We start from the raw sequence: 121,792 nt of genomic DNA, 5'->3' as shown, positions 1-121,792 counted from the left end.
ATCCTCAACCACTCAAATTATTAAAATTAACAACTCTAATTCCAACCTTAGTTAAATAATTCAAATAAAAAGTTTCTTCTAATTCTTAAAAAAAAATAAAAATAAAAGTTGTAGTCGTAGATGCAAGGGCAGACAACAGGACAGCAGGCAGACATGCGTAACCGTGTCTTTCAAAAATTAATATCCTAATAACCAAACAATATACATGTGTAACCGTATGTGTAACCGTATCTATGTTTTCCATGGACATGGACATGAAACAAAGTAGTGTAAAGTCCCTTTCTAAAAGAAATCAACAAAGGTTGGCTAAGCTAATAAAGAATGTGCATTTGAAGAGCATGATCATCAAAATAATAAAGGTTAGATAGAACTCCACTTGCTAGTTACACTATAATATGAGCTCCTTAATTGGTTTTCGTTATGAACAAAGAAACATGCATTCGTTTCTCTTATTCCAGTTTCTGCTGCTACTCTCCATCACATGGTTTTGTTCTTCTTCTACAACTACTTCACCAGATACCAATTTCCCACATGTCTGTAACTGCACAAGAAACAGCACCTTTGAGTTAAACAGCACCTACCATACCAACCTCAAAACTCTTTTTTCTTGGCTTTCTTCCAATGCCACTAACTCTGCCGGATCCCACATCACCAAGGTTTCTTCTGGTAACAGCAGTGTCTATGGCCTCTTCCAGTGCAATGCAGATATAACTTCAGAGAAATGCCAAAAGTGCATCGATCAGGCAGTGTATAATGTAACATCAGAGTGTGAAACATCAAAGGAAGCTGTGGTATTTGTCAGATTCTGCTTCCTACGTTACTCTTACAGAGATTTCTTAACCATAGCAGAAGAAAGCCCTAAAATCTTCTTGCTGAACCTCAAGGACTACGTTGGCCAACTTGCTACGTTCAACAATGAAGTGTCGGAGATGATGTATACTCTGAGGCATAAGGTTGCTGATATTCCCATGGGTTCTAGAAGGTTCGCGTACGGGGAACTCAACATCACAGCTAAACAAAGCCTTTATGGCATGGCAAAGTGCACCCCGGACTTGCCCCCTGAGGAATGCAGCTCGTGTCTTGTGAACGCCGCGGCCGACATTCCGACCGGTTGTTGCAAAGGAAAGATCGGAGGAAGGGTTCTTTTTCCCAGTTGTGGCGTTAGATTTGAGCTTTATCGATTTTATGAGCCATCATCTCATCTCAATATTTTGAGACTTGGAGGTATTAGCCCATAATCTGTATACAGAGACATAAAATCGTGTTTGATAGATGAGACATGAACAGAGACATTATGTCTAGAGATACTAAATTAGTGTATTTTCTGCATATGGTTGTGATAGTTAGTAACTTTCATATGTTGAAGGTACTGTTTTGTTCACTGCAGGAAATAGGAAAAACAGGTCACACCAGAGACAGATTATTATTTCCATCATCTCAACTGTTGTTTCTGTGCTGCTGCTATGTTTTGGCTGCTCTTTATGTTTCCTAAGTCGACGACGACAAAGGAAGCTTCTTAGGGGAATTCTTCTTAGAGAAAGCTGTAAATGTGTTCAATTCCTATATCACATCCTTTTCTTTTTTGAAGGCTTGAAACTTCATTTATTACTATGGTTTTTATATTGTTTGATGTAGTTGGGGATGAATCATTGGCTTCTTTTGAGTCTTTACAATTTCAGTTGAGTGAAATTCAAGCTGCTACCAACAACTTCTCCCAAGGAAACAAGATAGGAAGAGGTGGATTTGGGGAAGTTTACAAGGTGACATGGTAAAACTGAGAATTAAGATATTGTTTTGGAGTATTAGTTTCAACTAAACGAGTGCAGGTTTATCATGTTGTACAGGGTGTTCTTGAAAATGGGCAAGAAGTAGCAGCAAAGAGACTCTTGGGAAACTCTTGGCAAGGTGCAGAAGAATTTAAGAATGAGGTTCTTGTTATGGCCAAGCTTCAACATAAAAATCTGGTCAGATTACTGGGGTTTTGTTTGGAAGGACAAGAGAGGATACTTGTCTATGAATATGTCCCCAACAAGAGCCTTGACTACATTTTATTTGGTTAGAAATTAGAATTTGTGTTCTTAGCTTCTTTTATATAAGATGAATATCATTTTGATAATTGGCCATTGAAAAATCTAATTCTTTGTACAGATCCTCAGAGAAGCAGGCCATTAACTTGGTCTGAACGATACAACATTATTAGAGGAATTGCGCGAGGGATTTTATACCTTCATGAAGATTCTCGTTTAACGATCATCCATCGAGATCTTAAACCAAGTAATATTTTATTAGACGATAGTATGAATCCAAAAATATCAGATTTTGGTATGGCAAGAATAGTAATTACAGATCAAATTCAAGTGAATACTCATAGGGTTGTTGGCACATAGTAAGTTTATTATTCATTTTTGTTTTCATTTTAGTCTCATCTTATTTAATCATTATTAAGCCAAATAGTTAAATCATATATACAGTGGTTATATGTCTCCAGAATATGCAATGGAAGGAATGTTTTCAATAAGATCTGACGTGTATAGTTTTGGAATCATAGTACTTGAGATTATTAGTGGAAAATCGAAAAGTTCTTTTTGTGAATCACACTTCTCAGATGACATCCGACTTTCTGTGAGTAATAATTCACTTTTTCTGGTACCTTGTATCAAATTATATTCATACAATAATGGTTCAAATTAATTTATAGAAAATTGTTGCAGGCATGGGCAAAATGGAAGGAAGAAAAGCCATTGGAATTATTGGATACAACTTTAAAAGGAAATTATTCTGAAAATGAAGTGATGAGAAGTATACAGATTGCACTGTTATGTGTTCAAGATGATCCAAATGAGAGGCCTACAATGACAGAAATTGTGTCATACCTCAATAGTTCTTCAGGGGAAGTACCTTTGCCTCAAGAACCAATACTTTCAAAGAGTAAAAAGATGGATTATATGTCTTACTACCACAAAACGCATTCCATAAATGATTCTATCAACGATTTGTCAGTGAGCACATTTCTCCCTAGATAAGCTAAGGAATGCATTATTGGGTGACATGCACTTCCTTGACATATATATTAGAATGCTTTTATGCTAAATAATCTAGCGGGTCAAAAACAAGTGTGTTCGAGACACACATGCCTACACTTTTATTTGAATTTCTCTGAATTAAACGTATTGTTTGGACCTCCATTGAGTTTGATCCTGTATTTCTTTCAACTAATGTATCTTCTATTTCGGTAAGTTCTACCATGTGTTTCACGTTAAGAACAAAATAACTCGTTATAAAGATAAAGTGAATTTTATGGTGTTTTTGTTGTAGTGCTTAAATTGTTTAACTTATTTTTTAAAATAAAAAATAAATTATTTAAAATTTATTAAATATTATTTATTTATCTTTTTTAATAACTTAGATATAATGTAATAGATCCCATAGCATTCATCTAAAGATAATAATTAGATGTTAGACAACTATTGTGTTAAATAGTTCATTTAATACGAAAGCATATTTTAGGTGAGTAATAAATCAGTACATTTGGTAAGCTGAGAACGTGCACATTAAAAATGGAAGAGAGAGATTAATTTTAAGTTGGGGTAGGTATAATTGGGAGTTTGCGTCAATATTTGTTATTTGATGATAGAATGATTGCGCATTATTTCTTCGCATGCACAATGCGGATGGGGTGGTGAATATAAAATAGAAAAGTATAGTTAGATAATAAAAATATTAAATAATATGAATAATAGATATATTGGATATTTATTTTATTAGATGTATAAATAATTATTTTAATATTAAAATTTAGATGATTAATTTAGAAGTATAGTGTGTTTTTATTTAATTGGTAGTTATTCTTGTTATTCAATATAGTCATTGTTTACCTAACACTTTCTTATAAAATATAGAGTGAAAATAAAAAAAGATATTTATTTCAGTACGATAATAAATTTATACATATAGACATAATAAAAATATAAATAAATTAAAATACGATATGTGAATTATATTTTTTATGTCAATAATTAAATTTTTTTAAAATATATATTATACCAATACTTTTATTAAATTATATAACACTAAGCAATAAGTCAATATATAAAGAAACAGAGAACATCAGAGTGGGACACTTGTCTAATAGCAGATATCTCATTTGATATCTTAAAAGTAAGTTCAAACTAGTTTTAAGCCCTGTGCCAAGCACGGGGACATAGCATCAGTCACCTTGAATATTACAATAACGACTAAATGGCAGAAAGTAAATTGATAAAAATCTCTTTGTACACAACATTAAAAGTATGATTTGAGATTTTTCCATCAGAATCAACGATCAAAATCTTGAGACCAGACATTCTATTGATTCGAGAGAGTGCAACATAAACTTGACTATGTGTGAAAACGGACCTTAGAAGATACATACCAACAGTTGAGAGTGTCTGTCCTTGCGACTTATTTATGGTCATTGCAAAGTAAAGCACAATTGAAAACTGCTTTCGGGTAAACCCGATAGGTAAGGTTTTATTATTGGGGATTATGTTCATCATTGGAATGAAAACAACTTGACCAACATTTCGTCCTGCTAAGATGACGCACTCAATAACATGATCTCACCAAGTCGCCTAACTTGCATTCGTGTACCGTTGCACAATCCACTGGATTGGTCAATATTACGAAGAAGCATGACAGACACACCAATCTTAAGCACTAACTTGTGTTGTGGAATACCAGAATAAATCAATGCATTCAACGACTCTGTGTTCATTGTGTATAATTCAGATTCTAAGTGACTGTCTTTATTAAGCAGTGTGTCAGAACTCAAGTAAACCTTTTCATTGCCAGGAAGCAAAGACATGACATGATTGTTAACTTCGGTTACAACATCAAGTGTCGGTGCCAATATACTCTTGTCCTTAAAATAGTCCACGCTAGAAATATACAGTAAGATATCAGGATAAACGAACAACATCAAATCGTGAAGAGATGATGGCTCAAAATTAAATAGCAACTTCTCCGGTATCCTAATCACCGAGTCACCATCAGAACTGTCTTCTAATAACCCGTCACCTAACTTAAGGATCTAGTCAGCAAATTTAAAGGATAAATTTATAATACAAATAAAACTTATAAATATCAGGTTGAGCTCAAGAAAAAAATCGCTTAAAAACAAAATTGATAATGGCGAACACAAGAAAAAAGTTAATACTTATAATGTCTAACAAAATAAAGCATCAAAATAAAAAGTAAAAAATCACTAACAAATATTTTTATATTATTTAAGATATATTAAATTATAATATAGAATTAAATACTATGTAATTTAAATTAATAGATACAACTCTAAAAATATACATACAAATTTATAATTTGTTAGTTTGAATTTAGATCCATTTAAATAAATTGAAAAAAAATTAAGATCATATTTAAAGTTTAAAATTAAAAAAAATATTTTATTTAAATTTGTCAAAATTTAATAATCAAAATGAATAATGTAACAACATTTAAAATGCAAGATATAATAATATTTTATTTTAAATACTAAATTTTAATTTAAAAATTTAATACAATTTTAATTCTCTTTTTTTTGGGACTTGGTGCCAACAAAGTTGACCCAAAACGAAAAAATCAGAATATGCATGAAAACCCAATCCACCCAAGCTACCTTGAAACCCGCCTCACCGGTGATTCTGCATCTTAGGTTCTTAACTATACTCCCTTGCTGGGAGAGATGCAACAAACGGCAATCCAGCAGTCTCAACCGTCGAGTCTCTCTGTCTCGAGCATCGCCACCTTCGTCTAAACTGTGTCGCTGCCGACCAGCCATCCTCTTCTAGGAGCCACCTTATGAATGACTATGGTATGTTCTATGTCATTAGATTTATGTTTTCATTGAGACTTATGTTATTGTTAATGGATGGAATTGTTATATATATTGGAATGCTGAATTGTTGATAGAATTGTTATAAATTTATGTCTTCCTTCTTGAGCTGAGTTGTGATCAATGGTCTAAATACCAGACCGGTCGGTCGAACCGATAGATTAGGCAGTTCGGTTTATTAGTTCAAAAATTAGACACAAACCGTTTTTGGCCGGTCAAACCGAACCGAGACCCGGCCGCTTCACAACAAACGACGCCGTTTCCTTTGTTGAAAGGAAAAAAGGGATTGCACGCGTTTGGCTCCCCTTTCCAACTTCTTCCTCAGTCATCAGCAAATGTCCTAGCCTCCACCAAAGAAAGCAAACCCTAGCCTCCACCAATCTTGTTGCCGTCTGTCGGAGTAAGAGACTGCTGCTGCCGCCTCCGTCGCACTCAAGAACTTCCGCCTTCGTGCTATCGGCGTTCGTTACTTAGCTCTCACCATCCCCTGTTCGCTCTCATCAGTCACCTGTTCGCTCTCCATCCCCTGTTCGCTCTCATCAGTCGCCTGTTCGCCGTCGTCCGTTGCGCTCAACCGCTCTCCGTCGCCCGTCAAAGGTCAATGCTCACTGCTAGTACTTGTTCTTCGTGTTTTTTTTTTATTGTCTGTTCAGAAACCAAACCCTCTTCATGCTTGTTCCTCGATGGTTAGTGATCATCATTTTTTAATACTCACTGTTGGTGTTTTGTTTTTCATTGATTGATGATTATTGATTAAGTGATGTGCTGCTGTTTTGTTTTTTTACTTTGTGCTTGAGTTAATTGGATGCTCTGTCAGTGCTTAGTCTTATTCTTGGCTGATTGGCTTTGCTCACTACTCTGGCTTGTTCTAGCCTATTCTTGATTAATTAACTCTGTTACTGGCTTATTGATTGATACTAAATTGGTACTGATAAACTGTTACTGGCTTGTTCTTGGCTTTTTTGTCTGTTGTTAAATTTTGTTAAAGTTTCTTGATTTTGTGCTCATTACCTCGTTCAGTGCTTTTTCTTTTTTTTTTTTGTTAATCATTGTGGTGAGCTTGTTAATCATTGGCTTATTGATTGATGATAAATTGGTACTGATAAACTGTTACCAGCTTGTTTTTGGCTTTTTTTTTATCTGTTGTTAAATTTTGTTAAAGTTTCTTGATTTTGTGCTCATTACCTCATTCGGGGCTTTTTTCTTTGTTGTTAATCATTGTGCTGAGTTTTTTAAAATTGGGTTAAAAAGTTTGTTAATCTTTGTTAAAGCATGTTAATTTTTGTGTTAACCTTGTGAAAACTATGTTAAAAACTTGATTGGCTTTGCTAACTACTCTGGCTTGTTCTATAGCCCGTTCTTGATTAATGAACTCTTTTACTGGCTTATTGATTGATGCTAAATTGGTATTGATAAACTGTCATTGGCTTGTTGTTGCTTTTTTTCTGATGTTAAATTTTATTAAAGTTTCTTGATTTTGTGCTCATTACCTCACTAAGTGTATTTTTTGTTGTTAATCATTGTGCTGATCTTGTTAAAATTGGGTTAAAAATTAAAATTGATAATCTTTTGGAATTTGTTGTTAATCATTGTGCTGATCTTGATTTACTTGTGATGTATTTACTGTCATTTAGAGAGTGCTTATTCTTTGTTTTTTTTGTTTTTTTTTCTTTCCTTTTATTTTTAGACACCAAAGAATATATTACAAATTACAATTTAGATTGATTTAAGTTCTCATACTGTGGAGATTGTAGTTAGATTTTTGGTAAGTTATCCTTGTTAAAGTTTCTGACATAATCCTTGAAGATAGGTGTTTCTTGCCATTCATGGTTCTTGAAAAAAAAAAAAACAAATAAATAATGGAAAAAAAGAATGTGTTGTATTGTTGTTTTGGACTATTACAGTGAGCTTGTTCTATTTTGATCATACTTGCTTGGTCCAAGTAAAAAAATAAATAAATATGAAAGGGCATGTGGTGTCTTGTTTTTTGTTTAAATCACACATATTTACTAATAACTTGGAGAGGGAGAATTTGATAATGAGAATCAATGGGGACTTCAGTCAGAGGGGGAGGGAGAAGGAGAGAGGAACGGCAGCTCCATGATGCATTCATGTAGAAGTTTTGATGACATACCAACCTCGAAAGACAGCAACCACATGTTCAAAATCAGAGATAATCTTTTATGTATACTCAATATATGTTGTGACTGTCTGAATGATAATGAAGTAATTGTGTATGATAATGGTGATGCTTGGACAAATGAAAAAATTGTGATGCATAAAAAATAGGTAATAAGAAAGGAGGGATCGAATGAATTGGGTTCTTTCGCTCAAAAAGATTTTGCCCTTCTGATGAATGAATCATTTCTTTTTATAGGTAAAATTTACATCAATGCTACATGTGACAGCGTAAATTTTCAGAACAGATCGGCCAAATTTCAAACACACTTGTCTGATGCTTTGAATTTACATTTATTATTTTTTTGAACTAACAGGTACCGTACTTTAAAGAAAATTATATGGTACAGATCTAAATCTGTACAGATTTAAAGATTTGCTTACTTAAACCACACTTTCTAAAGCCACACTTTTCACAAAGAAAAGCGTCACCTAATGGAAAAAAGTAAATTAGAAGATTTAAGAGAAGAAATAATTAAGTTATCAAAATTAATAGATCAAAAATTAATGATTTTAACTAATGTTAACTGTAATGACACCGAATTCTTAAAATCAATACAAAATTATTTTTCTCAAAATCTTTATTTTACTATAAGCTTTATTGAAGGACTTCAAAAACCTGAAAAAACTTATTTTTCACACGGAATTTCTAAGAAATGTTATCATGGAAATGATTCCCCACATCTTTAACATACTTTTAACCCACAATTAAATTCTATAGTAAATATGCTTGAAGAAATACTAGTATCCATAAAATTTCAAAGAAATAAGGAAAAAGAAAATCCAAAAGAAGAAAAATTTCAAAATATAATCAACATAACAGATTTAAAAGTAAAACCACCACTAAAATTATGAATATTGAAGAAAAATTAGAAGAAGTTACAATGCTTTTTAAACAATTAAAAATAGCTCAAGAAAATAATATTATGGAACAGGGATTTCAGATAGAAGAAGAAATAGTAAATTCTGAAAATATAGAAAATGAAGAACACATCCTAGATTATTCAAGTGACGAAGAACCAGCAATTCCAATACAAGTAAAAAATGAAGCTGGAACATCTAGGGATAATCAATCTCAATTTAAATGGGAAACAGGTTTTGATAATTATGCTTTTAAAAAAGTGATTATTGCCCAAATAAAAAAGAAAATTGTAAGTGTTGGTATTGCCAAGAAGAAGGACACTATGCAAATGAATGTCCGAAAAAGAAGGATAAAAAGGATCTTACTAAACAAATAGAAATTGCTAAGTCTTGTTTCATGGAACCTTTAGAAGAATCTGATGATAACTTAGACTATATTTTTGAATATGTCTCGAAAACAGACTCAAAGACTGAGTAATAATGCTACATTTATTACTATAAAAATAACAGAAAAATTTATAAATGCTTTCATAGATTCTGGAGCAACACAATGCTTTGCTAGTTCAAATATAAAACTTGATTGGAAAAAATTAAAGAAACCATTAAGAGTTAGAATAGCTGACAAATCAATACATAAAATTGACCAAAAAGCAGAGATGGTTGAAATTTTTATTCAAAATTATAGGTTCATTGTTCCATCTATATACATGTTAGATTCTGGAATGGATTTTATCATAGGAAATAACTTTTTAAAGCTATATCATCCATTCATTCAAGAACTAACATATATAGTTTTAAAAGCTCCACACGATTCTTCAATAAATCAAAAATCAAAACGTATAAAAATACCGACTACTACTATAGATAAGATCTTAAAATTTAAAATATTTTCTATATTAGAGACATGTTATTTAAATTTATACTTTCAAATAAATATCCCAAAAAATAATCTTGAAATAAAGATAGAAGAACTTTTGGATAAAATTTGTGCTGAAAATCCTTTAGATATTAAAAATACAAATAACGAATTAGTAAGCATTAAATTAAAAGATCCGACAAAAGAGATAAATGTTCCAAATAAAATCCCTTATTCCGCAAGAGATAGAGAAGAGTTTTCATTAGAATGTAGAGATCTTTTGGAAAAAGAAATTATAAGATTAAGTAAAAGTCCTCATGCGGCTCCAGCCTTTTATGTCGAAAACAATAATGAAATTAAAAGGGGAAAACGAAGAATGGTTATTAACTATAAGAAGATGAATGAAGCAACTATTGGTGATGCTCATAAACTTCCAAGAAAAGATTCTATTTTAGAAAAAATCAAAGGAGCAACTTGGTTTTCATCTCTTGATGCAAAATCAGGATATTGGCAACTTCGTTTAGACGAAGAAACAAAGAAATTAACTGCTTTTACTTGTCCAACAAAAGAATCAACAAGTGTGTTGCTCTATGAATGGAATGTATTGCCATTCGGATTAAAACAAGCTCCAGGTATTTATCAAAGATTTATGGAAGAAAATCTAAAAGAGTTAAATGAATTTGTTTTAGTGTACATTGATGATATACTAATTTTTACAAAACAGGATAGAGAAGATCATCTTCAAAAATTATTAATAGTTTTAGAAAGATGTAAAGAAAAAGGATTAGTTCTTAGCAAAAAGAAAGCAAGAATAGCAAAACAAGAAATAGAGTTTCTTGGATTAATTCTATCCACTCAAGGAAAGCTAAAACTTCAGCCAAATGTCCTAGAAAAGGTAAATTTATTTCCTAATAAAATAGAAGATAGAAAATAATTACAAAGATTTTTAGGGTGTATAAATTATATTTCTGATCAAGGATTCTTAAAGAATATAACAGAATACACTAAAAGCTTATTTCCAAAAATAAGTACTAAAAAAGAATGGAAATGGGATGAAAAAGATAGTATGCAAATTCAAAAGATTAAAGAATTATGTGAAAAACTTCCAGAACTTTATATTCCAGAAGAAAATGACTACTTAATAGTAGAAACAGATGCTTCAGACATAACCTGGTCAGGATGTCTAAAAGCTAAGAAAGCTATAAAAAGTTTGGAGCAAGGAAAAGAATCACTAGATTCTAAAAATTCCCCAAAGGAATTACTTTGCAGGTATATTTCAGGAACTTTTACTCCAACAGAACAGAGATATACCACTCATGAAAAGGAAACTCTAGCAGCAATTAAATCTCTTAAGAAATGGAAAATTGATTTACTACCCAGAGAATTTACATTAAGGACAGATTCAAGCTACCTAACAGGTTTCATACGATATAATTTAAAAGTTGATTATAATCATGGACGATTGGTAAGATGGCAATTATTTTTGTTACAATATCCAATAAAAATTGAATATATTAAGGGTGACAAAAATATTATTGCAGATACATTAACAAGAGAATGGAGTTCGTCTACAACGCATTAGATTAAGAAATTCAGAAATACGAACAAGAACTCGAAAAATGCAAGCATTGTCAGCAAATAAGGACACAGATCCAATCCCTCAAGAAGGCCATCGAAGCAATGAAATCAACACAACAACCAAAATCATCAGAGCTCAGCCAGCTAAGCGTGGTGGACAAATCAGGTGAAGAAAAAATTCCAGAAAATAAAACAATTGCTGAAATGATCAAAAAATCCACCCAAGATAAAAAATATTATGTAATTTATAATGGCCCCATGAAAGGAGTATATGATGCCTGGGAAAAAGCAGCACCATTTACACATCAATCAAGGATAATTTATAAAGGAGAGTTTTTAACACTGGAAGAAGCAAAGGAATCTTTTAGGGAATATGAAGCTCTTCATCCAGAGCAAACCCTAAAAAGAGCAGATAAAGCTCCAATTCAAACCCAAAGAACAGGAATAATAAGAAACATTCCTACAAGGGCTGAAATCAAAGAAAAGAAAAGGGTCTGTAGATCAAATCTCAGAGAAACCCTTAATATAGTCTTGAACTGGACTGAAGAAAAAAGAACAATTTTGGGATATTATCCTATTGCCAAAGAACAGCTAACAAAGCTGGTTATATTTCCAGATGCATCCCCATCGGACACCTATCAGTTTTTTCAGTATGGATTAATTGATACAATTTTAATTTTTAATGATCTAAAAATTATTAGTGAGTTTCCTGCAGGATTCGTTGATGCAGTGAAGAGATTTAAAAATATGATTGACAACGTAAATCCAAGGGATATATCCCTAAAATTTACGAACAGTCAACCTATTTTTAATGAAGAAGAAGAATGCTTGGTTCCAGCACACCAAGTAATATTCATGTCCGTCTTCCCAGGAAATTTTCAACCAATTGATCAAGTTCAAGATTTAACAATCTACAGTCATGAAGGAAGGCTAGCCAGCACACTAGCAAGGGTCTTCGAAAGAACTCAAAAGATAACAAGGGAATCTCACACAAGAATTAATTATAAAAGCAGAAATACTTTACTTGTGTCTAGTAAAAGGAATGAAATTGAAGAAAGAGAAATGAGACTCTTAGTAGAATTTGAATCAGCATTCTACAACTTATCTGGACTCTTAGAAAAGCTCCCTGAAGGGATAAAGAGGAATCTCTGCTATTTGATAAAAGACAGAGAAGACCACAAGTGCCAGCTATGCGTCTCAGAGTTATCTGAAGAAAGCAATAATAAAACGGAATCAACCCACATGATAAAGGAAGAAGACAACGCATCTGAAGGTCACATAATGAAAGAGGAAGACAGCACATCTGAAGCATCTCTCAACATTATTGCATAGTGACGTAAGCGCTTAGGTCATAGAGCACCAACAATGTAGCTGGTGCAAGATAATAAACAATGACGTAAGCAATGACGTCATAAGAAGGGTAAGGATGGGAATTGTCCATCAGACCCAGCCATTATAAATAGGTTGCTTAGACAATTATAGAAGGCATCAGAAAATAGAAAGCAGGAGGCTAAGAGTACTCATATGCTAGGAGAGCAAGGAGGAAGCAGCCGAGGCGATTCTATAGTCTGAAGAAGAATTCCCTTAAGGGAAAAATAGTTTTAAACTCCCCTCTGGAGTTAGTATCTACAATCTCCCCTCTGGAGATAAAAACCCCTTATGTAAAATATACTAAATAAAGGAAGTTTTTCTCCAGAAAGGTACATCTTCATTCTAGTCTTTCAATTATGAATTATTTAGAAAGTTTAGAATTAACAGAAGAATCTGATTATTATAGATTAACTGCTTTATTAGATAATGAAAAGCAGGCTGTTCTAAAAACAGAATTAAACCTCAAATCAAATGAAAATTTCAATAAACAAAATATTTTAAAAGAAGCTTTTAATAGAAAAAATATAATATACTATGGAAAAATTCAACTTGAAGCTCCTATAAAAATAAAATCTGCCAATGGAGAACTTAAAATAGCTTTGATAAATAATGAAGAATTGAGTAAACAGATTGAGAAAATTAAGGATCAACAAAAAAGATCTAAAATTGGATGGATTCATATTAGTACTATACAAGTCTTAATCAAATCTACATATATGAAAGGAATTAATTCACCAATAAGTTTAGCAATCTGTGACAAAAGAATTACTGATGACCCAATAGATCAAATAATCGGAATTGTTCACGGAAATTTGGCAAACATAAATGTTAAATTTAATGCCCATCTAGGATATGCTATACCTTTATCAACTGAAAATCTTGGGAGATCTATAAGTTTGGCTTATAAATTTCATAGAAAGAATCTAATGGAACAAGATGATGAACCATTTTCAATTACATATGCAATAAATTATGCTTTAACAAATAGCCATCATAGTATAATATTTAAAAACAGAGAAAGAATTTATGTCGATGAATTATTTCAGAAAATTGTAAAAACAGAAATACCAAAATATAAAGCTATTGAAAACTCAGTTCTATTATTAAAAGAACCATCAGAAAAATTGGTTTCATCAAATTTTCAAATAAGAGAATCTAAAATTAATAGCCCTTTAAGTTTATCTAAGTTAAAGATTAAAGAAGAAAATTCTGAAATAAAAGAATTAACAAAAAAGGTCGAAAAATTAAATGAAATCCTAAATACTAAATTATGACAATAAATAAAGAAGAAATATATGTAACTTATCAAGATAAGAAACAAGAGCTCTTTGAAAGAGAAAATCGTTTGAATTATTTGCAATTTTCTCAAATAAATCAAAGAGCATTTGAAGCTCTAAAAACAATCTATGAGAAGTTAAAAAGAGAAGTTGAAGAGTTAGAAAAATTAATAGAATCTCTAGAAAATAGTGATGAAGCGATGATAGAATTTGCAGAAATTCTAAAATAAATAATGAAGCATGCAAAGATTGAAAGACCAGAAAATAAAATAAAAAGAAAAAGAGCGAAAAATTTAAAAAGTAAAATAAAGGAGTATAAAAGAGAATTAAATAATCTTCAGATCGAAATTGATGACCTCATAATAAAAAGGATAGAAATAAGAATAAATATAAACAAGTTGGAGTTAAACTTAAAAAATTTATAAATGCCTGGAAAACCATATTATGACTTAAAAGAATTAAAGCTGTTGAAAGAAAAAATGGAGAATGAAGTTGAAAAATTAAAAAGATATTTAGAAACAACAGAAAGTGTAGAAATAAAAGAAGTTGTTGAAGATTTGAGAAAATATATTCAAGAAAAAGACAAACAGATAAAAAATTTTATAAACAATAATCCATGCAAAAAAGACTATTATAAACTAAAACAAGATTGAAAAACTATAAAAATCAGAATTATAAAAGTAACATTTTCAAATTATAAACTTATTCGAAGTAAAATATGAAGAGTAAAAATTGGTATCAGAGCCAAGTTAACGATTAAGGGTAACACTTTTTCTTTAAGCAACACTTTTAGTGACACGCTTTTCAGCCACAAAAAGACAAAAATCTGTACACCCACATCTGTACACTATAAGGCCCCGTACTTTAATTAAGTGTTAAAACTTTCATTCATGTCCAGCACGTGGAAAGACTTTCATCCCAACCATAGCTGTAATTAATATCAGCAGTGAAACATGACTTTGAGTATACTCACCATGGAACTGTTCACATAACAGATGATTGTGTGAAAGGGAACTTTGAATAAGTATATATATGTTGGACCGCATGACATCTGTACGCATGATGCATGAGTGTTGGGTTGAGTGGAGTGTAAACACGTGTTGAAAGGAGGTTAAGTTGAACCGAATTTTAACATATTAACTGAGGATAACTGAGGATATAATAAATAACGTTATTATCACATCAATGAGACTTCTATTTTAGTGTTTTGTCTGTTATACTTTCCTATTTTAATTAGGACCGTGGTTGTGTAGCAAAAACTGCTAGAAGTGCATAGCGATCTTTAGAAAATATAGTATTTTATCTCCATTATTTTTCATGTGAAAGTAGCGCTGAATATAAGTGCATGGACAACATGATAATCCGCGTATTGTTTAGTACAGGATTAACGGGTGTGAATTCATTAATTAAGTACACAACTACAAGTGCATTGGTCTCAAACCATCATTACCATACACTAACAAAACCATAATCAGCACTAAGCATTTTGGTCACTATTCAATTCTAAATCAATATAAAGAATGATGATTCATCTTCCAACCTATTCATGATGAGTCCCTTCTACTTGTTCCTTCTGCTTCCATCTTTCTTCTTCTTCTTCCTCCCCATTCACTGCTTTAACATCATCCAAGGAGCCACCGATAAAAATACTAAAGCTTATTATAACTGCACAATCAATGGCACTTTTGCATCCAATAGCACATACCGTTCCAACACCATAACACTCCTTAACTGGCTCTCCTCCAATGCCACCACTTCCAGAACCTACAACACTACAGTAATTGGTAAAACAACTTCAGACACAGTCTATGGACTCTACATTTGTACAAGAGACAGCACACCAGGAATGTGCCAAGACTGTGTGGCACAAGCATCAAAACTTATCTCATCTCTTTGTAGCAAAGCAAAAGAAGCCATGGTTTGGTACCGTGTATGCTTTATGCGTTACTCTAATCGTAATTTCTTCTCCAATGTGGAGGAAAGTCCAAGTATCACCTTTGTGAGTGACATTGACTATGTGGGTCAAGTTGGGCGCTACAACACTATTCTCTGGAATATGCTGAATGATATGAGAACTATGGCCGCTGCTGATTCAAATAAAACGGCTGCAATGACTCAGAAAATCACAGATCATCAAAACATATATGGTTCCGCTTGGTGTCTCCCTTATCTTTCCACCGAGAACTGTAGCTGGTGTCTCAGTGATGCCATTGCATATATTCCAGCAGGTTGCTGCAGGGGAAAATCTGGAGGAACTGTGATGTATCCCAGTTGTGGTATTAGATATGAATTATATCCATTCCTTAAGGAACACTATATAGTTCCTCCGCCGCTGCGGCCGCCACCACCACCGCAAAGAGATTCTCGTCCTTTGGCTCCACCAGGTTTGTTAAGCGGTGAAAATTCAGATGCGGTTAACTTCACGTGAAGTTGATAGCTGAGAGTTAACGATTTAACGGCTCTCAGCTATCAATTTCACGTGAAGTTAACTGGACATGAGTTTTTATCTTTGTAAATATGCCTTTATTATTTTTCTTTTCATTTTTTTGATGCTATCCTTACTCAACAAGTGGTTTTTATAGTCTATAAAAACCACTTGTAATGTCATATGTAAAATATTTTAGGTGAAAACTCAGGTGAAGTCGACTGCACCTGAGTTTCTACCAATATTTTACATAAAATTTATACTAATTGGTGAATTGACTGAATTGTGAATTCACGTAATCCTAATAGTCTTTGATATTTCTTGGAAAATTAAGGAGGGAGGGAAAAGAATCTAAGATATTGACATCTGCTTACCTCAAAATTATATATGCTTTATTATCTTTCTCTTTATGATTCAAGAACATAATAGTTTATAATTAGAGTTAAGTCATATTTCTTGGAGGGAAGTTAACTAAAAATCGTGCAGGTAAACGAAAGCAGAAGAACTTACCATTAAGTAAAGTCGCTGTTCCAATTGCCATTGTCGTTGCACTTGTGCTTTTAACTTTGGGTGGTTGCTGCTTTCTACGTAGAAAAGGAAGAAAGAATCAAGATGATATTCTCAAAGAAAACTGTAATGTGGAGAAATATAGATAGATTTCCTTTCTTATTTTCGCAACCTTAGAAAATCATTTAACAGAATTCAAACACTTTTGGTGTAGTTGGGAATGATATAAGCACTTTGGAGTCCTTGCGATTTGAACTAGCCAGGATTGAAGCTGCAACAAATAGATTTGCCACAGAGAACAGGGTAGGCAAAGGTGGATTTGGAGAAGTCTATAAGGTAGACATATCAATTATCAAGTTGTTGATATAATAACATAACAGAACAGAATATACAACTGGTATTTATTTACAAATAATTTCAGGGTATTCTTTTAAATGGACAAGAAATTGCTGTGAAGAGGCTTACTAGAAGCTCTGGACAAGGTGCAATAGAGTTTAAAAATGAGATTCTTGTTATAGCTAAGCTTCAACACAGAAATCTAGTGAGGTTACTGGGATTTTGCTTGGAAGGTGAAGAAAAGATACTCATCTATGAGTATGTGCCAAACAAAAGCCTTGACTACTTTCTTTGCGGTATGTTGCTTCTAAGGTGGAAACTCAGCTAAAATCTGACTTCACGTGAAGTTGATACATGAGAGCAATGAAAATTTAGTCAAATTAGTTAAATTATATAACAGCTCTCAGGTATAAACTTCACGTAAAGTTGACTTCACCTGAGTTTTTACCTGCTTCTAAACATTACTAATAAAAAATGAGTAATGTGTATTTGATTGTACAATGTAGTATTCAAAAGTCTTATTTATAGATCCTCAAAAGCGAAGACAATTATCTTGGATTCAACGTAAACAGATCATCATGGGAATTGCTAGAGGAATTCTATACTTGCATGAAGATTCTCGCCTCAAAATAATACACCGTGATCTAAAACCTAGTAATGTTTTGTTAGATAGTAATATGAATCCAAAAATATCAGATTTTGGCATGGCTAGAATTGTTACTGTGGATCAAAACGAAGAAAACACACATAGAATAGTCGGAACATAGTAAGTTTCTTCTTGGATCTTGTTTTCTCTATCAATTTTTGTCATTGCAATTGCTTGTTTAACTGTTCCATGTTTTATATATAGTGGTTATATGTCTCCAGAATACGCAATGTTTGGACAATTCTCCGTAAAATCGGATGTGTTTAGTTTTGGAGTCATGGTACTCGAGATTATTAACGGGAAGCGAAAAGGAACCTCCTCTTCTGAATCAGAGTGTATTGATGACATCCGGAGACATGTGAGTACAATGTTTCTAAATTTCTTTTTCTTGGAGTAGAAAACACTGACTCTAACCAATTCAAATGGAGGTTGCAGGCTTGGGAAAAATGGACAGAGAAAACGCCAATGGAACTATTAGATCCTAACATGGAAGGCCCTTATTCAAAGGAAGAAGTCATAAAATGCATTCACATTGGTTTGTTGTGTTCAAGAAGAACCAAATGAGAGACCTACGATGGCAACAATTGTTTTTTACCTAAATAGCTCTTCACTCAACTTGCCATCCCCTCGTGAACCAGCATATTATTTCAAGAACAATAGAACAGAGGAAAGCATGACAACCAGCAAGGAGTTGGTTAATGACAGCGATTCCATCAATGAAATCACCATAAGTAAATTCTTTCCTCGTTAATATATGGGTGGGGAATTACTTATCATAATAATCAAGGAACATATATAGAGTTTAACCTGTCCTTGATTACATGTGAGTGTAATGACATGAGGATTTTGCAGTTTGTACAATGTTTAGTTAGGCAATTTCTAATGCTGGCAAGTTTGAAGGATATAACAATTCCATCTTTGAGACATTTCATCGAACACCAACTAGTAGAACTGGAAAATTTTCGAGTTTATTTTTAATTTCTTTAATTCTAGTACAATAGTAGAGATCTTTAATACGTTTGTTTTCTGAAATTAGAACCGGAGAGTGGATGACTAGAACTATTGAATATATTAAGATGAAGAACATGATAACTGTTCATACCCTGACCCAATAGTAAAGGCCCAGGTCCAGACAAAAGACCCAATCCTAAAGGATGAGCCTCGCATTTCACCTATGAAGTCGGTTACAACCACGACTTACTCTAAAGAAGTCGGTGACGAGAGTTAGCTGGCAGATAACACTCGTTTGAATGGGAAATTGCCCCTAAAATCTCTCTAACCACTTCCACACGCCATATCTTAACCTCCCTAAGATAAAGGGACGGTTAGCACCCTAGAAAAGTGGCACTACTCCAACGGTGGTTATTGGTTCACCACTATAAATACACTGACACCCCTCAGGTATCTCTAAGTTCCAATACTCTCTAAACCTGCTCACACCATTGCTAATTTAGGCATCGGAGTGTCTTTGCAGGTACCACCCCCCATTCCTTCACACTCACAAGTCGGACAGAGGGCACCGAGTTGCTGATCCACCCGTGAGCCATCTCCTTCATACGTTTGGGCCGACCAACGTCCTCCGGCCCATTAATCTCCGGTTACCCACCGTAACATTGGCGCCCACCGTGGGGCCCGAGAGATCAACCAGTGATGGCGGATAGATCCCCTGAAGAGGGTCATGTGGAGACAGATTCTGAACAAGAGAATCTGAACACTGGAAACAACGAGGCAGACCAGACCCTTCACCAGGAATCCAATGATCAACACAGGGAAGGCACCTCCGGAATCAAAAACCCGAAGGTAAATTCTTCGGAGGGGCGCGAATTAGAGAAAGAAGGACCATCCCACGCAATTGAGCTCATGGGATTAGTCCACAGTCGCCTCGAGCAGCTAGAACAGGAACGGGAGCGACAAAAGGAAACCGAAAAGAACCTAAAAGAGGAGATGGAGCGACGAAAAGAGTTAGAAAGAAAACTCTTAAAGTTAGAATCCTCCCTCAAAGGTCAGAACTCCCACGACGGTAGAGAAGATTCGCCCTTAGGGGGGAAGATCCGTTTAGTGAGGACATAATGAGGGCAAAAGTTCCGAGAAACTTTAGAAGCCCCGATATGGACCTCTACGATGGAACCACTGATCCAAAGCATCATCTGAGCAACTTTAAAAGTCGGATGTATCTGGCCGATGCTTCTGATGCTACGCGATGCAAAGCTTTTCCGACAACCTTGTCAAAAGCGGCGATGAAGTGGTTCGACAGCCTCCCCCCGAGGTCGGTTACCAGTTTTGAAGACCTCTCAAGGAAATTTTTGATGAGGTTCTCTATCCAGAAAGACAAAGTAAAACATGCACCAAGCCTCCTGGGAGTAAAACAGGAGGCCGGAGAATCCTTAAGAGCCTATATGGAAAAGTTCAACAAAGCATGTTTAGAGATTCAAGACTTGCCCACAGAAGCAGTCATAATGGGGCTAGTCAATGGGATTAGAGAAGGTCCCTTCTCACAGTCCATATCCAAAAGACACCCCACCTCCTTAAGTGATGTACAGCAGAGAGCTGAAAAGTACATCAACATGGAGGAAAATGCTAAGCTGAGAGACCTGAGTTGGCGACCTGGGCACCCTCCCTCAACAAAAGAAAGGGAGAGGGAACCCAAGAAGAAGGAAGAACTCGGTCTCGATAGACCAAGAAAATATCACTCCTATACTCCTCTAAAAGCTTCTATAGTGGATGTATACAGAGAGATTTGCAATACTGAAAGGCTGCCACCTCCCAGACCCATTAAAAATAAAAAAGGGGGGAGTCGCAGCGACTACTGTGAGTACCATAAAATATATGGTCACTCGACAAATGACTGTTACGACCTTAAAAATGTAATAGAAAAGCTGGCTAGGGAAGGTCGGCTTGACAGATATCTCATAGAAAGGTCGGACAGTCATGGGAAGAGAAAGCGAGATGATATGGATAGAAGAGACCCACCACCACAGATCCCGGAGAGACATATACATATGGGACTCACCAAATCCTCTCGTAAAAGACACCTCAAGAGAGTCTACCAGGTCGGAGGAGAGTCATCCGACCTCCCCACCATTTCATTCACAAAGGAAGATGGGCAAGGAATAATCCCTGGACACGATGATCCAATGGTAATAATTATGATCCTAGCAAATGCTCATCTCCACAGAACCCTAGTAGACCAGGGAAGCTCAGCGGACATCCTTTTTAAGCCCGCTTTCGACAAACTAGGGTTGGATGAGAAAGAATTAAGAGCCTACCCCGACACCCTATATGGACTAGGCGACACGCCAATAAAGCCACTAGGATTTTTGCCCCTCCATACCACTTTTGGAAAAGGGGAAAAATCAAAAACTCTGAGCATAGACTTCATAGTCATCGATGTAGGGTCAGCATATAATGCTTTAATTGGCAGAGCTACCCTTAATCGACTCGGAGTGGTGGTGTCCACTCCTCACCTTTGTATGAAATTCCCGACTTCAGCGGGGATAGCAACGGTAAGGGGTGATCAGAAATTGGCAAGAAAATGCTACAATGAAAGCCTAAACCTGAGAGGAAAAAACCGAGAAGTCCACACAGTAGAGCTCGGAGGCGCAAGGGCTAGAGAAGAGCTGCGTCCACAACCGGGAGGAAAAACCGAGGAAATACAGGTCGGCAAAGAGGAGGGAAAAAATACTCACATAGGGGCCAACCTAGGGGAAACCCTAAAACAAGGGTTGACTAAGCTCCTAAGAGATAACTCCGATCTCTTCGCCTGGAAGGCCTCCGACATGCCTGGGATAGACCCCGATCTCATGTCCCATAAGCTCTCGGTTTACCCGGGGTCACGACATGTACAACAAAGAAGACGTAAGCTCGGCCCAGAGCGAGCCCTAGTAGTAGAGGAGCAAGTACAAGCACTCCTAGAAGCCGGTTTCATTAGAGAAGTCAAGTACCCAACATGGCTAGCCAATGTAGTGCTAGTCAAAAAATAAAATGGTAAATGGAGAATGTGTGCCGACTACACCGACCTAAACAAGGCATGTCCCAAAGACCCTTATCCACTGCCAAGTATTGACACCCTAGTGGACTCCAGCTCGGGATATCAGTACTTGTCGTTCATGGACGCCTACTCGGGATATAACCAAATCCCGATGTATGAGCCAGACCAGGAAAAAACATCATTCATCACGCCCAGAGCTAATTTTTGCTACGTGGTCATGCCATTTGGGCTGAAAAATGCAGGGGCCACATATCAGAGGCTGATGAATAAGGTGTTTGCCTCTCACCTAGGGAGCTTGATGGAAGTATACGTCGACGACATGCTGGTAAAGACCAAGAAAGAAGTCGACCTCTTGCCTGACCTTTCACAAGTCTTTGACACCATAAGGTTGCACGGGATGAGACTAAATCCTGCAAAGTGCGCCTTCGCGGTGGAGGCAGGAAAATTTCTAGGATTCATGCTAACACAAAGAGGGATCGAAGCCAATCCCGACAAGTGTAGAGCTATCCTAGAGATGAAAAGCCCGACTTGTTTGAGAGAGGTCCAACAGCTGAATGGCCGGCTAGCAGCTCTCTCCAGATTTTTGGCAGGATCAGCACTAAGATCCCTTCCACTGTTCTCCCTACTGAGAAAGGGACATCAGTTTAAATGGACTCCTGAATGTGAGGAGGCGTTCCAGGAGTTCAAAAAGTTTTTGAGCCAACCTCCTATTTTGACCCGACCTACAGCTGGAGAAGACCTCGTCCTATACTTATCTGTAGCAGACAAGGCCATCTCATCGGCCCTGATAAGAGAAGACGAGGCCGGTCAACACCCAATATACTTCATCAGTAAAGTTCTACAAGGCTCTGAGCTAAGGTACCACAAACTAGAGAAGTTTGCCTACTCCTTAGTAGTAGCCTCACGAAGGCTACGGCCTTACTTCCAAGCTCACACAATAAGAGTCCGCACGAACCAACCCATGAAGCAAATCCTCCAAAAGACGGATGTTGCAGGAAGAATGGTTCAATGGGCAATAGAGCTCTCCGAGTTCGACTTGAAGTACGAAACTCAGACGGCGATTAAAGCCCAGTGCCTCGCCGACTTCATTGCAGAATATGCAGGAGATCAAGAGGATAAACCAACTACATGGGAACTCTATGTAGATGGATCCTCCAACAAAACAGGAAGCGGTGTAGGCATAATATTGGTAGATGAAAGGGGAACCCAGATAGAGGTTTCTCTCAAATTCGAATTCCCAGCTTCAAATAATCAGGCAGAGTATGAAGCCTTGATTGCAGGATTGAAGCTGGCAGAAGAAGTCGGTGCTACGAAGGTGATGATATACAGCGACTCTCAAGTGGTGACCTCCCAAATAAGTGGAGAATATCAGGCAAAAGACCCAAACATGAAGAGGTACTTGGAAAAAACTCTGGAACGCCTTGGGCGCTTTGCAGAAACCAAGGTCAAACACATAACTCGGGATCTAAATAGCAGAGCAGACGCCCTATCCAAGTTAGCAAGTACCAAGCCAGGAGGGAGTAACAGAAGCCTGATCCAAGAAACTCTCCAGGAACCTTCAGTGGTAAAAACAGAAGACAAACAAGAAATCTTCGAAGTGGTCGGATTAAACCTCGGATGGATGAACCCCTTAGTCGAATTCCTGAAATTCGACATCCTCCCCAAGGAGGAGAAAGAGGCAAAGAAAATCCGAAGGGAAGCCCAACACTATACCTTGGTGAAAAATATTCTCTATAGAAGGGGGATATCAACACCATTGTTAAAGTGCGTACCGACCTCAAGAACCACTGAGGTATTAGAGGAAGTGCATAGTGGGATCTGTGGAAACCATCTCGGAGCCAGGTCATTAGCCAGGAAAGTGATCCGAGCTGGATTCTACTGGCCAACCTTGCAGAAAGATGCCACAGAATTTGTGAAAAAGTGCCAACCATGTCAGATGCATGCAAATTTCCACGTGGCTCCCCCAGAGGAGCTCATTAGTATCACTTCTCCATGGCCCTTTGCAAAATGGGGGATGGATTTGTTAGGTCCTTTTCCTCAGGCGCCAGGACAAGTCAGGTACCTAATCGTGGGAATAGATTATTTCACAAAGTGGATAGAAGCAGAACCACTGGCCACCATCACTGCACAAAGAAGTCGGAGGTTCCTCTACAAAAATATCATCACAAGGTATGGGATACCCTATTCCATCACTACAGATAACGGGACCCAGTTCACTGACTCCACCTTTAGAAGCCTGGTAGCCAGTATGAAAATAAAACACCAGTTCACCTCGGTGGAACACCCACAAGCCAATGGGCAAGCCGAGACAGCCAACAAAGTCATACTGGCAGGGCTGAAGAAAAGATTACAAGACGCAAAGGGAGCCTAGGCTGAAGAACTCCCACAAGTGCTATGGGCTTACAGAACAACCCCCCAATCCGCCACTGGAGAAACACCCTTTCGACTAGTTTATGGCGTAGAAGCCATGATCCCAATAGAGGTCAATGAGCAAAGCCCAAGAGTGATTCTCCATGACGAGATTGGAAACATACAGGGGCACAAAGAAGAGCTCGACTTGCTCCCCGAAGTCCGAGAAGAAGCCCAGATAAGAGAAGCAGCGTTGAAGCAAAGGATGACTACAAGATACAACAAAAAAGTCATTAGAAGGAGTTTCACCCCTGACGACTTGGTCTTAATCAGAAACGACATTGGAGTCAACAAATCTGGGGAAGGAAAGCTCGCTGCTAATTGGAAAGGACCATACAAGATCAATGAGGTCTTAGGAAAGGGCTATTATAAGGTGACCGACTTAGGCGGCACCGAGTTACCAAGGTCATGGCATGCTTGTAATATGAAAAGGTACTACAGTTAAAAGCGAACTCTACTCCCTGATGTACTCTTTTCCCAGCTTCATGATTTTTTCCCAGAATCAAAGGGTTTTTTCTGGAGAAGGGTTTTTAACGAGGCATCATAGTAGGGGCTAAGGGAAATAGATTATCAAAAACCCTTAGTAGCAATAAGGTACCTCCTCCTTTAATAAAGATATTTTTTATCTCTTATAAAATTCCCTTTTTATTCTTTCTTTTCTTTCTACGAAACGCGCCGACTTAAGCTCGACAAAACGTAAAAATCCCATGAATCGACCTAGATGGTCGTCAGGATAAAACGACGAGGTACAAGTCGGTGTAAAGAGGCTATAAAAGTTGATCATGATAAACTCGGAAACATCCCGACTCATGAGTCGGAATGGGAAACCGAGTAAAACGAAAATGAATCACGAAAGTAGCCTAAGTCATAAAAGCTCAATGAAACGAAATTGAGTACTAGGAATAACAAAAGAGAGATAGGAAAAAACCCACGAAAAGGTTAAAAGGCTGTCCTAAAGATCCTTAGAACAAAAAGGTTCAGAAAGCCAGACAAGCCAAAGAAAATGTTTTTTTCAAAAAGATCAAGGAGAATTCGAAAAAATCGCAATCAGAAAAGCATGCGTGCACAAGGTAACTCAAAACCCTTATCCAAAAGAAAAGGGTATTTATTTAATCGTTAAACCCTTATCCAAAAAGGGTATGATAAAACTATTTTGTTTACGACCTTAAAAGGCCCAAAATTGTTCAAACATCAACAAATAAATATAAAGAGTTTAAAAAATGGGGGGGGGGGCACAGGCCAGACCCCCAATAGCCGACAAATTACTTCTTTGCAAGAGGAATAGAAGAATCACCACTACCAGAGTCAGGCGAAGCGCCACCAGGACCAGGAGTTGGAGAGGAAGTCGGAGGAACGTTAGAAGAGCTCGGAGCGTCCTTAGAGCGAGGAGGGGACTCTATGATCCTCTGCCCCCGAGTCTTCAATTCCGACTCAGAAACCACCACGGGGACAGGAGGATCCACGATGGCACCATCAATAACAATCTTATCAGGGTCCAAAGGAGAAAGGTCCAAGTCAGGTGCAATGACTCCGATCTGCTCCTTAAAGACCCTCCAAGCCTCATCGGCGCCATCCGCGATAGAGTCCTCCAACTCGGTATAGGCCCTCCGAGCATTCAGCAAATCATTCTTTACAGACACAAGATCACCAAATAAACTATTGTAGCTGACCTGTGCTGTTTTCCTCAAATCCACCTCCATGTTACATTGGGCTTGCAACTTCCTCTCCTTCTCCAGGAGACTATCCCTCTCCTCTTTCAGCTTGGCAACTTCCCCCTCCAACTCCCTCTCGTGCTCCTGATATATATGAAGCCTGCCTTCCAGCTCCTTGACCCTCGAGGTCGTCCCTAAAGAGCTGAGAGGAGTCTTCTCAAATATATCTAAGAATTTGCCACAAACCCTGCCGTCTTGAGACTCTCCTCAACCACAGTGGTGAGGTAGTGCCGAACAGAAACATCATCCATGCTCATACGAGCATGGGGATAAATGTTCTTTCGGACGAACGCAAGAGCGTCCGCCTCACCAGAAGCGCCAGACTCTAAGGTCTTGCGCTTCTTCGGCTCTGGTTCAGGAGTAGGTCGGACGGAAGGGGGTGGCAGAGAGGAAGCAGAGGAAGAAATTACAATAGGTTGGGAGGGAGTCCCGACGTTCCGAGGAGGAAGAGGAGGAGAGACAATCGCCCTAGCACCACCAGATCTGGCACGAGACTTTGCCTTGGCTTCCTGAACCCTCTGGTAAGATTCTTGAGCATTTTTCTTTGCCATCTCTGCAAAAACAAATTGGTAGCTAAAAGTCAGACAAGTCGGTAAAAGAAATCGCAAGTCAGAAATAAATGAGAAAAGCAAAAAGCTACCTAGTTGTGACTGGACAAAAGTCGGCGACCCCTGGAGAAATTTTTTAGTATCCAAGTATGGGGCCCTCCCCCACACTTCTCGGAGGAACCCTACGATGGCCGCCTCCACTTCGTCCAGGTCGTCCAGACCATATTTCTCACAAGGGGAGGCCTCTAACCAGTATAGAGGAAAGCGAGGAGAAGAACTCTCATCTAAGAAAAAGGGGTGGTGACCCTCTACTGCTTGAACTTTGAAAAAGTAGCTTTTAAAATCGTGAAAGGATTCGTCAAAAAGGGTAAAAAGCCTCCGACCTTGTATGGCTCGGAAGGACACCCACTGTTGTTTATTATTTAGCCCACTGAAGGGCTTGGTCATATGGAAGAGATAGAAGAAAATCCTCAGAGAAGTCGGGAACTCTAAGGCCTGGCTGATAAATTGGTAAATTTTCAAAAAATCCCAAGAGTTGGGGTGAAGCTGGGTGGGAGCAACCCGGTAATGACGTAACACAGACATTTCAAACTCTGAAAATGGAAGAAAAACGCCCAAACGGATGACCATACTCTCATACATAAAAAAGAAATGAGGGGCCGCCTCGTTGGCCCTCCCGAAGCAAACCCGGTCTTCTGGACCCGGGACTACCAACTCATACTTCGGCTCATCCTCTTCAGAAGTACAAATTCTGTGGTGAGTGCGAAGGTGGGTGATAAACTCGGTATCGACTGAAGGTTCCTCCCCTAGGACCGTGACATCAACCCACTGAGAGAGAACATCTATGGAAGCCATTTTCTTTTCTTAAAAGGGGTGACAAGAAACCTACAAAAAGAAAAGAAAAATCAACACACGGTCTCTAAAGGGAGGGGGTACGGAACTAAAGCCTACAAACCAATCTACCTACAAAATAAAGGCACGCAAATAGAAAGCATGTTACAGAAGGGGAAAAAGCTAACCTTTAAGTCTGAAATCAAGACTGGAGGAAGTAAAAGCCTTCGAAATACAAGAATGCAGCACGAACAAATGAAGAAGAGATTTGAAAAAGTGCAGAAACGAAACAACGAAAGAGAGGGAAAGTATTTATAAGTACGTCAGGGACACAATGGTAAAAACGGGGCAGTCATTAATAAGAATGCACCGTTACCAAAGCCATCAATCCCTACGCATATCCCTAACGGACGCGACGTTTGATTAGACGTAACTGTCAGAACCAAAAGGTCACGAAAAGTCACGTCGGTTTCAAAAAACCATCACGTCGGTCCTCCAACAAATCGGCTACGACCCCGAGTAAAATACTCGAACCCAAATCTTGAAAAGAAATTGGGCTCGAGTAGGGGCACTGTTCATACCCTGGCCCAATAGTAAAGGCCCAGGTCCAGACAAAAGGCCCAATCCTAAAGGATGAGCCTCGCATTTCACCTATGAAGTCGGTTACAACCACGACTTACTCTAAAGAAGTCGGTGACGAGAGTTAGCTGGCAGATAACACTCGTTTGAATGGGAAACTGCCCCTAAAATCTCTCTAACCACTTCCACACGCCATATCTTAACCTCCCTAAGATAAAGGGACGGTTAGCACCCTAGAAAAGTGGCACTACTCCAACGGTGGTTATTGGTTCACCACTATAAATACACTGACACCCCTCAGGTATCTCTAAGTTCCAATACTCTCTAAACCTGCTCACACCATTGCTAATTTAGGCATCGGAGTGTCTTTGCAGGTACCACCCCCCATTCTTTCACACTCACAAGTCGGACAGAGAGCACCGAGTTGCTGATCCACCCGTGAGCCATCTCCTTCATACGTTTGGGCCGACCAACGTCCTCCGACCCATTAATCTCCGGTTATCCACCGTAACAATAACATTTAATTTTGTTGTGATTTTAAGACATAATTAAATTGTTATCTTTAGATAAATATTTGTTCACATAGTTATTATTAAATTGATCACAATACTCTTTTAAAATATAATAAAACTTAAAAAATTTTCACTTAACAATAATAAAAAATTCTTTACTCTATTGCACAAAAAAAATAATATTCACACTTTTTTTATGTGCATATAAAATAATAAACAAGAATATATTAATTTTTTTTTCTTTCTAACATTATCTTTACAAATATATGTAACTTATATATTTAGTTTTCTTCGACTCTAACAAATAGTAATAGTTATAAACTATTGTATCTTTTGACTAAAAGATTCATATATTAGAGTTGTAGATGTTCTGTTGAACATCATCTAAAGTATTTTCTATATATATATATATATACTCTTATTTAGTATTTATTAGTATTTTTACTCGTAATAATATTACGAAAATATAAATTTTTTAAACTACGGTCTACTTTGTTCTGACAGTATAGATTATGTATGGCATAAAAAATTTATAAAATCAAACTACTTTTACAAAAAAAATCGTAGGTTAACAAAAGTCTCTAACTAAGAAGACTAAGGTATCTGTACATAAAAAATTAAATAATAATATTTTTAGTTATTATTTTTATATGAAAAAAATAATTTTTATTAATAATTAATTTTAACATTCGTTATCTAAAATTTAAAATAATTTAACATGTATATTTTTACATTTAATTAGGTGTTAACTGTTAAGTCTGTTATACAAATAGAAATAATTAATTTTTATACTTACTATTTAAAAATAATATTTTTTCTTGTGTATATAAAAATATAATTAGATATTAATATAAAAAATTATACTGATATTTATAAAATTAACTCAAAATTAATTTTTTTTAAAACAATTGAATCTTGATTCTAACTTTTAATTATAATATTAGTCTTCTTTCTAAATTATATGTAATAAATATTTGAAAGAAGAAAAATGAAAATATAGATTAAAAAGATAAGCGGTGAAAATTTAAAACTAAATAAAAAAAACTAAAAATTTATGTATATAATAACAATAATAATATTATCTTTTATTTAAATTATATTATTTTGTTAATTTTATTTTCTATAGAAGAGAAAGATATAAAAAATAGAGAATGAGAGAAAAGAGAGAGAAAGATAAGACAAAGATGAAGAATGAGAGTGAAACTGAGAGTTTGTTAATTTTGGAAGAAAAAATTTATTTTAATTGTTAAAAAATATCGGAAGACAAAAATAGTAGAGAGAAATAGAAAAATTGAGAGAGGTAGATGAGAGAATTTAGGAAGAGAGTTTATTAATTTTGAAAAAAATATTTTCTTTTAATTTTAATAAGAGAATGTCATGTGACACATTTGATTATTAAATTAGATAGTAATATATGATACATAATATAGGTATATTTCAATTTTAATATTTTATTTTTAATTTTAATGCAATTAAAGAATATTATGTTGCACATTTTGATTATCAAATTAGTAGTTAGTCATTAATATTGATAATGATATATAAAATAGATAGAGTGGTCGAAGGAATGAGAGAAATAGAGAAAGGAAGAGGGATGAGGGGAGAACTTTTTAATTTTGGAGGGAAAGATTTGATTTCAATTGCAATGAGAGAGTAATATGTGACACATTTTTGTTGTAAAATTAGTAAGGAAAAGGAAAGAATTCTTTAATTTTGGAGGAAAAAATTTAATTTCAATTACAATAAAAGAGTGATATGTGGCACATTATAGTTATAAAATTAGTAAGGAGGAAAGGAAAATTCTTTAATTTTAGAGGGAAAGATTTGAAGCGAAAAACATTTTTAATTTAGATACACGAAGAGATGCTATGTGGCAATTTTTGGTTTCAAAAATAGATATATATAATGAATTAATTTTAATAATAATTAATAAATAATAAATAAAATAAATTTTAGTTATTTTTAATTAAATTTTTTATTATTAAATATTTTCGTATTTATAATGGGTTATGACTTTTCATCACTTGTATGAATGGGTATAATGTTTTGCTCAGAAACCAAGAGTCCTATATGACTGTTAGGTAAAAAAATATCACAAGAATAATATATTAACTGTAAATTTAAATATTAATAAATTAATATTAATATATTAAATTTGTAAATTTTTTTTTGAGATTAAGTATTTTTTTTGAGATTAAGTATTGTGTTTGATGATAAAAAATTAGAATTAATATTTCAGTTCTGCAACACAAAATTTTAGTCTTTTTAGTATTTTTAGAAAATAGAGATACATGAAATTAAAATTTTTAAAGTGGATAATAAAATTTTAATAATATTTTTTAAAAAAATACTATGATTTTAACTTTTCAAATTCTAAATATACTTTTTAATCTCTATATTTATCTTAAATCAAATATGATATTCAATATTGCAGAGATAGGACATTGAGACAGGGACATAGGAACACAAAATTGTATTTATCAGAGGAGACATGGATAGAAACAATGTGTCTAGGGACACTGAATTAGTGTATTTTGTGTCCATCCTGACAGGAAGGACACAGAGACACTAACAAAAGACACAACTTATTTTTTATTTTTTCTTTTATTATTCTTGTTAATTTTTTATAATTGTATTTTTTATTATTATATTTTTTGTCTCAAATTTTTTGAATAAAAAAAATAAGAATAAATTAAATTTTTATAATTTATTCTAATTTATCATCAAACAAGATATAAAAACACAAAATTTTATATCTCTATTCTTTATGTTTTATTTTCATCGTCTTATCTTATCTTGTTCTCTAAAACAAACACATCCTTAAATACAGTCTAATATCTTATGTTAGAAAGTCTTGAAATTTAATTCATTAAAAAAAATTGAATAGTTTAATAACCAACTTACGGCGTGAACCAAAATTTAGAGAGAATTCAATTATGTGAAATTGTCCAAATTTTAAGGCAGTAATGATATTTTCGATATTTTTGTTTAAAAATACTAATTACTATATGTAGTTAGTTAAGAGTTTCGTCCCTAACTATAGGAATTAAACACATGTTATGGCTAATTGTCTACATTAAAAATTCAGTAACAAAGGAATTAGTAGTTACACTATATACTATCGAATTACAACATCTAGTAATAAATCAAATTAAGTTGTATAGATTTACTAAGAAAAATTATACTATACATAAATTGAATTGACTCATTTTAATTTATATGTGCTCTAAATAAATCGAATCAGGTTCCTTAGATTTAATAATGCACATGGTTTATCTAAGTTCATAGTAATTCGAATGAAACTAGTTCGAATTAGGTAATGGTTTTATGCCTATAGTAATTTGAATTGGGTGGTTTTGATTTACCCAATAGTAAATCTAACCCCCTAATTCGATTTATGTAAGACATTGTGCTCAATGTAAATCTAACCTATCTAATTCGATTTACATGGACAGTGACTCTATATCATTCAAATCCACTTTATTCAAATTACATTTCACCATTTCATATCCCACCAAATCTAGAGAAAGCGACGTAGCCTAACAAAATGGAAGACGACCCGAATCGAATCTATCGCTTAAATGGAGTCGCACATATCGCTGGTAGTGTGCACGATGAGGTTAGTAAAATAAAATTTAAATTTCATTTTATTTTCTGAATGAAAAAAACTGTGTCGATTTTGTTTAAATCGGTAACATGATTAGAATGTGTAAACTTCAAGTAGTAGTTAAAGGATTGATTTAGGGGTAGTAATGTTTTAGAAGCTATTTATTGATATTAAACTGTTTAGAACTTGAATATTATAACTGATAGAATCTGTAGTTTCAAACAGTGGCTAGAGTATTGATACAAAGATGATAGTATGTTAGAGTATACAAAAAAAAAATGCATGTTGGGTAAGAAATTTTGAGAGTTTAATAGATATCTGGTTAAAGTAAATCTAGAATAAAAATTATCCGTCTTAGATAATTTATTTTTTGTAAAGTTTTATGATTCTAGCTAAGAGTATTTTCTCAATGTCATACAGCTTCATCACTGCATCTCGAGCATGAGGAGGCAACATGGTATGCCGTTAGACGATAGGATCATGCCGTACGTCCAGATGGCTGGCCTGGCCCATCTTGCGAGGCTCAATAACCACTGGTTTAAGTTAGTCAGTTTAGATCAACTACGGGGCACAGTGTCAATCCGTCTCTGTCACGAGTGCGGTTTAGATCAGCAACGAAGGACGAAGAGGCCACCAAAACTGCCTTAGGCTCAATCACGGGTAGGGATGAAGAGGCACCAACAGGCCTCGAACTCGAGCCGGCAGCCGTGGTTGAAGGCAGAGTGTTCCGATTAGAACCTCCTGAACTAGAGACCACATTCACAAGCTTGGCCAATTACTTAGGGGTCCTCACCTCCGGGAATTGCCGACGACAGTAGAACAAAATTTCCAAATCTTCATCGCTGCCTATGACGAACGAATCATACTTCACATCATCTCGCAAAACGGATATTAGAATTTTGTAGAATAACTTCTCCACCCGTTTCACGCCTTGCAGCCCCAGTTTTCGGATTATAGTATCCTTAAACTCAGTGAAATTTATCGAAGGTCTCATGAAAATATTAAGTGGATCTTTATCCGTAAACTTAATTCCGGAATGCATTTTTTTTAATCGACCCTCTATATAGTGCACCAAAACTAAGAAACTCTTATGACTAGCCATTGTGGGGCTCACTATAATGGAGAATTCACATTCCACATTTGCACCATACTAAATCAAATTACCCAGCTTCCATTTACGTATGTTGCTGAAACTATAGTAAATCTTCCTATCCTAACTCGATTTATTCAGCTTGATCTCCAATAAGGTAAATCGAATTAGGCTACTTCGATTTACTTAGAAAGATGCCGACCATGCATAAATCGAATGGGCCAAATTCGATTTATGAGATAACGTAGCCATGCATGCATAAATCGAAGGAGACTAGTTCGATTTACATGGGTCTATACTAAATCGAATTCACCTGTTTCGATTTACATAGAACTACCCTAAGTTGAGTTTTCTTGCTTCAATTTACATAGAAATGTCTTCTAAAAACATACATGTAACGATTTTCTATTTAGGTGATATAGGTAATATTTTCATGCCTTTGCTTTATCTAAGTGATTTTTCCTTTTAATTGAGGAAGCCACTTAGATAAAGACACCTAAAACATCTTTTTTTTAAAGATATTTTTTAGCAATTAAAAGTTAACATATGTAATAGATTAAACCGTGTTATTTTTATTAAAATTAGATTGGATAAATCGATTGGCCAAAAAATCGATGAACCAAATTTTAAATCGGTCTAAATTAATATTTTTTTATAGAAAATGATTACAATACCCTTATTATAAAAAAATACTAAAATACTCTTATAATTAATTTTAAAAATCCTAAATCTTAACCTTACGATGACACAAAGAGAAGAGAAGGATTAACATTTAAGGTTCTCAATATATATATATATATAATAAGAGTATTTTAGTCGTTTTTTATAATAGGAGTAGTGTAGTTATTTTTTATAAAAAAAAATATTAATTTAGATTGATTCAAGATTTAGTTCACCAATTTTTCGATTAAATTAATTTATTAGATTTAATTTTGACAAAAATAATATAGTTTAATCAATTAGATAGATTGAATTTTAATTACTAAAAAATATTTATAAAAAGAAATTATTTTAAGAGTCAAAAATCTAAATTATTCTTCTTAATTAATTAGTAATACTCAATGATAGATTTGATTCCTTGACTAATGGCGATTGTAGGATACTAGGATTGGAGAAAAATTTATTGTAAGAATCAGTTTTGATATACTTGAGTTGACTTAGATGCACATCCTCCGAATTTAAAACTTGGCCAGCTATGGTTTCTTAAGAAAATCATCCAGATTTTTTACCATACACTAGTCCACTTGTCATTACACTTACGAAAGAAAATTTCACAAAGCAGCGTTACAACGAAGCGATATATATTAATAGTTAAGTACACATCACTATTGTTATTCGGCCGCCATATTCAACGTAGGATTATTACATTTGAGAAATGGATAAAAATGTTTAGGAAAGACAGATTTCACAGATTGGAAAGTTCAACCTAAACTTGATTGCACATCAAATGAATTGTATGCAGAGGCCGTTTAATTTATTTGTATATTTCCTTGATCCGTGTAAACCGATATATTTTTCAGATAGAATTAAGGACGAAACGAAAATGACCTAATTTTAATATAATCATTAGATAGTTGTTAGACACTAAGAAATAAAAAATAAAAAAATAACGCTACGTCAATGGTTCAAATAACAAATTTTCTATTTACGACGTGATGCTCGTATATACTCCACACGCCAAATGTACACTCACATATAAATCAAGTAGAGCTTTCAATATATATATATATGAATTATGTTACATCTATATTAAGTTCAGAAACTAAAATTAGTTATCAATATAAAATATATATTAAAATATAAATATATATTAAAAATAAATTAAATTACATATGTATTTATACAAAAATATATTAATAGTTAATTTTAATGATTAATTTTAATATATAAATAATATTTTTGTATATATATATATATGTTTTATATGATAAAAATTTATGTATAATTATTTTTAATTTTTATATAATAACATTTAAAAATTATTAAATAATAATTTAATTAAATTTATAAAATTATCTCTATTTTTTAATTATTAATTTCATGTAAAAATAACTATATTTAAATCCTAAACTCTAAACCCTGTACTATTTCGAACATGCTATAATACTTATATTTATACTATAATTTTAATAATAATTAAAAAATATTACTAAAATAAATTAAAAATATATAAGTATTAATTTCTATATTACTACAATGCTTATATAATTTTAACAGTAATTAAAAAATATTACTAAAATAAATTAAAAAGTATAATTTTAATTTTAATACAATTTTTTAAATATTGTTCAAATTGTATAACCAGCACCACTATTATAGCTAATTGTATACTTCACATACATATACATATATGACCTCTATGCATGGCAGTTCTCAAAACTCAAAAAAGATGAAGTAACCATGTACTAGCCATGGCTTCCTTCAATGTATTATTCTTCGTCCTTATTAGCATCCTCAACTTTTCATCAATTACTACAAAAGCAGAGGACACTCATTTTCTCTACCAGGTTTGCTCAAAATACAGATTCACTGCGATCAACACCACCTACCAAAACAACCTCAAGACCCTCCTCTCTTCCTTATCCTCCAAGGCCACCCACAACACCGAGTTCTACAACAACACCGTCACCGGAAAAACCCCCACCGACACAGTCTATGGACTATACATGTGCAGAGGAGACATACCCTCTGACCTATGCGGCGAGTGCGTGGGAAACGCAAGTCAAAGACTTTCAACAAACACAGAGTGTTCATTCTCCGTAGCGGCAGTTATATGGTACGACGAGTGCATGGTAAGGTACTCAAACACGTCGTTCTTCTCGCGCGTGACGGTGGCGCCTGGTTACCCTGGCTACGCGTTGCCCAGCCCCACCAACATGACGGACCAACAAAGCTTCAACCGTTTATTGTATCGAACCTTGAATCAAACTGCGGACGAAGCAGCCAACGCGCCCATGGGTGCAAAGAAGTTCGCTACAAAGGAAGCTGCGATATCCATATTCCAGAATCTTTACTGTCTTGCTCAGTGTACGCCGGATCTATCGCCGGAAGATTGTAGAAGCTGTTTGGATGGTTTGATCAATTCGAACCTTCCTGAGTGCTGTGCCGGAAAGCAAGGAGGGAGGGTTCTGTACCCTAATTGCAATATTCGGTTTGAGATTTACCCTTTCTATCGATCACTTGAATCTGCACCGTCCCCAGCACCATCATCAAATTCCAGAGGTATGTATGTTTAACTCAAATCTAACTTCTTATAATAATTAAAATGATGAAATATATTATGTTAAATAATTTAATTACTGTTCTTAGCTGTCATCAACACCTGGTCTTCATGTGAGTGAACATTTTCATTTGAGAAAAGTTTAGTGCGAGTAACTTTATTAAATTTTGGACAGTATATAATTAGTAAAACAAAAATAAGTAATTCTACATAATTGAATAAAATTTTATACTATTAAAAATATCGTTAATAACTATAAATTATAAAAATTAATGCGCCCTAGCACTCCTATTTAATTTGTATGTGTTTTGTTTTTCGCGATGAGGTCAAGATTCATCTGCTAAGGTACGTAACATGCAATTATAATATGGATAATTAATTTTGATTATTAATTTTGTGTTAAGGTGAACTGAACTGAAATTAGGTTTCTAGCTTGGCTATATGCAGTTGGCTTTTACTAATTGCCGACTTAGCTAGGTTATTATTTGCTTAAAGTTAACACTCTTTGACTTTAGGCTATACCTATTCCAATAAATAAGAGTTATGTTAAGTGTAGGGCTAAAATTTAGTCAACTCAGCTCATGAACTCAATTCGTTAATAACTCGATAAACTAAATTCATGAGCTGGTGAGTTAAGATTGAACCTGAAATTGAACTTATATATTACACGAGCTGAGATTAAATTTGGATAAGCTTAACTCATTAGCTCATGAACATATATATATTATACTTTTAATATTATATATATACATATAAAATAATAATATATAATTATATATATATTAAATGATTTTAATTATTTAAAATTTTATATTTATCTTTTTATATATAATTTTGATGTAGGATATGAATAAAAAATTTATAATTTATTGATAGATAAATAATATATAAAATTGATCTTTTTAAATATTTTTAAAAATATATAAGTTATAATTTATTAATATAGAATTATAGATTATATTCCTATTATTTGAGCCAACTCGCGAGTTCGAACGTAAGCTTTCGGTGAGCTGAGTTTGAGCATAAAAAATAGGCTTAATTGTTAATGAGGCGAGTCGTGAATCAAGTTCAATTTTTGTGAGCCGAGTTTGAGCTTGGTCCAGTTCGGCTCAGCTCAGTTCACTCCTAGCTCTAGTTACATGTATACCAAAATCAATCACCAGTATAAAATATATGTTAAAATATAAATACATATTAAAATAAAATTAATTAATTAAATTACATATGTATTTATATACAAATATATTGGTGGCTAATTTTACTGACTAATTTTAGTGTATAAATATAATAGCATTTTTAAATAAATAATTATGGAGATTATTTTTCATCGGTAGCTACGTGCGTTATTTTTCACACCAAATAGCAATCGTTTGCCAAAAAGCCATTGCTACATATAATTTTTCAACGTACGACTAAATATAATTATTTGTTTGAATGTGTTTTTTTTTTTAAAACCTCACGTTTTTAAAATTATTAATTTTATATTAAAATAATTACAGGTAAATTTTTATTTTTTATTTTTTATTCATTTAAAATTCAACAGCATACACTAGATATTGTATATTTTTTTAGCACTTCACAATTTTTTTTTTTTGGTCTATTATTACCAAGTTATTTCTTATTATTGGCATCGAAATGATATACGTTGGCTTTTTATATATACAGACAAAAGAAGTCGATCACGAACAATTATCTTAATCGTTGTACCCATTGCTATTGTGGCATTGCTTTTCACTTTGTGCTGCTATATGCTAAGAAGAAGACAAAAAAAGAATTCTAAGACTATTCTTAGAGAAAACTGTAAGAATACATTTTTTTTTTCAATATATATATATATACTGATTAGTTTGTAGCATTCAAGAAGCTTATAAACTTGTTTAACAATTCAAACATATTGGTCTAGTTGGTCGTGAAAGTGCCACTTTAGAAGGGCTGCAATTCGATTTCTCTATAATTGAAGCAGCCACGAACAACTTTTCTCACCAGAACATGATTGGCAAAGGAGGATTTGGAGAAGTTTACAAGGTGAGAAAATGTAGTTCTTTTCTTTCTTTCTTTTTTTTTTTTTTTCAAATATCATGCTTTATAACTTCAATAATTAAATATATTTTAGGGTACTCTTCCTGATGGCCGACATGTAGCTATAAAAAGACTCTCTACAAGTTCTAAACAAGGTGTGGTTGAGTTCAAGAATGAAATTTTGCTGATAGCGAAGCTTCAACACAGGAATCTAGTATCTTTTATGGGCTTTTGTATAGAAGAACAAGAGAAAATACTACTTTACGAATACGTGCCAAATGGAAGTCTTGATTACTTTTTATTTGGTTTGACACTTTGACTCTAAACTCTCATATTGGTTCAGCTATCTATATCCACTCTAAACTCTGAAATATTTTGTAGATGGTGGTCAACAACAAAATTTAAGCTGGGATCAACGTTATAAAATTATTGGAGGAACTGTTCTTGGAATTCTTTATTTACATGAATATTCTCGACTTAAAGTTATACATCGTGATTTAAAGCCGAGTAATATTTTACTGGATGAAAATATGAATCCAAAAATTTCAGATTTTGGTATGGCTAGAATAGTTGACATTAATCAAAACAGAGGAAAAACAAATAGAATTGTTGGTACATAGTAAGTTTCGAATTCTCATATATATATATAATTTATTTTAATTAATTTTAACTAATTTGTTGAATATTTTGTAGTGGCTATATGTCTCCAGAATACGCAATGCTTGGACAATTTTCAGAAAAATCAGATGTTTTTAGTTTTGGAGTCGTGATCCTAGAAATCGTTACGGGACAAAAGATAGTAAATTCTTATACTTCAAATCGTGTTGGAGAAAGTCTTTTAAATTATGTGAGTACTAATATCATCATTTTTTTTTCCGAGTAAATATCTGTTTTGTTAATCTTCTACTAATTTTAACATATGGGTGCAGGTAAAAAATTAATTTATTTGTAAAGTAATGTAAGAATTTGAATTGTTGGCTACAGGTTTGGAAACAATGGAGGGATGGAACACCATTAAGCATATTGGATCCAAAAATAAAGGAAGATTATAACCAGGTGGAAGTTATAAAATGCATTCAAATTGGTTTATTATGCGTTCAAGAAAACCCAAATTCTAGACCTACAATGGGGACAATAGTTTCATATCTTAATAATCATTCTCTTGATTTGCCATCTCCACAAGAACCAGCATTTTTCTTGCATGATAGTGGTATTATGGATCCAAAAACAGTTGCACAAGAATCAAGTTCCAGTCAATCTGGCAAAAGTTCAACAACCTTCTCTATAAATGAAATGTCAATAAGTAAATTTCATCCTCGATAACTTTAATCTCTCCTTTTTCTTTTTTGGTCTTGCTTTAATCTCTCATTTGATGTAATTTTCAAAGTATATACTAGATAAGCAGTACTACTTATTTCAAATATGTACCCTTATTTTTTTTTTTTTTTACGATAAATTCGGTACGTTAGGATTAATTTACCCCGGATGCTTTATATGAGTATTTAGGATTATGCTACGTGTATACCAAAATCAGCCACCAAAGTCAGCCATCAGTATAAAATACATGTTGAAATATAAATACACATTGAAAATAAATTAAATCACATATGTATTTATACACAAATGGGAGTGGATCATCTTCAGTGAAAAAAAATTGGATGGTGTCTAGTATTTAATCTCACCTTTCATTGTTCTTTTTTTTCTCTTTATTTTTTGTTCCACTTATAGAATTAAAGGTAAGAGATCACACTTTATTCTCTCAAGTGTTAAAAAAACTGGAGAGGATCCATTTCCATACACAAATACATTGGTGGCTGATTTTGGTGTATAAATAGCATTTCTCGAGTATTTATTGCTGACTAATAGATCGCTGCGCGTAAAGGATGAGATTTAAATATTTGACACTTATTTAAATAAACTAATAAATAATAAATTAATAAATCAATTCAAATTTATTTATATATATATTTTTTTAATTTTATATTTTTGTCAGGATTTTAATTTCATGTTTTTGATCATATGGGCTTAGCCCAACAAACAAGAAGGCCAAGCCGGCCTAATTTTGAATTTTCATTCTACTCGATAGTCAGTTGAGAGTTGACCCACTAAACTCTCAAAACATTTGTGATACAAGTATAAAAAGAAACAAAAAAACATTAGTGATATGTTTTGTTAAAAGTAATTTGATTATTCTGACTTCAGCTTCTATTTGATTTTTTGGGATCCGTTGAGATAAAAGGTTGAGTAAGATACGGATCGGATTCTGAGTGCGAGATCTGTGGGGTACAAGACTGGTGGACTACATCGACTGATCAATAGGTGGGGTCACCTGTAAAGACACTCCAATGTTAAAGTAACTATCCATACAAAAAGATAGCTAATTAGGGTAAAAAATGTGACGCTGCTTCTAAGAAGAAGGATAGATCCCTTCCTTTTATCCTTTGTTTTCAAATAGATCTTTTCACTTGGGCGCATTTATCTGAAACTTCCACCAAAAATTTAGTCGGTGAAAGATATCGTGTCATTTGATGATTCGGACAGGTCGATAATTCGTCAGGTCATAAATTCATTGAGTGGACCTCTAATTTTTGTGGGCTGAACAAAACATATCCAAAAAAAAAAAAAAAATCTAACTTCTGATATTCCTCTAACGCTGCCTACTTTACAGATTCGTTTATCTCATCAATCTTGTAGCTAGCTACTACCAAAGGTGCGAAACTTTCGTGAATGGATGTGTTTCATTTTCCATGGACATATACCTGTCACATAGTACATATATAGTTAATTTGATCATTCAAATTTCTATAATCTCATTTGAATCTTCTTATTGCCAGGCTTTATTTTTTTCTTTTCCAAAAACACGATCGTATGTAACAAGTCGTCAAAACTACTTTTGCCAAGACCACTGACTAAACTTGTTGATTATTTGCCTCTAATATTCTATACTAACCAATCAATGCATCATTCTTTTGCATATTCATAATCATATGAATCATATCCATATCCAAACACCAACGATCAATCTATTTCTACGTCTTTTTCCTCAAACCGATATTACTCCAAATTTGCCTTTTCTTCTTATTCAAATTTTTTATAGGCGAAGCAAATGACAATAACCAACTTGAGTACCTCAATCACAGTTGCTCAACCAACAAAACCTTCATTCCCTCCCAACACCACCTACGAATCCACCTTGATATAAAAACGGCACCCCAACAAATAATGTCGTCATTTCGCCACGTTTTGGATGATGGTATAAAGCTCTCGTACATATGCTAATGCTACCATTAGTCTACTATTTTAGCTTCTTATTAAAATATGCTATGGGATGACCTTGCTGCGACAAAACCGCACCAATCCCTTGTGCCAATGAATCAGTTTCAACAATAAATGGAAGAGTAAAGTCTAGCAGTGCCAATACCGATGTATGAGTAAGGGCAGTTTTGAGCTTCTCAAAGGCAATCTTAGCAACCTGATCCTAGTGGAAATTACGCTTAAGTAACTCGGTGAAGGGGGCAGCCAACTGCGCATATTGGTCCACAAATTGCCCATCCCATGAGGCCAAGAAAACCTTGCAGCTATTTCAGACTAGTAAGCTTAGGCCATTCAACAATGGCTTATATTTTAGAATTATCAACATGAACTCTGTTCCTTCTAACCACATGACCAAGGTACTCCTCTTAGGTTTGCCAAAAAGTGCATTTAGAAAGCTTCGCAACAAACTAATGCTGCTGTAACACGGCCAAGGCTGTTCTTAAATGCACCATGTGCTCCTCTTTGGACTTACTGTAAATGAGGATATCGTCGAAGAAGTAGCAACAAATTTTTTAAGATGTGGTCGAAACACTTTATTTATGGTGGCTTGGAAGGTGGACGGGGCATTGGTGAGGCTGAAAGGCATCACTACAAATTCGTAGTGACCCAAATGAGTGCAAAATGCTGTCTTGGGAATATCTTCATCCCTGACCCAAATCTAATGATAATCCGAACATAAGTCAATTTTTGAAAAATAGGCAGCACCATATAATTCATCTAATATCTCATTAATTGTGGGTACGAAAAACTTATCTTTGATGGTGGTAGTGTTGAGGGCGCGGTAGTGGATGAAAAAATAGTAGCTTCCATCCTTCTTGCGCACTAATAGGACGGGATTGGAAAACGCACTATGACTCTCACGGATTAGCCTTGATTACAGCATTTTCTCCACTAACTTCTCAATCTCTTCTTTTTGGTAGTGAAGGTATCGATAGGGACGCACATTGACTGGTTTAGTCCCCGATTGTAAATGAATCTAGTGCTCAATGTCTCTAGGTGGATGTAAGTTTTCTGGCTCCTTGAACACATCATGATATTCAGTTAACAATAATTGCGCATCTTCATCCTATTGTGTTTCCTCTGATGTAAGTGCAGAATCAATCACCCTTAAGTGTAGGAATAATGAAGCAATAACATCAGCTGAAACCATCTTATTTAGCATCCGATTCCCAACTGCATCGGGTTGGAATAAACGTTCTGCGACCGAGGCCCCTTTTGTGGCGTTTGAAGAGAAGCTAGATGTACGAGAAAGTGCACCCCTCGTGGAGCTGAATTGAGGTGGTGTGTCCCCCCAGCCCCCCTCCACTGTCTCCTATGTGGTCTTAGATTCAATGCGCTGCCGTGATTCTTTTGCTCATGGAGCTTGGCAAAGGGCTACCGTTTCAACATACGACTGTGGTTTGGCTAGCATAAGCTCACATTTCATTGCGTCTATTAATCCCGCCACAAACAACAAAACAATCCATTATTCGTTCAGTCCGGTCACCTGATTAGAAAACTCTTCGAACTGATGTTGATAGACTGCAACCGTGGAGACTTGTTTACGTTCCTTCAAGGATGCCTTTGAATCGTGGAAAATATTGTGGCCGAAAGAAACACAGAGAGCCTCAAGGAAACTCTCCTAGGTGTAGTTGATGGAGTTGTTGATGCACTAACGGTACTAAGTGTAGGCTGCATCCATCATGTGAAAAGAAAGCATGTGTAATCTCCATGCCACCAAAACCGAGTAAAGCTCCAAATACTCGCGAGCTCGAAATGTCCACTCTTCAACCCCTCACCGTCAAACATGGGTAGCTCGCTTTTCATCCCCTTTGGCCAACGAGCCGTCTGTGAGTCACCCGAAAACTTGGAATCATTGTGGGGGTTTCTATGCTCGAACGTGATCGGTTTTTGCTTCAACAAATCACGCAACATTTTCTATGTTTTTCAGAGAGATTTCGACGGAGCCGATCTGCTCTTGGGTACCAGCAAGATGAGCCATTATCTCGATCTGACTATGTTGCAGTGCTGCAATCTCATATTGATTTTGTTGGCACACCTCCTCCAAGTGGGAAATGCGAGTTCCTGAATTCATGGCAGATCACCTCAATGAAAACACTAAAAATGTTAGTTCACAGCTGAAATTTACAATAATCAACAATTCAAGAATAATTGAAGAAAATAAAAGTGCAAATAAACCTCATTCATTTTTCTATTACACAGTTCTTAGCCCAATAAAAAATTTTTCTTTCACTATGTTTATCCTTATCTTCTGCTGCTAGCTTGGAAGAGTGGCTGCATCATGTTTTGAATGGACATAGTTACTTAACATATAGAATCATATAGTGGATGCATATTTTTAATCTGATTCTGAAACTGATAAAAAAGATCGAATAGGAGAAGGGATAATCTAATGCTACAAATAATTCCTTGGATTTAGAAAAAGAAGAAGATGGCGTGTAGAGTTTATATAACCCTTGTGCTTATATAAACCTTAGTCGACGAACTGGAGATTTGGATCTTCCTCCACCTTCTCTTGATCTTCTTGTTTTTTTTTTCCTTCTCGACGCTGATCTGCGTCTATGGCTGAACCAACGTCGACGAGTTCAGAAACCTACGCCTCTAACTAGGTTGGAAGTGAGCCGAACTGAGTAGAGCTAGACTAAGCTCAAGCTCATCTGATACTAAAATTGAGCTTGACTCACGGTTCGACTCATTAATAATCGAGTCTATTTTTTAAGCTTAAACTCGACTCACCGAAAACTCACGAGTTGACTCTAATTCACGAATTAGCTTAAATAATAGGAACATAATTTATAATTTTATATATTATTTATTTATCAATAAATTATAATTTTTTTATTTATGTCCTACATTAAAATTATATATAAAAAATAAATATAAAATTTTAAATAATTAAAATTATTAATATATATAATCGAGGTCAGCTCACAAACTAATGAAACTCAAATCCAACTCATTTAATAACTTAATTTTAGATTCAAGTTTGACAGCTCATTCGAACTTACTCCTGACTCACTTCTATCACTAGCTCTTAGAAAACGTTGCCCTCATTTGCAACTCTCCTAAACGATTCTTCTCGAAAAATGGCTGGCAAAGATCGCTGCCACCCACCTGGCGTGCTTGAGATCCCCAAATTCAGATGGAACCCTGTTTTAATTTTTATTTTATCCCACCACATGTTTCTAATTTGATAGTTAGAAACTTACGAAATTAAATTTGTCTACTTGATTAGCTAATGTCTTCAAATTCTTAATTACTCTTGTTCACTCATCTTAAAAATTATACCCTGGATTATTACTGCGAGTTTATCCAGGTCAAAGTGTTCTTCCTGCAAATTTATACAGCCACGTTTCGAACTCCAATTAATTGTCATATCTTATCCACCATATTCACTCAAAACTAAAAAAAGATGAAGTAACCATGTACTAGCAGCCATGGCTTCCTTCAATGTATTATTCTTCGTCCTTATTAGCATCCTCAACTTTTCATCAATTACTACAAAAGCAGAGGACACTCATTTTCTCTACCAGGTTTGCTCAAAATACAGATTCACTCCGATCAACACCACCTACCAAAACAACCTCAGGACCCTCCTCTCTTCCTTATCCTCCAAGGCCACCCACAACACCGAATTCTACAACAACACCGTCACCGGAAAAACCCCCGCCGACACAGTCTATGGACTATACATGTGCAGAGGAGACATACCCTCTGAGCTATGCGGCGAGTGCGTGGGAAACGCAAGTCAAAGACTTTCAACAAACACAGAGTGTTCACTCTCCATAGCGGCAGTTATGTGGTACGACGAGTGCATGGTAAGGTACTCAAACACGTCGTTCTTCTCGCGCGTGACGGTGGCGCCTGGCTACCCTGGCTACGCGTTGTCCAGCCCCACCAACATGACAGACCAACAAAGCTTCAACCGTTTATTGTATCGAACCTTGAATCAAACTGCGGACGAAGCGGCCAACGCGCCCATCGGTGCAAAGAAGTTCGCTACAAAGGAAGCTGCGATATCCATATTCCAGAATCTTTATTGTCTTGCTCAGTGCACGCCGGATCTGTCGCCGGAAGATTGTAGAAGCTGTTTGGATGGTTTGATCAATTCGAACCTTCCTGAGTGCTGTGCAGGAAAGCAAGGAGGGAGGATTCTGTACCCTAATTGCAATATTCGGTTTGAGATTTACCCTTTCTATCGATCACTTCAACCTGCACCGTCCCCAGCACCATCATCAAATTCCAGAGGTATGTATAACTCAAAGATCAAAGTATCTAACTTCTTATAATAATTAATTAAAATGATGAAATATATTATGTTAAATAATTTAACAACTGTTCCTAGCTGTCATCAACATCTGGTCTTCATGTGAGTGAACATTTTAATTTGTATGTGTTTTGTTTCGCTATGAGATCAAGATTTATCTGCTAAGGTACGTAACATGGATGATTAACTTTGATTATTAATTTTGTGTTAAGGTGAACTGAACTGGAATTAGTTTTCTAGCTTGGCTATGCACTTGGCTTTTACTAATTGCCGTCTTAGCTAGGTTATTATTTGCTCTTTGACTTTAGGCTATGCCTTTTCCAGTGCTAACTACTAAGAAGTCAGCAAATTTTGTGATTTATAGTCATTTATTAATTATTATTAATATTTTTAATAGAATAAAATTTTATCTAATAAAGTAAAATTACTCACTTTTTGTTTACTAGTTAAATACTACCAAAATTTTAATAAACATGATGGTCCTAGACTTTCTCAATATATAATTATGGGGATTATTTTTCAACGGTAGCTATTCCTTTGCAAGCCATTGCTACATATAATTTTTCAATGAACGACTAAATATAATTATTTGTTTGAACGTGTTTTTTTTCTAAACCTCACGTTTTTTTCATATGAGATTGATAAGGAAAAATTATTAAAACTTTGCCATAGGAGATAGGAAGCCACCTATACTCTGCTAGAAGTCACTTTTTTAAAATGATCAATTTTATATTAAAGTAATTACACATGAGTTTTCATTTTTTATTTTTTATTCATTTACAATTCAATAGCGTACACTAGATATTGTATATTTTTTTAGCACTTCACAAATTTTTTTTTTTGGTCTATTATTACCAAGTTATTTCTTAGTATTGGCATCGAAATGATATACGTTGGCGTTTTATATATACAGACAAAAGAAGTCGATCACGAACAATTATCCTAATCGTTGTACCCATTGCTATTGTGGCACTGCTTTTCACTTTGTGCTGCTATTTGCTAAGAAGAAGACAAAAAAAGAATTCCAAGACTATTCTTAGAGAAAACTGTAAGAATACATTTTTTTTTCAAAAAGAAAAAAACTATCCTGATTAGTTTAATTTGTAGCATTCAAGAAGCTTATAAACTTGTTTAACAATTCAAACATATTGGTCTAGTTGGTGGTGAAGGTGCCATTTTAGAAGGGTTGCAATTCGATTTCTCTATAATTGAAGCATCCACGAACAACTTTTCTCACCAGAACATGATTGGCAAAGGAGGATTTGGAGAAGTTTACAAGGTGAGAATGTAGTTCTTTTCTTTCTTTCTTTCTTTCTTTTTTTTTTTTCAAATATCATGCTTTATAACTTCAATAATTAAATATATTTTAGGGTACTCTTCCTGATGGCCGACATGTAGCTATAAAAAGACTCTCTACAAGTTCTAAACAAGGTGTGGTTGAGTTCAAGAATGAAATTTTGCTGATAGCGAAGCTTCAACACAGGAATCTAGTATCTTTTATGGGCTTTTGTATAGAAGAACAAGAGAAAATACTACTTTACGAATACGTGCCAAATGGAAGTCTTGATTGCTTTTTATTTGGTTTGACACTTTCACTCTAAACTAAACTCTCATATTGGTTCTGCTATCCATATCCACTCTAAACTCTGAAATATTTTGTAGATGGTGGTCAACAACAAAAGTTAAGCTGGGATCAACGTTATAAAATTATCGGAGGAACTGCTCTTGGAATTCTTTATTTACATGAATATTCACGACTTAAAGTTATACATCGTGATTTAAAACCGAGTAATATTTTACTGGATAAAAATATGAATGCAAAAATTTCAGATTTTGGTATGGCTAGAATAGTCGACATTGATCAAGACAGAGGAGAAACAAATAGAATTGTTGGTACATAGTAAGTTTCAAATTCTCACACATATATATGATCTATTTCAGTTTTTAATCTATAATACAGTATAATTTTAACTAATTTGTCATATATTTTGTAGTGGTTATATGTCTCCAGAATATGCAATGCTTGGACAATTTTCAGAAAAATCAGACGTTTTTAGTTTTGGAGTAATAATTCTAGAAATTGTTACCGGACAAAAGAATGCAAATTCTTATACTTCAAATCGTGTTGCAGAAAGTCTTTTAAATTATGTGAGTGCTAATATCTTCATTTTTTTCATGTAAAGATCTGTTTTGTTAATCTTCTACTAACTTTAACAGACGGATGCAGGTAAAAATTCATTTATTTGTAATGTAAGAATTTGAATTGTTCGCTACAGGTTTGGAAACAATGGAGGAATGGAACACCATTAAGCATATTGGATCCAAAAATAAAGGAAGATTATAACCAGGTGGAAGTTATAAAATGCATTCAAATTGGTTTATTATGCGTTCAAGAAAACCCAAATTCTAGACCTACAATGGGGACAATAGTTTCATATCTTAATAATCATTCTCTTGATTTGCCATCTCCACAAGAACCAGCATTTTTCTTGCATGGTGGTTTCATGGATCCAAAAACAGTTGCACAAGAATCAAGTTCTAGTCATCAATCTGGCAAAAGTTCAACAACCTTCTCTATAAATGAAATGTCAATAAGTAAATTTCATCCTCGATAACTTTAATCTCTCTTTTTCCTTTTCTGGTCTTGCTTTAATCTCTCCTTTGATGTAGTTATGTAACAACATTTTCGATGTTTATACGGTATAGTACTAGATAAGCAGCACTACTTATTCCAAATATATACTCCTTTTTTTTACAATATCTTTTTGTTGTAGATGTGAATTACAGATTAGTAAGCTAATCACATATCAACTCAAATTGATTTAAAATGCTAATAAAAAGAGACTTAGAGACAATGGAATAATGTATACACAAGAAATAATGAAGTAATTCATCTAAGAATTAACAGAAAAACATTCTCCGAAAAAGTATTTCATAATGTACATATTTTCAGCAGAAGCAATTTCCCAGCAATACAACTGAGTAGCATTAATTAAGAAAATGGCCAAAAATCTTGAAATAACTAAACCATATTAACCTTGACTCGATGTTGCTTAGGTTGATGAAAAGAGGGAACATGCATTTTAGAAGGTGGGTTTATTTTTAAGATAGAAGTGAAAACTATATAGCCTAAGAATAAATCCTTAGTACCTATTTAAATTTCCTTTTACAACAATTCCTAGAGGATTCAATCAAATAAACAATAGCTCATGGTTGCTCATGATAAAAAGTCATAGGAATTAGTTATATATATATATATATATATATATATATATATATATATATATATGGTACCTACAAAGATACGGAAAAATAAGTTGCACAACAGAATAACAGAGAATAAACAATAAACAACAAAACAAAATTTTCAATCTTTTTAGTTTCGCTTAGTTTGTAGCATGATAAATACATGATCTCATAGAATAACAGTAAAGAACACTATTGCTATAAAGAGATCTTAAACACTAAATCTGTAAGCTATAACTAGGAATATCAACTAAAGAATCAATATAGTGGAATTCAAAAAGATGATAGCAATTGCAAAAATCGAAAGTGCAAAATTAATTAATGTTATGGCATTGCCAAAGTCCTCTGACCCAACAAACACAAAATTTACAAAACTATGATACATATTCAGCAACAATGAGATGTAATTTCAATTTGAGTTGATGTATCTTACCTTCTTTTATCAATTCAATAAGCCTCTAGCAACCATTTCCCGAAGAAGTTTCTCGGCCATGTCATTCTCATCTTTTTCAAACAAAGCACGAATAACAGTTTCAAAAGTCACAGCATTTGGTAAGCAACCATTGCCTTCCATTTTTGACAAGAGTGTCAATGCTTCTTCAAACAAGCCCTCTTTGCAGAACCCATTGATAATAATATTGTATGTCCTCACATTTGGACCATAGCCTTTATCGGAAAGATCTTGAAAAATCTCTATTGCATCTATAAGTCTTCCACTTTTGCACAGCCCATCTATAAGTATGTTGTATGTATATATATCTGGATCAATGCCACTCTCTTTCATTTCCTTGAATAACATAAGTGCCTTGTCAACTCGTTTGATATTGAACATCCCATCCAACAAGGAATTGTAAGTGACTACATTAGTAGGTTGACCTCTTTCATGCATCTCGACAAGAAGGTCCAAAGCACAAGAGATTCTCTTTGATTTGCTCAAGCCATCAATAAGAGTGTTGTAAGTTACTGTGTTTGGAACTAAGTACTTACGACGCATTTCTTCAAAGAGATTCAAGGCTTCATCAACCATTTTAATTTTGCAGAAGCCATTAATCATGATATTGTAACTTTGAACATCAAGTGACTCTCTACTTTGGGCCATTGTGTTGAATACATATTTTGCCTTATTTACCTGATTAACCAAACAATATCCATCCATTAGGCTGTTATAAGTAACTACATCTGGTTTCACACCACGTCTTGCCATTACAGCCAATACACTCTTAGCATCTTTGATCTTTCCTTCCTTGCATAGCCCATCAATCAAAGTATTATAGGTATAAACATCAGGAGTAATGTTTATGAGAATCATATCATTTAGCAAAAGAATGGCTTCCTTGAGTTGACCCGCAAGGCACAATCCATAAATTAGAGTGTTGTACGTGATAACATTGGGAGAAATTTCCTTAGCAAGCATTTCAGAATATAAATGAAAAGCATCACTTACAAGCGTAACTTTGCATAGGCTATCAATAATTGGATTGTACATTACGACATTAGGAACAATTCCATGCTGTGGGATCTTTCTCAACACTTGAATAGCAGCTGATGTGTGTCCAATCTTACACAGCCCATTGATCAAGGTCCCATAAGTGACTTGGTCGAAGTGAAATCCATAAGCCAGCACTGTGGCATGAAAGTGCAGTGCTTTTTCAACATTCCCACAGAGACAGAGGCCTTTCAGGATTGTTGTCAACGTTACAGCATCAGGCTGAAAACCCATCCTGAAAATCTTGGCGAAAGCAGAGAAAGCAAGCGTCATACGTCTCATGCCGCAACAACAATTGATTAAGATGTTCAAAGTAAACAAGTTGGGAGCGATTCCCCTGGCTTGCAATTGCTGAAAAAGGGAGATGGCGGTGGGGAAATGGTTGGCCTTGGCAAGAGATCCCAAAATCTTGGTGAATTGGATGATGGATGGAGGAGGACGCATAGAGAGCATGCGAGTGAAGGAATCAACAGCTTCATCAAGTGATTGGGGCTGAGAGTGAGAGTGTAGGGATGAAGTTGAAGGGAAGCAAAGACGGAGAGCGGAGTGGGGAACAGAATTTGAGAATTGAAAAGCATACCTTAATTTGATTGGTGAGGATGAGAACAATGACAACATTCTTGCAATCAAAACTTACTATATTGGTTTGAGAGGAAAATAGAAGCAACGAGAAAGGGAGGAAAGGTAAATAGGTAATGGAACGAAAAATGATTTTTTTTTTTTTTTTTTGTTCGATCGAGGAGAAAAATTAGGAATAAAAAGTTGAATAATGAAAAAAAAAGTTGATGGGAATTAATAAAAAATTTTAATATTAAAAGAAAAAGGAGTAAAAAACTTGTTATGTTTTTTGACTTTTAATATTATTTTTTTAATATATTTTATAATATAAGAATAAAATTATTTTTTATAATATTTTTTATTTTAATATATTTAAAAAAATAAAAATATACTCAATTTTTTAAATTTTTTTCTTTTTAACCAAACATATTAGAGAGTGAAAGTAGTATTAAAATTATTGGAGATTATTCTTTTAAGAGAAAATCTTAAACGACCTTCACAACGAGATTTAATAAAAAAATTACGTCTCTCACCTTTATTCTTTATTTCTATAAAGCTGATTAATCTTTTTGTTATTTTTTTTCTATATTAATGAAATAAATTCGTGTGACATATTAAACTATTGATTTATCCGTTAAAAACTAATTATGATTGATAGATTTTTTTGTTGGGAGTCTCGTTGTGTTTTGACTAGTTGTTAGGGTCGTTTAGATTATATATATATATATATATTTGTTACTTTTTTAAATATATTGTTTAGATTATATATATATATATATATATATATATATATATATATATATATATATATATTTTTTAAATATATTGACTAAATTTACTGTGTAAAATTAAGAAATATTAGCAATTTTTATTTTATTTTTACTTATAAAAATTAAATTGAGAATATATTCGTAATTAACGTATTACATAAACATATTCTGAAGAAATTAACTAGTCTCACAATGTTAAAGAACAAGGGCCGAAATGAATATTTTTTTTTGTTGGGGCCAAAATGGTCCTTAGAAGAAATTACCAGCGGTGGAGATTAATATTTATTCTTTGTTTAATTGTTTCTACTTTTAAAATTTGCCAAAACTAAAGAATTAAGAGATTGGATTCTCTCAATTTTTTTTTACTTGAAGGGATAAAATGTGATCTCTCACTATATATTTTATAGAACCAAGAAAAAATATTGAAAGATTAAAAATCACATTTTATTCCATCAATTGAAAAAAAATTGAGATGATCCATTCCCAAGAATTAGTTACTTTTACCAAATAACCAATTTGGATGGGTCAAGTAGTCAATTCACTTGTCTGCTTAAACAATTCCGTCTTGTGCATGCAGTAACTTATTGGTCAGCATAAGAAATGGTACTCGAAAATTCATATCGCTAATAAAAATAACTTCAAAAGATACTAATGACAAATAAGCTCCTTAAAAATTTAAAAACACGCAAAAAAGCTAAATATTAAATATATATTCTAAAATATAATTTTGGGGATCAAATTTTAATATAAATTTTTGAACATATTATTAGAAAAATAAGATCTTTTCATTTTTAAATTTTGGTAACTTTATGTCAAATAATTTTTTTATAAAAATTTTCATCGAGAATGACCACATTATTTTGAAAAAAAAATAGAGATAAAATTTTGCTCCAAAACTTTATAAATATTTATTCAAATGTTATCACAAAATTAAGATAAAATAGATTTATCATTTGTTAAATATAAAAATTTTTGTCATTTATAAAAAATATGTTATTTATTGGTTATTTTTGTCACAATTTTAAATCATTCAAAAATTATTTTGTCAAAAAATTTTTGAGAGACTTTTCTGTCAAGCAAGTGAATCTTTCAAATACTAAATTGATAGTTAACTCTACTTTTATAAACTTGGCGATTGGATGGGGGTTTAGAATGAAGTGAAGGAATGAGATCGAAGATGAAGAAGAAGGAAAGGAAGGAGAGTGAAGTGTGGAATAAAATTAGGGATTTGGAGAAGAGTACCTAAAAGTTAAAGTGATCCTTGAGGTTGACAATGATAACATTCTTGTATTCAACATCTTAGGGTGTGTTTGACAAACTCGTTTGAAGAGAAAAAGCACGTTTAAGCTTATTGAAAGTTTCAATTTTTTGTTTGACTAACTTTTGATTTTGCAAACGTAGAAGTGATTTTGATGTCAAACCCAAGTTTGCCAGAAGTAACAATTTCTAGCTTCTGCGTTTCACTAAATATCTTTTTTTTTTTTTTTTTACCAATTTTATCCTTCAGACATGTTATTGTATTATTTATGGAATTCTTATTATTTCTCCTTATATGAACTCTCTTTTTCTATTATTTATTATTTTTATTTTTTTGTTAAATTTTTATTTGACACTATACACTGTTTATAATTGTGATTTTTGTATATTATATTTATTATTATCTTTCCATAATATGATTTATTGATCACATTAGGTAAAGTAAATTAAACAAAAAAGTAACCATAAATAATAATAATAGTAAAAAATTATAGGTACTAAAAAAGAATATTAAAAGAACTAAAAATATACTATATAAAATACATCATCAAAAACTTTTAGATTTGTTTCCATTTCTACCAGGATAAATATTTAATTTTATTATTTTTAGTATTCTTTTGTATAATTATAATTCTAGTATATACAATTTTTTATTGTAATTTTTTTATAATATAAATTATGATCCCATTAAAAAAAATAAATTAAATAAAAAATTAATCATATGTATTAATAAAATCATAAACGTTGGATTCTAAAATATTATTAAGAATAAGATTATTGAGAATATTAAAACAAAAATACGATGTAAAAAAATACTAAATTAACATTTTCACGTTAATATTTAAAATTTGAAAAAATATAATATATTTGATTAAATACTCTTATATATATAATTCATATTTCTTATTTTTAATATAAAATATATTTTGCTAATTTTTATATGTTATTTTTATTTTAATAAATAAATATTAATTTTATTATAAAATTAATTAATAAAATTATTCAAATATCTAAATTAAAATAACTGGATAATATAAAAAAATTATTTAAGTTGATGTCTATTTTAGTAATTTTTCATTAAAAAGTGATTTTGAATAGTGTAATCCAAATAATATTTATTTTACTATAATCTATTTTGATATAAAGATAGCCAAACATAAATCACTTCAATACAAACTTACTTTTCATCAAAATCCAAGTTTGCAAAATCAATTTTATACAAACTCTCGTTTGCAAACTGTAATCCAAACACACACTTAGCGATTCACTCTTTCGTCGTTATTTTGTTTGAAGAAGTGCTTTGTATTGATGATAGTTCATTCAACTTTTAACACAGGATAAACTACAAAAAATGCATCTGAATTATTTTATCATCCACAAAAATACTCTTAAATTTTATTATCGACAAAAATTTTCTCAAATAATTTAAAACGTGACAAAGTACACACCTATGAATAAAGATATTCTATGTTAACAAAAAAGAATAATGCTGCAATGGAGCTCTTTATATAGTAAATGAGTCACCATATTTTTTCGTTAACAGAACAGGTCTTTAATCATGACATGATAATTTTTGTACATTTTAAAATTATTTGAGAATATTTTTGTTGATAACAAAATTTAAAAATATTTTTACCTGTGTCAAGATAATTTATATGCATTTTTTGGTGATTTCTCTTTAATTATTTACCATATTATTAGGTGTAATTTTTCATTACATCAAATTTTCTTTGCTTTTTTTTATTTCACTTAAAGATCGTATATAAAAGATCATATTTTAAAAAAATATTCTCTTATTTGTTAGTATTAGAAGTATAATCATTTATATTATCTTTTTTTATCAACTTAAATTTTTTAAAAGAAATAATTTTATGATAATTAGTACAATTAAGAATTAATGTATTTGAATTGGCAATCCCTTCTTTTATGACAAAAAAAAATTTGAGTAAACTAACAAAAATGCATTATTGATCCATTAAAAGAAAAAAAATTAAAAAGTAAAAAAAGTTTTAGTTTATTGAGAATATAAATTATTTTAAATATTTTTTAATGATACCAATTTTTAAATAATAATTGAATATAAACATAATAAGACGCTATTAAATATATGTATATTACCCAAAAGTGTATTATTTGTAAAGTTTGACCAATTCAAAAGGTAAAAAAAAGTTATGGATTTTAATTAAAAGTCATCACCATACAACTCATAAATACATAAGTTGATAATATCACAAGTTGTCAAGTTGTCACATTTGTAATGTAATTTTATTATTTAATTAATATAAATAAGTGATTTAGTTAGCTTAGACTGATATGAATAAAATTAGATAATACAGTGAGTGTTTAGAGAAGAATAATCATGTATATTAGTATTTTTTATTTGTATTTGTTTGAATATTTATACAATTTAGTTTAGTACTGATAGGTATTATTAGTGTAATTAAAACTTAATATTGGATAGCATATCACAAATTATTACTTTGTATTTCTGTATCAAGTATTTTATTTGAATAAAGTAATTATTTGTTTAAGAGCTTTTTGAAAGAGATTTGGATAAATTTTTATAGTGGTTTCCGAAATTGATGACGTGTACTAAAATTGTTCTTGAAATTCTAATTGCGTCAATTACGTCTCTGAGATTGGAAAAATTGTATTATAGTAGTCTCTGACCTATTTTTCGTTAACAATGCGCTGATGTGATTTGATGACGTGGACCTTTGGTAACATGTGTCACCTCATGATTTGGCTACGTGTAATAGTATGATGACGTGTCGGTCAACGACACATGGCATGCTAACGTAGATGGATATGCCACATGTTACAATGCTATTTTGCTGCGTGTCAGATTATGCCACGTGTCGCAATGCTATTTGTCCACGTGTCATCCACTATATCATCATTACATGTGCGTTAAATGGGCCCTTACTTTGTCTGAATTTTAATTTTCTGTTTTTTATCATATGGGCTTAGCCCAACAAATAAGAAGGCCAAGCCAGCCCAATTATGAATTTTCATTCTACTCGTTAGTAGTTTAGTGGAGAGTTGACCCTGTAAACTCTAAAACATTTGTGATACAAGTATAAAAAGCAACATTGACAAAAAAAAAAAAAACAACAAAAAAACATTTGTGATATGCTCTGTTGAAAGTAATCTGATTCTTTTGACTTCATGTTTTGTTTGGTTTTTTAGGTCTGTTGAGATGAAAGGTTGAGTAGGATGGGGTCGGATCTTGAGTGCGAGATCTGCGGAGTAAAAGGTTGGTGGATTACGTTATACTTGATTGGTAAGTGAAATTATCTACAAAGACACTTCGATATTAAAGTAAATATCCGTACAAAAAAGAGACTAATTAAGATAAAAAAATGTGACGACTCTTAGGAAAAAGATAAATCCCTCTCTTTTATCCTTTGTCCTTGAGTGGACCCATTTATCTAAAAACTTCCGCCAGCTATCCGAACATTGATGAAGGGTATCGTATCATCTAATGGTTCGGACGGGTCGATAATCTGTCGAATCGTGGGTCCATCAGATGGACCCCTAATTCTTATTGGACTGAGCCGAAACATAGAGGTGCCGCGGATCGATCGGATCGGATATGGCCGAAAATTTGATCTGATCCGCACAATTTTCATCGGATCGGATATGATATCCGCACTTTTTAGTGCCGGATCCGATCCGATCTGCAAATGTGCGGATCGGATCAAATCAAATATCGGATATATCCGCATAATTAAATCTTCTCTTTTTAATCATATTTCAATGTAAAATAATTCAATAAAAATATTTCTTTCATACTTTTAAACTTATTTATTCCTAAAATATTTTTAATCAAACTCTTTCTAAATAATAAAAATAAAATAATACAATATATGAATAATAATTACTAACTAAAACATATAAATAAGTAAATATAATACCAAACATATATATATTTTTAATTATGAATACGCGGATGTAGAGCAGATATCCGCGATCCGATCCGCAAAGGGTGCAGATCGGATCCGATCTGCAAATGCGGATATTTTCTGCAGATTTACGGATACGATCCGATCCATAGACACTCTTATCGAAACCTGTCTAAAAAAAAGAAAATAATCTGACTTCTGATATTCCTTCAGCGCTGCCTGCTTCACAGATTCGTTTATCTCATCAATCTTGTAGCTAGCTACTACCAAAGTTGCAAAACTTCCATGAATGAATGTGTTTGAGTTTCCATGGACATATACCTGACACGTAGTACATATATAGTTGATTTGACCATTCAAATTTCTATATTCTCATTTGAATCTTCTTATTGCCAGACTCTATTTTTTTTCTTTTCCAAAAACACCACCGTATGTAACAAGTCATCAAAACTACTTTTGCCAAGACAACTGACTAAACTTGTTGATTATTTGCCTCTAATGTTCCATACTAACCAATCAAGGCATCATTCTTTTGCATATTCACAACAATCATATCCATATCCAAACGCCAAACGATCAAGCTATTTCTATGTCTTTCCTCAAACCCATATTACTCCAAATTTGCCTTTTCTTATTCTTCAAAGTTTCCATGGACGAAGCAAATGACAATAACCAACTTGAGTACCTCAGTCACAGTTGCTCAACCAACAAAACCTTCCCTCCCAACACCACCTACGAATCCAACCTACACACCCTCCTCACCTCTTTCTCTTCCGTTGCCGCCACTGCCGAGTTCTACAACACCACTTCCTCCGGCGGAGATGCCACCGGCGAAACAATCTATGGCATGTTCATGTGCAGGGGCGACATCAAGAGCCAGAAATGCCAAAAATGCATTGAAATGGCAACCCAGAAAATAGCCTTAAGTTGTCCAAACTCCAAAGAAGCCATAATTTGGTACCATGAGTGCATGGTTCGTTACTCCAACCGCTCTTTCTTCTCAACCGTGGACGAATGGCCGCGGCCTAAGTACATCAGTCATCACGAAACGTCGAATATAACCACGGAAGGGAGCTATGGATGGTTGTTAGCAACCACGTTGAACGATGCCATTGCTGAGGCTGCGAAATCTGCCAATGGCAATAAGAAATTTGCAACAAAACATGTGAGCTTGGGAGGGTCTCAGAATGTGTATACACTTGTTCAGTGCACACCTGATTTGTCGAGTCAAGATTGCAGCAAGTGTTTGAATGATGTGATGAAAGATATTCCTATCTGCTGTTTGGGAACAGATGGTGGAATGGTTTTGTATCCAAGCTGCAATTTGATGTTTGGCTTACATCGATTCTACTCCGACGCTAATCTTCCTATTAATTGGTACCAACTACCCAAACCTTTTGTTGGTAAACCACTTTCAGGTAAACCTCTTACTATGTTATTAAATATCTTCAATTAATTCTTGTCGGTTTGCAAAGAAAAATGTTTCATTTGGCGTATACACATACACTTGCTAGTTAGTGGTAGTTATTTGTCAGTTAAAGTATAGCTAATGATTTTCGTAAATAATTTATAACTTAATTAAAAAATGTCATAGTTGCACAAATAATACTATTGTAGAAAAAGATATAGCGGTGTAAGAGATAAATTGATTAGGGAAAGTATTCTCGAGTTTATGCGCAAATGGATGGACCTACTTGGCAATTTGGCATAAAATAATAATAAACATATGAATAAATAAAATAAATCAAAAGACTATTTTCCATGTGTTTCATAGCTTTCATATTTCCAAAAGACTGCAAGATAACTAGTGGTTATCTACATATATAAATAATAATTTTTTCCCTTATTTTTAATCAATTACATCTAATGTAGAATATGATTCCATTCTGGCCAGCTGGCTATAGTGATAGTTGTTGAAATGATCATGTTCTAGCCACCACCAACCAATCAACCCACCCATATCAATAATCTCCCTCTAATTACTCTCCACTTTAATTAAACACGAAAGATCAGAGTTAGTTAGGAATGATGTAATATAATGTCTTTTCTTAAACTCATATTATTCAACTACCTTTGCTTCTTTCTCACTCTCATCACCACCTTCAATTTGTTCATAACCGAAGCCAGTAATAATAATAATAATCATAGTAATGAGCTTGATTACTTGAAATGCGATTGTTTAAACAACAAAACCATCTCTCCCATTATTCCCACTACCATCTACAGATCCAACCTCCAAACCCTTCTCACCTCCCTCTCTTCCCACGCGGCCACCGCCGGCTTCTACAACGCCACCGCCGGCGGCGGCCACCCGAACGAAACAATCTATGGGATGTACATGTGCCGCGGTGACGTCAGCAACCAGACATGCCAAGAGTGCGTAGAAACAGCAAAGCAGGAAATAGGGTCAAGGTGTGGGAATAACTCGAAAGAAGGCATAATTTGGTACCACCAATGCTTCCTTCGCTACTCGAATCGTTCGTTCTTCTCTACCTTGGATGAGTGGCCTCGCCTTGAGTACATCGTTCACAACAATGGCAGCAATCCGGGCAATGAAGGAAGCTACGGGTGGTTGTTGGCGAGCACGTTGAACGAGGCAATTGAAGAGGCGAAGAGCAAGATGAAGAAATTTGCAACAAAACACGCGAGCTTGAATGGTTCTAAGAATGTATATACACTTGTTCAGTGCACTCCGGATCTGTGGAGAGAAGATTGCAGTAAGTGTTTGAATGATTTAATGAAGGATATTCCTATGTGCTGTTTGGGAACCGATGGTGGGATGGTTGTTTCTCCAAGCTGCAATTTGATGTTCGGATTACGCCAATTTTACTCCAATGTTACTATTCCTACCACCTGGAATTCACTACCTAATTCTAGACTTGGTAAATATCAAACTAAGCTTTCAGGTAAAACTTTCCTCTTGCTTCCCTGCCATCTATTCTAATACTTGTTCTTTTAGTTTGGCTTAATTTTGTAATTTTTTACTTTTTTATTTATTTTATGCTAAATTTTTGTTTACTTTTAGGTAAAAATATCCTTACAATTAACTAAATGTGAAGTTCATAGTTAAAAGTTCTTAAATAATTTGACAGATTTAACTAAATTATTATCTAATAGTTCTTAACTATCATCCTCAAATAAATTTAAGAGCCATTAGACTATTTGATAGCATGCCATCCGGAGTTTCAACCTTACTTTTAAGAGCCATTAGACTGTTTGATAGCATGCCATAACATTACTTGTCCCAAAAACTTAAACTAATAGTAAAAAAAGAAAAAGAAAAAATATAGGTAGACAATAAGAATGCTAAACAATGTGAACAATAGATATGTTAGATGTTCAATTAATAGGTATGCAGATTATTATATTCATGATTTTTAATTGGATAATTATTTTTTTTTTGTTCGATTTACTCATGCATAGTTAACAATGACTGGATGTTTAATTCATCAGGTGTCTAGATAGTTATCCTAATGTTAAGGTTTAGGACGTAATTTGAGGTGAAGTGTTTTTTACTTTATTGGGTCAACTCTAGAGTCCCTTATTCATCATATTATTTACAAAAGTCATTGTCTATTTAACAAAAAAAAAAAAAAACAGATGAGATTGACTTTGTGACTTAAAAATAAAATTATTTGACTGTGTGTAAAACTTTTATTTTTAATATTGTCTCAAAATTAAATTCATAATATTTGAACAAAATGCTAAGACTCCCAAGTGGAAATAATAGCTAAGAAGCAATAATTCAAATGGCATAGTCTCTCCATACTCAATTAAGAGGTTGCGGGTTCGAGTCTCCATATCTTCGGTAAAAAAAAAAAAGTGGAAATAATACTTCAACTTATTGGAAATAATACTTCAACTTATTAAGCGATATTTATGAAAACCACTGAAGATACACTTGCATTATTGAATTCACGGGCAATATTGATTGTTATGCAGGAGAACCAAGTGGCAGAAGAAGATTAAAGATTATCATAGCGTCTACTGTTCCTATTGTTGCTTTCTTGATGCTTTATTTCTTTGGCTATCATTTCCGGCGGATAAATGCTCTGCGGCGTTATAAGGCTATCCTTAAAGAAAATTGTATGTAATGTGTGTAAAAAGGAAAATCAGTCCTTATGAACTTTCGTTTTCTAATTAAGCTTAGCAATTATATATTTTATTCTTATGCTGCATGCTATTCATATTTCGCATATCTTTGTGTAGTTGGAAACGAAAGTACTACTTTGGAGTCATTGCAATTTGACTTAGTTACGATTGAAGAAGCAACAAACAATTTTTCTTGTTCAAACTTGATAGGTAAAGGTGGATTCGGAGAAGTTTACAAGGTGAGAGATGAAATTATTAGTACAATATATACAATTATACATGTTACTTTATTTTGTTTTCTTCTTGTATTAATTGCTAAGTTATTTATATAGGGTATTCTTTCTGATGGACGAGAAATAGCGGTAAAAAGATTGTCAATAACTTCCGAGCAAGGCATTGCAGAATTTAAGAATGAAGTTTTGCTGATAGCTAAACTTCAACACAGAAATCTTGTTGCATTATTGGGATTTTGCTTACAAGAAGGAGAGAAAATACTTATTTATGAATTTGTTCCTAACAAGAGCCTAGACTACTTTTTATTCGGTTAGTTTGTTAATCCCTTGAGCTTAATTTTTATAAAGTTCCTTGTTGTTTTCTTTGTATTCATGGAATTCTATTTGTTATCTCTCACCTGTACCTTCCTTGATAAATTTTGCAGGTTCTGAACTGCATAGGCTATTAAGTTGGTGTGAGAGATTTAAAATTATAGGCGGAATTGCTAGAGCAATTCTTTATTTACATGAGTATTCTCGCCTCAAAATTATACACCGTGATATCAAACCTAGTAATATTTTATTAGATGCCAACATGAATCCTAAAATTTCAGATTTTGGCATGGCGAGAATGGTTGCTATTGATCAAGATCAAGGACGAACACGTAGAATTGTCGGAACATAGTAAGTTCTAAACTTGTTAATTGCTTACCATCTAAATACACTTGGCATGTGTTAAATTGGATTTATAAAGATCAGATACTTAGAAACGTTACAATGATAACCATTTAACTATTTAATGTGCATCTTATACATAGATAAGCATAATATTTATTTTGGTTAGATTATCCACAAAGAAGTTATTGTTATTCTTTATGTATTTTACTATTGCTTGTTGTTTTAATATTATTGATTTCCTTTTTGCAGTGGTTATATGTCTCCAGAATATGCTATGTTAGGAAAATATTCGGAAAAATCTGATATCTTCAGTTTTGGAGTTATGATTTTGGAAATTGTTAGTGGCAAAAAAAATTCAAGTTCTTATGACTCTTACTACAACGATGGTCTCTTGAGTCATGTAAGTACCAAACAACTAGTTTTTCTCAATCAATTTAATAAAGTGTATATATATACACACACATACACATGATTTCAGTGTTTAATATGATGAGATGGTTGTAGGCTTGGAAGCAATGGAGAGATGGGACACCATTTGAAATACTGGACCCAAATCTACATGAATCATGTTCTCAAATGGAAGTGATTAGATGCATCCAAGTTGGTTTACTATGTGTTCAAGAAAATCCTAATGATAGGCCACAAATGGCAGAAGTAGTTTCATATCTAAGTAACCTCTGCATTGAGTTGCCATTTCCTCGCGAGCCTGCTTTTTTTGTACATGGTAGAATGAATCCAAATATGGTCGCAGTAGAAGTTGATTTAGGACACCTAAGCAATAGTTCCACTCAACATTCACTCAACGAAATGTCTATTAGTATCTCTGTTCCACGATAGTACGAGGTCAATTGAAACCATTACACGTGTGTGTTAGTGTGTACATATATGAAATTAAAATTCTTTTATTCAAATAATGGATATAAATCATATAATAAATATTAGTTACTTTGAATTAATGTGCAAAGACTTGTTCTGAATTCAACTGTGAGAGCACATTTGGTTCTTTATATTTATTTCTCTCTTTGTGCCCACAAGGGAATTTGTTTATTTGTTGTAGAAAAGTTGTGTTGCTTCTTGTTTATAGAGGAACATGTTCTAGTTCATTAATGAATGTGTCTGCTATTCCTGAAAAGAGCAAGTCCTGAATTATTGTGTGTTCTACTTTTAAGTTCTTTTCTGGTTCTGAGCATTTTTCTCATAATATAAATCTTCCAAGAGAATATTTGGTTTTGGAATTAAAATGGAGGAGGTAGGAGTAAATGATTCGTTAAACCAAGAAATAAAATAATCTGAGTAAAATACGCATATAAAAATTGGGAGAAGAGTTAGTTGTGCTCCCTAGCTGCAAAATCAGGTTCGAACTCTTCCAGTTTTATTCCTACATTTCTACGTTGAATGCTACTGCATTTGATGGAGACCCTCTATTGTTCAAAGGTATTTTATTTTCCTTGGAATAAAATTAGTCTGTTAAAAATGTTTCTTCTGTAATAAAATTTCATTAGGTATTTTCCTTGGAATCTTTTCTGTTGTCCTTTGCCTAAGTACCTTAATAATTACATAATGTGAAACAGACAACTAGATTTTTTTTAACGAACTTTCCAACTCATTAACAGTGATCAAATGCTTTTAATTAATGCAACGGGCTAAAAAATCCGATGCTTACGTCCCCATCAATGAGTAATGGGGGTAGCCAAGTTGCCATCTAGGACCCATGCAAAAGTGTTGGCTTCGCCACCTACAAGATTTGACAAAACGATTGGATAAGAATCTCAAGATAAATACAATTCGACACTTACATTTTATTTTCTCAAATTGAAATAAATATAAGTTTGCAAATAATAATCCACAGAGAACGAAGAAGGTGTGTCATTCACGTTTCCAACTTTCCATTATTGGCACAGTCGCTAGCTCAATCGTCCAAAGAGGGTCAAATCCTGCTTTGTTGACTCATGCTCACGGTTCTAATTATAGATAGAAACTCAGGTGGAGTCGACTTCACGTGAAGTTAATAGCGGAGAACTGTTAGATGATTTGACTAATTTGACTAAATTTTCATCTAACAGCTCTCAGCTATCAACTTCACGTAAAGTCTACTGCCATCCAATTATATCATACATTTTCTTTTCATATATAGCCACCTCTACAGTGCTCCTTTTCAACGAACATTTACAACACTAAAGAGTTATCATTATTATCGTTTCCTTATTTTCCCTTTCTTAATGCAGAAACCTTTATTCACAACTTCACCACCTTCATCATCATGTTCGACACCAAAAATATCACACTACCATTCTTACTTAGAACCCTAACACTAACAGTACTTTTGACTTCAGAACATGCCTCAGCTTCTGTTTTCGATTCAGTCAACTGCACAACCAACTCCACCTTCGCTCCAAACAGCACCTTCGACGTCAACCTCAGCACACTCTTCTCATATCTTACTTCCAACGTCACCAACGGCAACAATCTCAGGTTCTTCAACGCAACTGCAGGCTCTCACGGTTCAGACGCCGCCGTCTACGGCCTCTTCATGTGCCGCGGTGACGTGCCACTTGCACTGTGCCGAGAGTGCGTCGGTTTCGCAGCGCAGAACATAGCCTCGTCGTGTCCTTCTGCTAAAGAGGCTGTCATCTGGTACAACGAGTGCTTGTTACGCTACTCCAACAGATTCTTCTTCTCCACCATGGACGAATGGCCAAGGTACCTACACTACAGTTTAAGAATTTCAATTCGTTTGAGTTGAAAAGTTTTGGATCTTGTATAATCTGCTTGTGTTTAGGTACCAGATCAAGATCCCGTTGGGGGACCCTGTGGTTTTGCACAGCAAAGGTTTCTACAGTGCTTTAGGGTCCATATTCAATGGGATTGGAAATGAAGCAGCGTTGGCTCTTAGCGGTTCTGATAACAAGTATGCAGTGAAGCAAGCCGCCGCCACTGCCACCACCACAGTGTACGGTCTTGCTCAGTGCACGCCGGACCTCTCAGCCGCTGACTGCAAGCGGTGTATCGTGGACGCGGCGGCTGAATTTCCAAGGACTTGCTGCGGCGGGAGCATAGGGGGAAGTGTTTTGTTTCCAAGTTGCATTGTTAGGTATGAAACGTACCCGTTTTATCAGCATTCAGGTACCTCCGGGACATTAACAACAACTAATAAGGGTCAGTTCATATTCTTTCTTTTAATTAATATTAAAAATCAATTAGAAATGAATGTTAGGAATAGGATTATCAAAGTTTTTGCATCCATTCAAATTTGAGTAAGAAAAGGTTAAATAGTTCTATGTTTTGACAGGAGGAGGAAATAGCAGAACACAAGTGATTGCTATGGTTGCAGTTGTGGTTGTGATTTTGGTGATGGTTTTATGCTTTGGCTACTTTTACCTTCGAAGAAAACTGAGGAAGAGACGCAAGACTGGTCTCAGAATCAGAAAAAACTGTAATTCCAGTTAACTAGTTTCTTCTTACTCTCAACTCTCAACTCTCAACTCTCAACCTTGATAGAAAAGCCTAGAGTAGTTTGAAACTGTTCTTGTGAACTTTGTTTTGTTGTAGTTAGGCCTGATATGAGTGCCTCAGAGTCTTTGGAATTTGATTTGGATACAATTCAATTCGCAACAAACAATTTTTCTCAAGGGAGCAGGATAGGCAAAGGAGGGTATGGAGAAGTCTACAAGGTGCTACATTATGTAAAACTATGTGATGAGAATAATGTAACATTATGGTTCTTGTTCTATTTTCTTGCACTTTCGTACTAATGGCCTGAAGTTCTAGGGAATTCTTCCTAGCGGAGAAGAAATAGCAGTGAAGAGGCTCTCAAGAAATTCTGGACAGGGGGTGGAGGAGTTCAAGAATGAAGTATTGTTGATAGCTAAACTTCAGCACAGGAATTTGGTGAGGTTAATGGGATTCTGCCTCGAAGATCAAGAGAGTATACTTATCTATGAATATGTACCTAACAAGAGCCTTGATCACTTCCTATTTGGTATGCTAGTTCAATTATTTGTTATCTTTTTTACATCATAATTTAATTAAATTATTTAGTTGTTCATAGGAAAGATCCCTTCTGTTTTTTCTCACCTGGTTTTGGTTGATGACAATCTTAGATCCCTCCAAGCGAAGAGAATTAACTTGGTCGCAACGTTATAAAATCATAAAAGGAATTGTTCGAGGAATTCTTTATCTTCACGAAGATTCTCGTCTCATGATAATACATCGAGACCTCAAACCAAGCAATGTTCTACTAGATAATCACATGAATCCCAAAATTTCTGACTTTGGAATGGCGAGGATAGTAGATACAGATCACATCCAAGGATGTACTAACAGAGTTGTGGGCACATAGTGAGTCATATATCCTTAACTTTACCAGCTAAATCCCTCTACACATGATAAATTCACCTTTTTTTTTCTTCATTTATTATCTTGAAAAGATATAGAAAACGAGTACTATCCTTCCTGTCACATTAGTTCAAGTTAAAAGTTGAAAATATATTGGCTAATTTGCCGGTTCAATATTTGTGATCAAAGAAAAATAATATGTGCAATGTAATGCAATACTACATGAAAATATTTCTAGACTTGTACCATTTTTATTTGGGTTAGATGGTATCAACTAATCTTTCTTGCTTGGCTAGTTTATTATATTGTACTAATACTTTTTTAACCCTTTATTATGCAGTGGTTATATGTCTCCGGAATATGCAATGCATGGACAATTTTCAGTAAAATCAGATGTTTTTAGTTTTGGAGTCATGGTGCTTGAGATTATAAGTGGAAAGAAGAATTCTTCTTCTTTTGATTCATGTCGTATTGACGACCTCTTGAGTTATGTGAGTATCAAGTCCCCAAAATTTCATGTGATGAACTCTGTTAGAATATTCAAATCAAATCAAAACATATCATTTATTTAATTTGTGATTTCAGGCATGGAAACTGTGGAATAGTGATGAATCAGTATTTCAATTGCTGGATCCAGTTCTGCAAGAATCTTATAATCCAAATGAAGTTGAAAGATGTATTCAGATTGGATTATTGTGTGTACAAGAAAATCCAGATGAGAGGCCTACAATGGGGACCATAGCTTCATATCTTACAAATGATTCAGTTGAAATGCCATATCCTCAGGAACCAGCATTTTTCATGAAAGGAAGGACAAGAAGGCATGCATCTGGACATGAATCACATTCATCAGGTCACACCACCAAATATTCTTTCTCATCCTCTGTAAATGAGATGCCTACAACTGCTTTCTTCCCTCGATAGTCCTCTTTTTTTTAGGTATAATATAATATAATATATAACAAGATTTTAATTATCTTATACATAACTTATCACTTTACTTTTGTGGGTGTTGTGACTATTGCTTAGTTTTCTCTGTTTTTTTCTTCCTTTGTTATTCCTTCCCTAATTTTGACCTGAGGAATTGCTTAATTTTATGTGTAACGTATCGAATATTTTTTAAGGGATATGTGTTAATTAATACGTTTAAAACAAAAGCTTAAAGTATACACAGCTATTTTTAAATAAAACTTTATTAATATAAATCGTTTATACTAGTGTTAGCCCCTAGATTTTACATATTAAACTGAGAATAATGGTGAAATATTGCTGATAATTCCAGAATCTATATTAAAGAGATATTGGAAAGAATTGGTAGGAGGGACATAAATGGTGAGATGTGGTTGCGGCAGAGTGGGTTAATCTAACATAACATGAAGAAGAAGAGTTGAACTAGTAAAAAAAAAAAGAAAATTGGAAGTGTAAATTAATTCCAATTTGCATGATTGCATCAAACTAAACCGCCACAACCGGTGTCAAAGACCAGAAAAAGAAAGAGCCATGTTGGTAAACCCTGTTCCAGAAGTGGGTGAGGAGGCATGTGGGAAAGCTGATCCGGAAAGAAGGGCCAAGTGACAATGATGGTGGAAGACTGGTGGTGGATGGAAAAAGCATACATTTTATATTTTGATGCAAGATATAGTTTGTAATTTATTTTGAAACCTTGTAAATGCTTAAAAAGAAAAATAATAGAATTTCTGATTTCTTTCCTCTTGTCAATGATCAATTTATTCTGAGCTAATTTTTTTTAGCAGGAGTAATATTTTTCGTAGTAATTAAAGTATTATGTTTTGGTTAATAAGAGTGTGATATGTTTGTTAATTTTGAATAAAATTTGACCAATTTAAAAATAATATTTGATATATTTTTTGTCAAAAATATTATAATACATAAAAAAACTAATTATTAAATCAATTATCATATATATATATATATTATACAAATAACTAATTTTTATGTATACTAATATAATAATTATTTTTTATTAGTTTATTGTCATGTGCTATTCTAAAAAAAATAAAAACATTATTTTATAAGATTATGTTATGTATATACTAAAATTATAGTCATTAAAGTTAGCTATTAATATAAAATAGATGTTAAAATATAATTAAATACATATTAAAAATAAATTAAACTATACATATATTTATACACAAATACATTAATACATGTTAGAATATAAATATATATTAAAAATAAAATAAATTTTATATATATTTATACATAAATACATTGATAACTAATTTTAATATAAGAATAATATTTTTATATTTTATAATAAATGATAGAGATTGCTGGCAACTAAGAACCTCTATGATAGACAAAGTGGCTAAGTAACTGAAAATGCCACAAAATTCTCAAGGTATGATTTGACTTATTAGTGAATTCTTTCCGTACAAACTTGATATGTTTAGCCTGTGAAAGACATACTATTCTATTAGGTTAAACAGCTTTGTGAAGCAAATTATGTTTGCAACATGGAAAAGGCAATCATGCAAAATGAGTTATACAACTATCATTATTATCATGAACGAGAAATCAATATCTCCATAAAGATAATTCTATATAGTTCTAGGCAAAAAATTATGCATCATTATCAAAAGTCCCAGATTTTTTTGGGTAAGGCAAGAATAAAAGGAGTTGATCAAACTCATGGAAATAATATCAAGTTACCAATATAATTCAACAATATTATTATTGTAGGGGCATGGTAATGAGTTTTCATTAGTTTTCTTGCATATTGCGAAAAAGCACTGATTTTTAATTCAAACAATCTAGAAATCAGACTTGCCCAAGCATTGCAGTTACCATCAAAATATCAAACAAAATGATAAGAGTAATGTTAGAGAATTATCAAAATTTATTATTTTTTATCAGTAATTAGTCATTAATATTTAAAATTATGGGTTAAAGTATGTTATTAAATTATTATACTAAAATAATCAGATTAATAACTAAAAGTGATGGCCAAACATAATAAATTATGATGTTGGTAAAGCTTAAATATGGTGGAGACGTAAACAACAGGCCAAAACCTGTTTCAGGCTAAAGACAGAGCAGCACAGCCAAACCTTGCATGCTGGGAGAGCTGAACCGGAAAGAAGGGCCAAGTGACAATGATGGTGGAGCCGTGGAGGACCGGAGGTGGAAGGAAAAAGAGAAAGCATACATTTTATATTTTGATGCAAGATTAGTAATTTATTTTGAAACTTTGTAAATGTTTAAAAAGGAAAATATAATAGAATTTCTAATTTCTTTTCTCTTTTCAGTGATCAATTATTGTGAGTTGGATTTTTTCTTTTCCTTTTTTTCTTTTTGGATAGGAGTATTCTTGTTCATAATAATAATTAAAGTATTATGATTCCGTTAAAATTTGACCAATTAAAAAATAATACTAGATATATATTTTTTTACTTTTAAAAAGTTATTGTTGAGTTTAGAAAACTTATATTTAATTAAATGATGATCAAATATTATTAAAATATTGATTAGAAAATTATTAAATAGGTTTACGTGTTTAAATTATTTTCTATGATTTGTTTGATGTTTTTGTTAGTATGCAGAAAAAATTAATTTCCTAACGGGCCAGAAAATGGAAGCTCGTTTTTTGTTTTTGTTACGGATCCGGCCCACGGACTCCACACCCAGAACGGTCCCGAACCCGGTTACCCTATTTGACCCGTCTCGCCCTTTTAGAAGGTTCAGAATCGGCCCACTAAGAGCTTCTAACCAACAATCAAATTTAAACGCCTCCCTTATCTTAACCAAATAAGATAAGATAAGAGAACGACCATCCCCTATATAAAGGGAGGCCCCAGGCTCCCTCAGGTACGATATTCATTCTACACACCATATACCTCTCAGATCCATTCTGACTTGAGCGTCGGAGTGTCTTTACAGGTACCACCCCCCATTGCTCCAGTCAAAGGATCCGACATCCGTCCCGACCCGCAAGATCTCCATCCATCTCTCAACCCGTACCGGCAACATCCTGTACAGTTTTCAAGCAAGTGAAAGCTCATCACATATTTAATTCAAGTGGTTGGAAGAAAAACCATCCAGGCCCATCATAAATTAAAGAAAGAAAGCAATTGACCCAAGTCTTTAAGCATGCTTCGGTTACCTACTTTCATGGACTAATGGATTTCAAATTTTAACTCAATTAAGTTCATGCCTTGGTAACTGAAAAGATAAAATTCAATTTGGTTAATTGCATGCATAAGTAACCGAAACTCAAAATTAAATTGAGTTTATTGTGCATTGAAAGCTTTGCCTCTTCTCTCTCCTCTCTCTTTGTATTCGGTCATGTCAATCATCAGAAAAGAAGAAGATAGAAGTTATTAGAAGAAAAGTGAAGTCACAAAGAAGCCTATAGAAGAAAGGCTATGAGGAAGGAAGATCTAAAGTAAGACATGACAAGATCTTTGCTATTGAAGGCAAGATTTTGAAAAGGAGCTTCAAGATCATCCATACTAAGAAAAGAAAGGATCCACCTCTATCAGAGAAGAAGATCTCAATTGCAAAAGTTCATTTCCATTTTTGTTCATCAAAGAAAGAAGATAGCCTCTAGAGCTACGCGTAGGAAGAAGCAAAAATGGAAGGAAAGAAGCGGCTCTGGGTCAGAAGATCATCAAGGGTCTGAATCCTTTCTTGGAGCCAAAGACAAGATCAAGGGTTCAGATTGAAGAAGCTTGATGAAAAGGGTTGAGAGAGGTACATGCATGTTGGTTTTTGGTTTTCCTCTCTCTTCTCTTTGTCCGAACTGAAGCTATTTTTGGTTGGAGAAGAAGTTGCTTGGTTGAACCGGTTTCAACCTTGGAAGCTTCCCCTTCTATATTAAGGGTGAACGGCCAAGGGTTGAGATCAAGGAGAGAAAGTGAAAGCACAGAGTTCTCATAGCTACCCGAGCTTCTTGAGTTCTTCTCCTTCAAAGATGTTCATTTTGTTTTCTTTTTCCTAGTATTGTCTATCTGAGTCTCATGGTGAAAAAGGCAAACATAGTGAGGTTTGTAAGAAAAAATCAGTGAGAGGAAAAAGGCAGTGATCAATATTAGAGAAAAATACATAGATGTCTCAGAGGTTCTTTATACATCTGTATGTTGTGTTTCATGATCCTGTGGGAATTCCCTTGCAAGTTGGGTTAGCACTTTGCGGTTAAAAGCTAGGTGTTGAGTCCTAGTCAAATTCAGATTGGGTGTAGAATCTAGATTTGTCCCTGATAGGAATGGGTAGTTCCTAGAAAAATATTGGTGTTTGTAATGTTGTGAAAAGATAGTGAAATTCCATCATTATTGTGATGGAGACTGGATGTAGGCCACATTGCACCTAGTGGCTGAACCAGGATATATCTGGTGTTAATTCTTCTTCCCTACTCCTTTCTCTGTTTCTGTTTACCAGGAGACAAAAACAAAAATATCTCTCAACTCGATATGAGACAAAACAAAAGTGTCTCTTAACTCGACACGAGACATAAAGCAGAAATATCTCCTAAAGTTCCTTTAAAAGTCAGAAATTAATTTTCAGTGAAAAGGGGCTAAGATTCAACCCCGCTTCTCTTAGCCACTGATTACCATCAATTGGTATCAGAGCTTGGTCTCAAAGAGATCAAGCTTTGCAGCTTGGAGAAAAGATCCTGATGGCAGTCAACAGTGGTTCAAATCTGGTGGCTTATACTCTGACAGAAGGACAGTCAAGCAATAGACCACCATTTTTCAATGGGAAGAACTACAGCTACTGAAAAGAAAGAATGAAGATTTTTGTTCAGTCTGTGGATTACAGGTTTTGGAAGATAATCATGGAAGGTCCACAATTTCCAACCACCACAGGAGCTGATGGAGTGGTGGTTCCCAAGGCTGAGGCCGATTGGAATGAAGATGACATAAAGAAAATAGAGCTCAATGCTAAAGCTGTCAACCTGCTCAACTGTGCTGTCAACTTCAAAGAATACCGACGGGTATCAAGATGCACAACATCAAAGAAAATCTGGGACAAGCTTTAAGTCACTCATAAAAGCACAACCCAAGTTAAAAGATCCAGAATAGACATGCTGAACAGAGACTACGAAATGTTATCAATGAAAGAAGGAAAAACAATTGATGAAATATTTGAAAGATTCAACATTATCATCACTGGTTTGGATGATATGGGAATCAGACATCCAGAATCTGTGGTTGTGAGGAGAATATTGAGATGTCTCACTAAAGAGTGGGAAACCAAGACTATAATAATAGCAGAAAGTAGTGGTATTGATGAAATGACCTATGATGATCTGAGAGAAAACTTGCTTGCTTTTGAAAACACTTATTTAAAGAGAGATACAAAAAAAAGAGTTGCTCTCAAATCAATCACTGAATCTCTGGATGATGAATCCAGTGAAAATTTATCTGACGATGACTTTTTTTGTTTGCTAAGAAATTCAGGAAAATGATGAAGTTGAAGGAATGAAACAAAGGAGGCAGTTCAAGGAAACCAAAGAGAAAAGAAACTGTAAAGAAACTGGACACTTCAAGTTTGATTGTCATAAACTGAAGAAGAAGGACAGACTAAAAAGAGAAAAGAGGAAAGGCCTCATGGCATCATGGGAAGAATTGGAGAATGATTCGGATGAAGAAGAGAAATCTGAAACCAAGTCCCAAACTTGTCTCATGGCCGACATAGTAAATGAGGTAATATTTCCTGAACCCTCAACTGAAGATTTTCATCTTATGATAGATCATCTCAATGGAAAAATCAGATACTTCTTAGATGAAAACTATGATCTTGAATCTCAAGTTACCATTCTAAAAGTAGAAAATAGTTTTCTCAAAGATAAATTAAGGGAAGCCAAAATTGCTGTTGATCTTGTTGAAGAAAACAAGAAATTAAAAGTTGAACTTAAGAGCTGTGAATATCATCATTCTATGATTACAAATCTAAATTATTTTGAGGAAAATTAGTGGCTGCATAAAGAGGTAAAAAGACTTAAAGAAGACCTAGCCAGCTTTACTCAAAGTTCTGAAAATTTAAATCAACTCTTGTCTAGTCAAAAACCTCTTTATGATAAAGCTGGTTTGGGTTTTCACAAATCTAAAAAATTTATTGAAAAATCTTCTTTTACCAACATGACATCCTCTTTGGATGACATAAGGTTTCAAAACCCAACAAGCTTTAAAAAACAGCAACACAAAAAATTTTGTAGATTATATAATCGGAATGGACATTTTCCTATTCAATGCTTCATAAGTGAAAGGATGATTGGAGATAAAGTTTACAAGATTATTTGTGATTATAATGGCTTGGGACAAAGGAGATGGTTTGACATTAAAGGATCCAAAAAGATTTGGATACCTAAGGTCACTTAAGTATTTTTGTAGGTTTGCGTAGCATCCAAAAGAAAGGACAACATGTGGTATATGGATAGTGGGTGGGAAGTCAACATTCTTCATCAAGCTTGATGAGTATGATGGAGATTTTGTTACTTTTAGTAACAATGGAAAGGGAAAGATAGTGGCCATAGGTAAAGTGGGTAAGAACTTCTCTTCTTTTATTAGTGATGTTTTGCTTGTTGACGGATTAAAGCACAATCTACTAAGTATTAGCCAATTGCGTGATCTTGGATATTTGGTTATTTTTAGAAAATTGGATTGCTTAGTTATTTGTGAAAAATCCGGTGATATTTTGTTTGAAGCAAAAAGATGTAATAATGTGTATGGATTAACTCTAGAGAATTTAAAGGATAAAAAAGTAACTTGTTTTACCTCTCTTGAATTTGAAAAATGGCTTTGGCATAAGAAATTGGGACATACAAGCATGTACCAAATTTCTAAGCTTGTTAAAAAGAATTTAGTTAGAGGAATTCCAAATATTAAATTTGATAAAGATATTACTTGTGATGCTTGTCAACTAGGCAAACAAGTAAGATCATCTTTTAAACCCAAAGATGGAATTTTCACTAAAAGGCCATTGGAAATCATATATATTGATCTTTTTGGTCCTACTAGAACACAAAGTTTGGGAGGAAAACATTATAGTTTGGTAGTGGTGGATGATTACTCTAGATTTTGTTGGGTTCTTTTCTTAACTCACAAAAATGATACGTTCTATGCTTTTTCCTCTCTTTGCAAAAAGATCCAAAATGAAAAAGATTTAAAAATTGCCCACTTGAGAAGTGATCATGGAAAGAAATTAAATTTGAAAACCAAGATTTTGAACATTTTTGTGATGAATTTGGAATAGCACATAACTTTTCATACCCAAGAACACCTCAACAAAATGGGATTGTGGAAAGAAGGAATAGAAACCTTCAAGAAATGACTAGGGCAATGCTTTGTGAAAATGATGTTCCAAAGTTTTTGTGGGCTGAAACTGTAAACACAGCTTGTTATATTCTAAATAGAACCATCATTAGAAAAGGTTTAAAGAAAACTCCATATGAGCTTTGGAAAGGAACTCCACCTAATCTTAAGTAATTTCATATTTTTGGATGCAAATGTTTTGTGCTTAACAATAAAGAAAATTTTAGAAAATTTGATCCAAAATCTTATGAAGGAATGTTTGTTGGATACTCCACCACTAGCAAAGCGTTTAGGGTTTACCTCAAAGAACATAGAACAATTGAGGAATCCATACACATGTCTTTTTGTGATTCTAACTCTATTCCAAGTGCTGTGTTAGATGATGATGCAGGTAGTGAAACTGATGTGAACCAATAAGCCAATCAAGAAAATCTCAAATCTGTCCTAGTTGTTGAATCTGTCCATCCAGAAACTTCTCTTCAAAATGAAAGAGACATTTCTGTTTTGTCTCCTAAACAAGCTAGAGAATCCAGAACAGAGTTGCCTACTAAAACTCGTCAAGGCAGAACCTTTCCTCAAATGCTACGTGAATGGAAATTTCTGAAGGATTACCCTCATGAATTCATTATTGGAGATCCTTCACAAGGCATAACCACTAGATCCTCAAGCAAGAAGCAAATAGAACCAAGCAATGTTGCCTTCTTGTCCCAATTGGAACCTCTTAATGTGAAGCAAGCTCTTGAAGATCCATCATGGGTTAAAGCCATGGAAGAAGAGCTATCACAGTTTGATAAGAATGAGGTTTGGACCCTTGTACCGAATCCCTATGGTAAAAAGGTAACCGGTACAAAATGGATTTTCAAAAATAAATTGGGTGAGGATGGTAGTGTTTTTCGTAACAAGGCTAGACTAGTGGCCCAAGGTTACAATCAAGAGGAACGTATTGATTTTGATGAGTTATTTACTCCAGTAGCAAGAATGGAAGCAATTAGGTTGCTTCTTGCCTATGCTGTCCACAAGGGCTTTAAAATATTTCAAATGGATGTCAAATGTGTTTTTCTTAATGGTTTTATAGATAGGGAAGTATTTGTGGCTCAAACTCCCGATTTTGAAAGTAAAAAGTTTCCAAATTATGTTTTTAAACTATCAAAGGCCCTTTATGGTCTTAGGCAAGCTTCTAGAGCTTGGTATGAAAAGTTTAGTGCCTTCTTGTTGGAAAATAATTTTTAAAGGGGTGCCACTGATACTACTTTGTTTATAAAAGAATCTAATGATGATATCTTGCTTTCTCAAGTTTATGTGGATGACATTGTGTTTGGATCGGCCAATGAATCCTTGTGTGAAGAGTTTGGAAAACTAATTACTAGTGAGTTTGAAATGAGTTTGATAGGAGAATTAACTTTCTTTCTTGGTCTTCAAATCAAACAAACTCTTAGTGGTATTTTTATTCACCAAGGAAAATATTCCAAAGAGTTAATCAAGAAATTTGGCCTAGAAAACTCCAAACCAATGGGAACTCCTATGCATCCAAACACTAAACTTGACAAGGATGAAAATGGCAAAGATGTGGATGAAACAAGGTATAGAGGAATGATAGGATCACTTATGTATCTTACATCCTCTAAGCCGGATATTGCTCAAAGTGTGGGTGTGTGTTCTAGATTTCAACCTCACCCAAAAGAATCCCATCTTTTGGCCGTCAAAAGAATCATTAGATATATTAAGGACACATGTGATCTTGGCTTATGGTATCCTAAATCTAATGAGTTTTGTGCAGTAGGATTTTGTGATGCAGATTACGCGAGAGACCGAGTGGATAGAAGAAGCACATCCGAAATGTGTTGTTTCCTTGGAAGTTCACTTAACATGTGGTCAAGCAAGAAGCAAGCCATTGTTGCTTTATCCACGGCTGAAGTCGAATACATATCCGCGGCTGCTTGTTGCTCTCAACTTTTATGGCTTAAAACTCAATTGGAAGATTACAAATTGAAAATTAATAGTATACCTTTGTTTTGTGATAATATAAGTGCAATAAATATTTCAAAAAATCCTGTATTGCACTCTAGAACCAAGCACATTGAGGTTTGATATCACTTTATTAGGGGACATGTGCAAAAAGGTACTATTGATATCCAACTTGTAAAATCTGAAGAGCAACTTGCTGACATTTTCACTAAATCTCTGTGTGAAGACAGATTTTGTTCATTAAGAAACAATTTAGGGATGATGGATTGAAGTTCTGTTGAAAAAATGTGATTTTCATGCCTCTGTGTGTTTTTGTCTCGTAGGTAACAGGGAGACAAATCTGGGCAAGTGATGAACAAGCCATTAAATAGGGGGAGACTGAAATCTGGTACCTTGGACCCAAGCCCGTTCAACCGCCTTAAGCCCACTCTGTGATACTGGCTCATTATTTTTGGTATCATAAATTTATTATTTTTTAAATAGTTTATTTTAAGAAGGTTTTCACATCATATCTTCTAAAAGGGGAGTTTTGTCAAATAAAATCTTTTTCCTATAACTTCTTCCACTTCTCAAGGAAAGGTCGTCTTTTCAATGATTCTTTTTTATTTTTATATTCCTTATTGAAAGCCGTTTTCATTCAATGCTGTTTACTTTAAATGAGATATCTTCCACTAAGCATTTATGATGGTGTAACCTCTCTCCACCTTCCACTCTCTTCGGCACTCTCTTCATCTTCTCTTTCTCCATTTTACTTCCTTCAACATGAGAAAGAAACTTCCTATCCGTAGAAGCACCCGTACCCCCATTCTTAAAAATCTTCCATCATCCAAAGGACCTCAATCCCACACTCACATACACATTCACTCTCACTCATCCTCTTCACCTTCTTCCCATTCCACTGGTTCTATGAGGAGAAAAGTCATTCATCCAAGGGCTTCAACGCGTAAGGAAGTGGGATCATCACAAAAGAAGGATGCAAAAGAAAAGGAGCCTTTTCCCGAAGAGGAAGAACATTCCCTTCCTCGTCCCTCTCCACTACGGCGCTCCACCCCTCATCCTTCAAGCCATTCTCAATGTTCCAAATGGCCTAGCCTTCATGACACCCGAGAACCATTAAACCTTGACTCTTTGGATTTCAAGAATAAATATGGTAAAAGCCACTCTCACTTTGACCCTAACTGCTTTATATCCTGTGCAGCTTATGAGTTTCATTCCCAAGTTTTGGTAAACCGCCCCTTATGTACATCATTTGTTGTTAATCTGGAAAATCTTGTTGAGAAAGGAATTGATTTTACATCATATTTTCATGATTTAAAATGGACTCCCATTTTTAAAATCTGAAAACCTATTTATCCAATCTTGGTTCGTGAGTTCTATGCAAACTTGATTTTTCATGATGTTGAACTCTATTCTTACATGAAAAAGGTTCATCTTTCTCTGAAAAATGAAACCATAAGAACTGCATTATGATATCAAGATGATGGAGTCAGGGCTTATATGTCTGGAAAATACGATGTCCATGTTGGTATTTCACTTCAAGAAGCTCAGGCTCGGGTTTGTGAAAACTTTTCTTCTCTAGATGGTACAAATTTAACTCATAAGGCTCTTGGTCCTGTTCGAGCTCTGTTGCATCAGATCATCACCCACATCATCATGCCACAAAGTGGCTCCTTTCAAAGGGTGACCATTTGTGATACTCTTATTTTATATGCCATTTTGAATTTTGCTCCTATCTCTTTTTCATATCTACTGATTAGGCATATGTGGACTGTGTCCATAGTGACAAAAAGTGCAATATGTCCTATGGCATATTTTTGACATGCATCTTTGAGTACTTCCAAGTTGATCTAAGTAATGAGCCAGTAGAGAATCGGGTTTCTACTATCAAAGGTGGGGGAGTTCCCAAGTTAGCTAAAGGGAAAAGGCAAAGAGTTCAAAGGCATCAGTGTTCACTGATAGTGAAGATGAAATTTTTCCCGTGTTGAAACCTCTGACAAGTCTCGATTCTCAGAAATAGTAAAGGATGTCCTCACTGAGTTCTCCAATATGTCCAATCTGATAGTTAAATCATACAAAGAGACTAGAAAGTAAGCCTTTGAGAATGAAAAATCCTGGACAAAGTACCATGGAAAGGTGAATTTGCTTATCAAGCACTTGGAGACTGTTGACAAGGACACGGCCAATTCCGAAGAAGAAGGAGATCTTCTTGATTCTGATGTCAACTTGTCTGATGCCTAAGATTTGATTTCTACTGTTTCTTCCTATAGACTCACTTTGTTTTGCTACATTGGGACTTAGTTTCATTTGAACTATTTTATTTTGGGATGACTGTAACTAAATACTTTGATATTATTTATGTTTTAAATGTTATGGACTGCATTGTTTCTCTCTATGTTTTTGTAGGGTCCCTCCTTAATGACAAAAAGGGGAGAAAAAGATTGGCTGAATTGAAACTGAAATTAAAACTACTAACTAACTGCTGTTGCTGGTTGTTTTGTGCTCTGCTTAAGCTGCTGGATGCTCTGTTTAATGCTCTGTTTCATTATTTTTATGGTCTATTTTGCTCTGATCTAATTCTCTGTGTCATGGTCATATGCTGTGTTGTGATCTGATTCGGTCTTGAGCATTGAACTGTTTGATAAAATTATTTGCTCAAATCTATCTTGGGCTGCTTAGCTAATAGAGCTTTATTAATCCTGTTTTATTTGGTTTCATGTGCATTCCCTTGTGAAACTCAGGTCTTGTTTAAAGGTTTCATTTCTTGAAAATCTTTTAAGCATCTTTTAGGAACTGTTAAAGATTGTATTGTGAATATTTTGTTAGAAACAGGATAATCAAAGCACACATTTAGGGGGAACATATTGAACAAAAGAAAGGGGGAGGACTCGGTCAAAACCATCAACGGGAAGTTCTCTAAATCCTAATCCTTTCAATTCAGTTTGAAAAACTTATATTTAATTGAAATGATGATCAAACATTATTAAAATATTGATTATGAAATTATTAAATAGGTTTAAGTGTTTAAATTATTTCCTGTGATTTGTTTGATGTTTTTGTTAGTATGCAGGAAAAATTAATTTCCTAATGGGCCAGAAAATGGAAGCCCGTTTTTGGTTTTCAAGCAAGTGAAAGCTCATCACATATTTAATTCAAGTGGCTGGAAGAAAAACCAAACTAGCCCAAAACCATCCAGGCCCATCATAAATTAAAGAAAGAAAGCAATTGACCCAAGTCTTCAAGCATGCTTCGGTTACCTACTTCCATGGACTAATGGATTTTAAATTTTAACTCAATTAAGTTCATGCCTTGGTAACTGAAAAGAAAAAAATTAATTTGGTTAATTGCATATATAGGTAACCGAAACTCAAAATTAAATTGAGTTTATTGTGCATTGAAAGCTTTGTCTCTTCTCTCTCCTCTCTCTTTGTATTTGATCATGTCAATCATCAGGAAAGAAGAAGATAGAAGTTATCAGAAGAAAAGTGAAGTCACAAAGAAGCCTATGAAAGAAAGGCTATGAGGAAGGAAGGTCTAAAGTAAGGCATGGCAAGGTCTTTGCCATTGAAGGTAAGATTTTGAAGAAGAGCTTCAAGATTCTCCATACCAAGAAAAGAAAGGATCTGCCTCTGTCAGAGAAGAAGATCTCAGTTGCAAAAGTTCATTTCCATTTTTGTTCATCAAAGAAAGAAGATAGCCTCTGGAGCTACGCATACGAAGAAGCAAAAATGGAAGGAAAGAAGCGGCTCTGGGTCAGAAGATCATCAAGGGTCTGAATCCTTTCTTGGAGCCAAAGACAAGATCAAGGGTTCAGATTGAAGGAGCTTGATGAAAAGGGTTGAGAGAGGTACATGCATGTTGGTTTTTAGTTTTCCTCTCTCTTCTCTTTGTCCACCCAAAACTGTTTTTGGTTGGAGAAGAAGTTGCTTGGTTGAACCGGTTTCAACCTTGGAAGCTTCCCCTTCTATATTAGGATTTTTTATTTATATAAATTAATTAATTATATTAATTACCTATTTCTGGAATTTGTAGCGTTTTTACGAAAATGCGTAACATTTCACATTTCGTTTACACTGTAAATGAATTGAACTTACACGTATTTCGTTTACTGTATAAATGAAATACGGTAGACGACACGACACATGTATATTTCATTTACAGTGTAAACAAAATACGCGTAAGTTCAATTCGTTTACAATGTAAACGAAATGTGTGGAACAATAATTCATTTACTGTGTAAACGAAATACAATAGGACAAAGTTGCAGCAACTATAAAAGGGTGTGAAACCCATTGTATTCTTCACAACAAGTTCACATCCTCCGCCTAAACCTTTTCTAAACCATTCATAATGTCTAATAGTAGTGTATATTTGGTTGTGTGTGTATCCCAATTGCCTAATGAGGAACGGGGATAACAGGGTCATGTTTGAGTGTGAGAATCCAATGCTGCTGCGCACATAGCAAGTTGCCTCGTTGTCGGAGCTGAAGAGTCTGATATTGAGGCACCTCTGTCCCGGCGACATGCCACATGGCGTTCAGCCTGTTAATCTCCGAATCGTCCGCCATAATGTTCAACTGAGCCGCCGGTTTGGTCAAACAAAGATAAAATGGATAAAAAATGTAAGGTAAAGAGTAAACTTTGACTTCTAGAACTATGAACGAAACCCCTTAAATAGGCGTCCCTGAGCCTATTTCGTTTACACTGTAAATGAAATAGGGACGTTGCAGAACATGTATGCACATGTCATAGGACACCGCCCATTTTTAACCTTATTTCGTTTACTGTGTAAACGAAATATGCATAAGTTTAATTCGTTTACACTGTAAACGAAATGTGACATGTTACGCATTTTCATAAAAACGCTACAAATTACGAAAATCGGTAATTAATATAATTAATTAATTTATATAAATAAAAAATCCTTTATATTAAGGGTAAACGGCCAAGGGTTGAGATCAAGGAGAGAAAGTGAAAAAGGCAAACATGGTGAAGTTTGTAAGAAAAAGCTAGTGAGAGGAAAAAGACAGTGATCAATATTAGAGAAAAAGTCATAGATGTCTCAGAATTTCTTTGTACTTCTGTATGTTGTGTTTCATGATCCTGTGGGGATTTCCTTACAAGTTGGGTTAGCACTTTGCGGTTAAAAGCTAGGTGTTGAGTCCTAGTCAAATTCAGATTGGGTGTAGAATCTAGATTTGTCCCTGATAGAAGTGGGTAGTTCCTAGGAAAATATTGGTGTTTGTAATGTTGTGAAAACACAATGAAATTTCATCATTGTTGTGATGGAGATTGGATGTAGGCCACATTGCACCTAGTGGCTGAACTAGCCAACCAGGATATATCTGGTGTTAATTCTTCTTCCCTACTCCTTTCTCTGTTTTTGTTTACCAGGAGACAAAAACAAAAATATCTCTCAACTCAGTACGGGACAAAACAAAAGTGTCTCTCAACTCGACACGAGACGAAAAGCAGAAATATCTCCTGAAATTCCTTTAAAAGTCAGAAATTAATTTTCAATGAAAGGGGGCTAAGATTCAACCCCCTTCTCTTAACCACTTATTACCATCAGTTATATACTTATATTACATAATATATTACGCGCATGTGTTTGTGTTATTTGATATATTTTTAATATATTTTATTTTTTAATGTGTATTTTATATATCTAATTATTTATTATTTTTTTTATATACTTGTGATAGAAGAGACGACTTGTTTTTCTTTTATAAAATAAGAAAAAGTCTAGAAAATTAACTACAATATATAAATCAATTTAAGTCAACTTTCTTTTTTTTAGTTTTGAAATTCAAAAAATTAGAGTAGTGGATTTTTTTCATAACATATATTTTTCAATTAGTTAGTTACACTTCTAATTAGTTTTCTAATGAAACCGATAAAATAATAATGGATATTAGGTAGTATATGGAAAAGGATTTTTTTTTTTTTGGGTAAAAAGTGAAACTGAATAAAAACGAAAAATTTTCATTAAATTTGTAGAGAATATGTATATTGTATATGACAATTTTTTTTTTTCATTTTTCTATTAGATAAAAAAGAAATTTGCTCTTCATTTAAAAGTTACAATGCACGTAACATTACCTATGTAAAGTTTGAGAATCAAGTTACTATATAGTTCAGTCATTCAGTGTCCATTAGCAAGGATTATTGAGCAGGCAAAGTGGTTAATATATCAACATTTGAAATGCATGCAGTGCATATAAAATGCTGAATTATATCAAATTTTTGTTGCACTTGAAACTTGAAATCAAGGAACAGTAGGGAGGGACACTAACAACCAACATTTACTTAGGAATTTTGCCGCTGATTTGTTCAGTAGTAGCTAGCGTGAGTATTTATTGTACACGAAGATGAAAATGAAGGGGTTTGATGTTCGAGTTGTTAAGCACTTATAATTGACTATAATAAATTTTAACCAATCAATCTCTAGCTTGTTGGGAAGAATATGTTAGATATTTGCTTTGTCTCGACTTCGCTCGCACGTGCTTTAATGTTGTTCAGAAAATGAATGAGAATGACGAAAGAGATGCGAGTGCATGCATGGTAGAAATGAGCCCATATAACCTTAATTATTCGTAATTGAAACGAACCTAATAAGGTCAACTCTTTTCGAAGACTATAAACTATCACAACAACAAACGCACAGAGAGCGTTAACAAACAAACAAGCTAGCAAGCATGGCTATTAGGATCCAGATCCCCTTCACCCTTCTCTGTCTCCGTGCTCCTCAACTGTGCAACTACTAGTCGAATTTTTATGGTTAAATTGAAGGGTCAACGTCCCGTCTCCCTGCTGTATTCATTTTGTGCTTTTATTTCCACCCAACAGAAGGAAATACTAGGGGTGAGCACAGCGGGTATCCGATTATCCGTTCGAACCGAATCAATTAAATTAGTTCTGAGTAACTGGGTCTAACCCGAACCAAATCGATGGTTTTTGTTAGTGATTGGTTCGGGTATCGATTTTAGAGGTGCGGAACCCAAACCAACCCGCGAACCCGATCATATATTAATTAAATAACAAAAAATAAAAAAAATATATATGGCTTTTCCATTAGACAATGATTATACATTATTAATATGTTTGGATTTTAATGAATTTAATTCTTAATGTATTTGGTGTTTAACATATTTGGATTATTTCTATTGATGTTACATGTTTATTGTACTTGTTGAATTTTTAAGATAAAAATTTGGTTTTTTTTTATGAATTTTAAAGTCATCGGGTACCTAATTACCCGAACCGAACCAATCCGTTCTTAATCGGTTTGGTTTGATTCGGGTACATATACAAAAAAATGCAAATCCGAACCAAACCAAACCAATTATATTTTGATCGGTTCGATTCTAATTTCACCATAAACCCGAACCAAACCGACCCGTACTTATCTCTAAGAAATACCATTTTAATAAGTCACTTATTGAAATAGATTCTCTCAATTTTATTTTTTAATTAAGAATATAAAATATAATTTTTAATTTTTTAAATATTTGTTTATATTTTTTATCCAATTTATAAAATATAATAAAATCATACTTTATTTTTTTAATTGAGGAAAAAATTGAGAATACAATCCCACCACTTCTCTGTACAGATAACGAAAGAGACGTTACTAGCTGTAATAACAAACAAGGTTGACCTGGCGGCTTCCTTGACTAGCTTTGTCACAGAAATTTCTCTTCAAAGACTATAAACTACTACTACTACCACATAACACAACACATCCTTCCTCTTTCCCGAAACTGGCGAAACATAAACAAATCCATAAAACAATAATCATGGGTTGGAATTGGATGAAGATCACCTTCAACCTTGTCTCGGTATCACTCTCCCTGCTGCTGCTCCTCAATTTTGCAACCACCGCTAAAGCACAAGGTCCCACTTATCTCTACAATATTTGTTCAGACAACAAGACCACTCCCAACAGCCTCTTCAAAAAGGACCTTAACGACCTCTTCTCATCCCTCTCTTCCAAAGCCACCGCCAACGCTCAATTCTTCAACACCACCGTCCCTGCCACAAACTCCAACGACACGGTCTACGGTCTCTTCATGTGCAGGGGCGACTTATCCTCTTGCGGGCAGTGCGTGGTCAACGCCACACAGAAGCTTTCATCCGATGCAGATTGTTCCTTATCAAAACGAGCCATCATTTGGTACGACGAGTGCATGGTTTGGTATTCCAATAACCGCTCTATCTTGTCCACAATGTTCACGAGGCCCGGCGTTTACCTCTCCAACACGGGGAATGTCTCCAACCAGGAAAGCTTCATGAAGTTGTTGTTCAGAACCATGAATGAAACGGCGAAAGAAGCAGCCAAGTCCCCGGTTCTTGAAAAGAAGTACGCTACAGGGCAAGCCAACATATCTGGTTTCCAGAACCTTTATTGTATGGCTCAGTGTACCGATAACCTCACACCACGAGACTGTGCCAGCTGTCTAACTGAAGCCATAACCGAATTAACCCCTTGCTGTGGAGGAAAGCAGGGAGGGAGGGTTCTATTCCCCAGCTGTTTCGTTCGGTATGAGTTGTACCCTTTCTATCGCTCTAATACTTTGGCTCCTTCGCCTTCACCAGGACCACGAGGATTTGTTCCAGCCACACGATATTCGTATAATGATTCAAAAGATACGGAGTAGGGGTGGCAATTCATACCCTACCTGCGGGTATTCAATCCGGTCCAACCCGTTCGGACAGGGTAAGTTATCCTAGGGTATGGTCCGGGTATGCCTGCGGGTAGGGTAGAGTACGGGTTTAGAGTGTACCCTATCCTACCCTACCCGCATCTCAAATATATAACACATATTTTATAAAAATTAGGTATATAGTGAATAAAGTGAGAGTTGAACCTACAATTTCTCTTATGTAATGACTTACAATAAGTGAACAACCACTAAATTAGTTAGTTAATTTAATAATTTAAGTATTAATTTGTTATTTTTTATGTTATTAATATGTATAAAATTTGAAATAATTGAATTTTATATTTACTTTAAAAACTTTTGATATATCTGCAGGTAGGGTAGGGTAGGATTTAGAATTTTAAGGTGCGGGTAGGATTAGGGTTGAGAGATTCTCAACCCACGGGTAGAATAGAGTAAAGTTTTAACAGAACTTTCAACCCGCGGATCCAAACCCTATCCTACCCTACCCATTGCCAGCCCAAATACGGAGGATCCTGTTTATCTTAATTGCACTTGCTCGAGTAACAATAAAGCCTCAGACTCCGATAAGGACTTCCAGTTACATATCCGCACCCTCCTCGATTCCTTGTATTCCAACGCCACCAGCGGTAACTTGTTTAAGAAGGTGGAAGCAGGTATAGTGTCTGGGCTCTTCATGTGCCGTGGTGACCTTCCGTCCCGCCTCTGCTCACAGTGCGTGGTCCTTGCAAAAGATCGAATTTGGTCCAACTGCCGCTTCTCCAAAGAGGCTGTTATTTGGTACAGTCACTGCTTGCTTCGCTATTCCGAAGCAGATATCCGCTCGACGTATATAGCAAGTCCTTTGTTTAGCGAGTTCAACATGACCAGCAGCTTCATTTCTACCCAGCAGCAAAACTTCTTCAATACTCTATCTGGTATTTTACTTAGATTGACCAACCTCACAGGTGACAATGGTAACCGATATTTGACAGATAAATCAAAATTGAATCCCTTTCAAACTCTTTACACTCTGGCTCAGTGTACGCCAGATCTCTCCAGCGATGACTGCACAAACTGTCTCCGTGATGTGATTGGATCAGCAATACCATGGGCTCGTTTGGGAAGTGTCGGTGGAAGAGTTCTATGTCCTAGCTGCACTCTTAGGTTTCAATTATTCCAATTTTACAGAGCTGATGATGATGCTCCACCTCCTGAGCTGCCTGGTCCTTCTGCTACAGGTGAATGCTCACTAAAATCTTTTCTTATGAATGCAACTATATTTGATGTACTGTCTACAATAAAATTACTCATTCCCATTTATTATTAATGTATATATATATAATGACTATGTATTTAGCATTTTTGTTATCAATACCTTTCTTCTTTAAAGGGCAGAGGCTCTGTGAGATGTACATGCTGATTGAACCTTCTCACCACGTTGCGCTACAGGTGGGGAGTAATATGGTCAAATAAAAAAAAGTCTAGGGTCAGTAATTTTTATATTTGTGGCCATTATTTAACTATAAAAAAAAGTGAATAATTTTTTATTATTGAATATAATTTCACACTATTAAAAATACTATTGATAGTCAATTGATAGTTACAAAACATAAAAATTGCTGGCCTTTAACACTCTCAGTCAAATATATATCCTCTGGGTCAAATATATATCCTATTGAAAGAGTTAGAAATATTCTAGTCTAATCCATTATTTAAGATTATCTTGATCTTATAGCTGGAACCCAAAGAGAAAATAAATTAGGGATAAACTTATTTAGGACACAAACAGAATTTTATTATGACATGTTAAATTCTTTCGTTAAAAAGACAAAATTTTATTAAATTATTAGACTAAAAGATTGAATTGATAGTTAAATGATGATCAAAAATAATTATTTTTTATGATTTCATAATATTTCTTTTTATAAAACTTTAGGGGTATAAAAGGAACCCAAAATTTATTCAGATAAAATTACCCACACTATAAATATTAAAGACAAAAACTAAATGTTAACCCTCTTTCAATATATTTTCAATCAAATGACTTAGATTTCCCAAAAATAAATAGAAAAAAAAAGAGTAGATGATTTATATAATGATTGTGGGAGGTTACTGTGTTACAGGTTTGGAGACAATGGAGGGATAACATATCATTAAGTATATTAGACCCAAATATTAAAAATAACTATTCAGAAATTGAAGTCCTTAAGTGCATTCGAATTGGTTTATTATGTGTTCAACAAGATCCTGATGCAAGACCAACAATGGCATCCGTTGTTACATATCTTAGCAGCCATTCAATTGAGTTGCCACTTCCACAAGAACCTGCATTTTTCATGGACAAAAAGATGGATCAAAGAGCAGCTGCACAGGAATCAAGTTCTAGTTCACATCCACTTTCACAAAATGAAATGTCTATAAGTAACTTTCTTCCTAGATAATAGTATTTAACTTTTGACTAACGTTCTGTGCAACTAATTGCCATTGCTGTTAGTTTAAAATTAAGACAAGATTTCAATTATACTTTGGAGCTTGTATGGACTGGGGGATCAAATTATGATATCTTTTGTTATTCCTTAGTGTGTTGTTGATTATATATTTTGATCCTTAAATTTAAACAAAGAATTCATGCTACAAAGTAACTAGATTGGTATGAATATAGCTTTAATTAGGGACTATGCAACTAAGGGACTAGCCAATTATGTTCTGTTTACGTGTGTTTCTAACACAAGAATAGTGAGATTGTATATAGGGAGATTTTTGTAGTTAAGTTGAAGGAGTCAACCATACAAGAGTAGAAGGACATACCATTCCAATAAGCAATTACCCACTTTTCCGGGCAGAAAACAAAAGAGTTGCTGTAATAAATAACAAGGTTGACCTGTCAGCTTGCTTGACCTGCTTTCTTCTCCTCCTCTTGTATCTTGCTCACACCTACACAGAAAAATCCTGATTCTTCACACACTATAACTACTCCTACCGCATAACATAACACAATACAACACATCCTTCTATTCTGAAATAATAGCATGGGTTGGAATTGGATGAGGATCACCTTCAACCTTGTCCCAGTATCACTCTCCCTGCTGCTGCTCCTCAATTTTGCAACCACCGCTAAAGCGCAAGGTCCCACTTATCTTTACAATATTTGTTCAGACAACAAGACCACTCCCAACAGCCTCTTCAAAAAGGATCTCAACACCCTCTTCTCATCTCTCTCTTCCAACGCCACCGCCAACGCTGAATTCTTCAACACCACCGTCCCTGCCACAAACTCCAACGACACGGCCTACGGTCTCTTCATGTGCAGGGGCGACTTATCCTCTTGCGGTCAGTGCGTGGTCAACGCCACGCAGAAGCTTTCATCCGATGCAAATTGTTCCTTATCAAAACGAGCCATCATTTGGTACGACGAGTGCATGGTTTGGTATTCCAATAACCGCTCTATCTTGTCCACAATGTTCACGAGGCCCGGCGTTTACCTCTCCAACACGGGGAATGTCTCCAACCAGGAAAGCTTCATGAAGTTGTTGTTCAGAACCATGAATGAAACGGCGAAAGAAGCAGCCAAGTCCCCTGTTCTTGAAAAGAAGTACGCTACAAGGCAAGCCAACATATCTGGTTTTCAGAACCTTTATTGTATGGCTCAGTGTACCGATAACCTCACACCACGAGACTGTGCCAGCTGTCTAACTGAAGCCATAACTGAATTAACGCCCTGCTGTGGAGGAAAGCAGGGAGGGAGGGTTCTATTCCCCAGCTGTTTCGTTCGGTATGAGTTGTACCCTTTCTATAATGCTTTGGCTCCTTCGCCTTCTCCGTCGGCAGGGATAGTTCCTCCTCCACCTGCAACTAATTCATCTAATTCCGGAGGTAATTTAGTTCTGATATCTTATGCTTTCTTAGGAGTTAGGACCTTGCATTTTGGTATCTGTCATTACTTTCATTTTGGAAATGCAGGAAGTAGTGGACTATCATCCGGGACTATTGTTGCAATTGTGGTTCCAATTGCAGTGGCTGTGCTACTGTTTGTTGCGGGCGTTTGTTTCTTAATTAGAAGAAGAGCAAGGAAGAAGCATGACTCTGCACAAGATCCACAAAGTGAGGATATACCTTTTTTGGTTCTTTCAAGCTTTGCAAACTCTGCTGTGTTGTAATTCGAATCTCATAGACATACTATTTTTGTTCTGTTCTTAGCTGTGACCGAGATCTCTAGCATTGATTCGTTGAGATTCGATTTGAGTACAATTGAAGCAGCCACAAAGAAATTCTCTCAAGATAACAAGCTTGGAGAAGGTGGATTTGGTGAGGTTTACAAGGTATGGTGTTATTAAGCTCTTTTTCTACAATGAAAGCATGATTATATCTGTGCAGGTGTAGGTACTAACTGGATACGTTTATGTGTAAAATTCAGGGCTTGCTTCCAAGTGGACAAGAAGTAGCTGTTAAGAGGCTCTCTAAAGGATCTGTACAAGGTGGAGAAGAATTCAAGAATGAAGTAGAGCTGGTTGCCAAGCTTCAACATAGATATCTAGTCAGGCTTTTGGGATTTTGCTTGCAAGGAGAAGAGAAGATACTTGTATATGAATATGTACCCAACAAAAGCTTGGACTACATTCTTTTCGGTAGGCTCATCACATTACTCTTCACAGTTCATTATTATACTGTACAATTTCATGGTTTGTTTTTATTGAAGTTTTCTATGACATATCAGCTTCGTTATATGAGAGAAACTGAGAATAATTGATATCATATTATCTAGTATTCATTGACCGTGAGAAAATTGTATTTGGTTTTATTATTTTGAGGTGTTTTAGTATTTTGCTTAGCTGCTTCACTTTCTTCACACGAGCATTTTCTTATGAATGAAATCCATCTTTACTTTGCAGATCCTGAGAAACAAGGATTGTTGGATTGGACAAGACGATACAAGATTATTGGAGGCATTGCTCGAGGAATTCAATATCTCCATGAAGATTCTAGACTTAAAATCATACATCGTGATCTTAAACCTAGCAACATATTGTTGGATGAAGATATGAATCCAAAAATTGCAGATTTTGGTATGGCAAGGTTATTTGCTGTTGATCAAACTCAAGGAAATACTAGCAGGATTGTTGGGACATAGTAAGTTGGAGTTTTCATTATCTTGCACTATGAATTTTCAAACAATCTAGTACCAGAATACTGGTAGTTTGAATCAAACAAAAATAGAAGAGCATTGCCACTTTTGTCATGTTATTAATGTTTCAAATGTGTTTTAGTGGCTACATGTCCCCGGAATATGCGATGCGCGGAGAGTTCTCGGTTAAGTCTGATGTATACAGTTTTGGAGTCCTTGTTTTGGAGATTATAAGTGGCAAGAAGATAAGCTCTTTCTATGAAACAGATGCTGATGACCTAGTGAGCTATGTGAGTAGAGAAAATATTATGGTTTGGGTTTGGTCCTACTTGATTTACTCATTTGTATATATCATAACATAACAAATGCTTGATGAAAATTTGATATAGGCTTGGAAACTTTGGAAGGAAGGGACACCCTTGGAATTGATGGATCCCACGTTGAGAAAATCTTATACTCCAAATGAAGTTATGAGATGCATCCATATTGGTTTACTCTGTGTCCAAGAAGATCCAGCAGATAGACCTACAATGGCAACAATAATGCTTATGCTGGATAGTTATTCTGTTACTCTACCAGTACCTAATCAGCCAGCATTTGTCGTGCACAGCGGAACTGATTCAAACATGCTGCAATTCAGTGAACCTACAACCAATGTATCAGTGCAAACTTCTGTCAATGAGATGTCGGTTAGCGAAATGGATCCTAGATAAGATTGAATTGTTCCACGAGGCTTTGAAAATTTTGTATATTCTTATACATATTCTCTGGACTTTCTTTATTAAGGTTAAAGTTCAAATTATTGTAACGCTTTGTGGTTGCTTATTTTTCAATATGAAAAAGTACTTTTTTGCTTATCAAGAGAATACAAATATGTGACGTGAAGATAAGATGATCAAGAATTCTGCACCTATAAAGGGTATCCACTCATTTGCTGATGCAATACAGTTAAGCCATCAAAATTGACTAAAAACTTAAACCATTACTATCTTCTGTTGCTATTCTTTCCTATTAATAATTTAACAGGTCTAATTGGTTATTTTCTGCAAAACTAAACTCTGATTTGCGCTCCAATCTTTTCTCTCCACCAATACGCAAAATATTTCATATTTCTTTTATTTTAATGCTGTTTATTTAAAAAGTCCATCATCTTCCTTAATTCAATGTGACTATTTGTATTTATATATTCAATCATCTTCAACCCCTAGTGGCTGTCCTTGTCTACATTACTATACATGATAAAAAAAAATAATACATTCTAAAGAAAAAGTTAACATTTTGGAAAATTGCAAAAATTACACTCTTTCAATATCCTTTCTGCAGAAGAAGAAAGACCACAAACATGGCTTCTTCCAATTACTGTGTAATTTCCTCTGTTTTCCTCTTCCTCTTTAGATTCCTATTCTTTCCAACCGAAGCAGTTCCACTTTACAGTTCTCATTGCTGCACAGACTCTCTCAAATTCGAACCAAACAGAACCTTCCAAACCAACCTCAACCTCCTCCTCTCTTCACTTACTTCCAACGCCACAGAAGGCAGCCATTTCTACAGGACAAGAGTTGGCAGCACCGCTCCTAACGCTGTCACCGGCCTCTTCCTCTGCCGAGGCGACACACTCTCCGCAGCTTGCCACGACTGCGTAGCGGCCGCAGCCACCGAGATCAAACGGAGGTGCCCAGTTGAGAAAGAGGCCATAATATGGTACGACATATGCATGCTACGTTACTCCAACCAATCGATCCTGAACAACATAGTACCAGGAGTGGACTTATTCGATGCAAAGAACGTGTCTGTGAAAGAGCTTAAACGGTTCAACGAGTTGCTGGCTAATTTGTTAAACGGTCTTGCATCCAAAGCTGCAAATTCCATGGAGGATAATAAGTTTGCAACAGGGGAAGTAAACCTCACAAGCACAGAGACTCTTTATGGATTGGTGCAGTGTACTCCTGATTTGTCCTTGTTTGATTGCAACATGTGTTTCAGCAGCGCCATTGCTTCTGTTCCGAATTGCTGTGATGGAAAACGAGGAGCGAGGGTGTTGCTTCCAGGCTGCAATATTAGATATGAGGTCTACCCTTTTTACAATAGCACCAAATCACTGACTCCATCGGTTCTTCAATCTCGCCATTCAGGTATAGTAGTCGCGTGTTGTTGTGCTGTTTGCATACTCATTAATAGTTATGGATTTGAATTCTTTGTGGTTTTGTTTGGCACAGGAAGGAAGTGTTGAAGTATTTCTAGCATTTGTTATTCCAATTGTTGCTGCTATGGTGCTGTTTACTTTTGGTATATATTCTGCCATGCGAAAGCAAGGAAGAGATGTGATACAATTGTGGAAGAAAACGGTGATATATAGCTAATAACTATAAGATATTTCTTCAATTGCTTAGTTGGTTAGTTAGGGTTGTAACTGTTTTCCTTTTGAGGTTGAATGAAAACAGAATTTTTCTGGGACATAGACTGCACTTGCTCTTGAAGATGATTGCAGTGGGAATTGTCATAAGTGAATGATTAATGTGTTAAGATGATCATGCTACTTCTACCTTCGGAAATTCAAGAATGGATTTCCTTCTTTATCAAAAGTTACCGAAGTTGCAAACAAAAATGGCAAACATAATTAGAAATGAAATATTTTTTTTTTGGTGACCGAAATAAATTAAACAAAGAAAAACAAAACAAACAAAATAAGGAACTGCCTAAATAGAGGGACAGTCCCGTTCAAGACTACTCTTAAACTCCTTCCAAGGGGAAAGAAGCTCCACATGCGAAAGTTGTAACTTCATCGCCATCTTTGCCATAGTATCTGCCACCGTGTTTGCATCTCTCATAATCAAACGAAAGTCAACCCGCCAATTCCAATGCATGATATCTTCAAATTGAAATATAATCGCCAATCTTATCTCTTGGTATTTGTTCATAATTGCTTAACAAATTTAAATGATTTCTTCTAAATTTTAAATTTTATTTTAAAAAATAAAATATAATTTTTTATTATTTAATAAAAAATTATATTTTATTTATTAGAGTAAAAATTTAATATATATATATATATATATAATTGTAAAATTTTTTATTTTTAAAAGGTAAGTAATATTTTTAAAAAGATAAAAATTTAGGTGAAGTTAACTTTATATAAAGTTGATATTTTAAAATTATTAAATAAAAATTTAATCAAATCAATCAAATTATCTGATAATTTTCAAATATCAACTTCGTAAAATGGACTGCAGCTGAGTTTTCACCTTTTAAAAATTGAATGCTGTGAATTGCAAGTACGAGGAGGCGTAGGGACACACGTTGGATTACATAATTGTGTTCATCTATGTTGTCATCAGTGTCCAAATCTTTGGGCATTATTTGATTTTGCCACCTGGTCTCTAATTCTAATCTTTGTTTAGATTTTTGGGCTAGAGTTTCCATTCCCAATGCGCCTAGTTCGATTATCATGTAAACAATAAATAAATAAATGTACACGAAGTAAAAGCAAACCTCATTTTGATGAAAATAGTTAGTTTTTTTAGTAATACTACAAAATCAACATAACTTATTATTTATAGTTAGTAGTTGATCAATAAATTTAAAAGTATTCAATTATTTATTAAAAATATGATATTAAATGATTAGACTAAAAATATTAGTTAATATAAATTAAAATTATTAATTCTTAATTTTTTTCATTTTTTTCATCTTTATTTATTAAGTTAAAGTATTGAGTTATATATTTTCACCATATATGTTACTCTAATTTTTAGGTTCACTTTTATATCTTTTACAATTTTGTATATATACAAACTTGAAAATATATTCTATACATGTAATTAATTAATTATTTTTCAGCAACTTGTTAAAAGATTAAGAAAAAAATATTGTGTTAAAAATTAAAAAATTGAATTAAATATATTAAATTTTAAAAATTTTCGTCTGGTAATCTTAATATATATTTATTAACTAATGATTTTTTTAGAAATATAGTATATTTATTAATTTTATTTTATATCTAAAAATAAAAGATGTATAAAAAAGTGCACTATAAAATAGTGTCAATAACATAATTTTTAATTTGTGAGAATTAAGAAGATTAAGCAAAAGCCATTATGAATTCTCAATCCTTTTAGGTTTTAGCCATCAAACTTGACTTTTTGGAACTTATTGGTCCCCTTTCAACTTGTCTTAAGTCCCTTCTCCTGGGTCCAGTTTCACTTACCCTCGCCTTGAATCTGATTGTCAACGTCACTGAGACCCAGATTCATTCATAGTATAACAAAAGCATAGCTAAAAAGTTGACCCCAACAAGAAATATATATAAAAAAAATAATATAACTTGTACCCCTATTCTTTCTTTATTTTCTTCATTCTCCCCTGTTCTGTCTAACCAGTTTTCGTTGCAGGGAAGCTCCATAGCATCTCCCTCACCGCAATTTAATTCAAATCTTCAAAACCAGTCACTACACAAACAAAAATAATTGGACTGATCCTGAGAGCGGAGAACAAAGAGATGAGAACTTGGAAATCCTCTGAAACAAACTTGATAGTACTTGTGGCTTCGGTGTTCGTGTTTATGAGCTTTGAAAGTGAAGCAGCTCCAACATTCACCTCTAATTTCTGCACAGATGGATCCTATTACCTACCTAATTCTTCGTATTCCTCCAATTTAAATCTCTTCTTATCTTCCCTCATCTCCAACGCTTCTCTCCACCACGGTTTCTACCGCACCACCGTCAACCAGGGTGAGATCAAGGGCTACTTCCTCTGCCGCCCTGACGTCACCTCTACCCTCTGCAGCGACTGTGTAACCACCGCAGCAAAAGAGATAAGGAAGCTATGCACCAACCAAACAGAGTCCATAATCTGGTACGACGAGTGCATGCTACGCTACACCAACCTCTCCTTCTTGAACAACATAGTCCCCGGAATGAACCTTTACAACGAGAAAAACATCTCTGACTCCGAGCTCCAACAGTTCAACGATTTGGTGGCAACGACGCTGAATGAAATTGCTAAGCAAGCTTCAAACTCTGCCTCGGGTGATTACAAGTTTGCTACCAAAGAAGCTGCCATCGGAGGGTCGCAGAAGCTCTACACGATGGCGCAGTGCGTTCCTGACATGTCCTCTTATGACTGCAACATGTGTTTCCAAAGTGGCATCGCTTCCATTCCAACTGGCAAACAAGGCGCACGATCTCTGCTCCCAATTTGCAATCTCAGATACGAGCTGAACCCATTTTACAACGAATCGTGGTCGTCCACTCAACCAGTTCTTCCTCCATCTTCAAAAGGTATCTATTAGAATATCATAATTAGGGAACAAAATCAGGAAAATATCAAAGAGGATTAGAAAAAAAAAAACTCTTGTTATGGAATAATATCTTAATAAATTACATTGATTTTTTTTTAATCCTCTTTGATATTTTCCTGATTTTGTTCCCTAATTATGATATTCTAATAGTATTTACCTATCTATTCTACTTTATTGCCTTAGACCTGTTTCAAGGTCTAATGGCCTTGTTTTAGCTAGTTGTAAAGTTCATGACTTTGTGCAGGAGGAAAGAGTAATGCCACTTTAATTGCTGCCATTGTTGCCCCCATTGGTGTTGTTGCGGCACTTTTCATTCTCGGCTGCTGCATCCTTCGTTGGAGGTCAAGAAAGAAGTATAGTTCATTTGCCCGGGATTCAAGTAATCTCTTTTTTCTTTATGGTTGCACTGTTATTCCAGTTAATTGGTTTCGTTTATTCTGATTTGGTTACTCATGGAATTACTATCCCTGCTGTGTAGTTCGGGAGGATCTTACAGATGTCGAGTCGTTGCAGTTTGATTTCGCTACAATCGAAGCTGCAACCGGCTGTTTCTCAGATGAGAACAAGATTGGTCAAGGCGGATTTGGTGTGGTTTATAAGGTTAGGGACTTGTTTATGCAAAAATGTAGAGACATGTTTTCTGTGCTAAGTTAAGTACTACATTTGATTTGACTAATTTCATGTTTGGTTTTTCAGGGTGTTCTCCCTGAAGGACAGGAGATAGCAGTGAAGAGGCTTTCATTGACATCCTTGCAGGGTGCAGTAGAGTTCAGGAATGAAGCTACTCTTGTGGCCAAGCTTCAACACAGAAACTTAGTGAGGCTCTTGGGATATTGCTTGGAGGGGCGTGAGAAGTTGCTTGTCTATGAATACATACCAAACAAAAGCCTTGATTACTTTCTATTCGGTTTGTACCTTTTCAACCCTTCAATTACTTGAGATAATAGTGTTTACATGGAACAATGATGTTGGAAGGGGTTGATTGATGCATTTTTATTCTGTGATAGGTACTAACCCTGCTATTATTGCTAATTTGGATATTTTTCATTTGGCGAAATTTGCAGATCCTGTAAAGCAAAGAGAGTTAGATTGGTCAAGACGCTACAAGATTATAACTGGCATTGCCAGAGGAATTCTTTATCTACATGAAGATTCTCAACTTAGGATTATACACCGTGATCTCAAAGCTAGTAATGTTCTATTAGATGAGAACATGAACCCAAAGATTTCAGATTTTGGTATGGCAAAAATTTTCGAGGCAGATCAAACTCAAGTGAATACAGGACGAATTGTTGGGACATAGTAAGTCTGAGAATTTTCTAATTTATCCGACTTAATCCATAGACTGTTAGTGTCGTAATTGGATTTTGTGAAAGAATACAAAAAAGAAGAATGCTAGAAATTTATCTTCTTTGTTCTTAAATATTTTTAACATTGATATGATAATGTTGTTTTCAGTGGTTATATGTCTCCAGAATATGCAATGCGTGGACAGTTCTCGGTGAAATCTGATATCTTCAGCTTTGGTGTATTAGTTTTGGAGATTGTTAGTGGCAAGAAGAACACTGAATTTTATCAAACACATCTTGCTGATGACCTCTTAAGCTATGTGAGTATTTGACAAGTGTAGATGATTCATAACTCAGCTACAAATGCCAGAGGATTATGAGATTCTGAGCTTAAATACTAACATTGTATTATAACAGGCTTGGAAAAATTGGACACAGAACACGCCTCTGGAGCTGTTGGATCCAACACTGAGAGGCTCTTATTCAAGAAATGAAGTCATCAGATGCATCCATATTGGTTTATTATGTGTTCAGGAAAGTCCTTCAGCGCGGCCTTCAATGGCGAATATTTTGCTCATGCTTAACAGTTATTCAGTGACCTTATCGCTACCGCGACAACCAGCTTCTTTCCTGCATGGAAGAAAACCAAACAGGCTACAAGATGGGCTTGATTCTGATCAGTCTACCACCTCTTCAATTCCTTGGTCTAACAATGAAGTTTCCATCACTCAACTAGTCCCTCGGTAAAGGATTGATTTTATGAGTTCCTCAACCCAAACCAGTTGTAAATATTGATACCTGAAATGAATTCTGGTTGTAAATATTATGAATGAAATTTTTAGTTACAGCTTGACAAAGCGTTCTGAGGAAGATTCTCTAGTCTGCCTCTGGCAGCAAAAGTATACAAATTAAAACCATAACAATAAATATTACAGAAGATTTTTTGCCTTTGCTGCTTTAACTCTTCTAGCTGTCAATATTAAATGACTTTTTACCATGCTAATATGAAAATATTGTGGTAGTAACTAGTAAGCCTGTTAAAAATAAATAAAACAAATTTGTGAGCAATGGTTGGCGATTAAAGGATCAAATCAACGAAGGGATTTCCAAAGATTGTCATCTACCGGTCTCTATCACCCACTTTTTTTGGTATTATTATTTCAGTGATTTAATTGTCGTTGAAATGAAGATGGATTGAATTAGTCAACTGGAGCTTATTCATATCATATTTTGATGTTGCCTTTTAAGTTTGCTAACTATTAAATATGAAAGGATTGGAAAACTAGGCCACGTTTCACGATTCCAAGAGTTGGACTTGCATTCTATGTATTGAAATAAACATTAGCATTGCATGCAAAAAGATATGAGATAGCAGAACAATTCTTGTGATCTGGCAATCAAGCTTCTTGAAAGTGTTTACGTGGTCAATGCCAATCTTTCCTTTGCGGTTTACACGGTTTGCATTTTGGTCAACTTTGTAAGTGGAAAATACCCCACGGCATTGTGTGGATGGACTTTTAGTCTTTTAGGTAGCGTTTGGTAAAGAGATAGAGATGGAAAGACTGAGACTAAGAGACAGAAACTAAAAGACAGGAATTGAAATAAATCTTAATATTCTGTTTGGTGCAAAATGAAAGACAGGAATTGAAATAAGAATGAAACTCTAATTTAATTTGCACAAAGGGTAAAATTGGAATTAATTAATTGAAATGAAAGTATTTTAGGTATAAAATGTTATTAAAGTTTCAGTCTCCATCTCTAAAAATTTTAGTTCCCTGCAGGGACGGACCCAGTAGTAAAGAAGAGGGGGCACTTGCCCCACAGTGTTTTAATTTTTTTTTTAAAATATAGTTATATATAATATGCCCCCACTTCAAATTTTAAATGACCCCACTATAAATAAATTAAACTCAATTAGCTAAAGTTTCAAATTCATTTTTTTTATTTCTCTATCATTTTAATTATTATTTAACCTAATCAAATTTAATTCTTGTGTCGTCACTCCTTTATTCCCTTAAACCCTCTTTTTATTTTTATATTTTCAACTTTTTTTTCTATTCCTTATCTAGTGGTCATCTTCTCTTCATCAAAAAATAAATTTTAAATTTTTTATGTTTTTTATATAGTTCTCCACTATGAAGTACGGACACTTCGCTGAGTTGCCGTGTCCGCGTGTCAGACACATTTCGGACACGACACTCACCGACACTCGTCCGACACGCGTATCTGCTGTGTCCAACCGTGTCTTAATAAAAAATAAAAAATTCTTCTCCAGACCTGCTCCAGACACACCTGAACACGCCTAAATACCGTCACGTGTCAGCGTGTCCAGTCTTATTCTTAACATATATTCTTAAAATAAATTTAGATATAATATATTATTATTTATTAAAATAAAAAAATATTTTAAATACTTGATATAATTAAAATAAGACATTAAAAATAATTAAAAATTTTAATTTATATTTTAATATCAATAGAATATCAAAATATCATTACGATTTATCTAAAAACTACTTTATATTTTATATGTATACGTGTCCCCGTGTCGTATCCCGTGTCCGTGTCAGTGTCCGTGCATCATAGGTTCTCCATGACCCTATGTATATTTCAATTTAATTGTTTCTCTTTTTTGATATTTTCAATTGCAAATTTTAATTCAAACAAGTGTAGTTTAAGTATTAATCTAATATTTTATTTTCTTCGTGACTTTATATATTTTATTTTATTTTCGATTTATTCATTTTTATTACCTATTTCTTATCTTTTGTTCTATTATATGTACCTATATTGCGTATAAAATTTTAAAATAAATTGATTAATTTACTAATTTAGAATATATTTTTTATTTTTAGAAATAGTAATAGAAAAATATTTTAATTACAATACATAATTAAACCGATGTATAAAATCTTTCATCTAACATTATATAAAAATTAAATTAAAAAATATAACAAATTTAATTATTTTAAAAAGAAAGAAAGAAAAAATTGTGAATTATGCTTTTGTTATTTTATATAAACATACTTTTCATATACAGATTTAAATTTTTTAGTATTTATATATAATTCTAGTTTCAAATTATAAATATTAGTGTATTATTAAGCGCTAATATACTAATTAATTTAGTCTTTTATTATTAAATGTGTATAAAAAATTAGTTAGGATAATAAGGTATTTATAATTTAATTAAAATATTTTAAATTCAAGTTTTAGAAATAAAAAATATTTTTTTATAAATTATATATAATGAATAGTATTTTAAGAATGAAAGTGTTCACTAACTCTTTAATTTTTATATCTCTATATAATTAATAATATTTAACAAAATTTATTTTAGTATATATATTTTTTGCCCCCACTCTTAAAATTTTCTGGGTCCGTCACTGGTTCCCTGTGTCTCTACTTTTTGGAGGTACTGAAATACTGAAATTTTAGAGACAGAGACAGAAATTTTAGTACCAATCTCTGAACTAACAAACACGATACTGAGTCTCAGTCTCTCAGTCTCTGTCTCAGTACCTCAAAACAAACGCTATACTTCGGTGAATATTTCATGTTAAGGTATAAATCAGTAATATTCTCTAAAAGTCTAGGATTTTTATATACATATTTTAAACCATAGTTTGGACTTTTGCAACACTAAAACAAGCATGCAAGATTCCGCGGAAGATTGTTTCAAAGAACCTCTTAACTTGTAACAATCTTCTATTACTTAATGTCCACAATGTTACAAAATAGAGACTAGATAATAATAATTCTTAAATTGCAATGGCTATGGCTATGGCACCTTCAAGTTCAAGAGTGATTTCTCTACTTCTTTGTCTTCTTCTTACGCTTATTTCTCATACTACAGCTCAGCCAAGCTTCCTGTACCATTTTTGCATGAATGATAAAGGAAACTACACAGAAAACAGTGCCTACCACACCAACCTCAACACTCTTTTGTCCACTTTGTCTTCAAATACAGAAGTTGATTATGGCTTCTACAACTTCTCTCAGGGACAAGGCTCTGACAAAGTTAATGCAATTGGGATGTGTAGAGGAGATGTTAAGCCGGAATCTTGCCGCAGTTGTCTCAATGATTCCAGAGTCCTTCTGATGCATCGTTGTCCGAATCAGAAGGAGGCTATAGGTTGGTATGACAACTGCATGTTGCGCTATTCGAACCGGTCCATATTTGACACCATGGAACCTGACCCTACCTACCTTCTGTGGGTTGGAATCAATGCAACTGATACGAATCAATTCATTCAAGTGCTTAGGAACTTGCTGGAAAGCCTTAGAACAAATGCTTCATCAGGTGATTCCCTTAAAAAGTATGCTGCAGGAAGCGCGGCCGGACCAAGCTTCCAGACTATATTTGCTCTTCTGCAATGCACACCTGATTTATCAGAGCAAGAATGTGATGATTGCTTGGTCCAGGCCATCTCAAATATTAATGATCGTTGTTATGGCTTGACAAAGTGCAGAATTGGAAAACCAAGCTGCAATCTTAGATTTGATACTTCACCTTTCTATGACTCTACAGCTGATACTTCTCCGCCTTCGCCATCAAAAGAATCTCCTCCTCCTCCAGTCACCAATACTAATGCCACTTCTACCAAAGGTACCTCTTATGTGCTTAAACTGAACTAGTCAAAGCATCAAACAAGCCCCATCCAAGTTGGTTTGGCTGTTCAAATTTTTGTTATACTTTTTGTTGGTTCATTTCTTTTTCAATTTGGTGAAGGAAAACATAAATGGAGTTGCTAAACTTCAACCTGTGGTAAAGGGCTTTTAGTTTCCAATTTTCAGGTTAGTGTTGAGCATCATAGTCAGCCCTTAACATGATTTTGATATCTGCAGGAAAGAGCAACTCAACAGGTATTGTCATTGCAGTGGTAGTGCCGATTTTCGTCGTTTTAGTACTGCTCATCTCTGTTTGCATCTTCATAAGAGCAAGGAAGCGCAAGAGAAGTTTTCACAATCACAATGACAGTAAGACAATCTTTGTTTTCTTATGATTCCTTATTTAGAATCAAGACAAAATTTCACTTAAAATTCAGTAGTTTCTCTACAGCTAACAATAACATAAGCTATTGGCTACCCAACAAAGAAGGGGGGGAGGGGGGTGAAATTTATCATTAGCCATAATGTTTCACTAATTTGCTCCTGCAAATCTTAAGTCTTCCTTTCAAGAAATGAGATTGGTTATGCACTTATACTCTTTTTCCATGTGCAGCTGAAGTTAACAATGAAATTGAACCTATTGAGTCATTGCAATTCAACTTTGACACCATCAGAACGGCTACTAATAACTTTTCAGAAGAAAATAAGCTAGGACGAGGAGGATTTGGACCTGTTTACAAGGTAAGAATATACAGTGTTTTCTTTCATTTAAATGTAAATTATAAACTAATCTTGAAAAGTGCCACTCACAGAATGTTAGCACCAAAATTACATGTACCTGACTAATATATTTTCAGGGTAAGCTTTCTAATGGAAGAGAAATTGCAGTCAAAAGGCTGTCAATGAATTCAGGACAAGGAGACACAGAATTTAAGAATGAAGTTCTGTTAGTGGCCAAGCTTCAGCACCGCAATTTAGTTAGGCTACTTGGTTTTTGCTTGGAAAGAAAAGAAAGATTACTGGTTTATGAGTTTGTTCCTAATAAAAGTCTTGATTACTTCATATTTGGTAAGTTAGAACTTTTCTTCATTGGATTCTACCTTGGTGACATTTCAGTTCTCTTGAATGGTCAAGTACTTAATTGTGCATATGCATATACCTTGGGTTCGATTTGCAGATCCAATCAAACGTGCTCATCTGGATTGGGAAAAGCGATACAAAATCATTGGAGGCATTGCTAAAGGCCTTCTTTATCTTCACGAGGATTCGCGTCTGCGTATTATTCATCGTGACCTTAAAGCAAGTAACATCCTTTTAGACGAAGAAATGAATCCGAAAATATCAGATTTTGGCATGGCAAGATTGTTTCTTGTGGATCAAACTCAAGGAAACACAAATAGAGTTGTTGGAACATAGTAAGTTCTATAATATCTAAGGTTATTTTGTTTTGTTCAGTACTTAGAAACATAAATAGAATCTAGTATTTTTTTTTCCTAATTGAAGTTAAACATATTGGAATGTAGTGGATACATGGCACCTGAGTATATAATGCAAGGACAATTCTCTGTGAAATCAGATGTCTTTAGTTTTGGCGTAATGGTTCTAGAGATAGTAAGTGGCCAGAAAAATAGTGGCTTCCACAAGGGAGAGGATGTGGAGGACCTAATAAGCTTTGTAAGTAGTCTCTTCCTTCTTCTCACAATTTTCATTTTTTAGTACCAGTTGAGGTGAAATTGCTGATACTAAAAGAGTGAATATTAATCCTTGCAGGCATGGAAAAATTGGAGGGACGGAACAGCATCAAACATAATAGATCACACAATGAATAATGGTTCAAGAAATGAAATACTGAGATGTATCCACATTGGTTTACTGTGTGTTCAGGAAAATTTAGCTGATAGACCAAACATGGCTTCTATTGTGCTCATGCTTAACAGCCATTCTCTCACTCTTCCAGTGCCATCAAAGCCTCCATTTCTTGTGGACAGCAGAGGTTTATCAACTATTCCATCATGGGAGTATAGTTCAAGGGAAACTGATTGAAGCACAGAAGAAACAAATTGTATATGCTAATGAATTTAGTGATTAAGGTGACATTCTAGTGCACTTTATGCATTGATTTTTGTACATGAAGTGTGACAAGTGCCATTCTTATTATTCAATTTACAAGTATGCAGTGGGGGAGCTTAGTTGAGACAAGGGGGGGGCCATGGCCCCCCAAACTTTTGTTAAAAAAATTAGTAGTACTTTTTCAAAAAATTAAAAATATTTCAGTTGGCTCAAATACTTTATTATGACTTAAAATACCAAAGTTCAATCTTCATCTCTATTCAATAAATAATACTCCCTCTACCTTTGAGTTCAAATATAAAAAAATTAGGTATTTTTTATTTATGTAATTTGATATTATTTTATATTTTACTGTTTATTTAATTTAATTTTTTATATGATAAAAAATATTAGAATATTCAATAAGTATTGATATTATTGTATTTGTATAAATTGATAAAAAAATTCAATAAATATTATAGATTTTAATATTTGTTTTTCTAACTTCTTTTTTACATGATTTACAGGATATATATTTAAATTTTTATATAAAATAATCGTGAAAAACTAAAGAATTGATACAATTTTTTAAGAGAAAGGCTAATATTCAAGAAGGAGAACATATAACTTTTATAATATCAACACTTGTAGATAGTTTTTCTACTTTAATAAATCATGAAGAAAGTGAGATATAACCTTCAAAAGTTTAAAGAGTTGCATCTGATAAGTTTGACCTTAATTTTTTGGAACGAGACCTTAAAAACGGCTTTAAATTTGGCAATATCACCCAAATCAGAGAAATGAAGTTAGACAAACTTATCTTCAATGGGTTCATATCAAAAGCATCTTAACAATTATCTTCTATCTGGCCCCAAAATTTTGTTTCAAGATCCGCCACTGCAAGTATGTATGAAGTTTAACTTCCAAAAACAAATTGATTGTTGCCACAGATTGCTAAGGCTCTTAACAAGTTGTAATCCTACATACACTGCAATTAACCTCAAGAGTAAACAGAGATTAATTCGGATTATCTGTCGGAAAATATAAATCATCCATAATCTTTCACCGCTTATAATTAAAAAGAAGAAAACCAAAGGTACCAAGTTGCATTTAAAAACAAGAAAGAAATGACTAGGAATGGAATAAATTTAGAAAGGTGGGTTTACTTTGACAAAGAGAGGAGTAGTTGTGTCCTCAATGATCAACCAACCATTATGCACTCCTGTCGTATTCATCTACTTTACTCATTAAGAATATTCAAAGTCCACATCACTTAAACAAGTTAAACCGTGAAATACGGTTCTCATTTTATTTTATTTTTTAGTTTCTAAAGGAAGATTTGGTCATACCCTCTTTTTTCAAAGAAGCTTCTTATTTATATATACACAAAATAAAAATGAAAATTATAAGCTCCAAAATTTAATGTTCATATTCATAGCTTACTACTTACCAACGTGTTGAACTAGTGCAAGAAAATTCATTGTTTAATAAGTCTGTTAACTACATATATATATATACAAGAAATGGAGAAAACTTGAATCACTTCCCCAGCACCAAATAAAAGCACTCTTCCACAGTCATCACCTTAAATTGAAGCAAAAACCATAGGCATGGCACTTTCCAGAATGCTATTATTTCTTTGTATCCTTGTCATACTCTTACCTCAACCCAAAGCGCAGCCAAACTTTCTATACTCCTTCTGTATGAATGACAATGGCAATTACACTGCTAATAGTACCTACAGCAGCAACCTTAACACCCTTTTGTCCAACCTTTCTTCCAACAAAAACATTGATTATGGCTTTTACAACTTCTCTTATGGCAAAGACAACGACAGAGTCAACGCAATAGGGCTATGCAGAGGAGATGTGAAGCAAAATGATTGCCTTAGCTGCCTCAATGATTCAAGAGTCCTACTCACAAGTCTCTGTCCAAATCAAAAGGAAGCAATTGGGTGGTATGACAAGTGCATGCTTCGCTACTCAAACCAATCATCAATATTTAACAGAATGGAAACTTATCCTAGTTTCTTCATGAGGAACAGTGGAAATGCAACAGATGTTGATGAGTTCAACAAAGTGCTGGATACCCTTCTAAATGATCTAATAAGCAATGCTTCATCTGGGAACTCGAAGCGAAAATTCGCTGCATCAAGTGCAAAAGGACCAGGCTTCCAAACAGTCTATGGTCTTGTGCAGTGTACACCTGATTTGTCTCAGCAAGACTGCTATGCTTGTTTGATTCAGGCTATCACAGGAATCCCACAGTGTTGTGATAGCAAGAAAGGTGGTAGAATTTTGGAACCTAGCTGTAACTTCAGGTATGAGATATACCCCTTCTATGACCTTGCAAATGTTCCACCTCCACCAGCACCAGCACCAGATTCTGCTACTCATCCCTCATCTACTGATATGGATTCAACACAAGGTATGTAATTAGATACCATATCATGCTTAAAAGTTGATAATGGCAATGAACTAGTACTTGAAAAACCAGAATTATTTTCTGTTTTTTTGCAGGAAAGAGCAGCAACACATCACGAAATGTAGTAATAGCAATAGTTGTGCCAATTACTGCTTTGGTTATATTGATCATCCTTATTTGCATCTATTTAAGAAGGAGGAGGATGCGGTCGCCAACACAAGTTGAAGGTAAACTGTAGGAGAAAAACAATTTCTTGGATATCATCAACTTCATTCATGTGTTTCAAAGAACAAGAAGCGATGACTTTTGTGAAAACAGATAACATTGATAATAAGAAGACAATCTAAATGAACTTTAATTCCATTTGCAGCACGCACTGATCATAACATACCACCAATTAAAGCTGAAGACAGTGATGAATTTAGATCATCTGAGACATTGCAGTTGGACTTTGCCACCATCATGGCCGCTACCAACAACTTTTCTGATGAGAATAAGTTAGGACAAGGTGGATTTGGACCTGTTTACAAGGTAAAATACAACAATCCTACATCGAAATATTCGTCATATCCACGTTGATGTAGCCTTGAATAGATATTGACATATTGTAGACTCTAAATTACTTTCATCAAACTCAAATTTTCCAGGGAAGGCTCTCCAATGGGCAGGAGGTTGCAGTCAAAAGATTGTCCATAAATTCTTTGCAGGGAGATTTAGAGTTTAAGAATGAAGTGATGTTAGTGGCCAAGCTTCAGCACCGAAACTTGGTTAGGATACTTGGCTGTTGTTTGGAAAGAAGAGAAAGGTTACTGATTTATGAATATGTTCCCAATAAAAGCCTTGATTTCTTCATATTTGGTAAGTTCACAACTTTTGCTTGCTTGCTTGGACTGTATATCTATTAGTTCATTTTTTCTGCATAGTGCATAAACATTCTGAATAGTCTAAAAGATTATATATTGGCTTTGGTTTGCAGACCAAATCAAACGCGCACAATTGGATTGGAAAAGAAGGTACAAAATCATAGGAGGCATTGCTCGAGGTTTACTTTACCTTCACGAGGATTCCCGTTTGAGAATCATTCATCGTGATCTCAAAGCAAGCAACATTCTCTTAGATACAGAAATGAACCCAAAAATATCAGATTTCGGCTTAGCAAGACTATTTGCCGTGGATCAAACTCAAGGCAAAACAAGTAGAATCGTTGGAACTTAGTAAGTATAAGAAGTTAAGAACATGTCAGTACTAGTTAATTGTACCAATCAATGTTTTTACCATCTAAAGCTAATTGAGTTATGCTCATGTTGGCACACAGTGGATACATGGCGCCTGAATATGCATTTCGTGGACAATTTTCAACAAAATCCGACGTTTATAGTTTTGGTGTACTAGTTCTTGAGATTGTAAGCGGCCAGAAGAACAGTAGTGTTCGTCGAGGGGAGAATGCAGAGGACATAGTGAGCTTTGTAAGTAAAGCTTCTTTCCATTACCTATCATCCAAGTTTAAATTTGCAAAGTTGAAAAGATTAAATCAAGATTGAGCTTGACTTTGCAGGCATGGAGAAGCTGGAGAGAAGGGACAGCATCAAACATTGTTGATCCGACAATTACTGATGGATCAAGAAATGAAATAATGAGATGTATCCACATTGGCTTGCTTTGTGTTCAGGAAAATGTAGCTGACAGACCAACCATGGCTTCGGTTATAATCATGCTTAACAGCCACTCTGTTACTCTTCCATTGCCTTCACAACCTGGTCTTTTGATTCATAATAATAGAAGTTTATCAGACATCCATTCAGAAGAGTACAATTCGGAGACAAGAGGTTCAACTGAATCAGGTAACCAATCTGTTCAAGCATCGGAGAATGAAGATTCCATTACTGAGCCATTTCCCCGCTAGACGTGAAACATGTTTTGGATTGTACTGAGAATAAACTTGATCAAGATTCTCTTGTTCAATACTTGTAGTCATTCAGTTAAGTTGTATAAAGAAGATTAAAGAGAAGAGTATGAAAAAGAATGTTGAAAACGAAGGACGTTCATGTAGTTAATTATTGTTCTACATGATCTTCACAATAATTGCTGTAATTTACTTTTGTTAATATTTAGCCTAACGACTCCTATTTCGTAATCCAAATCGTCTCCTCATACTCAATTAAGAGGTTGCGGGTTCGAATCTCCTATCTTTGGTAAAAAAAAAAATATATATATATATATATATATAAATAACCTATGTCTTTTTTAAAAATAAATAAATTTAAAATCTATTTATAATATGTTCTCTAAAATATTTTTAATATAATATTTATTAAAATATACTATATAGTATAAATAATCTACTTCTCCGCATATTGCGCGAGTCTCATTCTAGTTTAATTATAGTGTTTGAGACTTTTGTCAGTTGCATTATCATTAATATAAAGAAAAGTCGAAATATTTAAAATGGAGAATTTGTCTGATACATAAAATTACATTTAATTTTATTTTTTCTTACATAATTTTGTACGCCTAGTCAAAGAAAAGGAGAAGAAGAATGTTCACCAAAAAAAAAAGAAGAAAACAAGAAGAGTGGAAATTTCAAACAAAATTTTGGTAAACAAAGGTCTGATTCCGGCATGAGTTGACTTGGGTGTCAAATTAAACAGCTGTTGGGGGCGTAGAATCATTAGATGGTTAATGGTTTCATGCTTGTGTTGTTTGGAAGGTTTACTAAGAGTTGGTTAATGTTAGTTACTTAAAACTTAAAAGTTGATTCTGTGTATTTGTCATAAAAAAAAAATAATTGAACGAATTGCATAAGGTCTTTTTTATCTATGAGGGAATTATTCACCGTGATCTCAAATCTAATAATATTCTTTTGGACACATATATGAACCCTAAAATTGGGTTAGCTAAACTGTTTAATTCACACAAATCAAACTGTTTAATATCAGATTTATGCTTGGCAACCAGTCCTTCTATCTGCCAGTTCCCATGCAGCCTGCTTTTTTTACGAAGAATAGATGTTCATCAAACATCCAATTTTCAGAGTGGCGTTATGGGGAAACAGCATCAATTGAGCACAAAGTTAACTCTATTGAAGCATCAACAAATGAAGCCTTAATCAGTAGCATACATCCTCGATAAATATGAATCATATGATTCAGTCTGGACCCATCACGTGCAAGAACAATTAAATATATCAAATAATAAAGAGTAATATTATATATCTAAGTCTTTTTATGAACTAAATCTAATAAAATTAAACAATAAGATTGAGAATAATATTAGTCATAACTGATTTTTGTTATGCTAGACGAATTTAATCAGATTTAGTTAATAAAAAAATTTAAATATATAATATTTAACAATAATGTAGTTGTGATTTCTTTTATTGACTTGGTCAAACTTGTCCTCCCCTTCGGCGGTTGCACTTGCCACGAGGTTACTGTTTTAACTTTTAACCAACTTGCATCAATCATGAATTGGCTTATTTCATCCCTTTCTTAGAGTTTTCCTATTCATATCAATAATTCAATTAATTTAATTCCACTTTCCATTGAACCATCTCAATATATCTCCACTTCCTTTAATTTTCTCAAGCTTTCCACAAGTGGATGCTACTTAAATTAATGGAAAAGTCTAGGGGCAACAATTTTTGTGTTTTCTGGCCAGTACTTAACGATCACAATAAAAGTGAGTGATTTTCTACCATTAGATGTAATCTCACACCATTAAAAACACTATTGATGACCAATTGATGATTACAAAACACCAAAATTACTGGTCTTAGCATTCCTCTAAATTAATAATAATTGGAAAGTTCATTGCTGTTTCAAAGAACAAGTTGACAGAAAGTTGATATTATAAATGAAAAAGAACGGAACCTCCATTCCTTCAATTTTCCATTTGTTTCATGAAGGTCATAAACAATGGCTACCATGACCATAGCTTCCGAAAACTTGCTCTTACTTCTTTCTGTCCTTGTCATCTTCACGTCTCTAGCCACCTCTCTACCAGATTTTGTACACTATCTCTGTAAAGACAACAATGGTAACTACACAGCTAACAGTACCTACAGTTCAAACCTCAATACCCTTTTGTCCAACCTCTCTTCTATCATTGGAACCAGCAACAACTACCAATTCTACAATGTCTCCAATGGCAAAACCACAGACAAAGTTAACCTCATCTGGATGTGCAGAGGAGATGTTACTAAAGAAGATTGCCTTAGCTGTTTGAACGATTCAAGAATCCTTCTGCCAAATGTTTGTCCAAACCGGAAGGAGGCAACAGGGTGGTATGATTACTGCATGTTACGCTACTCGAACCGGTCCATATTTGGGATCATGGACTCCACTCTGTGGGAGATACATAACAATGGGAATGTAAGTGATGTGAATGAGTTCAACCAAGTTGCTGCAGACTTGATGCAAAATCTAAGAAGCAAAGCTGCTGCAATTTCTGGTGAATCTCTGATCAAGTTTGATGCAGGGGAAGCCAAAGTAGGGGCAGGATTTCAAACCGTGTATGCTCATGTACAGTGCACTAATGATTTGTCAGAGCTAGAATGCAATGATTGCTTGTCTGGAGGAATCTCCTACATCCCAACTTGCTGTAATGGAAAGAAACGTGTAAGAATTTTTACCCCCAGTTGTAATCTTAGATATGACACACAGCTTTACTTTGATTCTCTAAGCGTTCTGTCACCTCAACCATCTCTATCTCCTGCTCCATCATCCACTACTGCCACTGCTACGCTCAAACAAGGTTTCTAAATTTATAGTGTTAGATATCTATCTATTTATGTGGCTCTATTTAAAAGCTGTGTTAGATATATAACAATTCATGTGTTCTATCTAACTGCTTGAACTTTTTAAATAGATGGTTTCATTAAAACATTGGATTTTGCAGGAAAGAGCAACTTATCATCAACAACTGTGATTGCCATAGTTGTGCCGGTCGTCTCCCTTATTATTCTGCTGCTCATAACCTTTGTCTGCATCTATTTCAGAAGGAAGAAGAAACCAACCAAGTATTTTGAAAGTAAGTCTAAATAATAATAAGTGGTGCCTACAATGTGGTATTGAGTTGTTCACTACTTAACTTCATCAACAATATATAGACAACAAACTAATTAGTACTTGAATTCACCTAATTGATTAGATTTTTTCATTCTCATAATTCTTCTTACTATTCTTACCCAGCTCAAGGTGAATCAGAAGCTGACTGTGAAATTGAACCTATTGAGACATTACAATTCGACTTTCAAACCATCATGGACGCTACGAATAACTTCTCAGTTGCAAATAAGCTTGGAGAAGGTGGATTTGGAATTGTCTACTGTTGGGAATAAGACACAATTCCCCCTTGAGAAAACACCTTTGACAGAGAAATAAAATAGACACAATCACAACACAAGAATTTAACGTGGAAACTCCAATTACCGGAGAAAAAACCACGGCCGTTGTCAAATGACAACCAGAGAATATCACTATGTGAAAATTGTTACAACACATAGACTTCTTTCTCTCACCGGCACCCCAGTACACCCACACTCTTTCAAAGCAAATATCTAACTACACCTCACAACACTCTCTAATCAAAGAGTACAGAGGAAAAGAAAAATCAGATACAAGCTTAAAGTGTTTCTGACTGGTGCAAAAACAAATGGAGAACTTAGCCTCATATTTATAGCCTAGGCCACCCACTCCATTTGCTATCCTAAGCAATGTGGGACTAATTCAACCAAATCCTAACAATCTCCACCTTGATTGAAATAGTCACACATCTTCAGCTTCCATTGTCAACACCGACAATTCTTTGCTGCCATTGTCTATACCGACAATCATAGTTCAGAGAACTATCATACTCCACCATGAAAGTATACTCACTTGGAATTAGACCACTCCAAGAATTTCGCCTTGGTACAGATCGAAACCTTGCTGAAAATTCATGGTGCAACTTCCAAATTGGCTTTTCCTGGAAGTTCTTCAGCCATCGACCTAACTCCGCCACACACCTTGCATCTCAACGCCAACCAATGCCCGTGTGCAATTGTGGACCTGATTGCCACAACTCATCCTTATCCATGGCAGTGCGGTAATACCATGAGGATACTTCTTGTCTTCTAGAGAACATCATCTTCTCTCATAGAGAGAGCAACCAGAGATCTTCTCCTTCAACGCCTTGTGCAAACCTGATTGTATCAACACATCCTTGACTTGTACTTGCCACAAGCCAAAATTGATTCTTCCATCAAATTTCTCTATTTCAAGCTTCACAGCACTTGAATATCCTGACATTGTTGCAACCGTATACTGGAATATTATAACTCAACTGTAGACCGTGCACTAGGAAGGGTCCCCAGGAAAGAGAGGTGGGTCACAATGGACACACTTAAATACCAAGTCTTTCCTTAGCCAGAACCTTTTCCAAACTGCACTCTCACAGAGTCACACTGCCTTCCAGCAACAACAACAGCAACCAAAGAGATTAGACTAGGCTGCAACCACAGAGCATACTAAGAATAAATCCCACCGAACCGAAGCTCTGATACCACTTGTTGGGAATAAGACACAATTCCCCCTTGAGAAAACACCTTTGACAGAGAAATAAAATAGACACAATCACAACACAAGAATTTAACGTGGAAACTCCAATTACCGGAGAAAAAACCACGGCCGTTGTCAAATGACAACCAGAGAATATCACTATGTGAAAATTGTTACAACACATAGACTTCTTTCTCTCACCGGCACCCCAGTACACCCACACTCTTTCAAAGCAAATATCTAACTACACCTCACAACACTCTCTAATCAAAGAGTACAGAGGAAAAGAAAAATCAGATACAAGCTTAAAGTGTTTCTGACTGGTGCAAAAAGAAATGGAGAACTTAGCCTCATATTTATAGCCTAGGCCACCCACTCCATTTGCTATCCTAAGCAATGTGGGACTAATTCAACCAAATCCTAACATCTACAAGGTAGATAAAGCTCAGATTGAGCTTAGTTATAGCCTCTATCAAAACAAATAGTACTATGTTTGAGTACAAAAACTCTTGTATATTTTCAGGGTAGACTACCAAATGGCGAAGAGGTTGCTATCAAAAGATTGTCAAGGAATTCTGACCAAGGAGATATAGAATTCAAGAATGAGCTGCTATTGGTAGCAAAGCTTCAACATCGAAATTTAGCAAGGCTACTTGGCTTTTGTTTGGAAATAGGAGAGAGGATACTGGTCTACGAGTTTCTTCCCAATAAAAGCCTTGATTACTTCATATTTGGTAACTTAGAATTTCCTCTTGGCTACTCTGTCTTTCTGTTACTTTCATATCTCTTAAAAAGAATAAAGAAATATTATTAACATTATTGAAATATTATGCAGATCCAGTCAAGCGTTTACTTTTGGATTGGGAAGGACGCTATAAGATTATAGAAGGAATCGCTCGAGGTCTTCTTTATCTACACGAGGATTCTCAATTGCGTATTATCCATCGTGATCTAAAAGCAAGTAACATACTCTTAGATGAGAAAATGAATGCAAAGATATCAGATTTTGGTATGGCAAGGTTGTTTGTTGAGAATCAAACTCGAGGAAACACACTTAGAGTTGTTGGAACTCAGTAAGTACTATGATATACCTAAGAGCAAATAAATTTTTCTAATTACTATATTACCCTCAGCAACAAGAGTAAAAGAAAACTTTATGCTATCTCAATCTAACTGGGTTTATAATTGTGTTGACATGCAGTGGATATATGGCACCAGAATATGCATTGCATGGACAATTTTCAATAAAGTCAGATGTTTTTAGTTTTGGTGTACTACTTCTTGAGATAGTGAGCGGACACAAAAATGGAGACATTCATAATGGCGAGTACGTTGAACATCTAATAAGCTTTGTAAGACTCCTATCTTTTAAGTAACAATTTCTTAACTTTAAAATAGTCCATAATATTTTACATTTGAAGAAAAGATAAAAGAAAAATAAATAACCTTGCTTTTATTGTCTAAAACCTTGCAGACTTGGAAAAAATGGATGGAAGGGTCTGACTCAGTCTCAGATATTGTAGATCAAACATTGGAGAGTAGTAGATTCAGAAATGAAATAACGAGATGCATCCATATTGGATTGTTATGTGTTCAAGAAAATGTAGCTGATAGACCAACCATGGCTACGGTTGTAATGATGCTTAATAGTGAATCGGTCATTCTTCCCATCCCTTCAAAAGCAGCATATGTTACTATGAATAATGCCGGAGATTTATCGAATGGAAGAAGATTAGGTGAATCAGGAAACTATGCTCTGCAAACATCATCAGGAGCAAATGAGGCTTCGATTACTGATCCTCATCCTCGTTAGATTCTCTACGTTGGGTCCTGTTTTGTGTTCTTCCAAACTCAATATTACTTTTTATTTGTTTCATGTTCTGTTACTCGGAGGTTGTGGCTCTGCTGGTCTGGTGACTGTTGTCTCTATTTCTTGTAATGCAAGTTTTGAATTCAATAATTTTGCTTAATGTAGTAACTAGTAACCAAAAAAAACAAAGAAAAGAGAGAGAGAGAGAGTAGCACGTGGGGGGCACATGCCCCACTTAATCTCCTTTTTTCTCTTCCTGAACTAGGGGTGTGCATGGCCGGATGAAACCGGGTTTGATGTGACCCAGACCCGACCTGAAATATATACCGGGTCTATTTATTAGACCCGATGAAACCTATACACTTTCGGGCCACAATTATACCGGATAAAAACCGAGTGAAAACCGAGCCGTTAACATTACATTATCTTGATACATTCTTATAAGCTAGAATGTGAAAATATCCAAATTTCTAAGACACCAACCATTATTTGACATGGTAAAATTCACTTAGAAAAATATAATAAGAACCAACTCTTCTCTAAAATTAAAGCATAACCATAATCAATACTAATATTGTCTAATAACACCAAATATTTAAATCAATATAAATAACACGATATTATGCATTAGTCTAAAATCTTATGCATTTTAAACATAAAACATTAACTTATAGTTTTTATAATAACTAATAACACAAAATATTAAGGTTTACAATACTTAAATTGCACATAAGAATAGCCATCATCTATCACTAATAACACAAAATATTAATTGGGTATGATGATCGAGTCACCGGGCCGACTTCGGGTGACACGAGCCATGACCTGGACCCGACCCGAAATAATGACCGGGTCTATTTTTGAGACCCTTATCCAACCCTAGACCCGATGAAATCACACCAAAATAGTCTCTAAAGTGTTCGGGGCCGAACCGGGTCTTCAGGCCGGGCCAGGCCATGCACACCCCTATCCTGAACTCTCTCGAGCTCCCTATCCCTCTCTATCTCTCGTTTCTTTTTTTCATTCTTTCATACAAGAAACAACAAACCCTCTCATTCCCTTCATCTTCTCTTCTACCTTATCTTCTTCATTTCAAAAATTCTTATTTCAACCACAACACACTAAATTTCATTTTATCCTTCTATTTTATCTCCATTTTAATACATCATTTATAACCAAAGAGAAATTTTAGTTTTCACAATCCTAAATAAAAGAGTTCATCTTAATGAATAAAGGAAACATTCAACTTTTGAGTTTCAGTTATTATTGAGGCTTCAAGGTAACTCTTTGACTCAATAATTAACTATATCTCTAATTTTTGTCATCTCTATACATGTGGATATAGCAAAATCCGAATTAGGATTATTAAGATTAGGAAATTATGGGCTTTTATCAAAGTGAATAAAATTATGTTAATTGACAATATTAGTAGCTCACAAATATCATTATTGTCATATTTCTAGAATTGTAGAGTTATTGGACATCATTTGGTAGCTCGTTGACGCGCTCAGAGTTGCTTCTAGTTTCTTAGAATCAAGTTGTGAGTGGATATTATGTCTATAATTGTTTTTAAATATACTATTATTAATATTTAAATTAAATGATTATTTTTAGCATTTGAAATTATTTGATTGTTGTGATTTTTGAATAATTGAAATGGAAATTGATTTCTCAAAAGCTCATAATTTTAAAAAGATACACACGGGACGATATTTATATATTCCCTACATACTTATTTTCTTATTTGTATTTGTTAAACTTTAATTAAATTTTTTATATGCATTCTTATATATACTCTATTTTTATGAAATTTAGTAATATGTTACAAGTATTAGAAATTGTTATATGTGATTTGGTTCGGATTGGTTTAGGAGACTCTGACTATAAAACCATAGTTAACGGCAGTTATGACGTTAACCTATATGCATCTGACTCAGACTTCAGCTAGCAGGGGCGTTGCTAGCCTAACGTGTAGGCTACACGTTGGATCTGTTATACCGTACGGGCACACTAGAGTAAAGGGCTACCCTTAGAGGTGGAGCCGCCCCCAAGTGTGTAATATTTGATTTGATTTGATTTTACTTCTAGAATGAGAACTCCATTTCAGTTCATTCCGCTTAATTATTTATCTATTGTTTGCATAATTGATTAATATGAATTCCTCATCTTTGGAAAGAAATATAATTTTCATGGTAAAACTTGTATGGTCTCGTGTGGGTTATAGATATAAGGTTTGCTCACTGAGTTGCAAAACTCACCCTATTATATTCCTATATTTTTCAGATACAGGTATCCTTCCAGGTTCTATTCCACTTGCCCCTTAGTAGATCTTAGTTATTTCAGTGAGCCCTTCTTCTTTTTAAGGGCTAAGTAATTATGTAATGGAACCTTTGCTCAAAATCTAGATTATGTCAATGCTCCATATACCACAGGCAGGATCCTTGTGTTGGTTATATTATTTTGAATCTTTAACTGTTTAGATAGTAATTATAATTTGGTTATGTAAGACTTAAACTGTTGGTTATATATGATGCGTATTTTGGATATATTTAGTTGTGGATATGATTGGGATATGTTGTTGTTGTTGTCTTTGGAAATGAATGTTTATTATTGATACATGGAGTTAATATTTATGTTGGTAAGGTCTTAGAAACAAAAAAGATTCTGTCCGTTTTTCTAAAAATTTGGTCATTTGGCTTGCTGAGGGACTTGTCCCTTAAGCGTCAATCATGACTTGGTTCGGCCATGATAGTTAACTCATACTCATTTCATTTTATTCCTTTTTCTGCATACTTCATGCAACGTTGGAGATATGGTTAGTCTTAAACTTATTGTGAATTGATTTTATTATCACACGTTCGCTCATCCATTGGTCCATTGGGGTGACAATTGGTATGATAGGATAAGGTTTGGATCCAACTCTAATTCTATCTGTATATTGAAATTTTTATATAAATTTAACCATATTCTACTCGGGTTAAAAATATCCCAACCCTAACCCTATCCGTTCTTAACCCGGGAGTACCCGATTCTATTCGTAGGTTATAAAAAAAGATGTAACATTATTATATAACTTGTTGATAATTTAAAATATAACTGACTTTTATGTAAACAAAATGTATTAAATTATTATTTAATGATCTTTTCTTAATATATCACAGCCTAAAATAAACCATGACCGACGCTAAGAGGAGATGATGTATATAAGAAAAGATATATATAAGAAGAGATAAAAAAGAGGTGTAAAGTGAATGTCATTTATATAGCAAACATAAGATGAAGTAAATAGAAAGGAGATGATGAATTAAATTTTTCAAATAAGCTTGTGTTGCAAAATATTAGTAAGAATAAAAAAAAAGTAAAAGGATGTGATTATGTGAGACAATAAAAAAAATATAAATAAATATAAAAAGGAGTGAATATAAAAAAAGATGACGAATTAAATTATATTAAATATATAGAGCATGTAATTTATATAAAATTAACGAGTAAAAGAATATAAAAAAAATAACACTAAATACTAATTTTATAAAAAAATGAGAAAAAATATGCTTTATACAAGTTTGAAAATGATTTTCAAACCACTTTATTTTCTCTTTTTATAAAATATAGATGGATAGATAGATTATAAATAATAATATATTATAAATAAATAAAAAATAAATAACAAAAATGAATAAAATAAATTATAAAATAATTTTTGTAACTCAATTATATTTATTAAAGATAATAATATTAATATTTAAAGTATTAAATAAACAAATAAATATCAGAACGAAAAAAAATCTAAGTCATAATACAAAAAGAAACTAAGTTATACCACGGTACCACCTTAAAAAAAAATAAGATGCGCTCAAATTAAGTAATTTCTCTTTTAGATTATGATATATATACATTAAAATTAGTCATTAAAGTTTGTTTAAAGTATAAAATACATATTGAAATATAAATACTTATTAAAAATAAATTAAAATACACATATATTTATATATAAATACATTAATATTTTATTTACTAACTTGGTGTACGAATAATATTTTTGTAATAAATAAATCGAAAGATTCCACTTTTCGTTAAACCATTTCCCTTTAATTTTTTCAAGCTTCCCGGTTCCCACAAGTAGATGTGACTGATTACTTGAAAGCAACTACTCCTATGAAGATGTTAAAAATATCTTTTCATGATGATCTTTGTTTAAAAAGTGTAACTTATTTATTTAGTAACACTTTAAATAAAGGTAACACTTTTACTTCAAATAAAATCAAACCCTACAATCTATCATCTATGGTTAAAATAATGTATCTTTACATAATGATAATCATTAAATCTTCATTGGAGTAACTACCTTACTTGAAAGTTCATTGCTGTGTGAAAAACAAGATAGAAGACGGAAAGTTGATATTATAAATCTAAAAGAACAGAACCTCTATTCCTATGTCAAACTTAGCTGAACCTTCAATGTTACATTTGATTCATGGTCATAAACGATGGCTGCCATGGCCGTAGCTTCTGAAAACTTGTTCTTACTTCTTTCTGTCCTTGTCATCTTCACGTCTCTAGCCACCTCTCAACCAGATTTTGTTCACTATGTCTGTAAGGACAACAATGGTAACTACACAGCTAACAGTACCTACAGTTCAAACCTCAATACCCTCTTGTCCAACCTCTCTTCTATCATAGGAACTACCAATGACTACCGTTTCTACAATCTCTCCAATGGACAAAACACAGACAAAGTTAACCTGATTTGGATGTGCAGAGGAGATGTTACAAAAGAAGATTGCCTTAGCTGTTTGAACGATTCAAGAATCCTTCTGCCAAAGGTTTGTCCAAACCAGAAGGAGGCAACAGGGTGGTATGATTACTGCATGTTGCGCTACTCGAACCGGTCCATATTTGGGATCATGGACTCCAATCGGTGGGAGATACATAACAAAAAGAATGTAAATGATGCGAATGAGTTCAACCAAGTTGCTGCAGACTTGATGCAAAGCCTAAGAAGCAAAGCTGCTGCAATTTCTGGTGAATCTCTGATCAAGTTTTCTGCAGGAGAAGCCAAAGTAGGGGCAGGATTTCAAACCGTGTATGCTCATGTAAAGTGCACTAATGATTTGTCAGAGCTAGAATGCAATGAATGCTTGACTGAAGGAATCTCCCACATCCCAACTTGCTGCAATGGAAAGATACGTGCAAGAATTTTTACCCCCAGTTGTAATCTTAGATATGACACACAGCTTTACTTTGATTCTCTAAGCGTTCTGCCACCTCAACCATCTCTTTCTCCTGCTCCATCATCCCCTACTGCCACTGCTACGCCCAAACAAGGTTTCTAAATTCGTTTTAGCTTAGTTATATGCAATGCAATCTAATAGAATGTGTTCTTCAGTGTGAGACATATAACAATTTATATGGCTCTAACTACCATTTTAAGCTTTTGGAATAAATTGTTTCGCAATTGTATGATAAGTTGGATTTTGCAGGAAAGAACAACTCATCATCAGCAACTGTGACTGCCATAGTTGTGCCTGTCGTCTCCCTTGTTATTGTGCTGTTCATCACCTTTGTCTGCATCTACTTCAAAAGGAAGAAGAAGAAGCCAACCAAGTATTCTGAAAGTAAGTCTAAATAATAATAAGTGATGCCCACAATGTGGCATTGGATTGTTCACTAATTAACCTCATCAACAATACATAGACAAACAAAGTATTAGATTGTAATTCTCATAATTCTTATTACTATTCCTACCCAGGTCAAGGTGCATCAGAAGCTGACTATGAAATTGAACCTATTGAAACATTACAATTCCACTTTCAAACCATCATGGACGCTACAAATAACTTCTCAATTGAAAATAAGCTTGGAGAAGGTGGATTTGGACTTGTCTATAAGGTAGATAAATCTAAGATTGGGCTCAGTTATAGCTTCCTTATCAAAACAAATAGTACTATGTTTGAGTACCAAAACTCTTGAATATTTTCAGGGTAGGCTACCAAATGGCAAAGAGGTTGCGGTCAAAAGATTGTCTAGAAATTCTGACCAAGGAGATATAGAATTTAAGAATGAGCTGCTATTGGTAGCAAAACTTCAACATCGAAATTTAGTTAGGCTACTTGGCTTTTGTTTGGAAACAGGAGAGAGGATACTGGTCTACGAGTTTCTTCCCAATAAAAGCCTTGATTACTTCATATTTGGTAACTTAGAACTTCTTCTTGGCTACTCAGCATTTCTGTTATATTTATATCTCTTAAGAAGAGTAAAAAAATATTGTTAACATTATTGAGCAAGTAACATACTTTTAGATGAGCAATAAAATTATAGTCGGAATCGCTCAAGGTCTTCTTTATCTACACGAGGATTCTCAACTGCGTATTATCCATCGTGATCTAAAAGCAAGTAACATACTTTTAGATGAGCAAATGAACCCAAAGATCGCAGACTTTGGCATGGCGAGATTGTTTGTTGAGAATCAAACTCAAGAAAATACAGTTAGAATAGTTGGAACCTAGTAAGTACTATGATATACATAAAAACAAATAAATTTTAATTTCCTAATCAATATATACCCTCAGCAACAAGAGTAATAGAAAACTTCAACTGAGTTTATAATTGTGTTGAGTGGATATATGGCACCAGAATATGCATTGCATGGACAATTTTCAATAAAGTCAGATGTTTTTAGTTTCGGAGTACTACTTCTTGAGATAGTGAGCGGACACAAAAATGGAGACATCCATAACGGCGAGTATGTAGAACATCTAATAAGCTTTGTAAGACTCCTATCTTTTAAGTACCAATTGCTTAACCTTAAAAGAAAAGAAAAATAAATATCCTTGTTTGTATTGACAAAAACCTTGCAGACATGGAGAAAATGGAGGGAAGGTTCTGACTCAGCCTCTGATATTGTAGATCCCACATTGAATAGTAGATTCGGATATCAAATAATGAGATGCATCCATATCGGATTGTTATGCGTTCAAGAGAATTTAGCTGATAGACCAACCATGGCTACGGTTGTAGTGATGCTTAATAGCGACTCCCTCGCTCTTCCAATGCCTTCAAGAGCAGCATATGTTATTACGAATAATTCCGGAGATTTATCAAATAGCAGCAGATTAGGTGAATCAAGAAACTATGCTCTGCAAGCAGCATCAGGCGCAAATGAGGCTTCGTTTACTGAGCTCCATCCTCGTTAGATTCTCTATGTTGGGTCTTGTT

The 121,792-nt window shown here is 34.3% G+C and overlaps 16 protein-coding genes, 1 long non-coding RNA gene and 1 pseudogene across 35 annotated transcripts in view; 16 read left to right on the top strand and 2 right to left on the bottom strand.

The window, feature by feature from the left end:
- Positions 1-249: 249 nt before the first annotated feature.
- Positions 250-3,185, top strand: LOC112775278 (cysteine-rich receptor-like protein kinase 25). The gene is made up of 8 exons (XM_025818819.3): positions 250-359; positions 459-1,224; positions 1,388-1,543; positions 1,636-1,760; positions 1,845-2,055; positions 2,149-2,386; positions 2,472-2,622; positions 2,712-3,185. The coding sequence occupies exons 1-8, from the start codon at positions 255-257 to the stop codon at positions 3,021-3,023; spliced, it is 2,064 nt and encodes a 687-aa protein (XP_025674604.2). The 5' UTR covers positions 250-254; the 3' UTR covers positions 3,024-3,185.
- Positions 3,186-4,570: 1,385 nt separating this feature from the next.
- On the bottom strand, positions 4,571-5,812 carry LOC140182443 (uncharacterized). The gene is made up of 2 exons (XM_072228651.1): positions 5,651-5,812; positions 4,571-5,068 (listed from the first exon to the last, which is right to left on the bottom strand). The coding sequence occupies exons 1-2, from the start codon at positions 5,810-5,812 to the stop codon at positions 4,571-4,573; spliced, it is 660 nt and encodes a 219-aa protein (XP_072084752.1).
- A 9,641-nt stretch (positions 5,813-15,453) lies between these two features.
- LOC112775283 (cysteine-rich receptor-like protein kinase 25) lies at positions 15,454-18,872 on the top strand (annotated as a pseudogene).
- Positions 18,873-35,499: 16,627 nt separating this feature from the next.
- Positions 35,500-39,837, top strand: LOC112775285 (cysteine-rich receptor-like protein kinase 25). Of its 2 annotated transcripts, XM_025818836.3 has the most exons (7): positions 35,501-36,399; positions 38,063-38,197; positions 38,301-38,422; positions 38,511-38,721; positions 38,798-39,035; positions 39,110-39,263; positions 39,401-39,837. In XM_025818836.3, the coding sequence occupies exons 1-7, from the start codon at positions 35,589-35,591 to the stop codon at positions 39,737-39,739; spliced, it is 2,010 nt and encodes a 669-aa protein (XP_025674621.1). In that variant the 5' UTR covers positions 35,501-35,588; the 3' UTR covers positions 39,740-39,837. The 2 variants fall into 2 exon arrangements, with proteins under 2 accessions (XP_072082577.1, XP_025674621.1); XM_072226476.1 differs by lacking the exon at positions 38,063-38,197 and having other exon boundaries at positions 35,500-36,399.
- A 1,389-nt stretch (positions 39,838-41,226) lies between these two features.
- LOC112775290 (uncharacterized) lies at positions 41,227-44,341 on the bottom strand. Its single transcript, XR_003189511.3, has 2 exons — positions 44,204-44,341; positions 41,227-44,005 (listed from the first exon to the last, which is right to left on the bottom strand). It is a non-coding gene; the product is annotated as an uncharacterized lncRNA (long non-coding RNA).
- On the top strand, positions 44,003-48,756 carry LOC112775284 (cysteine-rich receptor-like protein kinase 25). Of its 2 annotated transcripts, XM_025818834.2 has the most exons (7): positions 44,003-45,979; positions 46,912-47,046; positions 47,156-47,277; positions 47,369-47,579; positions 47,661-47,898; positions 47,993-48,146; positions 48,275-48,756. In XM_025818834.2, exons 1-7 carry the CDS (start codon positions 45,169-45,171, stop codon positions 48,611-48,613), a joined length of 2,010 nt encoding a protein of 669 aa, XP_025674619.1. In that variant the 5' UTR covers positions 44,003-45,168; the 3' UTR covers positions 48,614-48,756. The 2 variants fall into 2 exon arrangements, with proteins under 2 accessions (XP_025674619.1, XP_025674620.1); XM_025818835.2 differs by lacking the exon at positions 46,912-47,046.
- An 8,361-nt stretch (positions 48,757-57,117) lies between these two features.
- LOC112775279 (cysteine-rich receptor-like protein kinase 19) lies at positions 57,118-63,158 on the top strand. Of its 4 annotated transcripts, none has more exons than XM_072226469.1 (7): positions 57,118-58,638; positions 61,163-61,306; positions 61,430-61,551; positions 61,645-61,855; positions 62,139-62,208; positions 62,452-62,602; positions 62,707-63,158. In XM_072226469.1, exons 1-7 carry the CDS (start codon positions 57,810-57,812, stop codon positions 63,037-63,039), a joined length of 1,860 nt encoding a protein of 619 aa, XP_072082570.1. In that variant the 5' UTR covers positions 57,118-57,809; the 3' UTR covers positions 63,040-63,158. The 4 variants fall into 4 exon arrangements, with proteins under 4 accessions (XP_072082570.1, XP_025674606.1, XP_025674608.1 ...); XM_025818821.3 differs by having other exon boundaries at positions 61,971-62,208; XM_025818823.2 differs by having other exon boundaries at positions 57,589-60,126.
- Positions 63,159-64,049: 891 nt separating this feature from the next.
- On the top strand, positions 64,050-68,256 carry LOC112775280 (cysteine-rich receptor-like protein kinase 10). Of its 8 annotated transcripts, none has more exons than XM_072226471.1 (9): positions 64,050-64,902; positions 64,982-65,358; positions 65,492-65,635; positions 65,752-65,873; positions 65,971-66,181; positions 66,303-66,540; positions 66,878-67,028; positions 67,123-67,390; positions 67,820-68,256. In XM_072226471.1, exons 1-9 carry the CDS (start codon positions 64,463-64,465, stop codon positions 67,864-67,866), a joined length of 1,998 nt encoding a protein of 665 aa, XP_072082572.1. In that variant the 5' UTR covers positions 64,050-64,462; the 3' UTR covers positions 67,867-68,256. The 8 variants fall into 8 exon arrangements, with proteins under 8 accessions (XP_072082572.1, XP_029151424.1, XP_025674612.1 ...); XM_029295591.2 differs by having other exon boundaries at positions 67,123-67,476; XM_025818827.2 differs by having other exon boundaries at positions 64,053-64,902; positions 65,492-65,644.
- Positions 68,257-84,318: 16,062 nt separating this feature from the next.
- Positions 84,319-85,794, top strand: LOC112775288 (cysteine-rich receptor-like protein kinase 25). The gene has a single exon (XM_025818840.2). The coding sequence runs from the start codon at positions 84,574-84,576 to the stop codon at positions 85,432-85,434; it is 861 nt and encodes a 286-aa protein (XP_025674625.1). The 5' UTR covers positions 84,319-84,573; the 3' UTR covers positions 85,435-85,794.
- Positions 85,795-85,812: 18 nt separating this feature from the next.
- LOC112775282 (cysteine-rich receptor-like protein kinase 10) lies at positions 85,813-91,419 on the top strand. 6 transcript variants are annotated; one of them, XM_072226468.1, is made up of 9 exons: positions 85,813-86,678; positions 86,831-86,926; positions 87,564-89,313; positions 89,401-89,541; positions 89,638-89,759; positions 89,855-90,065; positions 90,330-90,567; positions 90,705-90,852; positions 90,952-91,419. In XM_072226468.1, exons 3-9 carry the CDS (start codon positions 88,470-88,472, stop codon positions 91,273-91,275), a joined length of 2,028 nt encoding a protein of 675 aa, XP_072082569.1. In that variant the 5' UTR covers positions 85,813-86,678; positions 86,831-86,926; positions 87,564-88,469; the 3' UTR covers positions 91,276-91,419. The 6 variants fall into 6 exon arrangements, with proteins under 6 accessions (XP_072082569.1, XP_025674617.1, XP_072082568.1 ...); XM_025818832.3 differs by lacking the exon at positions 86,831-86,926; XM_072226467.1 differs by having other exon boundaries at positions 86,831-86,889; positions 87,564-89,541.
- On the top strand, positions 86,135-87,881 carry LOC140182442 (putative cysteine-rich receptor-like protein kinase 9). Its single transcript, XM_072228650.1, has 3 exons — positions 86,135-86,678; positions 86,831-86,889; positions 87,564-87,881. The coding sequence occupies exons 1-3, from the start codon at positions 86,135-86,137 to the stop codon at positions 87,879-87,881; spliced, it is 921 nt and encodes a 306-aa protein (XP_072084751.1).
- A 180-nt stretch (positions 91,420-91,599) lies between the features above and the next one.
- Positions 91,600-93,016, top strand: LOC114925914 (cysteine-rich receptor-like protein kinase 25). Its single transcript, XM_029295595.2, has 2 exons — positions 91,600-92,694; positions 92,779-93,016. The coding sequence occupies exons 1-2, from the start codon at positions 91,905-91,907 to the stop codon at positions 92,790-92,792; spliced, it is 804 nt and encodes a 267-aa protein (XP_029151428.1). The 5' UTR covers positions 91,600-91,904; the 3' UTR covers positions 92,793-93,016.
- Positions 93,017-94,666: 1,650 nt separating this feature from the next.
- Positions 94,667-98,017, top strand: LOC112775286 (cysteine-rich receptor-like protein kinase 10). 2 transcript variants are annotated; one of them, XM_025818837.3, is made up of 7 exons: positions 94,667-95,838; positions 96,103-96,237; positions 96,337-96,458; positions 96,555-96,765; positions 96,923-97,160; positions 97,317-97,467; positions 97,565-98,017. In XM_025818837.3, the coding sequence occupies exons 1-7, from the start codon at positions 95,058-95,060 to the stop codon at positions 97,892-97,894; spliced, it is 1,968 nt and encodes a 655-aa protein (XP_025674622.1). In that variant the 5' UTR covers positions 94,667-95,057; the 3' UTR covers positions 97,895-98,017. The 2 variants fall into 2 exon arrangements, with proteins under 2 accessions (XP_025674622.1, XP_072082576.1); XM_072226475.1 differs by having other exon boundaries at positions 94,765-95,797.
- A 2,841-nt stretch (positions 98,018-100,858) lies between these two features.
- Positions 100,859-103,930, top strand: LOC112775898 (cysteine-rich receptor-like protein kinase 29). The gene is made up of 7 exons (XM_025819794.3): positions 100,859-101,756; positions 101,996-102,127; positions 102,372-102,499; positions 102,616-102,826; positions 102,936-103,173; positions 103,282-103,432; positions 103,529-103,930. Exons 1-7 carry the CDS (start codon positions 100,919-100,921, stop codon positions 103,799-103,801), a joined length of 1,971 nt encoding a protein of 656 aa, XP_025675579.1. The 5' UTR covers positions 100,859-100,918; the 3' UTR covers positions 103,802-103,930.
- A 1,284-nt stretch (positions 103,931-105,214) lies between these two features.
- LOC112775897 (cysteine-rich receptor-like protein kinase 26) lies at positions 105,215-108,365 on the top strand. The gene is made up of 7 exons (XM_025819793.3): positions 105,215-106,234; positions 106,327-106,458; positions 106,602-106,762; positions 106,879-107,089; positions 107,208-107,445; positions 107,547-107,697; positions 107,787-108,365. The coding sequence occupies exons 1-7, from the start codon at positions 105,418-105,420 to the stop codon at positions 108,132-108,134; spliced, it is 2,058 nt and encodes a 685-aa protein (XP_025675578.1). The 5' UTR covers positions 105,215-105,417; the 3' UTR covers positions 108,135-108,365.
- Positions 108,366-109,988: 1,623 nt separating this feature from the next.
- On the top strand, positions 109,989-114,737 carry LOC112775900 (cysteine-rich receptor-like protein kinase 29). Its single transcript, XM_025819797.3, has 7 exons — positions 109,989-110,983; positions 111,128-111,259; positions 111,421-111,556; positions 113,287-113,501; positions 113,603-113,840; positions 113,969-114,119; positions 114,242-114,737. Exons 1-7 carry the CDS (start codon positions 110,146-110,148, stop codon positions 114,578-114,580), a joined length of 2,049 nt encoding a protein of 682 aa, XP_025675582.1. The 5' UTR covers positions 109,989-110,145; the 3' UTR covers positions 114,581-114,737.
- A 4,294-nt stretch (positions 114,738-119,031) lies between these two features.
- Positions 119,032-121,792, top strand: part of LOC112775899 (cysteine-rich receptor-like protein kinase 29) — a 2,971-nt gene continuing 210 nt past the window's right edge. The window contains exons 1-4 of the mRNA XM_072226464.1: positions 119,032-119,902; positions 120,058-120,192; positions 120,327-120,466; positions 120,558-121,792. The exon at positions 120,558-121,792 is cut by the window's right edge and continues 210 nt beyond it. Of these exons, the coding sequence (XP_072082565.1) occupies positions 119,065-119,902; positions 120,058-120,192; positions 120,327-120,466; positions 120,558-120,848 (1,404 nt within the window). The 5' untranslated portion in view covers positions 119,032-119,064 and the 3' untranslated portion in view covers positions 120,849-121,792. The remainder of the gene's footprint in view (positions 119,903-120,057; positions 120,193-120,326; positions 120,467-120,557) is intronic.
- Positions 121,201-121,770, top strand: LOC140182441 (cysteine-rich receptor-like protein kinase 44). Its single transcript, XM_072228649.1, has 2 exons — positions 121,201-121,344; positions 121,435-121,770. Exons 1-2 carry the CDS (start codon positions 121,201-121,203, stop codon positions 121,768-121,770), a joined length of 480 nt encoding a protein of 159 aa, XP_072084750.1.

The sequence above is a fragment of the Arachis hypogaea genome, chromosome 19, assembly GCF_003086295.3.
Source record: "Arachis hypogaea cultivar Tifrunner chromosome 19, arahy.Tifrunner.gnm2.J5K5, whole genome shotgun sequence".
Classification (NCBI taxonomy): domain Eukaryota; kingdom Viridiplantae; phylum Streptophyta; class Magnoliopsida; order Fabales; family Fabaceae; genus Arachis; species Arachis hypogaea.
This window is presented reverse-complemented; position numbering and strand designations above follow the sequence as displayed.

Coding starts and splice junctions, on each gene's coding strand:
- LOC112775278 (XM_025818819.3), top strand. CDS start 255: ATGAAACAAAGTAGTGTAAAGTCCCTTTCTAAAAGAAATCAACAAAGG. Junction 1,225..1,387: donor CAATATTTTGAGACTTGGAG/GTATTAGCCCAT, acceptor TGTTCACTGCAG/GAAATAGGAAAAACAGGTCA. Junction 2,056..2,148: donor CCTTGACTACATTTTATTTG/GTTAGAAATTAG, acceptor TTCTTTGTACAG/ATCCTCAGAGAAGCAGGCCA.
- LOC112775286 (XM_025818837.3), top strand. CDS start 95,058: ATGAGAACTTGGAAATCCTCTGAAACAAACTTGATAGTACTTGTGGCT. Junction 95,839..96,102: donor TCTTCCTCCATCTTCAAAAG/GTATCTATTAGA, acceptor GACTTTGTGCAG/GAGGAAAGAGTAATGCCACT. Junction 97,161..97,316: donor GGACGAATTGTTGGGACATA/GTAAGTCTGAGA, acceptor TGTTGTTTTCAG/TGGTTATATGTCTCCAGAAT.
- LOC112775282 (XM_029295590.2), top strand. CDS start 88,470: ATGGGTTGGAATTGGATGAGGATCACCTTCAACCTTGTCCCAGTATCA. Junction 89,542..89,637: donor CTCTGCACAAGATCCACAAA/GTGAGGATATAC, acceptor TTCTGTTCTTAG/CTGTGACCGAGATCTCTAGC. Junction 90,568..90,704: donor AGCAGGATTGTTGGGACATA/GTAAGTTGGAGT, acceptor AATGTGTTTTAG/TGGCTACATGTCCCCGGAAT.
- LOC112775898 (XM_025819794.3), top strand. CDS start 100,919: ATGGCTATGGCTATGGCACCTTCAAGTTCAAGAGTGATTTCTCTACTT. Junction 102,827..102,935: donor TCTTGATTACTTCATATTTG/GTAAGTTAGAAC, acceptor TTCGATTTGCAG/ATCCAATCAAACGTGCTCAT. Junction 103,433..103,528: donor TGGAGGACCTAATAAGCTTT/GTAAGTAGTCTC, acceptor TAATCCTTGCAG/GCATGGAAAAATTGGAGGGA.
- LOC112775897 (XM_025819793.3), top strand. CDS start 105,418: ATGGCACTTTCCAGAATGCTATTATTTCTTTGTATCCTTGTCATACTC. Junction 106,763..106,878: donor GATTTGGACCTGTTTACAAG/GTAAAATACAAC, acceptor CAAATTTTCCAG/GGAAGGCTCTCCAATGGGCA. Junction 107,698..107,786: donor CAGAGGACATAGTGAGCTTT/GTAAGTAAAGCT, acceptor TTGACTTTGCAG/GCATGGAGAAGCTGGAGAGA.
- LOC140182442 (XM_072228650.1), top strand. CDS start 86,135: ATGTGCCGTGGTGACCTTCCGTCCCGCCTCTGCTCACAGTGCGTGGTC. Junction 86,679..86,830: donor GCCTGGTCCTTCTGCTACAG/GTGAATGCTCAC, acceptor TCTTCTTTAAAG/GGCAGAGGCTCTGTGAGATG. Junction 86,890..87,563: donor CTCACCACGTTGCGCTACAG/GTGGGGAGTAAT, acceptor ACTGTGTTACAG/GTTTGGAGACAATGGAGGGA.
- LOC112775279 (XM_025818820.3), top strand. CDS start 59,259: ATGTCTTTTCTTAAACTCATATTATTCAACTACCTTTGCTTCTTTCTC. Junction 61,552..61,644: donor GATTCGGAGAAGTTTACAAG/GTGAGAGATGAA, acceptor TTATTTATATAG/GGTATTCTTTCTGATGGACG. Junction 61,856..61,970: donor CCTAGACTACTTTTTATTCG/GTTAGTTTGTTA, acceptor TAAATTTTGCAG/GTTCTGAACTGCATAGGCTA.
- LOC112775280 (XM_025818824.3), top strand. CDS start 64,463: ATGTTCGACACCAAAAATATCACACTACCATTCTTACTTAGAACCCTA. Junction 65,359..65,491: donor ATTAACAACAACTAATAAGG/GTCAGTTCATAT, acceptor ATGTTTTGACAG/GAGGAGGAAATAGCAGAACA. Junction 66,182..66,302: donor CCTTGATCACTTCCTATTTG/GTATGCTAGTTC, acceptor TGACAATCTTAG/ATCCCTCCAAGCGAAGAGAA.
- LOC112775900 (XM_025819797.3), top strand. CDS start 110,146: ATGGCTACCATGACCATAGCTTCCGAAAACTTGCTCTTACTTCTTTCT. Junction 110,984..111,127: donor CACTGCTACGCTCAAACAAG/GTTTCTAAATTT, acceptor TGGATTTTGCAG/GAAAGAGCAACTTATCATCA. Junction 114,120..114,241: donor TTGAACATCTAATAAGCTTT/GTAAGACTCCTA, acceptor AAAACCTTGCAG/ACTTGGAAAAAATGGATGGA.
- LOC140182443 (XM_072228651.1), bottom strand. CDS start 5,812: ATGGCTGGTCGGCAGCGACACAGTTTAGACGAAGGTGGCGATGCTCGA. Junction 5,069..5,650: donor CCGGTGAGGCGGGTTTCAAG/GTAGCTTGGGTG, acceptor TTTGCTGACTAG/ATCCTTAAGTTAGGTGACGG.
- LOC112775288 (XM_025818840.2), top strand. CDS start 84,574: ATGGGTTGGAATTGGATGAAGATCACCTTCAACCTTGTCTCGGTATCA.
- LOC140182441 (XM_072228649.1), top strand. CDS start 121,201: ATGGCACCAGAATATGCATTGCATGGACAATTTTCAATAAAGTCAGAT. Junction 121,345..121,434: donor TAGAACATCTAATAAGCTTT/GTAAGACTCCTA, acceptor AAAACCTTGCAG/ACATGGAGAAAATGGAGGGA.
- LOC112775285 (XM_025818836.3), top strand. CDS start 35,589: ATGGCTTCCTTCAATGTATTATTCTTCGTCCTTATTAGCATCCTCAAC. Junction 36,400..38,062: donor ACCATCATCAAATTCCAGAG/GTATGTATGTTT, acceptor TTATATATACAG/ACAAAAGAAGTCGATCACGA. Junction 38,722..38,797: donor TCTTGATTACTTTTTATTTG/GTTTGACACTTT, acceptor AATATTTTGTAG/ATGGTGGTCAACAACAAAAT.
- LOC112775284 (XM_025818834.2), top strand. CDS start 45,169: ATGGCTTCCTTCAATGTATTATTCTTCGTCCTTATTAGCATCCTCAAC. Junction 47,580..47,660: donor TCTTGATTGCTTTTTATTTG/GTTTGACACTTT, acceptor AATATTTTGTAG/ATGGTGGTCAACAACAAAAG. Junction 47,899..47,992: donor AATAGAATTGTTGGTACATA/GTAAGTTTCAAA, acceptor TATATTTTGTAG/TGGTTATATGTCTCCAGAAT.
- LOC114925914 (XM_029295595.2), top strand. CDS start 91,905: ATGGCTTCTTCCAATTACTGTGTAATTTCCTCTGTTTTCCTCTTCCTC.